Below are 134,455 nucleotides of genomic sequence, written 5' to 3' on the forward strand. Positions count from 1 at the left end.
ATGCAGGAAGCTCTGGCTCAGTCCCTACATCACACAGACAGCATCTCAAAAAATGACAAAAAAATGACCAGGGGAGAGCTGGGCATGGAGGCGCTGGCCGGTATTCTCAGCTGCCGGGAAACTGAAGAGAGACGGTTTCCATCTGAGGCCAGCTTGGGCAACTGTCCTGGTTTGCTCGCAGTTACTGGGATGAAGACCATGGTGAAAAGCAACCTGGGGGGCTTACACGTCCCGATTATAGTCCCTGATTGAAGCCCTGGCTCAACTAAAAAGGGCTGAAGCTGGAACTTGGTAGTGAAGAGTTTACCTGGCATGTATGAACCAAAGCCATGTTTTTAACAAAAATAAACCAGGAAATCATGTGTGGCTCCCCCGGTGTGGCATGAGGGAGGTCACTGAAGACACTCTTTCAGGGCTGGATCAGCGCTCAGAGGTGTTAGCTCAGGTTTCCATAACAACAGACCTCAGACTAAGCAGATGGTGCAACATGAATTTATTCTCTCACAGTTCTGGGGCTGGAAGTACAAGGCCAGCATGCCGTGCGGCCAGCCTCTGCTGAGGGCAATCCTCTGGCTTCAGAGGTTGACTCCCACTCTGTCCTCACACAGCTTCTCGACTGGTCTCTTTTCTTATGGCACCAGTTCAGTGGCTCGGGGTCCACCCTAATGATCTCATTTACCCTTCGTTACTCCTTCGAGGCCCATCTCCAAATTCAGCCTCATGGAGAGCCCAGAACTTTCGTGTAAGCGTTTTCAGTGAAGAGGACTCAGCCCATAGCAACAGGGTGTTTGGGGAGAGAGATAGCAATACCAACACTTGTATTTACAAGATACAAAGCTCTGAGGAGAAAGGAACCGCCAGGCATGCTGGGGAAGAGGAGGACACCACCTAACCCCTCTCCGGGAGGCTGAGGTGCGAGATGGAAGCACAATACATTTGGTAGGGGCTCAAGGAACCACATGTGAGAACACAGATGTGTGGGCTAAGTCTACACCTACAGAAGCACTAAGAAGCTTCCAGATCCTCCATCAGTGGCCAATATGCTTACATGGGATATGAAGAAAACACGACCCCTGGGAGCCATGTTGCCACGTGCTAAGGGTCAGAAGTGGCATTTTTAGGAAGTCACACATAGACTCCCGAATGCTCGAACCAAGGGAGTTCCAGGCTTGAGGAATGATGGTAGGAATCAAATACCAGCTGTTCTAGAAAATGTACCCCGTCCTCCAAAACTGCACTCGCAAGTCAAATGCCAACGGCGATGGGAGAAGCAGCCACATGGGTGCCAGGCATCCAGCCCCCTTCTCTCAAATGCATTCAGGGGCAAGGGCTATGTCAGTGCCAACTTAAGAGCCTGCTATTCGCCTGCCACCTGGGAAAGCCCTGTGGATTTCCAGGGAGGACATAAACGGAGTTTCTTTGGTCTCAGAGGGAACAAAGTGAGTTCAGGGTTAGTAAGTCAGCCAAGAGCTGAAAACACAAGGACCAAATGCAGTTCATCAAACGGTTATTGCTTTGCTCCTCACGGTTATTGGCTAGTTTGCCCTAGAAAGAGCAAAAGCCAAGGTCTGAAAAAGCTACCCAGAACTCTCCAAGTGTCTTTAGTTTAGGGCACGCCAGGGAGCGCTGAGAACGAATAGGGATGATCAAGGGTCAGAGGAGCCCTACAAAGGCTGAACTTCACCTTGTCAGCTCACGACCTTCTTGGGTTAAATCGATCCACACTAATCTAACTGCCTGTGGTGAGCGAAAGTGAACATTCTCTAGATGCTAGAGTCTGGAGCAGTGTTTCTCAAACAGTGGGTCACAACCGCTTTGGAGGTCGAATGGTCCTTTTACAAGGGTCATATAAGATATTCTGCATATCAGATATTTACATGATGGTTCATAACAGTAGCAAAATCACAGTTGTGAAGTAGCAACAAGATAATTTTTACAGTCAGGGTTACACCACAGCGTGAAGAACTGTATTAAATTAGGGTTGCAGCTTTAGAAAGGTTGAGAACCACTGATCTAGAGGTAGGTGACGTCATTCAGAGATACAAAAAATATGACCTCAATTTTGATGCCCGACATTTATCAAAGTTAGCAGACATTAGCAGGAGAGACAGCTAAGCAATAAAGGGTAAAGGTAAGGGCTGCTCCTATAGAGCTCATTTCAGCTATCAAGCAGCCCTCTAGAGCTCTGGTTCCAAGGGATCCTGCGCCCTCTTCTGGCCTCTGTGTGGCCTCTGTGGGCACTGCATACACATGGTGCATAGATTAAACACGCAGGCAAAACACATAAAGAAACTAAATCGGGTCTTTTTCATTGTCAGATATACTGAACATGACACCAAAGGAAATAGGCCACAATACTGTTTTGGAAACAAATGTCCAACAACAACAAAAGAACTGATAAATAAGACATAGGGTTGTTAAGAGCAACCAGGGACAGCTGTTGGGGAACAGCGTGAAGAGACACAGTAAACAAAACTAGTACAGAGAGTGCATGCAGTGGAGTCCATTACCAGGAAATTCCAACAGACAAAACCAATCTGCAGGGATAGGGATTTTAGGAACTGATTATCTTTCAAAGAGATGTCAAACACAGAAGACATGGGGAAGACTTTGGAGTTGTGGGAACTGAAAACATTTCGAGCTGGGTGAACTTCTCAGGGATAGAAAGGTGTGCACAGAGCACCTCATCAGGTTAAAAAAAAAAAAAAACACCGAGGACCTACCTACACATTTTGCTATATGCAAGTTATACTTCATCGCAAAATAAAGACCTTATTCAAAATCAATGAATAGAAACCCAGGGCCTGACTTCCCAGGCAGATTGGACACAGCTGAAAGGACAGAGTACCTGGAGAAAAGTCTGGAGAAAAATTCCACAGAGAGAGAAAAATGCAGTACTGGGGAGATGGCCCGATGAATAAAGCGTTTGTTGCACAGTTGTGAAGACCTAAAGTCCCAGAACCCATGCAAGGCTAAGTGTGACGATAAGGGTCCTCGACTCCAGTGACTGTGATGAGACAGGCAGCAGAGACAGAATTCCCTAGAGCTCAGAGGCCAGCTAGCCAGGCGGATGCAGTAGCACGAAAACAAAGAGACCTTGTCTCAAACAAAGTGAGGGGTGACAGACAAGATTGTCGTCTGACATGTCTTCACACGTGTGCCATGACACACACATGAACAGAGAGAGAGAGAGAGAGAGAGAGAGAGAGAGAGAGAGAGAGAGAAGGAGAAGGAAGAGGAGGAAGAAGAGGAGGAGGAGGAGGAGGAGGAGGAGGAGGAGGAGGAGGAGGAGGAAAGAAGCAATCAAGGAGCAAAGAAGGACTGGGGAGATGTCCTAGTGGATACAGTGAAGACCTGGCATTTGAATTCCCAACACTAAGGCATGGCAGTCTCAGTCTGTAATCTGTTGAAAGACAGGACAGCCGGTTGTGGTGGCGCACGCCGGTAGAATTTGCTGAAGGAGGCAGAGGCAGGAGGATCATGAGTTCGAGGCCAGCCTGGGCTACACATTTTTAGGGGCTGGAGAGATGGCTCCGCGGTTAAGAGCATTGCCTGCTCTTCCAAAGGTCCTGAGTTCAATTCCCAGCAACCACATGGTGGCTCACAACCATCTGTAATGAGGTCTGGTGCCCTCTTCTGGCCTTCAGGCATACATGCTGAAAGAATATTGTATACATAATAAATAAATAAATATTTTTTAAAAAAAAAAAAAGACAGGACAGTAGGATCCCAGGGGCTCACTATCCAGGCAGTATGGCCAACGAGCGAGTTCCAGGGTTAATGAGAGACTGTCTCAAAATCAAGTTTGGAGAGCAATGGAAGAAGACATAGCCCTGACCTCTGGCCTCCTGCGTACTTACAAACTACATACTTGGGCCTCCGTCCACAAAGACAGGCGGTGGCAGGTGCACATGGGGACTCCGCCTTGTGGTGTGCCCACGTGATGGGAGAGGCAAGGCGATTGGAGGTCTCTAGGGCACTAACCCCATTCAAGAGGTTCCACCTCATGACCTCATCACCTGATGGAAGGGCCACCTTCTGGTACCACCCCTTTGGTGAACATGTTTTCTACATGAATTTGGGGGTGACACAAATATAATGCAACAGGGAATAATGGGCTAAATTTGGGGATGGCAAAACATTCAGGCTATAGCAAGGAAATGCAGTTTTGCTTAACTAGACTTTTTTTTTTAGCATTTTATGGAGTATGAGGCTGTAGTATGAACTAAAAATGGATGAAAAGTGGGGCCAGACCCCACTTCTGAGTGCCAAATGTTATATCCTATTTTCTCCTATGTGCCTCACCATGCCTCAAATTCAACATCTCTACAGTCGGACTACCTAGCATCTCCAGCTTAGAGAACAAAATGCCCTTTCCAGCAGCACGAACCAAAAATCTAGGCCACACCCTAACGCCCTCCTCTTCCTCGCTATCATTATCTGAACCTCCAAGGTCAGAACACCTCCCTTCTGTTTGACCCAGGCCTATGTCTACCCCCTCCACCACCCACCACTAGCAGCATAGTACACATGACTAGGACCAACAGGACCCCAGCAATAACCAAACTGCTGGCTGCGCCCAGGCACCAAGGCTACTCCTGCAGTTGGCAGCTCTTTCCACAGTGCAAACCCCACTGTGACTACTGTGCCAATCCCTGTCAAACCATCATGTGGATTCTCCAGGCTCACAAAGCACTGACCTTACTAAGGATGCCTGTGGCCTTTCCTGCTGGCCACTGTGACCTCTGTTGTTCCTCTGCCTCTGGCACACTCATCATCTTTGCCCCTCAAAGTGCCAGTGCATGTTCCTATAGATCTCTCCATCTCTGCCCCTTCCTCAATACCTATTCCTAGATGTCAAACATCAGTCAAGTGCAGCTTCCCATCGAAGCCCTCTAACTAGCCTGGAGGGATGGTCCACTCGCCAGGAGTCTTTGTTCAGGAACCCTGTTAAACCTCAAGAGAGCAGTAGCCGGTTCCCAGCAAGGACCCAGAAGTGCATGCAGGCTCAAAAAAAAAAAAAAAAAAAAAAACCCTGGTGAGGGAGCAAATGAACTCCTTTCTCCTTTGAGACAGGCTTGAGCAACAGGGCATTCTTAGTTCCCCCCTACAAACCCAGAGAAACGAAGGAAAATAGTGAAACAGTCACAAAGGCCAGGGCAGGCGCCTCTCCCTGTGAAAGAATTGGAGGCTCTGTTTGTAACTGATTAATGAGGCAAAAATAAGCCACTGGGAATGCACACATCACCTTGAGAATTGTGCCACAAAGAAAGGAGAAGTAAAGTGCTGGGCAGCACAGGCATGTGTGCTCTCCGACCCCTACACAGCCACTCCCCGCCTGTTCGGTAGCGAACACGTTCCCTAAGTACTTCCCAAGGAAACAGCCCGAGCGGTCTTTCCCACAGATTTGAAAATTCCTTATAATAAAAATGTCAAGGGTGAAATAAGACAATGCATTTTCCCAGCCCTCCATCAGGCCAAATTACATATAAGAGCCAACATCTGAACAATAAAACCGGAATGAGGCTCACCTTTAACTTGTTGGAACCCTGGTTGAGGTCGGGATTAAATCGCTCAGAGGTTGAAGTGAAGGTTTTCATTTCCCAAGGCTTTTTCAGACACGAGGCACAAATCTCCTTGGCCCCTTCCCAGCCTCCTCCCTGCCTCCTTCCAGCCTGCCCTGCTTGGACCCCGTAGCCTGCAGCTTGACCCTACAGACCCTGGAGAGACACTGATGGCTTAACTCGGGACAACCAGATTCAAATTCCCCGCTATAACCTAATCAGAGTGAATCCAATTTCCCTATTGCCGTGTCTTCCCTACTGATTTTCCCCATCACAGACAGGAATGAAATGGCAAAGCAGCACGGATTCACCCTGCAGAGATACCAGCTCATCTCCTTGGTCTGCAAAGGAAGGAAAGAGCATCCAGAGCAGAGACCTAGCCAGTCTCACACTTAAAGCCTTCTCTGCCTGGCAGGTTCTCTGTCCACAGTAAGCCTCGCCTTGTATAGAACAATGAGGCCAGCCCCTTCAACACCAGGCGCTGCAGGACTTCAGCAGTGCAGCCAGGCCCACACCTCTCCTCTTCCTGGCCCGTCTGGCTCTGCAGATAACTGCTCTGGCTTTCGTCCCGTGCTCTATGGACATTGACAGGCAAAGCTTGAAATCCATGGATCACTGAGTTTCACTGACAGAGCAGCACTGGGAACAAGACAAACTAGTTCTAGCAACCCCATAGCCAAGGTGATGTCAGAGAAGACCATGCAGTCATGAGCCATTCTTCTCTATCGGACAGAGAGGCCCAGGCTGTCAACTCCCTTCTCAAGTAATGAGACATCAGAGGAAGCCTGATGAACCAGAGCAAGACCAGGGTACCCAAATGTAGCTGAGACGCACTCATCACACCAAGAAACAGAAGCATCCTGGCTTGAGTCAGAAGAGGGTCAATGAACACGGATGTAGGAAGTCGCTGGTGAGGATTCTAGGGAAGCCATCATCAAAACGCTCAACAAGGCCCTAGAAACAGGCTGGAAACCTATGAAATAGAAAATTGTCTCAGCGAAGAGGTGGAATCTAAGAAAAGGAGAAGAAATGGAAACGTGGCAACTGGAAAAACACAGTACCAAACCAAAGTGGAAAACTCGCTGGGTGGGCTCCAGGAACAGATAGCAGAGGAAAGAACATGGATAGGGAGGAGAGAACACACACATCCCACTGCGAGCAACAAGGAAAGCGAGTGGCTGGGAAACACAGAGCTCAGAGGCCTACGAGATCATAGCCAGGAAAGCCACACTCCAGTTCATCTGCTTCGTTCATTCAGTTCTGGGAGAGACGAGAGTGAGCAAGAGATTGAAAAATCACGGCAAAGAAAGAAGCAGCTGAAATTTCCCAAGACAGACCAGGAAAGGGGGTTGGGTGGGAACACAAGAGGCTGTCCTGGTTTCATTCACGTTGCATAATTAAAACAAACAAAAAAAAAAAAAACCTGCCCCTGACCAAAAGCCAACAGGGGGAAAGCCATTACATGGCTGACAATTCCAGGTCACTGTCTATTGTTGAAGAAGTGAAGTTCCAGCCACGCAAGCATGCAGAACTGAGGTCAGGTCCCAAGCACCCACTAACAGTGAGATGCTGTGACAATAAGCCCTGTAACCCTAGCACTGCGGCGATGGACACAGGATTGCTGAAGTTCATTGGGCAGAACTGATAAACTTCAAGTTCAGTAGAGACCGTCTCAGAAAATTACAGGTAGAAGAGTTGGAGAGATGGCTCCGAAGTTAAGAGCACTGGCTGCTCCTCCAAGGACCTGGGTTCAATTCCCCGCACCCACATGGTCTCAGGGGATCCTCCACTCTCGCCTAGCCTCCTCAGACACCAGACATGCGTGTGGTACACAGACATACATGCAGACGCCCATATGCATAGAGTCGATAAATAACTCAAAAAATTAAAGGCCAAGAGAGGAATATATTCAATGTTGACCTCTGTCTTCCACATACATGTGCACACACATGCACATATGACACCAACAAATACATTCAAAACACACACTTTTTTTAAAAAGGTTACTAGATTATTTTTTAATAATGAAATTATTTTATGAATATATAGTTTTTGTTTTGCTTCACTTTCTATTTTTTTATTTTTTAATTTATTTATTTATTAAAGATTTCTGTCTCTTCCCCGCCACCGCCTCCCATTTCCCTCCCCCTCCCCCAAATAACTCCCCCTCCCTCATCAGCCCGAAGAGCAATCAGGGTTCCCTGCAATGTGGGAAGTCCAAGGACCACCCACCTCCATCCAGGTCGAGTAAGGTGAGCATCCAAACTGCCTAGGCTCCCACAAAGCCAGTATGTGCAGTAGGATCAGAAACCTATTGCCATTGTTCTTGAGTTCTCAGTAGTCCTCAATGTCCTCTATGTTCAGCGAGTCCGGTTTTATTCTAGGCTTTTTCAGATCCAGGTCAGCTGGCCTTGGTGAGTTCCCGATAGAACATCCCCATTGTCTCAGTGTGTGGGTGCACCCCTTACGGTCCTGAGTTCCTTGCTCATACTCTCTCTCCTTCTGCTCACTGATTTCAGTCCGGTGCTCCAATGTGGGTCTCTGTCTCTGTCTCCTTTCATCGCCTGATGAAGGTTAATATTCAGGAGGATGCCTATATGTTTTTCTTTGGGTTCTCCTTATTTAGCTTCTCTAGGATCACTAATTATAGGCTCAATGTCCTTTGTTTATGGCTAGAAACCAAATATGAGTGAGTACATCCCATGTTCCTCTTTTTGAGGCTGGCTTACCTCACTCAGGATAGTGTTTTCTATTTCCATCCATTTGCATGCAAAATTCAAGAAGTCCTTGTTTTTTACTGCTGAGTAGTTCTCCAATATGTATATATTCCATACTTTCTTCATCCATTCTTCCATTGAAGGACATCTAGGTTGTTTCCAGGTTCTGGCTATTACAACCAATGCTGCTATGAACATAGTTGAGCATATACTTTTATTGTATGATAGGGCCTCGCTTGGGTATATTCCCAAGAGTGGTATTGCTGGGTCCGGGGGTAGGTTGATCCCGAATTTTCTGAGAAACTGCCACACTGCTTTCCAAAGTGGTTGCACAAGTTTGCAATCCCATCAGCAATGGATGAGTGTACCCCTTTCTCCACAACCTCTCCAGCAAAGGCTATCATTGGTGTTTCTGATTTTAGCCATTCTGACAGGTGTAAGATGGTATCTTAAAGTTGTCTTGATTTGCATTTCCCTGATCGCTAAGGAAGTTGAGCATGACCTTAAGTGTCTTTTGGCCATTTGAACTTCTTCTGTTGAAAATTCTCTGTTCAGCTCAGTGCCCCATTTTATAATTGGGTTGATCAGCATTTTACGGTCTAGTTTCTTGAGTTCTTTATATATTTTAGAGATCAGACCTTTGTCAGTTGCGGGGTTGGTGAAGATCTTCTCCCAGTCAGTGGGTTGCCTTTTTGTCTTAGTGACAGTGTCCTTTGCTTTACAGAAGCTTCTCAGTCTCAGGAGGTCCCATTTATTCAATGAGGCCCTTAATGTCTGTGCTGCTGGGGTTATATGTAGGAAGTAGTCTCCTGTGCCCATGTGTTGTAGAGTACTTCCCACTTTCTCTTCTATCAGGTTCAGTGTGTTCAGACTGATATTGAGGTCTTCAATCCATTTGGACTTGAGTTTTGTGCATGGTGATAGAGATGGGTCTATTTTCATTCTTCTACAGATTGACATCCAGTTATGCCAGCACAATTTGTTGAAGATGCTCTCTTTTTTCCATTGTATACTTTTAGCTCCTTTATCGAAAATCAGGTGTTCATAGGTTTGTGGGTTAAAGTCCGGGTCTTCTATTAGATTCCATTGGTCGACTTCTCTGTTTTTATGCCAATACCAAGCTGTTTTCAATACTGTAGCTCTGTAGTAGAGTTTGAAGTCAGGGATGGTAATGCCTCCAGACGATCCTTTATTGTATAAGATTGTTTTGGCTATCCTGGGTTTTTTGTTTTTTCATATAAAATTATCTTCTTTTTTAAGGAGAGAAACAAGCAAAGGGGAAATCAAGACATTCCCATGATAGGGCATTTTGGAGTGACAGGAAGAAAAATGCCAAAAGACTAGAAATACCAGTCAGTGAGGGCTGGAGAGTTGGCTCAACAGTTAGCAGCACTTACAACTCTTGCAGAAGATTCAGGTTAGGTTCCCAGCACCCACACACAGTGGCTTTACAACTACTTGTGACTCTAATTTCAGGGGATCCAATGCCGCCTTCTGAGCCCCATGGACTCCTGCACACGCATGGTACGCATAAAATAATTTTTTAAAAAGTCAGTCAATACAATCACGCAGGCTTTAGGGAAATCTTTTGCTAAATGTTCGTGTTTTTCACACTTGGAAAGCATCTCAAGGTTCCCGTTGGCAGATAGCGAGCAGCTGGGAAATTGCTGAGTTGTCTTAGGTTGTTTGAAGCTAATTTGGAAGAGGTTCATTCAGTCTCACCAAGAAAAACATCTTCACCTGATCACTCTGCTTTTCAAAATATTTCCCATCCTTATTTATAAGTTAGATTTCCCACAGAGAGCATCATATACTCATAAAAGTTTGAATTCCAATCGCACGCTTATGCCAGATGGAGCTGCCAGATTTAGCCAATAAAAAATCTAAGAGGCTCGATTAGTCCATTTAAATGTTGCATAGAGCACAGTAATATTAAAAAACCAGTCACTGCTTGATACTCACTGAGTGAGCATCCTGTGTACGGAGTGTACATAGGCTGACAGCCCTGTGGGATGCAAGTCTCTCAGTCTGTGACACAGGGATTCCTTCTGGTCAAAGGAAACAACTGAGAACCCCACCCCTCCAGGAACCCACCAAGGGGCCCCGCATCCCAAGTCAGCAGTCCTGGCAATGGCAAGTACAATCATCCTCAGAAGTGGTCCATTGCCATGGTGCAGCGTAGACTGTAGGATGGGTCTGAGTTTCACAGGATGGAGCCTAAGACCCCGTGGGATGCTCTAAGGGGTGATTAGGGCTTGAGGGCTCCATCCTTGTAAGTGGGATTGGGAGAACTAGCCTGGGTCTGTTGCCCTTCTGTCTCTTCTATCATATGGAGACACAGAACTCAAAACACCATCACAGAAGCAGAGACCTGGCCCTCCACAGACGCACAACTGCTGGCGCCTTGATCTTGGATTTCTCTGCCTCTCCAACCCTGGGAAATATACTCCATTGATTTGTTATACTAACGGGGACAACAAAGACACTTGCATGAAGATTCTCAGGGGCTTTTTCAAAGTTTTAATTCATACATGGGTAACACAAATCTGGTCCTTCTGGTCTCTGAGAGGAAACAAAAGGTTTAAGTGTCAGGCAGAGACCAACTAGGTGCCTGTACAAGTGACCCTGGGACATCTCTGCAACCAGGACACTGATCCATGCATGTCCACATGACACGACCCATCCCAGGCCCTCGAGGTAGGTGAGTGGCCAATCTACATTCCAGCCGAATAACAAGCACTCTCGGTGGGACTTGGTCAGGAGCATGGGCCTTGCAGAGAGCTGGAGAGCAGCTGCCACCAACGTGCAGAAGGGGCATAGACAAGGGAGTAGCCCCAAGAAAATATGGCTGGGGGAGAGGATGGCAAGCAGCCAGGGACGCACTTGCCAGGACAGGGTGAGATGTGTTCCCAAGTGACAGCAGCAGTGGATGAGAAGGGGGAGCAAGCTGGACTGGGCAGGACTCAACCCAAAAAGCTTCTTAATGCAAACACAGCTTCTTCTCACACACCTGGAATTCCCATTGCATTTCACAAGCCCTGCAATTCGAGCTCTTGGGTAGAGCGAGACTTCTCCCAGCTGGCCCCAGGGTCCCCTGAACTGAGCTCAGAGTCCACGGCTCACCACAGCTTGGCTGAGGACCATGGTCACTCCTTCCAAAACAGCATCAACAGCCCACTTGGGATTTCAAAAGCATAAATGCAGATTTTCCATGAGTCCCTTATCAGGCTGCTGGGTGTGAAGCCAGACCTCAGATCCAGGAGCTGAGAGAGAAGGACTCACCTCAGGGAGCCTCCGTGGCCCAGGATAGGACAACAGCACCCCATGGTCTTGGCAGATGGTCCTCTAGAAATAGGTTCAACCTACAAAATGAATTCACTCTTGTCAAAGCATATCCTTCACTCATTCACTCATTCATTCATCCATCCAGCATCTATAAAGCACCTACAGGATGCTGGCTCTGTAAGGGTAGGTAAGGTAAACAGGAAGAAAATGGGTTGCTCCTTCCCTGACTACAGCCACAGGCTTCTATGGGGAACACCAGCTGATAGGCTAATGTAGCCTAAAAAGTCCCAAAGAATAGCTTCCTCTTCTGCCCAAGGGCATTGCTGAGTCCAGGGACCAGAGGATGGGGCCTAGTGTGGAAACTGTCTGGGCATATCCAACACCATCATGGTGTGAGTGTGACCACAGCCAGCGGCACCTCTGCCCTACCCTGAGCATCCACGTCCTCAGTGAAGATGAAAAACAAGCTGAATTCCACGGGCCACTCAAGGACAAAAAAACAAAAAACCCTCAAACCAGGGCCTGTCATTGTCTCCACCACTACTACCACCACCATTGTGCCATCCCAATGCTTAATCTAAAGGGAAGGCAGTCTTCTACCTTCTGCCTCTGTGCAGCTTGTGCCTGCAGGTTGGGCTATGAAGAGCCAGACGGCAGAACAGAGACAAGCAGGAGAATGAGGGAGATCTTTATTCTAAAAGCAGAGAAACAGGGCTCTGGATCCCTTATCCAAAGTGCTTGGAGCCAGAAATACCGCAGACTGGATTTTTTTTTTTCCTGTTTTGGAAATATTTACATAGATATAACAAGAAGGTATCTTGGAAATAGGGTCCAAGTCTAAATGTGAAATTCATTTATGCCCCATAAACCCCTTATATATGTACATAATCTAAAGGTAATTTTAGGCAATATTTTTAAGAACTCAATGCAAAAAGCAAAGAAACAGGCTTTTAGGACATGGAAATTTTGAATTTGCAGCATTGTGTTAATGCAAAAGAAAAGTTGCTGATGTGGGAGCATTTGGATGTTGGATTTTCGCATCAGGAATGCCCCGTTTGTAGCTCCATCGGAGAGTGAAGAGAAGCTACTGGCCTGACATAAGAACATGGAGATCAGGTGACCCTTGCCAGCAGCCTGGAAATCGGAGAGCAAACCACAAGCCTGTGGGGGAACTGGAGGTTTCTACAGCTGGTGCTCAGGGGGTCACATGTGTACCTTGGCTTTCTGTGGGAAATCAAGAGTCGAATCTGGGGCAGTTAAGTCATTGAGACCTTCATTCTGTCAGGCCTGGACCTCCACCAATCTCGCAAGGAAGCATAGAGCACTTCCAAGTCACTGTGACATCTCCCCTGGTCTTGTCACAGTCCTACATGACAGAGCCACACAGGACAGACGAGTCACCAACAGACATCCAGCGCCCCCGTCGGCATGCTGTCCTTTGTCAGGGAGAGGTGAACAGTGAATGGCACATCCGCCTGTCACTGGTGTTCAGAGAAGCCTCCGTCAACACAGGCCTCCTGGACACTTGAATCATAGGCCACACAGTCCACTAAACAGTGGACCCTTCCCAACACACCACAAAGAGCATTTGGCCATCCACATTCATGGGTGCTCCATCCACAGATTCAATCAACCACGGATCAAAAATACTCAGGAAATAAAACTTCCTCGGTGCTGAACAGGAAAGGAACCTTTTTCTTGTCGTTTCTCCCTAAACAATAAAGTATAACAACCATTGGGCCATTTGTGTTATATTAGGTGTTTAGGTATTACAACTAATCTGTAGGTGATTTAAGGGATTATGGAGGCATGCATGCAAGTTACATGCAGTTATTATCACCTTCTCATCTAGGCATGATGGTGCATACCCATGATCCCAGCATGCAAGGATTTTGAGGTCAATCTGGTCTTCCCATCTTTTCCAGCCCAGCCACAGTTATATGGAGAGACCTTGTCTTTAAAGTTAAAAAATAAATAAATAAATACAATTACCCCTTTTATATTAAGGCTTTAACACCATAGATATTTGGTTTCCTAGTTTGGGGGTCCTGGACCCAATCCCCCATAGATCCAGAAGGATAGCCATACATCACCCTGAAGGTCTAGTTTGTAGATGCAGAGACAAGTTCAGGTGTCCCATTGCTCTTCCAAGGGCCCACACTGGTGTTTGAAACCCTAGTCTCAAAGCCTAGCTTGAAAGCCCTGGCTCAGCATCAACCTCAGATAACCATGTTGTCTCTGTTAGGGTTTCTACTGCTGTGAAGAGACACCACGACCATGGCAACTCTTATAAAGGAAAACATTCAAGTGAGAGGGTAGCTTACAGTTTCAGAGGCTCAGTACATTATCATCACGATGGAGAGCATGGCAGTGTGCAGGCAGACATGATGCTAGCTTCGTCTTGATCAGAAGGCAAGAGGAAGTGGACTGTGACAAAAGAGACCTCAAAACCCCCACAGTGACACACGTCCCTCAACAAGGCCACACCCCCCAAAAGTGCCACTCCCTATGAGTTTGTGGGAGCCAATTACATTCAAACTCCCACATATGTGTATGGACAGAGGCGAAGGCAGGCAGAAACCGCTCACCTCCTTCCCATGCACGTATGTTCCTCTCCTTCTCCCTCCATTTCTACAGGGCCTTCCAATATAGCCCAGGCTAGTCTGACAATATGTGCTCCACAAGTGTTAAGGCTACTGGCATGAGATACCACATCTGATCCCACCCAGTTTTCTTAACCACTCCCTGCTTCAGATGGGCACTTTTGCACTCTACGTTGCAGGGGAAAAAAACACCCACCTCCCTGAAGATCTGAAGCTGTGTCTCAAAGTCAGGCAAGGGAGTGGTCAAGTCAGAACTGAAGGGGTCGGGTCTCAGAGCCAAAAGCAAGCCGAGACAATCTCAGCAGTGCTAGATGGAAAGGGTGCTGTGAAGCAAAGACACACTCCCACCCCAGGCCTCACGAGCATGGGCTTCCGTGCCCGCTGCAGACTGGCTTCTCAGGGGAACGGACCTGGAGATGGCTTCTGGAGGCAAGGGCATCTTTTGAGTCTGTGGGAGAGGACAGGACACGGGAGCACGTAAAGCAAGAAACGGACCTCCGTGCAGGCTGGTCCGTGGGAAACACAAATGCTGGTTCCACAGTTGGAAGTATGGGTACGGTTTGTGTAACCGGCCAAGACGAGATCCCTGGTTGTCCAGGAAAACTGCAACCTGGGGCTTTCATCTCCAACTCCACCATCCCATGGCATGTTCGTCGTCTCTAACTGAAAGCAGGAAGAGACAGAAAACGTGGCCATAGCTTGGCCCAGGGTTCCTAGGGACATGTGATCAGAGCCACAGCTCGGAGAGTGTGCCATGAAGGAAGAACAACCTTTCTTGGTGGAGAGCCACCTGGCGCCATGTATGCCCACTATGGTCCCAATATATTGTGTTCAACATGCTGCTAACCCCTTTGCTATGTTTTCCTTGGGATTTTGCATCTGTGCTTATCGGTGAGATGGGCAATATGAGTTTTGGGGGACTTTATTTTGTTTGGGGTGGGTTTTTGCTTGTTTGTTTGTTTTTCTTTTATTTATTTATTTATTAAAGATTTCTGCCTCCTCCCCACCACCGCCTCCCATTTCCCTCCCCCTCCCCCAAATAACTCTCCCTCCCTCATCAGCCCGAAGAGCAGTCAGGGTTCCCTGCCCTGTGGGGAGTCCAAGGACCTCCCACCTCCTTCCAGGTCTAGTAAGGTGAGCATCCAAACAGCCTAGGCTCCCACAAAGCCAGTACGTGTAGTAGGATCAAAACCCAGTGCCATTGTTCTTGACTTCTCAGCAGTCCTCATTATCCGCTATGTTCAGCGAGTCCGGTTTTATCCCGTGCTTTTCCAGACCCAGTCCAGCTGGCCTTGGTGAGTTCCCCATACGAGACAGGGTTTCTCTATGAAATAGTCTTGGCTGTCCTGGAACTCACGCTATAGACCACACTGGCCTTGAACACACACAGCTCCGCCTACCTCTGTCTCCTGAGTGCTGGGATTAACGGTGTGAGCCACCACTGCTCAGCGTTTCCTACCTTCTTTAAACATCGAGGATGCACTCACTTAACATGAGTTTTCTGGCACTAGTTGCCAGAAAGCACACGTGTCTGCTTTAACTCCCCCTTGTGTTCTCGGGCTTCCTCCCTTTCCTGCTGCCTGAAGGCTAGGCTCTGTCCGCCAGCAGAGGTCGCCAGAGTAACACTGGAGGAGGAAGTACCAGCCTTTCCTGGCTCTGAATTCTTCAGTCCATCCCAGTGGCCATGGTTACAAGTGCCATAACCCAGTGCATTTAGAGTCAACTCAGCCAGCTTCCCCATAGGGGACTCAAAGACACCCAGAGCATACTGAAGACACCCCCAGCCCTCAAACCACTCCATAAAGGGTTTTTTTTAGCTGCTAGCTCCTGAATCCAGCTGTGCCGGCAGGCTTCTCGAGTTTGACAGTACCATCCTTCCTCACAGGCCCCCACAAGGCATGCTGGGGGGAGGGCTCTGTCCCTTATGACAGCTCGGTTCCTTGCTTGCTCATTTTTTGCCTCATAAATACAGAGCCTCTCCTGCTCTGATAATCCAGGAAAATGTCTCTGGTAGCTGTTGAACTAAAACTACACATGACCTCTCCATGAAGGTGCCCACTGGCGCCTTAGGAAGGGCTTCGTCCCCAGACAGCTCACCCACTTCCTTGGGTGCTCTTTTCAAGGGTATTCCACAGAAAGTTAGATTCTCTCAAACCTTCCTTGCTCACACTAGTGCAATTATGGTCACCTGGAATTGGTACGAGAGGTGACGTGGAGATGGGTTCCCAAGGACGGGCTTTGGAACTGATCTGTGGTCGTACTTGTGGGCTTATGCAGGGCTCAGCTTACAGCCGATGAAAAATAAGATACCTGTGCTCAGAACTGCCTGCGATTACTAGCACCAGAGCAAGCTGTCGCCTTGGAGGACTGGGACAAGTCAACTGAAGCAAGGGCCTTAGGAGCCCCAGTAGCTGCTAGACCAGTCATGTCCCAATGGTAATGACCTCAGGGGCTACAGTGTGGGACTGGATCCTCTGAGGGCACTAGGAGCTGGCAGAGAGGAAAAAATAGGTTTGGAAGCCAGCACAGAATGGTGAGGCAGGGAGAACAAAAGAGCTCTAGCAGTGGTTCTGAAGGAGCCCCCTGCCACCTCACCCTTAAACTTACATGCAGGCGGCTGGTCTTTCTGAGATTCGGAAAAGATATAATTGCTTTGGCTGTGAACAGTGCTGAGCTTACAGCTTTATCAATTCTCTTAGCAGAGTGAGGACATTGGCAGGGAAAGAACAGAACCACAGGATCTTTACTGGGCCCAGGTGAAACTTGGAATCTGAAATCCCATCATTTTGAGTTTGACTTCTAGTGCCAGCAAAGATGTACTTCCTTTAACTGGAAATCTAATCTCACTGGGAGTAGGGGCTTTAAAAGGATTGCTCATTCTCCATATTTATAAAACTCATGTTGCCATCAGGCCTACTGCTAGGGCCATATGTAGATGTGTCCATTGTGGCTGGGCTTCCTATGAAGTTTCTGCCTTGTGTCCAGTTGTGATATAACGTGGAGGTCTCCACTTACTGTGAGGTTTCTCTGATAAGTAATGGTGGCTACACTTATCTGTGGGTGTAAGATTTAGAATTTAGTAAGGATTTATGCCAGTCTAGCAAAGTGATGGATGCATATTCTTTTAGCAAGTGCCAGGCATGGTGGCATCCACATGTCTGTAGTCCCAGCTTTTGGGATATTAGAAGCAGGAGGATCAGGAGTTCAGGGTCATCATCAGCTACACAATGAGTCAGAGAACAGCCTGGGTTACATGAACCTTTTGGGGGGGGTGTGGAATTTGAGCTCCCAACGTCCAGTTGATGAGTGGGAGGAGTGAGAATATGAGCAAAGAAGTCAAGATCATGATGGGGACACCCACTGAAACAGTTTACCTGAGCTAATGGGAGCTCACCAACTCCAGTTGGACAGGGAAGGAACCAGCATAGGACCAAAATAGACCCTCTGAATGTGGGTGACAGTTGTATGCTGGGGCAGACTGTGGGGCCACTGGCAGTGGCACCAGGATTTATCCCTACTGCTTTTACTGGCTTTTTGGAACCCATTCTCTTTGGATGGATACCTTGCTCAGCCTAGATAAAGTAGGGAGGACCTTGAACCTTCCTCAAAGCAGTGTGCCTTACCTTCTCTGAGGAGTGGATGGAGGGTGGGGAGTGGGGAAGGTGAAGGGAATGGGAGGAGGGGAGGAAGAAATAGGATTGGTATATAAAATGAAAAAAAAAGTTTTTTTTTTAAAAAATAAAATTTTAAAACTTGTTTTGGTTGTTTTTTGTTTTGTTTTGTTTTGTTTTTCAAGACAGAGTTTCTCTGTGTAGTCCTGGCTGCCCTGGAACTTGTTCCAGGCTGGCCTCAAACTCAAGAGATCTACCTGCCTCTGCCTCCTGAGTGCTGGGACTATAGGTGTGCACTCCCACCACCCAGCTTAATTTATTGTATATATGTCTGTGTATCACGAACATGCCTGGTACCCACAAAAGTCAGAAAAGGTCATCAGATCCCTTGGGACTGGAGTTAGATGACTACCAGATGCTATATGGAGACTAGGAACTGAACCTGGGGTCCTCTGCAAGAGCAGCCAGGACTTTTTAACTACTGAGCGAACTCTCCAGCCCATACATGAGACTCCCTTGAAAAATGTTTCACAGTGTATCTTCTTGCCTACTATCTGGGATTACCCTCACATGCACACCTTTTTTTCTTCAGGGGCAGTAATTCTGAACTCTGTTATGTCTGGGGTATGTCTAGTCAATTTCTGCTCTGTTACTGTCCCCTTCTACCCTCTCTATGTCCTCTTCGCTATTTCCTGCCTAATTTTCAGCCTTTCTCCTTTTGGGTGACTACTTGCCCCTCTCTGTGTCGGTAGGGACTGTCTAGCTTCCATGCACACACTGTCACACACTGTCCTCGACCTTCCATCCATCCATCCTGGCATGGCTAGACTTGCCGCCACTGTTCTTACTATTATCCTCTCATCAGGCACACCCACACACTAATCCCAGCTATCATGTGATGGTTTTTATTGTGTTAACTTTTTCTTGCTCAACTAGTTTTCATTGTTCTGATACTGATCAGTAATTGTGGTGTTTGGTGTCCAATGCTGAAGACTAAGCAAACATCCCATATGCCTGGAGCTTTACCTTTTCATTATGGAGCCTCAATTTCCTCTGTAAACTTTCTTCCTTTTTGGCTTACTCCTTCATTTTGAAGTATATCCTCGAGTAATTTCCTAAACTTTAAGAGTTCATAAGTCTTTCAGAGTGACTTTTAATTGATTTGGAAATAATTTCCCTTCAGAAATTTGAAGCAGAAGTCCCAATGTCTCTCATTTCTATAGTGCCATCGGGGTGCTGGAGAGATGGCTCAGCAGCAGCTGAGAACACTAGCTGCTCTTCCAGGGGACCTAGGTTCAATTCCCAGCACTGACATGGCAGCTCACAGCTTTCTGTGGTCCCAGTTTCAGGGGAACTGACACTTTCACAGACATACATAAATGCAGGCAAAACATGAATGCACAGGAAATTTAAAAAAAAAAAAAAGTCAAGTGAAGTGCCGTGAGCACTTATAGCCACTGTTTACTGGCTCCAGCAGTTTCCCGGTCTGAAATCACAGTGCTCTTCCTGACATTAGCACAAGCTTTCCCTGGGGATCAGGAAGGGGAGTCCTCTGAACAGCATGTTTGGTCATTTCTTTCTTTTTTTTAATATTTATTATGTATATAATAGAATATTGTATATTATTCTATCTGTGTGTATGCCTTCAGGCCAGAAGAGGGTGACAGATCTCATTACAGCTGGTTGTGAGCCACCATGTGGTTGCTGGGAATTGAACTCAGGACCTTTGGAAGAGCAGGCAATGCTCTTAACCGCTGAGCCATCTCCTCAGCCCTCCATGTTTGGTCATTTCTGTGGCCACATACCACACGGCTATCTGCATGTCTTTCCTTTGTGGCTGAGATGAGTTTTCAGAGAAGCTGCTGCAATTTCTGCCTGAAGAGCATTGTGGAGCAGAAAGTCTTGTAGACTGAAGGTTCAATGTTGTCTCCCATAGGGCTGAAGGGGTTCAACCGCTTAGTGTGTGGTAGGCAGGAGCTACTTGCTTCTTAGAAAGCTGGTGGCCAGTTTTCCTGTTTCACCCTTTTCCTCAAATACGTGGGAGGCACCAGATGTCAGTTCCAGACCTCCAGGAGCTCAGACTCTCTATGTTCCCTTGTTTCTCTTGCAGTATTTTCTCAGGTTGTTCTGAATTATCATTCATCCACTCTCTTGAAAGGCTCCATCATGTCAAGGGGATTAGGAAGAAGTAATGGCAAACAGTCACACCGAATCATACAAGAGACTGACTTATGCAGCTCTCACTGGAGTGAACCAAAGGTCCAAACTCCAACCTAAACAGTACCATTATGAGGCAGGCACAGTGGTGCACACCTGTGATTCCACCAGGAGATCAGGAGACCAAGGTAATCCTTGGCTACACAAGACCCTGTCTCATAGAAGAGTTCCACATGGAAGATGAAGATGGAGGGACGATGCATCCATCAGTCCATGGGCAGGCAGCCTCTGCCACACAAACGGTTGAAGGATGGCGGAGAGAGACTGGGGACACCTTCCTTCCTTTCAGTATTACAACAGGTGTTAAGGAATGGAGACAACCTCTGAAAGGGAAGACACAGAGGGCACTAGGCAGCCACACACTCAGAATGAAGAAATACTTTATTCAGTTCATTCCCTCCAGCTTATCCAAAGTTGCCACATCGCTACCTTCAAATGACAAAGCAAATCACAAATAACATGGGACAGAAAACGGCAATGTCCACCTCCTCCCCACAGCACAGAATCACTGGCTAGAAAGCTGTAGACGCAACTCTCTTCAATCCAGGAACTCGAGCCACTAGGCGAAACGGGCTGTTAGGTAGTTAAATTGTGAGCAACACTATGGGTTCCACCCTGCAGCCCCAGAATCCTCAACAGCTGTAAACTCCCGCAGTAAAGCCTTCTCTCCAGTCATAGGGAACTCTGCAGGAGCCAGTCCGTTCTACTTTCTCTGTGCACACAGTTGCACAGGGGGCTGATAAAATGGCTCAGAGGATAAAGGCACTTTCCACCATACAGCTATCTGAGTCAATCCCTGGAACCCAAATGGTAGAAGGAGAGAACCAACTCCCTTAAGCTGTCCTTCGATCTCCATATCCACACCATAGCTTACATGGGAATGCATGTAAACACAAACATACACATCACGCACAATGGATGGATGGATGAATGTAAATAAAAGACTGCACATGAAGGAAGCTTCTACCCAGTAAGATACAGGCCACAAAATTAAGGCATTTTGGAGGGAAATCAGAGGGCAAAAAGCATTTATTATAACAATATATCAAAAATGTCATTGTACTTTTGAAAGCTCTTAACTAGGCACAAGGGCAAAAACAATCTGTCCTGACCACTGCAAACAAGCACACGCTCATCCCCAAACAGCAAAGAGGGGGTTGAAGTGAGCATGTCTCCAGCACAAGCACACAGACCCCAACACCAACAGAAGCAGTGGGAGCTGTGCAGACACTACAGGAAAAGCAGGGCCGGTTAGCTGTCAGGAGCAGTCACACTGCGTGTGCAAGAAAGCCATGTTCAGAAACGCCAATCTCCAGTCAGATTTACAAAACAAGAGGCTGAACACACAGTTCAGTGGTAGAGTGCTTCCTCATATGCACAGGATCGCGGTTCAATACCCAGGACTGGCTGAAATGATCTCCGTGTCCAACACATGTTGAGGCTCGAGAAGGTCCCCCTATATCCTTCTCACTTCACCATCTTTTGTCAGGCTAGAGTGTAGAGCAAATACTCCACAAATCACTGTTCACTTCAAGACCTGAATGTCCCCATCTGTGGGGCTTTCTTGGAATGACCACAAATCCCTAACAGTAAAGCACATGGACCTACTACTTACTGCATGCCAAGGAGTATGGGAAGGAGAGGGGAGCATAAGGACAAGGAAGGAGCTCCCAAAAGAGACAGCTTCCAGAAATCGCTCTGTGCTGATGGAAGCCATTAGACCCCTGCAGGGCAGTGCCTAGTGGGCAGACAGTAAGGAGACAAAAGGACCTGCGGGTGCCATCACAGCACCCTAGGTGCCACTGGTTCCCAAGGCCTGAGTGGGGGACAAACAATCCTCCCTGTGGGTGGCCTCATAAATTTGGGGTGGTAGAGGTCCATCAAAAGCATGTCTAGACTTCTTAGGCCATGTGCAGTGACCCTAGAGAATACTCTCGGACCCCAGGTGTGGGGAAGCTGCAAAGCCTTTCACCACCATGCAGGCTATTAAAAATCCAAAATGTCTCATTAGTTTGTAACATCCACTATAACCGGACTGGTGCCAGGATATCAGCAACACGTAAACTTGAAAAAAAAAAAAATCTGTGAACTGCAACCAAGAGTGTTTTAAATGCAAAGACATAGACCGCACCATCACTTTCAAGCCAACATTCTAGTATCTGCCAGGAAGGACATGATGGCCGAATAAGACAAGCCAGTCAGCTGAGGAAATTGGATTTCCTCTAGCATTACACGCTGCCCTTCTCCTTCCCACTGCACAGCTCTCTGCAGATGCGTACTGTGGGCTGCAATGATCCCACTGTGCCACCAGAGCACAAGGTCAGTACTACAGCGCCGGCTCTCAGCATTGCTACCACCATTAAGTGCACTTCCATTAAGACCACGGGACAGAGACCACTCCCAGAGGGCCTGCCTGTGTCAGCTCTCACAGGACATCACTGGAGTCCACTGAAAGGCACAGCACAAAGGTCCTCCTGCCTGCAGTGGAGCCTCCACAGCTCCAGGAATTGGCTGAAACAGGTCAGGGCATGCTTATCTCTGCTCAGGCCCATATACGGTACTTTCCTTTTCAGAAAATTTTTATCTTAAAAAAAAAAATCATACGTGCTGGAGAGATGGCTCAGAGGTTAAGAGCACTGACTGCTCTTCCCGAGGTCCTGAATTCAATTCCCAGAAACCACATGGTGGCTCACAGCCATCTATAATGAGATCTGGTGCTCTCTTCTGGCATATAAACATACATGGAAGGAGTGTTGTATACATAATAAATAAAAAAATCTTTAAAAAAAAAATCATACGTGAAGCCAGGCAGTGGTGGCACATGCCTTTAATCCCAGCACTTAGGAGGCAGAGGCAGGTGGATCTCAGTGAGTTTGGGGCCAGCCTGATCTACAGAGCGAGTTCTAGGACAGCCAAGACTGTTTCACAGAGAAACCCTGTCTCAAAACAAACAAACAACAACAACAAAATTTTTAAATCATGCACGAAAGAATAGAGGGAAAACTTTCAAACTGATGGTCCTTAAGCCTGATAACAGAAATGGCCAACATTTAAAAATTGCTAATTACCTACTTAAAAAGTATTTTTGCCTAAATTTACCTAATGTCAAAACAAAACAATCAGGGAAGAAGAATATAAATAAATAAATAAATAAATAAATAAACAAACAAATAAGTGTGTGAATAAATAAAAAAGCAAATAAATAAAGTGATAAACATCGCGAGTACAATAGCTACAAAATGTATGACATTGGTAGGTTTCTGAAAATACGTCTAAAAGCACACACAAAGATAAATTCTGAGGCATTAGCACTGGCTAAACTCCAGCCTGCCTGGCCAAGACTCAAGGCACAAACCTCTGTTTAAATCAAGTGGCTGCCCCAGGAATAGCAACAATCACACAGATCCCCCTTGGATAAGCAGGGACAGCTTCAGGCCCCTTTCCTCTGGGCCACTGAGCTCCTCTGCTAGGGCCAGCTCAGTCAGAAGGCAGTAGTGTCATCAGGCCTACCACATTTCCACACTAAGAAGACACCCAGAGCTCTCAGAAATCTGTCGAGTAAACAGCAGTCCTCACCAAGGCCACATCAGCTCCCCATGGTACCTCTCATGATCCTGGGGTGCTCACAATAGTGTTGCTCTTTCCTACCTGTACCTCCTCCTTGAGAGCAACAAAATGCAGTACTTTCATAGAGCTACTAAAACAAGGAGGTGTGTCCTCAGTCAGCACCAATGCTGTTTCGCATTCAGGTTTGCCAGCTCCAAGTTTTAAACAAGCAGCAGAACCTCACAGTGCTGAGATTCTGAAAATAATAAGCACAGGGGATGCTACTCATGTGGCCTGGGCCCCCTACAGAACAGCTGGGGGAGGTTGGGGAGGAACAGGCTCTGGCCCAGCTCATTCCCTCCCCAGACACAGTACTCACTGGCCAGGGCTGGGGCAAGGCCCACTAGAACTCCATGTAGTGCATTTTGGCCAGCTTGGTGTTGCTGCATAGGGCCATTCTGAGACACTGGGGTGAGGTTTGGAACTCCATCCACAGATGGTCACTAAACCACATGATGGTTCAACAGTAAAGTATCATTACAAGTTAGTTTTCTTTCATGGTCAAAATTTTAACAGATCTAACATCTGCTTGCCCCTAAACATTCTCAAGTCTACAATCACCACAGATGCACACAATAGTCCCAAGAGGTTTCAAAATGACAAAATGCAATTTCACCAAACAGGAGCAACCCGAGGATGCTCAAGGCTATGCGTAGTTCCTGATCCAACTGCCCATGACCCTCACACCTGCACTGAGTCATCTCTCTCACCAACAACCCTGGGCAGGACGGGGAAAGATCTCTAGGACTGCCCACAAAGGCACTGAACCAGAAAGAGGGAGACACAGCCTCTGGTGGGCACCAAGCAGCAGGAACTGCTTAGCCTGGAACCACCCAGGTAGCCCATACAGTCCCCATTTTCTGTACGGGAGGATCTGTACAGAGCACCCCAGTGTCATCTTATCCTGTAAGAAGTGGCAGTGAGTGCTATTGGGATGGTCCCTGGTCTGAATGTGGGCAGTCACTTCCTGGCTAGTTCTAGGTGGGCCTCCTAAAGGTAATCATTGTCTGAAGATCCCCAGGGTGAGACGTCTGTCAGAAAACCTTTGCCAGGACAGGTGCTGCACTGTGGACACTGTGCTGGGACCTCCATGCACTGAGATAGCAGGCAGTGTATGCAGCCAAGAAACCATCTTGGAATGAAGACACTTCCAAGAGAGAATGCTGCAGCAGTAAGAAGGGACACGCACCTAACAGCACATACAGACAAACCCAGGCAGGAAAACAGACTGTGTGTCTGTTTCCTACATGTTTTCTTATCAAAACTCTCTTCGTGTTTGGATATTAAGCCTTAAAAGAATAATTAATTGCAAAGCAAGAACATAAAAACCTTTGGAAGATACACGCTTTCCCCACTAGGGCTACCACGAGGCTTGCAGGTTCAACCCATACTGCACACATTTCACAACCCATTTCATTAATATATAACAGTAAAAATCCAGAACAGATATTGAAGAAGAACAAAATTAAGTTTGTATGCCCCTCCTCTCAGTTGACAGTGACTCAAGGAGTGTTTGATGGCCCAAGCACCTGAGACAGAATCACAATTCAAGAGAACATGGCTGTTTCTTCTTCACTGACAGTCAGGGAACAAGTTGGCAGCGCAGGACATGTTTCACAGGATATAAGAGTCAACTTTCACTGCAGATGATTGGCTTCCTCACTGCAGTCAACGCTGCATCTGAACTCTACTCATAAAGCAGAAATTTCTTTATAGGGTCTGGCAGTGGCAGCGAGGGAACCAGATGCAGTCGGTATTTGCCAAGAGCTCTTCTCACAGCAACACGGCACAAACTCAGCAAGGTCCTGGGAATACCTGGAAAGTGTGAAGGGAAAAGGTTTATTCCATCCTGGTTCTAAATGGCCAAAGCTGACTATGGTGGGCACAACTGCACTAACATAGCATTCCTAATCTCAGAGCCAAGGAGGCCCCGGAGGCAAGGAAGGCCTTGCTATCTTCTTCCATCTAACCAGGCATGAGTGCATTTGATGGCCCCACCTCCTGTAATCCTCAGTGCCCTAAAAAAGGCTGTCCACGGGAGACCCCAAAGATGAGAGCAAAAGACCCACACTCTTGCTCTGTCCCAGCAGGGGTAAGGAGGCCTGGGGACATCAAGTTTGTAGTACTTGAATTCAGAGATTAGGCTGGCAGTCCTGCCCCAAATCAAAAAGATACAGCCAAGGCACTACTTCAGGAAGAAAAGGCGACAAGAAAAACATTGTGAATGCAAGCACCTTCATTCTTTCAGCCTGTTTCCCACCTGGCCATCAGCCAGCAACTTGGAGCTAAACAAAATGTTTCCATGAACTGGCTTGGATATAGACAACAGAAATACACTGGTATTAATGTTCTTTGGGAAATAAGAGACAACAGGAGCCTATTATTTGTGTTTTAATAAATAAAGCTTGTCTGAAGATCAGAGGGCAAAGCAGCCACACTAGTCAGCCATACAGGCCAGGCAGTGGTAGCGCACACCTTCAATCCCAGCAGCCACACTAGTTAGCCATAGAGGCCAGGCAGTGGTGGTGCACGCCTTTAATCCCAGCACGAGAGAGGATTATAAAACAGGGGGAGACAGGTTTTAGACTCAGTCTTCAGACTGAGGATTCATGTAGACAGGATCTCTCCTGTTTCAGTCTGAGGTAGAGATAAGAGCCAGTGGCTGGCTGCTTTGCTTTTCTGATCTTCAGCTTGAACCCCAATATCTGGGTTTTTATTATTCTTCCTACAAGAGACCGAATATAAGATTATCAATTCTGATATCCTCTGACGGGATGGCTGGAGTGAGGGAGAGAGGGCACCAGGCAAAAATTAAGATAGACACACAGGACAATTTCTGAATTCCAGAGAGCACTGACAGCAAACCCAAGCACAGGTAAATTTCAAACTCTCTTGCCACTCACTTATTAATTCCTTGGCAAACTTCTACACAAACTCCAGATCTTATTTTAACAAAAACTGGATTATCACAGAACTCAATCTAAGGCTGTTTGAAGGGAACTAAAAAAAAAAAAAGAACTCTAAAAAATGAGCTTATAACTGTTCAATAAATACATGTGAAGTCAGATATAAAAAGGGCTGAGAAAGCAAAGATGAATAATAAAACAAATGACCCATGAATGAGAACACCATGATGGGTCAACAGGATGGCTCAGTAGGAACGCCACTGCCACACTTAATTACCTGAGTTCAACCCATAAGACTCCTGTAAGCTTCCCTCTGACCTCTACACGCATACTATGGCATGTGCATGATTCCCTCGCACATACATAAATAAATATACTAAAAATATTTTTAAAGAAAATGACATGATGAAACCCCTCACTTGGTACAATGATCTAAGAGACAAATTAAGAAAAAAAACAAACTAAGAAAAAAAGAAGTAAAAAAGAAAAAATGTGAAAAAGAAACCATTAGCTAAGAATGAGGTCAAAAAGCAGAGCAAAACGGTAGAGAACATAATTCTAAGAACGTTGAAAGCATACATCTACTTTTATAGATTTCTGGCACCAGCTTTAGGTGTTTGGGAATGGCAAAATAACCATCTGGAGCTGGTGAGAGTTCAGTCGGTAAAGAGCTTGCCCTGAAAGAACAGGGACTCACCTCTCAGAGAAACCGAGTAGTATACATTCTGTCATCCCAACACTGGGCAGCGAGGGACGCAGATCCCTGCAGTTCTGCTAGCCTGAGAGAAATACCCAAGGCTGTCCTCTAGCCTACATTCTGTCCTCTCTCTCTCTCTCTGAACGGCCACTCTGGAGAACTACTGGTCCTAACCGAAGGCTTTATTTAATTAAGTGCTTTAACTGGAATTTCTTGGGGGGGGGGGAGTTGCTATTTTGTAATTAAGATTTATTTATTTTCATGTGTATGGGTGTTTTGCATGCATGTATGTCTGGGCACCATATTCATGAAGTGCCTGCAAAAGCCAGAGGAGAGTCTCCTAGAACTAGAGTTATAGACAGCTGTAAGCATCTGGGAATCAGGATTCCTCTGAAAGAGAAATCAGTGCTCTGGTTCAGTCAACTCCAGATCACAAGACAGTACTGAGCTCAGGCTACTTACTTCTGGCCTCTTTAAAGACCTGCAAGGCCTCAGGGTCCATCTTCCTTCTGCCTGTTGCCTCTGGGCCCAGTGATTCCCACTTCACCAGGTTCAGGTTGGCTCCAAAGTCTACCAGCAGGCTCACAAAGGCAGCCTCACAACCATGGCGCAGGACAGCATCCATAACACACCCAGGGGAGCCCCTGTAGAATTTCTGTGTGTTGACAGGACCATTGCAATTGAAGTCAGGATTTGCCCCAGCCTTCAGAAGGAGCCTGAAACACTGAAGGTTATGGTAGGCAGCACTGATGTACAGAGGACAGACCACCAAGGAGGTAAGCCGCCTTGTGAAAAGGGTCTGGGTGTCAGGAGTCAGGTGAGGGTTGACATCAACATCCGCCCCATACCTACAGAAAGAGAGAAATAAGTTATAAGTCAAACTCACACCACAGAGCCTGTCTAGCACTCTGAAGAAGGCATCTGACAGGAAGCCTCTGGAGACTCCACAGGTCATACACAGTCTACCTGCAGGAACCATATCCAAAGACTCAACTAACCACTGTTGAGAAATATTTAGGGGAAAACTCAGCCAATAAGGAACATGTGCAGTCACTTTCCTGTCCTTACTGTCTAGACAATAGATTACAACAGTACAGCACCTGTAGTAGTGTTGTATTTTAAGTTGTCTATGTGCCAAGACTACATGCAGAAACTCTACTGTTGTATCAAGGGATGACTTCCAGCAAGAGAAAGCAACAAATGAAAACATGGAATCCATTCATGCACATTCCAAAGGGAAGTATTTCAGATTTTGCAAAATAAAATAATTCAAGACTATACAATTTCAGAGGTAAAAGAAAAAAAAAACTTTCAAATTCATTATAAAACTAATACAATAACCCAACTCAATTTTAAAATCTACAATAAGCAAAAAATTATAATAACAAAGAAAATCCAAATACATATTTAGAAAGCAGTGTACCAAAAACTCATGGGATTACCCTAAAAATTAAAAATTAACTCTAATATTAGAAATTCCATTAACAGAATATATTGTATTAATGGATCTCAAGGAAAAATACTGATTAACACTAATAATGCAAGAAGGCAAAAGCCAAGAGTTATACATGTTTTAAAATATCCTATGAAACAGAAAGTGATAGCCGTTTCCTTAAAGTGATAAAATACATTTTCTGAAGCCAGAAATCATCATCTTATTTCACAGGAAGTACCAGAGTACCCCTTGCTACAGGGAAGCACAGCACAGACCCTCCACATGGTGGCCTCTGTGACGCCGATGCTGAAAGCATGAGGAGTGTAACTGGCAAAGGCGATCAGATAAACAAGGCTGGAAAGGAAGAAATGAACCATTCTCTATGCTCAGAGGAAAGGATTACAAAATCTAAAAAGGTGTACAAGAAATGAATAAACAACAAGCAATAAGATAATTCACTAACATAACAGACTAAAATGACAGCCTTCATATATACATATATATATATATACATATATATATACACACAAACAAAAGCCCAGCTTAAAGATTAAGTAGAAAAGCAGTAGCCATTATGACAACAAAATAATTTTTAAATGATCTATATAAACATAAACATAATAAATCAGAGTTATAAGAACAGACCTAAGAAATAGACATATCAAACACTAGAAGAGGCTCAGAATCTCACAAATTTTCCTGAAGTTGATTTTATGAATCAAATTAACTACTGAACTACTGAAGCTAATTACAAATAAATAGTACCCCTGGAACTAATACACTGGTTCTAAAGCTCACTGGAAGATGAAACAAGATCAAAAGCAGGGCTGGAGAGATGGCTCAGAGGTTAAGAGCACTGCCTGCTCTTCCAAAGGTCCTGAGTTCAATTCCCAGGAACCATATGGTGGCTCACAACCATCTGTAATGAGGTCTGGTGCCCTCTTCTGGCCTGCAGGCATACACACAGAATAATGTATACATAATAAATAAATAAATAAATTTAAAAAAAAAGATCAAAAGCAAAGCAACCATGCAGAAGAGATAGCGCCACCATAAGAAGGGCTTAGTATAAAGATCTATAAAACTATAACACAAGCATGTGGATGAGCCAGAAGACCCATGTAAACTCATACAACATCTTACAACAGACCCAACTGCAAGCATAAATTAAGTATATACAGTAAATAACTATCTTAAGAGGGAAGAGTAGTTTTGAACTTTTTAAAAATGTTTTTAATGATTTATTTTTATTTTATGTACATTACTGTTTTGCCTACATGTTTATGTTAGACCCCCTGGAACTGGAGCTACAGACAGTTGTGAGCTTTCATTTGAGTGCAGTGAAATGAACCCAGGTCCTCTGGAAGTGCTCATAATCACTGAACCATCTCTCCAGCCCTTGGTGTGGGAGAATTGTCTGTATTCTGCCAATCATGTTTTAAATAAACATTGATTGGCCAGGCAGGACGTATAGGCGGGTCAACCAGACAGGAAGTAGAGGCAGGGCAATGAGAACAAGAGAATTCTAGGAAGGAGGAAGCCCATTCCTCCTAGTCCTGCCCAGACCACTGAAGAAGCAGGATGTGACCTGCCCTTATGAAAAAGGTACCAAGCCATGTGGCTAACATAGATAAGAATAATGGGTTAACATAAGTTATAAGAGGTAGTACAAAGCCTGAGCTAATGGGCCAATCAGTATATTACTTATGGAGACCTCTGTGTGATTTTCTTTGGGACCTTGCCGGCTGTGGGAACTGGGCAGGACAGAAACCCCAACAAGCAGGCCCACATGTCACAAGCCCTGGTCTTAAACTTTTTGATACTTTTTTCCCAGGACAATTGGAAATCCATATGGGAAAAGAGAGAGTTACATCCATTAATCACAGTGCACACCAAGATAAATTCCAAACAGACCAGAATTTACAAATAAAGGGGGCTGGAGAGACGGCTCAGTGGTTAAGAATACTGACTGTTCTTCCAGAGGACCTGAGTTCAATTCCCAGCAACCACATGGTGGCTCACAACCATTTGTAATGAGATCAAGTGCCCTCTTCTGGCCTGCAGGCATACATGGAGGCAGAATGTTGTATACATAATAAATAAATAAAATCTTAAAAGAAATTTATTTTAAAAAAAGAATTTACAAATAAACTATAAAACCATATAGAAACTGGAAAGATTATTTAGGTCAAACTTACCACCTGGGGCTGGTGAAATGGCTCAGTGGGTAAAGAACCTTGTCAGGACTGATGGCCTGAGTTCAACCCCTGGTACCAAGACACTGGACAGAGAGAACCAACTTCTGTGAGTTGTCCTCTGACCACCACACCCATGCATGCCCCATGCCATGGAAGTGCACATACGCATACATACACACACACACAAGATAAACAAAATTTTGTTAGACTGAAAAGTACCCTAAGGTTCTACTTTGTGTCTGTAGGGTGGGGAAGTCCAGTGTTTACTGACTGTGCTTTAATAGAAACAGAACTATCACTCTTTGGAACAATCCCTGAGGAGACACATTTGGTACTTCTATCAAAATTACACACACACTTACCCTTGAACCCATCCGCCACACTTCTTGGGACTTGTTCCCAAGACACATTTGCAAAACTAAGATGATGTGTGCACAATGCAATTCATTAGAGCACTAATGAACTGTTCCTAACAGCTGAGCCAGGAAACTACCAACAGGGACTGGCTGGTTTATCCCTCAGAAGCAGAACAGGGAAGCTATGAAGGGAAGGAGGAATGTTGCTCGATACAGCTCTGGAATGTCTTCCAGAGCACATGGATGTGTGAGAAAGGTGAGATAAGAAAAGTGTGCAGTTTATACTGATCTTACAGGTTTTCATGTGCAAATATAGAATACTCAGCCACACACATACATTTACTCATTTGTAAAAGTGAAGGACAAATCATAGACCTTTGTAAATGTTTACCTAGAGGGAAAGGAGAGATCAGGACAATGAGACAAGGTTAGAAGTTAGACCTTTTCCAATATCCCTTGTTGTGTAGATTACAGTTGGAACCATGCAAACACTTTACATGGTGAAGCAACCACTAAAATGTGAGAACAAAAAGGAACCAACAAACCCAAGTACATCCATAACTGGTCAACCACATTATGCTCCCCAATATGATGAGTCTTCTTTCAGACAGTCTAGACTGGATTAGTGGAGATAATCCCAGCATCAGATTCAACTGCAAGGACCTGAGGACCTACACAGGAAGCATAGCTTCCCAGCAGGGTAGCATCATGCAGCCCTGCCCAGAAGGTAGGTGCACAGCAATAAGTAAGCGATTTCCTAGAGCTGATGTTATGAAGATCTCTCACTAGGTATAGGTGCTGAAGGACCCACAGATAGTCTTTTTTGCCTGCCCTTGGCATGCTCCATAAACCCCCAAATATACAGCATTTAGAGTTGCCTGAGGGCAAGTGCAAACTACCTATCTCTTTTACACTAACCAGGGGTCAGCCAGCTGCAACAGGGAGGGTAGCCTGGCTCAGGGGGCAGAGTCCTAACAAGGCAAGCAAGGTACCTGCTAAGGACAGGGGCTTGGCATAAGGCAGTGGAGCCCAAATGGGACAAGAAGAAGTGAGGGGAGGCAGGAAGAGATGCAGATTAAGTACAGACAGCGTATGATGGGAACAGGAAGTAATATGGACACACACCCTCAGCTCCAGGTAAGGAACAGCAATGCTTCCAGAGTAGAACACACTCCTAAAAGTACTTCATTTCAGGTCTTGGTTTCTTTTTTGAGACAGAAAAAAGAAACACACAGTTTGTTGTACAAACTGGTGGCAATCTTTCAAATAACTATATAACAGACCTCTGCTTCTCTGCCCAGCTTAGATCTTTGTTTCTGCACAGATTCTTCACTGAAAGTAGACTGGACTCTGTAGGACTTACTCCAGGACTGACTCAGGAAAGTCTACAATGAGCTTAGACTATCCTGTTATGTGAGAAAGTAAGGATGTGTTCACCAAGCAGTAGGGACATGTCAAAAGCACACAAAGCTGGCCTAAGCCACTAGTAACATTAATGTGATCATCAAAGTAACAATGATGTATTGTAACTCCACTGGACAAGAAACCATAAGTCTACACTAAATGAAACGCACGGCATATATATATATATATATATATATATATATATATATATATATATAACTAGTATTTTGTTGGGAGTCATTTTGCAACCATATTGCAAAATGACTCCCAACAAAATACTAGTTACAAAGGGAAGAGCAGCTTTACAATGAAAAACCTGGCAGACACCACTATCATCTAAGAATCAAAATGAAAGGCAGGAGAAACAGGATCAATGACAGCAGGACTTACTTCTGCAAGATTCCTGCCCAATAGGATCCTCTACAGTGGCAAACCAGTCACCTATCTGTCACCTCAGTCACCTGTCTACTTAAGCCCTCTCTGGCGTGTCTCACAAACTGTGTCATCACCTGAGTATTTCACTTGGAACAGGAAATGACAATACACAGGGACTCAACTTGTGGGGACTGATACTCGGGGTCCAGGAAAGATGGGATAATACCATTTTCCCTGCCTGGATGACAGACAGCCAACAGTCTCAGCCAGCAGTCCTGCTTCACAATCTCTCTTTACCACTTCAGGTGACTAAAGGAACTGGAATCAAAAGTGCTTCTTTGGGGCAGCCCAGGCCTGGGGACACACAAGGCAAATATTCTTTATTGACTCCTTTACAAATAAAGCCTTACTTGTGCTCTGAGACTCTCTAGGAGTGAGAGGAGAATACAAGCAGAAAACTGTTCACTCACGTCACTTTTCAACTAGCAAAAGGAAATCTATGTCTCATACAGTTCTTCCTTCCTTATTAGGGGCATGTCTTCCAGATTGTTTATAATCTTTGGGTGACAACCAAGAAAGAGAACTACAGGCCTATATCACTCATGAACGCAAAAATTCTCAATAAAATACTGGCAAACCGAATCCAAGAACACATTAGAGAAAAATTATCCATTATGATCAAGTAGGCTTCATCCCAGAGATGCAGGGCTGGTTCAACATACTCAAATCTATCAATGTAATCCACCATATAAATAAACTGAAAGAAAAAAACCATATGATCATTTCATTAGATGCTGAAAAAGCATTCGACAAAATTCAACACCCCTTTATGATAAAGGTCTTGGAGAGATTAGGGATACAAGGGTAATATCTAAATATAATAAAAGCTATCTACAGCAAGCCGACAGCTAACATTAAATTAAATGGAGAAAAACTCAAAGCCATCCCACTAAAATCAGGAACACGAAAAGGCTGTCCACTCTCTCCATACCTCTTCAATATAGTGCTTGAAGTTCTAACAATAGCAATAAGACAACATAAGGGGATTAAGGGGATTCATATTGGAAAGGAAGAAGAAAAGCTTTCGTTATTTGCAGATGATATGATAGTATACATAAGGGACCCCAAAAACTCTACCAAAGAACTCTTACAGCTGAAAAACACCTTTAGTAATGTGGCAGGATACAAGATCAACTCCAAAAAATCAGTTGCCTTCCTATATACTAAGGATAAGGAAGCAGAGAGGGAAATCAGAGAAGCATCACCTTTCACGATAGCCACAAATAGCATAAAATATCTTGGGGTAACTCTGACCAAGGAAGTGAAAGATCTATTTGACAAGAACTTTAAGTCTTTGCAGAAAGAAATTGAAGAGGACACCAGAAAATGGAAGGATCTCCCTTGCTCTTGGATTGGGAGGATCAACATAGTAAAAATGGCAATTCTACCAAAAGCAATCTATAGATTCAATGCAATCCCCATCAAAATCCCATCAAAATTCTTCACAGACCTGGAGAAGACAATAATCAACTTTAAATGGAAAAAACCTAGGATAGCCAAAACAATCTTATACAACAAAGGATCATCTGGAGGCATTACCATCCCTGACTTCAAACTCTACTACAGAGCTACAGTATTGAAAACAGCTTGGTATTGGCATAAAAACAGAGAAATCGACCAATGGAATCGAATAGAAGACCCGGACTTTAACCCACAAACCTATGAACACCTGATTTTCGATAAAGGAGCTAAAAGTATGCAATGGAAAAAAGAGAGCATCTTCAACAAATTGTGCTGGCATAACTAGATGTCAACCTGTAGAAGAATGAAAATAAATCCATATCTATCACCATGCACAAAACTCAAGTCCAAATGGATTGAAGACCTCAATATCAGTCTGAACACACTGAACCTGATAGAAGAGAAAGTGGGAAGTACTCTACAATACATGGGCACAGGAGACCACTTCCTACGTATAACCCCAGCAGCACAGACATTAAGGGCCTCATTGAATAAATGGGACCTCCTGAGACTGAGAAGCTTCTGTAAAGCAAAGGACACTGTCACTAAGAGAAAAAGGCAACCCACTGACTGGGAGAAGATCTTCACCAACCCCGCAACTGACAAAGGTCTGATCTCCAAAATATATAAAGAACTCAAGAAACTAGACTGTAAAATGCTGATCAACCCAATTATAAAATGGGGCACTGAGCTGAACAGAGAATTCTCGACAGAAGAAGTTCAAATGGCCAAAAGAAACTTAAGGTCATGCTCAACTTCCTTAGCAATCAGGGAAATGCAAATCAAGACAACTTTAAGATACCATCTTACACCTGTCAGAATGGCTAAACTCAGAAACACCAATGATAGCCTTTGCTGGAGAGGTTGTGGAGGAAGGGGTACACTCATCCATTGCTGGTGGGATTGCAAACTTGTGCAACCACTTTGGAAAGCAGTGTGGCGGTTTCTCAGGAATTCGGGATCAACCTACCCCCGGACCCAGCAATACCACTCTTGGGAATATACCCAAGAGAGGCCCTATCATACAACAAAAGTATATGCTCAACTATGTTCATAGCAGCATTGGTTGTAATAGCCAGAACCTGGAAACAACCTAGATGCTCTTCAATGGAAGAATGGATGAAGAAAGTATGGAATATATACATATTAGAGTACTACTCAGCAGTAAAAAACAAGGACTTCTTGAATTTTGCATGCAAATGGATGGAAATAGAAAACACTGTCCTGAGTGAGGTAAGCCAGACCCAAAAAGAGGAACATGGGATGTACTCACTCATATTTGGTTTCTAGCCATAAATAAAGGACAATGAGCCTATAATTTGTGATCCTAGAGAAGCTAAATAAGAAGGTGAACCCAAAGAAAAACATATAGTCATCCTCCTGGATATTAACCTTCATCAGGAGATGAAAGGAGACAGAGTCAGAGACCCACATTGTAGCACCGGACTGAAATCCCAAGGTCCAAATTAGGAGCAGAAGGAGAAAGAGCACAAGCAAGGAACTCAGGACCACGAGGGGTGCACCCACACACTGAGACAATGGGGATGTTCTATCGGGAACTCACCAAAGCCAGCTGGCCTGGATGTGAAAAAGCATAGGATAAAACCAGACTCGCTGAACATAGAGGACATTGAGGACTACTGAGAACTCAAGAACAATGGCACTGGGTTTTGATCCTACTGCACATACTGGCTTTGTGGGAGCCTAGGCAGTTTGGATGCTCACCTAACTAGACCTGGAAGGACGTGGGTGGTCCTTGGACTTCCCACAGGGCAGGGAACCCTGATTGCTCTTCGGGCTGATGAGGGAGGGGAACTTGATTGGGGGAGGGGGAGGGAAATGGGAGGCGGTGGTGGGGAGGAAGCAGAAATCTTTAATAAATTAATTAATTAATTAAAAAACAATCTTGGGTGACAGTGTAACAATCTGGTACCTATTGAGCAATAGGAAAGACAGTTTTTGAAACTCATAAAAATATACTGAATAGGATCCAGTTCATTTTAATCCTAAATATTTTCTAAATTTCTCTATTGCTTTTATTATCTCTACACACCCAAAACAGCTGAACAAGTCAATATAACCTTGAACACACAGAAACATCATTTCTTACCTTCTATCCTAAAATATCAGCAATGTAGAGCAAGGGAATTTACCAACAAAAAAAGGAAGTACCTTACAGAGAGCCAGAAAATGGCAATAATGAAAGATGAAAGGCATGCCTACAGGAAAAGTGATACAGACAGGCCGGGAAGTTTGGGTTTTATTTTGATGATATTACCCATTTAGTAACTTACCAGTACCATTTCCATTTTTGTCTTTGTTATTTTTGGCTGTTTGTTTGCTTGCTTGCTTGCTTGCTTGCCTGCTTGCTTGTTTTTAGACAAGGTCTCATCATGTACCCGACTGGCCTAGAACTTGCTATGTAGACCAGGCTGGCCTCAAACTCATAGAGCTCTACCTGCCTCTACCTCCCCAGTGCTGATATTAAAAGTGTTCATCACTACACCCAGCAAGCTTCCATTTTCTAAAAGTCAATCATCATAAAGTTTAGAATATAGGGAAATTTTAAATAAAATAATACGTTAATATGCTTGCTTGCCAGAGTAGTGCCCTGTGCTCCACAGAGGAAACAGGATATATCATCTGAAATGTCCACAGGGATTTCTGAACTAAAATGGAATTTCATTAACTGATCCTACTCAAAAACATTTCCAGTGTGCAAAGGATCTTCCTGCCAAGCCTGATGATTTGAGTTCCATCCCTGGAACCCATATAGTGGAAAGAGAAAACCAGCTCCCACAAGTTATCCCCTGACCTCCACAGGCATACTATGGAATGTGCATGAACATGCGTATGTACACACACAAACACACAAATATAAAAAATTCAAAAATATAGCCAGGCAGTGGTGGTGCACACCTTTAATCCAGAGGCAGGCAGATCTTTGTGAGTTTGAGGCCAGTCTGGTCTACAGAGTGAGTTCCAGGACAGCCAAGGCTGTTATCAAGAGAAATCCTGTCTCAAAAAGCAAAAAACAAAACAAAAAAATTAAAAAAACATTTCCACATTAATGCCTTAAATTCTCTAAGATGCAAAAGCATGAATTCAAGGTAGTTTATATAGCCATGCTAGAAATGACTAGATGAGTTTCTTTGAAGCCCAAACTTTATCACCCTCTAATTTAAAACTTCCTCGATCATTTATCTTTAATCTGTAGCTGATTAGTATATAACCCTTTTGGAAAAATATACTTCCAGAACCTAGTTGAGAAACCACTGCTGGCACTCTTCTACAAGGGAACTTTTATCTGCTTCTTTTCTTTTTTTTGGGGGCGGGGGGGAGACTGTATTTATTTATATAAGTTTTATATTTGATGCTAAAGGCTCTTAAACTAAATCTTCAATACAAATTTTAAGACTTAAATTAACAGTGATAAATTGTAAAATCCTAATCATAGAAAAGCTTCCAACTCATTTTTTTTTAAATCAATCTTATTTTACATACCAATCCCAGTTCCCTCTCCCTCCCATCCTTCAACTCCCCTACCTTCTCCCCATCCCACCCCCCATCCACTCCTCAGAGAGGGTGAGACCTCCCATGGACAGTCAACAAAGTCTGTCACCTGTCAGATCACCAGACGCAGGACCAAGGCCCTCCCCCTGTATCTAGGCTGAGCAAGGTATCCCTCCATAGGGAATGGGCTCCAAAGAGCCAGTTTATGCATTAGGGATAAATCCCGTTCTATTGTTAGTGGCCCCATAAACTGCCCAAGCCACACAACTGTCACTCACATTCAGAGGCCCTAGTTTGTCTTATGCTGGTTTCCCACCTGTCAGTCTGGAGTCAGTGAACTCACACTTGCTTGGGTCAGCTGCTTCTGTGGGTTTCCCCATCACAGTCTTAGTCCCTTTGTTCATAATATCACTCCTCCCTGTTTATGACTGGATTCCAGGTGTTTGGCCCAGTGCTTAGCTGTGGATCTCTGCATCTGCTCCCCTCAGTTACTGGATGAAGGTTCTATGATAACAACTACCCTCTCACTAAGAGCAAACTAGCTACCTAAGCTACACTAGCCCACCCTAGAACTAGCTGGCCTCCACATTAAGGGATGAATAAGACATCTAGGGTGGAAAGATGCTACTCAAAGTATAAAAGGGGAGAACAAAAGCTCGTTCAAACAAAAGGAAATGTAATATCAATATAATTAAATCACAACACTCAGCTCAAAATCTAATTGAAATGCAGAGGCAACTGACAAAAGTCACAACAGTAATTACAGACTTACACATTTCTCTAAATTTTGGCTGCTTTGATGGCAAAGAAAAAAATGGGGATCCTGAAGAATAGAACTTAGGTTAACACACCATGCAAGCATTCATAACAATGTGTGTGAGGGGCATCAATAATGAAAAACTTCACTGTTATTACAGAATCCTCTTCCAAAACTCTAAGAACAAAGAAGAAATCAACCTCAACTATAGCTATTTAAAAAATTGAGCTTTGGAGGCTGGAGAGATGTCTCACCAGTTAAGCATTTGCTGCACTTGCAGAGGACCAGAGTTCAGTTCCCAGCACCCACATCATATGGCCCACAAATACCTGTAACAACTCCAGGGGATCTGATACCCCCTTCTGGTACCCACACATGGTACACACACACGAAATTTTTTTTAATATTTCAAGAATAAGGATGCTAATGTATAAACTGGCTTTGTGGGGGCCCATTCTCTACAAGAGATACCTTGCTAGCCTAGGCACTGGGGGTGGGGCACAACTTGGCCCTGTCTCAACAAAGTGATGGAATAGACTTAGTTGACTTCCCAGGGAGGCCTTACCCTTCTCTGAGGAGCAGATGGGGAGTAGGGTGGGGGGAAGATGGGGGGAGCGGGAGGAGAAGAGGGAGGGAGACTTGGGACTGGCATGTAAAATTAAAGAAAGAAAGAAAGAAAGAAAGAAAGAAAGAAAGAAAGAAAAGGGACTTTAGAGGATATGGCCAAAGCTATAAATGAAGGTAAATTTCATTGAAAGTTTACATTGTTGGGCTGGAGAGATGGCTCAGTGGTTAAGAGCTTTGCCTGCTCTTCCAAAGGTCCTGAGTTCAATTCCCAGCAGCCATATCTGCTCACAACCATCTGTAATGAGATTTGATGCCCTCTTCTGGCCTGCAGGGATACATGCAGGCAGAACACTGAATAAAGAAATAAAGAAATAAAAGAAAGTTTACATTGTTAAAAATAAATAAGCACACAACTCAAAAAGTTAAGAAAAATAACAGTAAGCATAAGGTATCAGTGGGTGAGAAAGCAAAGAAGGGCACTAATGAAGCAGTCCTTCCAAGTCCTCTAACAAGCACACTCTTAAAGTAGAAAAAAACCAAGTAGAGAAACAGGCAGTACTGACCTGATAAGAGCCTTCAGGATGTCATCCCTACCCACGCGAGAGGCATGGTAGACAGGAGTGCTGCGGTGGTGCCGGCTGCCATTGGGGTCAGCACCAGCTTCTAAAAGGATCTCAGTGCTCTCCAGGTGCCCATTCACTACAGCCACATACAGGGCAGTCTGCCCCTTGACATCCACTAGGTCCACCTCGGCTCCTTTGCGTATGAGGAAGTCCACACAGTTCCCATGGCCTGCAGTGGCTGCGATTCTCAGTGGTGTACAGGGGAGCCAGCCACAGCACCAGACAGACTTTTCATTGATGCGGCTATATGGGGAACACAGGGAGCTTATGAGAGTCACCCCAGGCAAATGAGCGGTTCTCCCTCTTCTCACATTGGCAAAGGCTCCCAAGAAAGACAGCTATTTAGGTAGCCAATGCCAACCCCCCAGTTTTGGAATACCTTCACCTGTGTTCTGTTTTCTGTCTCATGGTGCTAAGCATCAAACCCAGGATCTTGTACACATTATGCAAACACTCTACCCCTGAGCTACATTTCCAGCCCTTTGTGTTCTATGTCCTGAAATGCTTCCACAATTGCCCTGCTGAACTTAAGCAGAGAAAATAGGCATTTGGGGTCCAGTGACAAGGAAACTAGGGGCTTCAGCAAAATAATCAGCACTAAAACTGAGATTTCTAGTTCTTAGATACCTAACCTACATTTCAACGCCTATTCCTCTACAATACTTATATAGATCCATCAGGAACACAGGGCAGGACAGGAAGGGCCACGCACGCCCTCTTACTAGTGACCACCTATAAAGGTCCAATGCTGGAATCCTCTCCAGATAAAGACAATCAATAGTAGTAATCTATCTCCTCCTACCCTGACCCAGAATAACTGAGAGTCTAGGAGATCATTAAGATTATGGGGGCAGCATTCTTGGCCAGCAGTGGCAGCCAACTGTCCAGACACAGCTCTCAGACAGTATGACCACCAGAAAAGTATTTATGCTGTCCACTGACCCTCCAGGTCAGAAACCAAGGTGTGTTTAACCTCAGCTTCCACACTGAAGCAGAAACTAAGGACCATCCCATAGGCAGTGTCTCTCTAAACCAGTCCTGGTGTTCCACCTCCAGTCATATATAGGCTGATACGGGCCAATAAAGTCCAGGAACCCTCCAGAACTCACCACCAGAGACATGGACAGCAAAAGAAAATGTTAAAGAAAAAGGACATTCATGAACCCTGAGTTTAAGAAAGGAGCCAGTGTGGTGGCATGGGCCAATAATCTAGAACTCAGGAGGGGGAGGCAGAGGTAGAAGGGTCTGGAGTTCAAAGCCAGCCTAGGCTATTAAACTACATAAGGGCCAAATGTGAAGGAAGAAATAGGGGAAAGGGGAGAAAAAGGGAAGAGAGAGAAGAGGACAAGGAGAGGAGAGGGGACAGGGAGAGGGAAGGGGAGCACAATAGGAACTTCACTGAACTCTTTCATTCTACTGCTCTGTCTGTATGCTTAAGTCTTTCAGGGGCTTGAGCCACATTAAATAAATTTAAATTTTGTGCTTGGTTTTATTAGGTTTATTCATTTTATTTCACATATGGATGTTTTGCCTGTACATATTTTTTTGTGCCATATGCATGCTTGGTGCCTGCAGAAGTCAGAAGAGGATGTCTCATGTGAGTGCTGAGAATTGAAACTGGGTCCTCTGTGAGAGCAACAAGTGCTCTAACTGCTAAGTCATCTCTCCAGCCTGTGCTCTATGAAATAATGCTAAGACATCAGAAGGATAAGAAAGGAGCACATTGGGCTGGAGAGATGGCTCAGCCGTTAAAGGCTAGGCTCACAACCAAAAATATAAGAAAGGAGCACACTCCTGGCTGGTTAGGAATCCTTTACTTGGGAATTGTCTACACAAAGGCAGTAGTGTAGGTCTCCCACAGAGACTTCCATCAATCCACTGCGTCCACTCCTCCAGGCAAAGTAAAAACACAGAAGTATGAAGTCCAGTTTCATTTGTATTCAATATCATTCAGACAAAGTACTCAAGGAGCCCCCAGAGAAAATGATGGGTGCTCTCCTAGCATCCTGCACAGGGAGACAGGGCAAGACTCTCAGCTTTAAAAGAAGATCCAGGACTCAGTAACTGGAAGGATTTTGTAATCAGGAGGCCAGGAAAAGAAAACAAAGGAGATGGCACCACCACATCCCTACAGTGGGAAGTCAGCTGGCCTATGGCTGATCACTACAGACCTGAGAAGTGAAAATGAGAACATCAAAGGAATGGCAATAAAGTAGTTGTAGAAAAAGGACTACTCTGGCTAAAGAGCCATTGGAGAAAGGATGAAGAGATGGCTCAATGGTTAAGGGCATGTGACACTCTCAAAGGACCTGAGTTCAATTCCCAGCACCCACATCAGGTGGCTCACAATCACCTAATTTCAAGGGATGACCTCCCTCTTCAGGACCCTGTGGCCACCTGTATTTACATGCACATACCCACCCGTCCCCCATACACACATAATTTAAATGAATAAAATAGTCAGGCATAGTGGTTGGTGCACACCTTTCTTTAATCTTAGCACTTAGAGCACAGAGACAGGCTGATCTCTGTGAATTTGAGGCCATCCTCGTATACATAATAAATTCTGATCCAGCCAAGGCTACATAGTGAGACCCCGTTTTAAATAAAACATCTTTTTTTTTTATTTTAAAGAGCCATAGGGGACTTTGAGGGGCAAGGCCACTACTGACATCTCTAACATTGCCTTCAAGAAAAACACTGAGGAAACTAATGCCTAGATAGAACAAATTACCAGAAAACACAAAGGTCAATCACAAAGCCAGACTTGAACCCAGGGACACCTGCCCACAGTACCCGGCCACCAGTAATTCTTCTTTTTGTCCCTCCAATAAAATCAAAAGGCATTCCTGCAGCATCAGTCTTAATCGGCAATCCAAACCACAAATTTCAGTCTCCTGAAGACCCACAGGCTAATACCTGCTACCAGCCCCAGCAGGGACACTCACCTCCGGTAGCTCTCCTCTTGCAGTAGATTCCTGAGGGTCTGGAGGTCCCCTACATAGGCTGCATCATGGAGCCTTGTATCTTCACAGTGCTCTAGTGGATGGTCACAGAACTGTTCCCTCAGCCACTCCTTCAGATTAGGACCTGCATGAAGAGAGGGGCTCCTATCAGTGTGGGAAACCATTAGCAAGGCCAACCAAATAGGACGCCTTCTGCAGAGGCTCCTTCCTGCCCAGCCACACAGGAACTTTCAAATTCCCAGAAAACCTGTAGGGTTTCCCTTATCAAACTAGCCATCCCTGACACCAAGCCTGATAAAATTCTTTTTCTAAAAAGAAAAAAAAATGTCCTAGTCCATGTGATCGACTGGGGAGCAATGGAACAATGAGCCAACAGGAACTTTATAGCATAGAAGATTCTACATAAAGTACTGCCAAATTAAAATCGAAAATATTACGCCAAAAATTCTAGCATGTAATTACTCTAATTTATCCCAAGTATCTAACTAAGACCATCTTTAAAATGGGGCATCTGAAAGGAGAATGGCAGCCATCTCCTTTACTACAAAGACAGCTGGTTACTAAAAACCAAGGGCCAAACAAGAGTTGCTATACAGAAGGTAGGTGAGTTTCCCACCCTGCTGCTCTGAGAAACAACAACAAAGGTGTCTAGAGAAGAAAAACCTCAGCAGAATACTACTGCATCTACAGAGGTCCGTGTGTTAGAGGCCTGCCCAGTATGGTAGTGCTGAGAGACAACACAGCTCTTTAACCAGTGTGGCATCACATGGGCCACAGGGTCAGTGGGAAAGTGTCTTCCTGCAGGTCTGCAGAATTTCTCCTGGGATCCTGGAGAGGTCTTATCAGAGGGTAATTATAAGAACATGAAACCTGCCCCACCTAGACTCTGGCTTCCTGGTTAGCCAGGAGATCACAGTTCCTCCACTGGTGTCTGCCTCGAGGTACCTACATCAGAACCTGCACCATGAAATTCAGCCTCTAAGACTGAACTAAATAAATCACTTTTCTTTATAGTTATCCTATCTCAGGTATTTTGTTGTAGCAATGAAAATAACAGGAAAAGTCTCAAATGTAACATTGTATAAAAATTACACTTCAAGATGTCTCAGTTAGTAGTACTTGCCATGCCAACACCAGCCCTTAAGCTCAGATCCCCAACACTCATATAAAAAGCCAAGACCAGTTGCACACGCCTGTAGTTCTACCAGGGGTAGAAACAGGAGGCTCCCTAGGGCTGTGGATCTCTGGGCTGGCTGGCAGCCAGTCTAGCTAAATCCAAATCTGCAAACTCCATATGCAGTGAGAAACCTTGTTTCAAAAATAAGGTGGATAACACTAAATGTTGACCTCTGACCTCCACATATACATGTGCACACACACGCACAAAAAGAAATAGAAAAATTATAACTAAGTAAAAAACTAAAAAGTAAATGCATAAATACAAGTACAGCCTATATAACAAAAAATAAAGAGGACTAAATAGAAAAACCATACGTATTATGTACTAGAATGAGAAGATTCAATATAAAAGAATTCCCAAGGTTACCCATAAATAAAATGTAGCCAGTCTCTTCAGAAATTTAATACGGGATATGCCAAAAATATTCCAAAATTTATTTGTAGATATACATAAGGGAGAATTGTTTTTTGTTTTAGTAAGAATAATGGGCGTGGTGGCACACTCCTTTTAATCCTAGCATTTGGGAGGCAGAGCAGGTGGATCTCTGTGAGTTCAAGGCCAGCCTGATCTACAGAGTGAGTTGGAGGACAGCCAAAGAAACCCTATCTTAAAAAACAAAAAACAAACAAACAAACAAAATAATGGGGTGGAAAAAAACTCTATCATACTAGATAACAAAACTCTCACCAAACTGAACAAAAACAAAACAAAACAATAGCAACACAAAACCAGGCATCAAAAGCAGAGAGAGAAATGTAGTCAATGGAGAACATTTGTACAATTAATCACCTGCTTGGAAACATCTGCATCGCTGCTCACATCAAAGTCCAAACTTAACTCCAGGAGACTGATGTTTTATAAAAACTTGCATCAAAAGGTGTTATAAAAACAGCACAAATTCTAACTGCTGCGATACAAGTTTCCCACCCTGTGATGATGTCCTAGCATGTGACCAGGCATCATTCTAAAGCATACCCTTCACAAACAGGCTTTTTCTAGATGTTGTTTTCATATTCAAACAGAATGTCCTTTGAGTCCCTACCGAATACAAGACTCTCCTAAAGGGACAGTGTGCTGATGAGTAGGTGGGCATCCTTACCCTCCAGGATCTGAAAGTCCACTGAACGGGGAAGACAAAAAGGCTAATGGCAGCACAAGGTTCACAAACACCTACGTGGCTCCTTCGGATCCCACAACCTGATGTGCTGCTGCACATCAACAGGTGGGCATCAAGCCCAGAAACTGCTCTTTAAGGCTCCATCCAGGTCCTCCTCCAATCATTGCCCTCCACAAGTACAATGCAGTTACCGATGGATATACAAGTCCAAAGCCAAAGTTGGGGAAGAAACAGATGTGTCAAGAAAGTGGGCACCAGAGGACTTGATCAGCTCTTTGGACCTCTCTTTGCTCATCTCTCTTCAAGGCTACCAGCCCGGGAGCAGGGCACCCTCAGAAATTCCCCCAATTCTAGAGTCAAAGGCCACTTCATGTTTGTGTTTTTCGGATTTTCCATTCCAGTGACAACACAACTACCCCCGATAGCACTCAAGACCAGTCTCTCCACCCCGAGCTGGACACACTAACAAAACGGGTACTGAAAGGCCAAAACCAGATTCTTTTACAGGACCCTTCTCCACACTAAGGAATAGCTGTCTTTTACCCACCCCATGAGTGTCTCCCATGACACTCCTGCATGACAGAGCAGTCCACTCGGAGATCTTGTCTGTCCCTGAGATCAAAGTCAAAGCCAACCAAAGTTTTGAGTGGCAAAGGCTTTGTCTAGCCTTTTCAGGTCACCCTGATAACCTCGTGAGCCAAGCCAACAGTAAATAAATAAATTAAATAAATAAATAAAGCCTGTTGACTTGATGGAGGGAGGGAGGACAAGACTGTCATTTGTGCGGCCTTCTGAGATTTTGATACCTAAAAGAGTTCCCTGAACAAAACAAGCGCCTCTCCAAGACCAGAGATGGGCACAGCAAGGTCCCTACCACACGCATGGCAGTCTCAGAAAGACCCCATGTGGGACTTCGCACCAGGAAGTTCCTCTCCTGGGAATTCTCGGTTTCACAGTGGCAGTACGGCAAAGTGGAGATGCTGGGGCAGATGACGAATGTCAGTCTTTCTCTGCAGGTAGGTGGGTCAAGCGCCGCTGTAAGCGCTGTGTCACTGGCAGGCTCTCTGGGGACAGCATGGTCGTCAAGGGGGGTAGGGGGTGTCCAGTGGCTACGAGGCGCTGACTGGCAGGACGGGATGAGGAAAAGGAGCCTGCCCTACAGCGGGCCGACCTCTGAGGACCTTTCCTGACCAGTGTGCTCAGACCTGGAAGAGGATCCGTGCTCCGTGTCACGGCTGTGGTCACTGACTAGGATCGGCTAACAGGGTGGCAGTTACAAGACCAACTTTGGAAAGAAAAAAATCCCGCGAGAGGGTTGACCACGGGAGGCCGAGAGCGGGGGTAGCGCCCTGGGCCCCACGATGCCTGACGTCCACTAACTGACCCCGGGTGCGGCTCCGCAGACCTGGCCGGCGGGGACGTAGGACACGGGCGCTGGACGCCAGAGCGTCATTCTGACTGATCCAGAGACGCAGCCCCCGTTCCCCACCACCCCAAGCCGCTCACGTTACCTGCGGCCCTCGGGCCGGCCCGCCCTTCGGGGCTCCCGCCCTCCGCCATGCCGACTCGGCCCTCGGCCTCCGCCTGGACCCCACGGTGGTCCAGCCGCCTCCTCGGCGACGCCGTCAAAGTGTCTGAGGTACACCTGCGACGCCAACGGCAGGTGGGCGTGTCCGGGGCTCGGCTTCCGGCCAGTAAGCGCCTCGCTAGCGCACTTCCGGCTCCGCCAGCGGGGCGCTCGGGTCTCCACTTCCGGCCTAGCTAACGGACTTGAGCGCCGTGCTGGATGGAAGACAAAACTGCGAGGCGGCGTCTGCGAAGGAAGCTGCAAGTCTAGGGAAACGCCTTTCCCCTGGGGGCGGAGGCTTATTTGCATGCTTCAGGAACTTCTGATTGGCAGGTTCTGTCCCCACCACGGGGAAAAGGCGGGACGTGGGCGTGGCCGCTGCGGCCGAGTAGAACGTTCTCGGCCCCGCGCGGCGGCTGAAGGTCGTGTTGACTCGAGGCAGCGCCTGGCACCGGTCTTTACCGTGCGGCTCCCGACGGTGCCTTCCGAGTCGGTGACTTGTAAAGTGGTGTAAGTCGAGTGCAGCCCAGAATATCTCCATGGAGCCAGCAGTGCTTGTAGCCTGGCGAGGCGTGTTGACCGAGTGACTTTCCCCAAGCACTCTCGATTTTACCCCGGTCGCACCGTGGGCGTCGCTTTCTGAACAGCTCTTAAGCTTGGACGCCGTCGGGTCCTTCCGATCTCTCCCTCGCGACTTAGGGAAAAGTCTCTTGCAGGGGAAGGACTCCAGGGAGCCGGGAAGGCAGCGCCTTAAGGAGACAGAAGCGCCCCGCCGTGCGTTGAGGTGGAGGAGAGTCACGGTGGTTGTGACTTATCTGCATCTTTGTGTGGTCATGGCACACCAGCTGAGAGCTAATAACCCATAAGTACCCCCACATATCCTCACGCCAGGCTGGCTCAGCTACCCAGGTCTGTAGAGCTGGGTGGGGCAGCCTGGAGCCATGGGCATCGAGGGTGTTGAAGGGAAAGAGAAGAGACTCCTGCGGTGGTGTTTGGGCTTGATAACAGCAGAGAGCGCCGCTGGCGTGAGATACCGGTGACACCAGTGATGCTGCAGGGAAGAGAGCCAGGTGGCCCAGCCTTACCGCTCTACTCCACAACTACAAATCCCTAGCTCGGATGTCTCGAGTGTAAAACCACCCAGATGTGCACGGACGGATAAATACACATCAAAATGTGGCCCTGTGGACTATCCACACAGCCTTAAAAAGTCTCGGTCCCGGGCTACAGTATGGACAACCCTGGAGGACACTGAGCCCAGTAAAATAAGCCACCTATAAAGAAGAAATCGTGCACTCGTAGGAGGTCACTAAAGGAATCAACTTGGTAGAAACAGAAACGGAATAGTGGATACCAGGTTGTGGCTAGAAGAGGGAGTTCCTGTGGTAAGGGAACAGATAAAACTCCTTGCTGTCACCCGAGCCAGAGAATGTCCCTTTTTTCTCATAGAGACTGCAACTCAGGCCAAACTGGATTCATGGCTTTGACTCAGACAAGAATTCTAGAACTAGTAAAAGCAAATCTGAGGTTTTATTAAAGATATTTTAACATAGATTTAACCACAAGACTTAGAAGAGAGTATTAAGACGTACCCAAGTGTAGCTCAAGGGAGTCCCAAACCTTAGCACTAGCTACATACACCATTTTGATGACTCTCAGTTTAGATCTCAAAAGGTTACTCCAAAACTATATGTGTATGTATATATGAGATTATAGGGTGGCTTCAGATGTGCCTTGGATGGAATTATAATCTGAAAAGGTAAAACCAGGAGCCACTGGTTGTGTCCGGAGTTTTGTACATGTCCTTTCCCGTAAATCAAGTTTCTGGTGAGAGTCCTAGAAACTGCAGATTTATTGGAGGAGGGAAGGCCTTGAGCCATTACTTGTGCCGAAATTCCTGCTTCTCTGTAGGCCAGAGGCTTCAACCAAATTCCTGAATGAGGGGGCTCCTCATCCTCCTCACGACCCCATAATTTCCCTCTCTATCCTACCTCAGAAGGAAGGGAAAGCAAAAACTTTTTTAAAATTTATTTAACTTTATTTAATGTGCATTCGTGTGAGGGTGTCAGGTCTTGTGAACTTCATTTTTAGACAATTGTGAACTGGGAATTGAACCCGGGTCCTCTGGAAGAGCAGTCAGTGCTGTTAACGGCTGAGCCATCTGTCCAGCCCCAAGCAAAAACTTCTTAAAGACTGGGGGCAGTGCATGGAGAGAGGGTCTTACTCTGTAGCCCTTGACTGGCCTGGAGCTGACTATGTAGACCTGTCTGACCTTGAACTCATAGAGATCAACCTGCCTCTGCTTCCCTGGTGCTGGGAAAGTACACCACCATACCTAGCAGATTGGTTTTTCTCTTTATTCAGTGTGTGTGTGTGTGTGTGTGTGTGTGTGTGTGTGTGTGTACATGTGCATGTGTACTGTGAGGGGCCAGAAGAGGGGGTTAGGCAACCTGGAGCTGGAGTTACAGGCAGTTGTGAGCCAGTGCCAGAAACTATACTCTGCTCCATCCCACTGAAGTTAGTATTTTAATGGGAACAATATCAGTTTGGAAAGATTAAAAAGGCCTGGGGTTGATTATATTGTATTTGCTTATGACTTTAAAAAGGTTAAAATGGCTAATTTCTTCAGTAGACCAGGCTGGCTTTGAAATCACAGAGATCAGCCTGCTTCAGCCTCCCAAGTTCTGGGATTCAGTGACCCAGCACAATTATTTTTTAAAGAGATTCTGGGACTATATGTTTTTGTGTCCTTTTTTGTTGTTGTTTTGGCTAAAGGTGTGTGTGTGTGTGTGTGTGTGTGTGTGTGAGAGAGAGAGAGAGAGAGAGAGAGAGAGAGAGAGGGGTGAGAATATGAAGTTGGGTCAGTGGGAGAATCTGGGAAGTTGGGGAGGGGAAAGAATATGACCAAAATACATTGTATAAAAAATTATTAAATAAAATAAGGTTTTGATTAGGTAGATCTTGCCTGGATCGGGTTGTCAAAGTTTCTGGCATGCAGTCAATTTCAACTGTGCCACCTTCCCTGGTCCCATGGGCTGCCCTCTTTTTTCACAGCCTTTGCATGGAGGTGATGCGACTTGAGCAGAGCCTTCCTCTCACACCACCATGCCCCTCACCTGCCTCTACTGCTCTCCTGGGGAGGTCAGCTGCTCTGGTAAAGAGATTAACAGCCCTTGCTCCCTGAAGGTAAGGTGGTCTCTCACACCCAACACATGGCAGCACTCTTCGTGCCTGGGGTAAGGCAAATGAAAGGACCCACACTTTACCATCACCCCCAAAGTCAGAACCCCAAGGTCAGGAGCCTGATTAGTGCTGTAGCTGTACCCAAGACCTCAGAGTCTACAGCTAACTGGGTTAAGCTTTTTCTCAAAGAACACCCAACCCCACATATCTCTCCCTTACAAAATCCCAGTTCTCCCAGGTTTTCTGAGCTCAGAAAACCTAACCAGAAAGGAATCCAGCAAGCAGCCCCTCATCCCATCTCAGCCCTTTCCCACTGCAGGCAGGTAGAGGGCTTTCCCAAAACACAGCAGGGACACCAGCCTGAGGCCCCAGTTGCATATAGGGAAGGATGCTGCCCACCCCCCAATCAGGTATGCTGACCCTCCACGGCTCCTGCCCTGTAGCATGAGAACTATGCAATAGATTGAATCAACGGCGGCCTGAATGGACATTTCTCCTGGTCCTGACCCCTGGGCAGTGTTGGGCACATCTACTATTCTCTTATGAAGCAGCATGTTTGGAACTCCATCCTTGGTGGAGATGGGAAGATTCTTCAGGTTTCACCACTGAGTCCAGAATTTCTTTTCCTGTCCCTGCTTGCTCTACAGACATTGCTACCCAAGCCCCAGAGCCAACTTGTGAAGTGCCGGGAGGCAGAGTCCACATCCTGCTGGTGGACCCCAAATGGGGCACTTCCTCCACAGATCAGTTCTATCCCTGTCACTGTAGCTGGTGGGAAGTGCCACTTCACTGGATGATAACCCAAATTTGGGAAGTGACCCCAAATTCCACGGGTGACATGTACCAGATATAGAAAATCTCAGAACTTTATGGACAGCCCTTATGTATATTCCTGTCATAACACTTGGCTGAAGGTCATTTTACTCCATTCGAATAAAAATCACAGAGGTAGCTCCCTCGGTGCTGACAGCCCTGCATACCCGAAATTCACATGCCAGACTTCCAAACCTCAGAGCTTACAGTTTAAGCCCCAGTAACTAGAGCCTTATGGTCCCAGCCTTTCAAAGCTAGGTCCTCAAATCACAGCAATTCTGTGCCTTCAAAGGTGGGGGCCCTGTAGCCGATGTCACAGTTCCAAAGCTGAGTGACCAGGTCCTCTGTTACCTGAACCAGAGGCTCATTGCTCACTGAAGAGCCAGGAACCGGCAAAATGTGGAAAGAGAAAAATTCTCAGCTCCTCTCTGCCCTTGCCTGTAGCACTGTTCCAGATGTTAGGAAAGATGAACAAAGCCAGGGAATGTGCAAGCGTACATACAGCAGCCAATGGGAGACATCCACAGCTGTCCCCCTGCCACCAGGGTTTCAGGCCCCAGCATAGAAGGCTGTGAAATCAGTCAGTCAATTCAAAACCTCTCCCTCTTTCCCTCCTCTCCCCTCCCTTCTTTCTGATGGTCTCCAGCTCATGGCAAATCTCCTGCCTCAGTCTCTCAAGTGCTGAGATTATAGGTATGAGTCACCACACCCAGCTAAAACATGTTTACTTCATATTTAAACCTTTTGAACAATTTAATTTCAAAAACCAAAATCTGTCCACAGTTGGGCCCTGGAATGTGACACTCTTTTGAGAAACCTGTGCCCACTCCAGAGTGTGACCACTGTCCTTACTTTTCTTTTGAAAAAAAATAATGTTCTTTGTATAAACTGTATACATGCAGTGCCCAAGGAAGCCAGAAGAGGTTCCGTCTGGTACTGCTTTTCCTGGAGCTGGAGTTACAGGTCCCCTGAAAAGGTGGCAAGCACTCCTCTCCATCCTAACTGTTGTCTCTCTTAACTCCCATGCTTCAGTATTTGTGAACACTTTTTCTAAGTAAACACGATACTGGCTTTGTCCTGACCTACACTGCAATTCTTTTCCTGCAGTGAAGAATCCTGGCTTCACCTGAGCAGAGTCTGAAAGTGCTCCACTGATGGAGGAAGGTCATTGGTTAATTAAATGAAGAAACTGCTTGCCCTGATAGGTTAGAACATAGGTGGGTGGAGTAAACAGAACAGAATCCTGGGAGGAAGAGGAAGTGAGCTGAGAGATGCCATGCTCCCCTCTCCCGGGCAGACGCAATAGCTCTGCTCTCTGAGGCAGACGCACGCGATGAAGCAAGCCACCAGGTCAGACATGCTGAATCTTTCCCGGTAAGACCGGTGCTACACAGTTTATTAGAGATGGGTTGATCGGGATATCAGAATTAGCCAGTAAGGGCTAGAGCTAATGGGCCAAGCAGTGTTTAAAAGAATACAGTGTCCATGTAATTATTTCGGGGCATAAGCTAGCAGGCGGCCAGGGTGCTGGGGGCGCAGCCCCGCTGCTCCTATTACTACACTCCATGAGCTGCTGGAGGCAGGGGTGGCAAAGACAGCAATTGCCTGTGTATGATGCCTCCTGGGTCCTGGCTCGTGGGAGATTTAGAGCTAAAGAAACCTCAGCCTGAAGTGGGAGAGGACCAGAGGAACAGTAACTCAGACACAAAGCATCTGAGAGTTCCTCCCAGCCCAGATCAGGAAGTGAATCCAGGACAGGAGGGCTCCAGAACACAGGACTAGTTTCACAGCAGGGTAGGCTGGGGCTGCAGCCCCTCCACATCCTGGACTCTGCCCTTCGCTATGTGGTCCTCACTGCCAGGTAACATTTTCCTCCCATAAAGCATAGCTTCTGTCAGCTGGACTCATAAATCTGCTAATGACCCTTGAAGGCCAGCTTTGTGCCCCTTAGGCAAACATCTGGGGCCCTTTGTTAGACAAGTCCAGCTACCCACCCCACCCCCTACCTCCTATTGTACACACACGGACGTGGCTTCTTTGCCTCCTCACACCATCCCAAGAGCTCTTGGTGTCCCATCTGTCCATCAGGGCCCTGGGCTCCAGGCCTGCTCTACCTGTGTGACCCCTAGCATTTACCTCACCTCACCTCACCTCACAGCTTCCCGAGAAGCTAACTCCTACATTCATTTCTCCCTCTACTGGAATGAGTGTGTGTTTCTCTCATGGGAACTTGCCTGGGTTTATGAGGACAAGTGGATCAACGTCCCTCAACAGCCAGAGCCAACAAGATCCAGGAATGCGGGGACAATGGACCAGAGTAGAGCATTGAATAGTGACCTCCAAGAGAACTGGCCCCTGTGAATGCAAATCAGCTACACAAAGGTCATTGCAAACGTCAGTGAAGAACCTCAGCACCAAGCCACTTGGAGTAGCATAGACTCCTAGGACAGTTTATTCCCAAAAGACACAGATATTACAGGCCTGGTCCCCAGTCCATGGTATTAGAAGTTGTGGAAGCCTTAGGAGGAGCCAAATGTCAGAAACTGGGGTGACTGGGAATGTACCATCAGACTGTGGGACCCAGACCTTCCTCATTCTCTTTTACTTCCCTGCCCATGCAGTGAGTGGTTTTGTTCTGTCACGTGCTCCCATAAAGTACCATCTTGCCACCAACTCAAAAACTGTGAGAGACTGCTCTGTGGCCTCACCAGCGGGCCACCAGGCTCCTCACTCAGAAACTAAAGGAGCGCTTCTCACCACACGCCCACACTGTCTCTGGTTTCCCTTGTGGACCAGGAGCAAGTCCAGCTGGATCCCCAGCCAGGACTTGTGGTGTATGAAAGGCTCCCCTAAAGGACTCGGAAAACAGAAGACAAAGAAGTCACAGCGTGTAACTGCTCTTAGCTGTGCTACCCTACCCACAAGCTCCATTTAGGGGACTTTTTCTTTCAGAAGTTAATTATTCTCATGCTTAGAATTTATTTCCACCTGGGCCCCAAACCAAAGGCCACAGCACAAAGCGGGGCTGTTGTGGAAGCTGAGGCTCCTGCAGAGGCCACACCGGGGTCAGAATCAACGGCACTACCTTGGGCAGGGAACCAGCAGAAGGCTATTTCTGAAGCCATAAAGGCTCTAAACGCCCTGCACTGCAATTAATAAATATCATTGTTGATAGACAGAAACAAAACCCGCCTTCACGTCTTGATTTGGTGGCCCGTTTGGTGAAGCACTTACGAACAGGCTCGGCCAACATACACACATAATGGCTTTAATTACATCCTGTGAATTTATTTTTCCAGAGAGAAATATTTCTGAGGGGAAATGTCCATAAAAGCAGCTTTAGCAGAGTGTGGTTGTGTGTGCATTTCCTATAGGAAATCTGTTTAGTTTAAATCCCAGCCTAAGGGCAAAAGACAGGGGACCCAGAACAGCCTGCTGACAGCCCAGAGGGGTGGTGTCTGGGGCCACTGTGCCCTTTGCTCTTTGCCCCTGAGATGACTCTCTCAGTTCTGCACTCAGTAATTCAGACCTATTCTTAGGAGAACGAAGGGGGCTATGCTTTCACGGCTGCATGCTGGGCACTGTTGTCCTCCCATGTGAGAACCCTCCCGGTTAGTAGGACAAGGACAACAAAGACAGGTTTGAGATGGAATTCTATTTTCTTAGTAATACGTGGAGTCACAACGTCAACTCTTTTCCAGGGACCCATTCTCACTGAGATCCCTGAGAGCTGGCCACCTCCCCAACTGTTGTTGTAAAGTAACTTTTTTTTTTTTTTTTTTTTGGTTTTTCGAGACAGGGTTTCTCTGTGGTTTTGGAGCCTGTCCTGGAACTAGCTCTTGTAGACCAGGCTGGTCTCGAACTCACAGAGATCCGCCTGCCTCTGCCTCCCGAGTGCTGGGATTAAAGGCATGCGCCACCACCGCCCGGCTAACTTTTGAATTCTAGCACACACACACACACATCAATGTTATATTAACATGTCTCCATATGCCACTTCTCTTTTTTTTTTACATCACCAATACGAACCATACTTTGTAACTTCCTGAATCTTTGGCTCTCCGGCTTCCATGACAGGCCTAACATCCAAGCACCTGATCTGCACTGATAGATGCTGAACCCTGTAGTAGGAGCTGCGGGGCTGCATTCCGCCACCCAGCTCCCGCCACCAGCTACCTTTACCCGAAATAACAACACACAAACTGTATTCTTTTAAACACTGCTTGGCCCATTAACTCTAGCCCTTACAGGCTAATTCTCACATCCCGATCAACCCATCTCTAATAATCTGAGTAGCATCAGTCTTACCGGGAAAGATTCAGCATGTCTGACTGGCAGCTTGCTTCATGGCGTCTGCCCGGGAGAGGGGAGCATGGCCTCTGTCTGAGGCGTCTTACCTCACTTCCTCCCAGCATTCTGTTCTGTTTACTCCTCCCACCTATGTTTTAACCTATGAGGGGCACGCAGTTTCTTTATTATAATTAACCAATGACCTTCCTCCATCAGAACCCAAGCGCATGAGGGAATTTTTAAACACAATGAAGTTGCCTCCGGTTACTTCAGTCCTATCCAGGCCCACTTTCAGGCGCTGAAGAGACAGCTCAGAGGGCAGAGTGCCTGTAGTACAAGCACGAAGGGTTGAGTCTGTATCCCAGCACCCACATACGAAGTGGCACAGGCACAGCCACACAGGAGTACAGCCCCAGTGCTGGGGGAGGAAAGGGACAAGACCGGAGGATCATGATCTTGCTGGCCAACCAGCCTAGCTGGCAAAAAAAAAAAAAAAAAAAAAAAAAAAAAAAAAAAAGAGTTCCAAGTTCAGTGAGACTCTTATTAAAGGGTAAGAAAGGGTATGGAACATTCAACATCCTTCTCTGGCGTCTGCATACAGGCATGAACACATGCACACACATGCATATACCACACACACATGCATGAGCACACCACACCACACATACGTAAATAATCCACGTTGCCCATGTCCTTACTCACAAACATATAAAATTGTAACCTTGGTATATACGTATACTCCTTGCTTTCGTTTTTATCATAAGTTTAAATTTTTTTAGATTTTTTGTTTATGGATGTTTGCCTGTATATGTGTGTGCCAAGGGAGTTCAAAAGACAATGGAGCCCCTGGAGCAGGAGTTACTGATGGTTCTAAGTCACCATGGACCTGCACCCAGGTCCTCTGTAAGAGTAGCAGATGCTCTTAACCCCTGAGCCATCTCTCCAGCCCTTGTCATGAGCTTAATGCTTCATTTATCTGGACAAAATTTTCTCTCTGTTACACAAAATGTTTCTGATGTCACAGTGTGTGTATGTGGGGGTGGGGGAGGATCAAGATATAGTTAGAAAAGAGATGTCCAGAAGTCAGAGTTTACATAGTTTCATGGATTAGATACCTGACTCATCCTCGGAATGGAAACTGCTAGAATACCATATACAATGTAATAAGTACCTTCTTCAACTCTGCAGTAATACCTTTTCTCAATAAATGCCAAGCAAGGCCCTTGGTAGGGAGAGGCATAACACATCAGAAAGACAGATCACAAACAACAGACAGAAGGAAGGAAAATTCAAATTTTGGTTCATACTTGGTCAAGAAAGTAACAAGCAAGCAGGGTCTGGAGGTGACTGGAGCCCCGCTCACTCTCTCCAGAGGCCTCTTTGCTCTGTAGATATTGTGACCTTCTACGACTTAGGAGTCCAAGTATTTTAACAGCAAGATGGATGTCTTGACAGGTTTAAAAATAAAGGAATGAAGAGGTCTTGAGTTTTAGAGGCAACAGGAGAGCTCTCTTGGAGGAGCAGCCTGCTGCGCCTGGCCCCTCTGAGGCTCTGAGAGGGTTGGGGAGCAGCGGCTGTGAGGATCCCAGAAGAAATGCGTCTGTACACGGTATTGCAGGCCGCAGGGCTTACGTGGAGCACTTCCAGGATGTTTTCAAACTACTTCAACCAACTTAATGCTTAAAACCCGCAGCTAAAGAGATTTTCTGTTTGCTTATTTGTGCCCATCAAAAATAGAGGGTGAACTTGGCTAGTTCAGGCAGCTTGGAAAAGCAAGGGAAGATCACCAAATCCTTTGTCAACACTAACTGGACGCCTGCCCACCCCAAATTCTCACTGGCACTCCAGGCACAGCAGGGAGGGTAACTCTGTCTTCACATATTTACTCACTATTAGTTTTTGTAAAGTTGACCACTGAGAGGAAAACAAGTCCGAAGGTTAGCCCTGAGCTGCTGCTTCAACTGTGTGTCTGGGTCTGTGTATGAGTGCATGTGCAGAAGGGAACTTAGGCCTCACCTTCCTCCTCATCTGAGGCAGGGGCTTGTTTGCTGCTGCAGAGACCAGGCTGGTCCAACCCCTGGGGATTACCTATCTCTGTCTCTCATCCTGCTGGAGGATGCCCTGGGACTGCAGATGTGAGTTACCACATCTGGCTGTTTTACGTGGGTGCTGGGGTCCCGACTCAGGTCCTCACACTTGCATAGTGAACGCTTTACCCACTGCATCCGGGCTATTTCCACACACTTCCTCTAAGCCCAGATTAGCATCGGCTGAGTCTGTAACTTCAAGTCCACACTTCTAGAAAACTTACGAACCACAGGACGGAAACAACTAGGGATACCACTTCTGTACTCTCTCAAAATAATTTGTACATCTCAAGACAGACAGTCACACACAAAGGCCTTCAGAAATGTCACAAGTGATCTTTAACCTTCAGCAGAGGATGAGCAGGCTCATAAAGTGTCAGTCACTACAGGAAAAGCAGTGTGTCCCAGTATGGATGAGAAGTTATTTCCCCTGAACACACCCGAATATTAAAAATCCAAAAGCTTACAACCTTTTTTGCATCAACTTGACAATCTGTACACTTATAGGAAAAATAGGTGATTATTTTAATGATTTATGTATAAAAGAAAAATAAAACTTTATGATACAATCTGATAGACTACAGAATATAAAATTTACTCACATACAGTGTATATAATTTTGCAACATAAAAATTCTATTCATATATACAAATTCAAAAAGTTTTTATATATATCTTAACTTGGGCTGCATAGGGTTCACTTAGGGTTATGGCTAAGTCATTCAATTTATTAGAAAAGAGATTATGAACATACAAAAGACTATTGACAAACAATCCTTCCCTCCCCCTCAAACTATTCAGAAGCATCTGGTTGGCAGAGTAGTGTGCTGTGCTTCAGCAAGGAGAACTCCTACCAGCTGAAGGGAGTCTACATACTGTCCCTATAGCCCCCAGTTGAGAACTCGGCTGCTGCCTTCCACTGACTGAGAAACACTAGCTGTGCCGTGTGTAAGTCTTTAGGAAACAAAATGTGCTCAGGCAGTCTTCACACTTACCAGGGCTCGCCTTGGTGAACATAATAAATACTCAGAAACATGAGGGTCATCTCAGACCTTAAGCCGGTAAGAACCTCCAAAGACAGTGAGACCCTTTATACAATAATTCAAGACCTTAGGAAGTATTTACAGTACTTTATGTAGGCGAAAAACTGAATATAAACCATAAAAAAATAATTTATGCACCTTTAAAAAAGGAAAACAAACACAAACTCTAAGTTGGTGTACTCTCTTCCTTAGTCTCTCGGCACTCCCAGCTCTTGGTGCATGCACCTACATGAAGGAAAAGAACTGTGCTGCCCTTCACGCTACAAGGTCTGGGGGCCTGGGGGACTGCTTATCCATGGGGAGTACCCTAGAGGCTGAAGAAAGCCAAGGAGGCGGCCCGGTACAGTTTCCCATCAGACAACGTCCATAAAGGCCAGACTGAATTCTCTTTCGGCATCTGAACTTCAAGGGTCAAGAAAAGCAGACAGCAGGGCCATGAGGGGACTGCCCCGAAGCACGGGCAATAGTAAGAGGGCAGCATTCCCACACAGGTGACAGGCACCTTACAAGGACACAGGCTGAAATGACCCCTTTCAGGTAGAAATCAAAATGTAACTTAATCATTTCAAGCCTCGTTCTATTTTTAAGTACCCACCAAAAAGTACACAATCACTCTTTGCTTGGTGCTGGTAGGAAGTCCTCCTGGGAGACTCAAAAGCCGAAATAAAGACCTGCCGTTTCCCCAGTGGGGTGACACAACTTACCTGCTAGAAAATTCGGGGGCAGGATTAAACAGGCTTCAGCAGAAAACATATTTGCCAAAGAACAAAGAAACAAGCCCTCCCACAAAGGCGAGCTGAAGACTAAAGTAGCGAGCACTGCAGCTGGAAGGAGGTAAAACAACACGGCCTTTTAATAAGTTTAGCGCCTAAACCCAAAGTTCTGTAGCTAGCTGGGTCCGGGCATCTGCAGTCCATTTTCTCAACAGACTGGGACTCAGAGTGACAGTTTCCTGCCTTTTCTCCCATCATGAGGATGGGGGCTCCATCTCTGCAGGACTGGCCGTTCACCTTCGGGACGTCAGGTTGATACTATGCACCATTTTCTGGATCTTCTCCTCGTTCTTTAGGATGTTGGCCTTTATGGCACAGATCTTGTCCTGCTGGTCTTTGATCTGCTGCTCCAGCTCAGACAGCTCGGCCTTCAGGGGTTCCACTGCACTGTCTGTGATGCTGGGGGGTGGGGGGAGACAACGAGCGGCTCATTAGTGTCCTGAGAGTTCCGTCTGTGACACTTCCTCCAACCCAAAAGCCAAGAGTTAAGTGTCAGACCCCTAAGATGGTGCCAAGCACCACTCACAACCGGCAGGCCTACAGTGCAAGCAAACCTGAGAATGCCAAGCTTGTTAACTTCCCACAAAACCAGGAGAGCCCAGGGCTTTATGCTGGCATAACAGAGAGCTGCTTCCCCAGCCCATGTAAGATTCCCTTTAAAAGTAAGATGAGAAAAAAACTAATATTTCCTCAGTGACAGGTTTGAAGTCCTCAAAGTATACACACAAAAAGAAGCAAGGGGCAACAGGAAAGTGGGCTACCGAGTCCCCACAGACAGTGGGACCCAGCCTGGACCAGCCAGGAGACACCTCTCCTCTGGATAAGGCTCACAGGACTTAGAGGGGCTCCCTCTGCCCATGCCCTATTTGTTCAGCAGGGACAGGTGACCTCTTCACTCTTGGGCAGAGCACTGGAACAAGCACAGACTATGCCTCAGAATGCTGGAGTCAAACGTAACCTTTCCCTGCAGGCTGCTAAAGCCTATAACAGCCCTTTGCTGCAGTAGAGCAGGGTCAGGTTTTATAAGCAAGGCTCTCAGGGCTGACACTTGAATCAGCACTAGTGGTCTCGGTGATTTTTTAGATTTCATCATGTTGCATACTTAAAAATTCATAGGACTAAACATAATAGTAAGAAAGAACCCCACATTTGTTGTCTAATACAAATACAAAGCGGTCAGTCCTGAAACCATATGCACACAATAAAAGCAGACTTAGCAGGAGTGTTTACGTATTTGTGTACACACAGATATACATATACAATCAAAAAGAAAAGGCTATCCATTTGAGAGTGGGGGCATCAGAGGCGCTGGAGGGATACTTAGGATGGGCTGGAGGAAAGAAAATAGGAAAAGTGATAAAAGTGATGTGTAATTCTACTATGAAATTAATTTCTTTCTTTTTTTTTTTTTTTGGTTTTTCGAGACAGAGTTTCACTGTAGTTTTAGAGCCTGTCCTGGAACTAGCTCTTGTAGACCAGGCTGGCCTCGAACTCACAGAGATCCGCCTGCCTCTGCCTCCCTAGTGCTGGGATTAAAGGCGTGTGCCACCACCGCCCGGCTGTTGAAATTAATTTCTCAGAAAATTAATTAATTTTCTCAGAAAATTCGGGATCAACCTACCCCCGGACCCAGCAATACCACTCTTGGGAATATACCCAAGCGAGGCCCTATCATACAATAAAAGTATATGCTCAACTATGTTCATAGCAGCATTGGTTGTAATAGCCAGAACCTGGAAACAACCTAGATGTCCTTCAATGGAAGAATGGATGAAGAAAGTATGGAATATATACATATTGGAGAACTACTCAGCAGTAAAAAACAAGGACTTCTTGAATTTTGCATGCAAATGGATGGAAATAGAAAACACTATCCTGAGTGAGGTAAGCCAGACACAAAAAGAGGAACATGGGATGTACTCACTCATATTTGGTTTCTAGCCATAAACCAAGGACATTGAGCCTATAATTAGTGATCCTAGAGAAGCTAAATAAGGAGAACCCAAAGAAAAACATATAGGCATCCTCCTGAATATTAACCTTCAGCAAGCGATGAAAGGAGACAGAGACAGAGACCCACATTGGAGCACAGGACTGAATTCTCAAGGTCCAAATCAGGAGCAGAAGGAGAGAGAGCACGAGCAAGGAACTCAGGACCATGAGGGGTGCACCCACACATTGAGACAATGGGGATGTTCTACTGGGAACTCACCAAGACCAGCTGGCCTGGGTCTGGAAAAGCCTGGGATAAAACTGGACTCTCTGAACATAACGGACAATGAGGACTACTGAGAACTCAAGAACAATGGCAATGGGTTTCTGATCCTACTGCACGTACTGGCTTTGTGGGAGCCTAGGCAGTTTGGATGCTCAACTTACTAGACCTGGATGGAGGTGGGGGGTTCCCTGGACTTCCCACAGGACAGGGAACCCTGATTGCTTTTCGGGCTGAGGGGGGGGGAGACTTAATTAGGGGAGAGGGAGGGAAATGGGAGGCAGTGGCTGGGAAGAGACAGAAATCTTTAATAAATAAATAAATTTAAAATAAAAAAAATGAAAAAAGAAAAGACAGTACAGTTTCATTTTGGCATGGCAGTACACATATTCAATCACAATGCTCAGAGGCGGGTGATCTCTGTGAGTTCAAGGCCAGCCTGGTCTACATAGTGAAGTCTAGGCCATCCATGCTACACTGTGAGACCCTGTCTAAAAAAACAAACAAAAAAAAAAAAAAAGGAGGGAGGGGAACCAATTCTAACTCAGCTTTTTCGTAACATGAATTTACAAATTTATCATTCAGTCATATCATATGTTCTGGGAAAAAAAGGGTCACACATTAAACCACATGCTTCTAGATTACTGACTACAAACACAGGACACCTTTCTAAAGAAATCTGCTCTAAATAAAACAACTCTCTAAATAAATCTCACTTCTCAGTGGCTAGTCTATTTCTTTAGTAACAATTCTGAACGAGCTCATCAGTATCTCACTCATAGCCCTTACCTCCCTCTCCCCTCCTGCAGCCCCCAGCTCTCCCTCCCCTCCTGCAGCCCCCACCTTTCCCCTCCTGCAGCCCTCACCCCCTCCCCTCCTCCTGCAGCCCCTACCTCTGCTCCTTGCTCAGGGCCTCGGCATGCTGCCTGTTCTCGCTGTGCCACAGCTGCAGCTCGTTCTGCATGGCATCGACGTCCTCCTGGATGTAGTCCATGATCTTCCCCAGGGGCAGTGCGCTCTTACACAGGGTCTGGATGGACACGCGGAGCTTCTCTATCTCCTTCGACACAATGTCCTTCTCCTTCTTCCAGGCTGACTCAAAGATCAGTGAGCGCTCCTTCAGTTAGGGGAAGCAGGAAGATAAAGTCTTTAGGAGTGAGCTAGGCAAGTTAGAGGCAGCAGAAGGAAAACCTGAGGACCAGAACTTATCAGAAACTAAAGTGTGTACTCTGCAGATTCCTCGAGAAGCTGGAAAGACAAGTGGAGGACGCATGCACAAATCACCCTGTACAGAGAAGACACGGACAGTCAGCGAGCACAGAGAGCTCACAAAATTCAGTGGCAGCGAGTAGATAAACCAACATGAAGAGGGACAAGAGACAGAGGGTTCATTGGAGGTGGCACGTGGCCAGCAGTAAGCCATGAAAATGTGTCTAAGAACACCAGCGGCTCGAAGTGCAATGCCAGGTGCAGGAAGAAGAAGCTGGGTCTCTAGTGATTGCTGGTGAGGCAGTCTGGGGTGTCTTTAAAGGCTATCCCAGGCTACAGCTTGAATAACAAAGGGGCCTTTGAAAGGTGACTGGGTAACAGAGGGTCTCTCTTCACCCTTGAGAACTTCACAGTTAGGAGGTGGGGCCTGGCAGGAGGAAGCCGGCATGGGGAGCTGCCTTTGAGAGTGCAGCTTGCTCCTGCCATCTCCGCTCCCTCTGCTCCTCAGCTGCAGGGGTGAGCAGCTGTGCTCTGCTGCCAGCACACCCTCTCCACCATGATGCTCAGCCTCGCCGTGCCCCCAACCCGCCCTGTCCCCCCCTCCCAGCAATGGAGCTGACTCAGCACAGGTGGAAGCCCCAGAAGCTGCAAACCAAAGCACAACTCTCTCCCCTGAAGATGTTTTCCTCAGGTATTCTGTCACAGTGACAGAGAGGCGATTAATGCACAGACAGTCTAGCAAAGGAACAGTCAAACATTTACTCAGAAAAAAATTAAACTTACATTCACAATAAAATCTATACATAGCAGGGCAGAGGTGGCACACACCTTTAATCTCAGCTTTCGGGAGGCAGAGGCAGGCGAATCTCTGAGAGCTCAAGGCCAGCCTGGTCTACAGAGTGAGCTCCAGAACAGCCAGGGCTACACAGAGAAACTGTCTCGGAAAAAAAAAAAACTATGTATAAACATTGACATTTTATTCAAGCTAGTTACAAGCTGGACACAGTGGCATATGCTTGTAATTCCAGAACTTGGAAGGTAGAACCAGGAGGATCAGAAGGTCAAAGTTATCCTCAGGTACAAAGCCAGTTTGAGGTCAGCTTGAGATCTGTCACAATAAAGATAAAAATAAAGGAAAACAAACAAACAAACAAAAAGTAGTCACAAGCTAGAAATAGCCCACATATGTTAAATAAACTATGGTATATCAATACCATGGAAGATATACAGCAACAAACACACATACATGATCACCTGGACAACTCTTGGAGAACTATGCCAAAGGAAAAACCCTGCTAAGCTATAAACTGAGTCCTCTCATATATACAAGCTTGAAACGCAGAACAGAAGCGGGGGCACGCACACTACTGACGGCCTGGAACAAAAGGTGGGAGAGAACAGGTTAAGTTATAAAAGGGCACTGAGAATGATCGTGTGACAGGAACGTTCTGGAGCTTGACTATGCTAGTGTCGGTAACCGGGGTGTGGGGGAAACCCCAATGGCGAGGTGGGGGGCTTCAGAGCACATTTCCAGTGCTTTCCACAGCTCAGAGAGATCCAAGGGTACCTCAAATTAAAATGCTTTTGTTAAGAGAGATGGGAAAGCCAGGCATGGTGGTACATGCTTGTAATCCTAGAGTCAGAAGTGGAGACAGGCAGGTGGGCTTGCTGGCCAACCAGCCTGCCTACTAGGTGAGTGAGACACCTTGTCCAGTAAGAAAAGGCAAACAAGCTAGACAGACAGCTCCGTGCTTAGAAGGACTGGCTCTCTTTCAGGAATCCAGGTGCAATTTCCAGCACCCACATGGCAGCTAACAACATCTGTAACTCCAGTTACAGGGGGTCAAACCCTTCTGGCTTCTATGGGCACTAGACATACACACATAGTACACAGACATATATGAAAGCAAAACACCCATATACATAAAAAAACAACTTTTTTTTTTTTTGGTTTTTCGAGACAGGGTTTCTCTGTAGCTTTGGAGCCTGTCCTGGAACTAGCTCTGTAGACCAGGCTGGTCTCGAACTCAGAGATCCGCCTGCCTCTGCCTCCCGAGTGCTGGGATTAAAGGCGTGCGCCACCACCGCCCGGCTTAAAAAAACAACTTTTTTTAAGGTGGACAGTGCCTGAAGAACTTGATACCCGAGGTTGTCCTCTAACCTCTACTTGCACAGACAGGGCACATATTCATGTATACGCATACACATCTGCGTGCGCACACACACACACGGGAGTGATTCTATAAAACCTTTTAAACTAAAACACTAATGACTAAAAGGAGAATAACTACTTCTAAGGGGAAAATGAAGTATATTATATGCAAATCAGTAGGCCTCTCTACATCTGCTGCTGCAGAAGCTGAGCAAATGCAGAACAGCCATACGCTTACAGAACCATTTCTCTCTAACAGGAGCAGAGTCGAGCACGGCACAAGCTACCATGATGCTGAGTGACAGAAAGCAAACTGGGTCCTGTACAGTGGGCAGGGGCAGATCTCCTGCAAGGCGGGATCCAGATGTGAAGGAGAATTGGAGCAGTCTCTGGGAAGGAACACGCAGGGGAGGCTGGGGGCTGGGGAACAGGGAGTGTCACAGGTGGGAGACAATTGACTAGTGATGCACTGGGAAGGTAGGGACCGGGGGAAGCATATCTGTCTTTGGTTAGTTGTTTCATGTTTTGTTTTGTTTTAAGATGGGGTCTCAACTGGCCTCAAACTTGCTATGTAGCCAAGGACAACCTTGAACTTCTGATCCTTTTCTCCACCTCCTGAGTGCCAGGATAACAGGACTGTGCCACCAAGCGTAGCTTAGGAGAGTATTTCAGTCATGATTTTTTAAGTAGAAGTCTTTCATTGCATTGTTGAAACCCCACAGATCAGTCTCACACTCCGGGATCCTGTTTCAGCAACCCGATCTTACCAGCCAGCCTCTGCACTGGTCCTTTACAGAGACACAGGTAACATCCACTCCACACCCCTGCCCACTGCGGCCTCGTTTCTAACTGCTGTGACTTGTGATTTGAAACAATGTCAGTATCATTCTGAATCAGAACCAACTCAGCTTCAAGGCCGCAGACACTCAACAGGCATCTGAGCTCACCTGGACCCTGCACACATATTCTTGAGGCTCATTCTCCTGAATGACAAGACTGATGAGGTGAGAATGCACAGGCCATGTGACACTGTGATCATGTTCTGTGCACAGTCACAGACTCAAGGACCTCTCTATTAAAAAACAAACCCAAATTCCCCCAAACTAACAGACCTCTTCTTAAGTTTTCTGAAGGAAACCAATCCTAGAAATAATAATAGTTAATATTGTTATTGTATTAATAGTAGTTATTATACAATAAAGCTGCTGTTATTATACTATATATAAAAATAATTATTATTATAATTATTATATAATATATTATAATTATTATTATTGCTATTAAGGTCATTGAGGAAACAGCACTGAGTATGTCCCCTCTGCCCCTCTCACAGAATGTCAATGGAAACAATGTCCCTAAGAAATCAACTCAAGCAATACAAGAATCACAGGTAAACGAAGCCAAAATAAAAACACTTGTGTCTGGAACTGAGCTTCAGAAAAGGGCATTCTCTAGAACCGCTCACTGGGAGTTGACATGCGGCTGATGATACCACGCCACCTGGCGGCCAAGTAAGAATCTGAGGGGCAGCCCAGATGACCAAACAAGGAACCAAAATCCCTCACAGGAGACTCAGTTAAACAGACTGAACAAGGCTATTTACCTAAATTAAAATATAACACGGGAGGGTTATTTTGTTCATTAAGAGGCATCTGAAGATACAACATGTTTTTACATTTCCCCGGTTTTTTTCTACCGTGTCTCATGCAGCCCGGCTGGCCTCCAGCTCCTAGGATTACAGGAATATGCCACCATGCCCTGTTTTAAATGCTCCTCTGTGATATCACCCATAATTTCCTGACAGTTGTTATCTTTTTCTTTTAATAAATATAAGCAGGTCACAGGTGACAAACAACCAGATCCCACCGGACACCAACAGGACCTGATTCACAGGAGCAGGAGGCAAAAAAGCAAAATCACAGGGACTTTAAACCAACCGGGTGAGAACAAAACCCATGGGAAGAATGTTTCAGTAGCTACCTCTGAACAAGAGCATTTACATCTGATCAGAGCAAACCGAAATAAAGAGGAGCCAAGAGGCTGCAAGATTTAAAAAAAAAAAAAAAACCTGAAGACCTCGAGAGAGAAGCAGTCAAATGTGTTAGACGCGAACTCTGTTTGTGACTACTCACACAGTGCACAGCGCCTTCGCCTACCAACTTCAGGAAGCAACAACTGTTAGAGGGGAAAGGACACTATGAAAACTGAATTTTGAGTTGCTTTTCAAAAAGTTTTCATGAATTTTAACTAAGGAAAAAGTGCCAGTGGAAGCTAGTAATCCTAGTGTATAACCTCTTGAGAAGCAAGCATATAACTGGGAAAATGCATAAAGCATTTAATACAATAAACATACAATTATAAAATCAATAATACAGTAAATATGATCCATGTATTTATTCTATCACATGTAGTTCAAGTCCATTAGCACAGCAAGAAATCTCTTTCCTTCCAATGAACTTCAAAGCCAGGCTGGAGGAATACCCAGATTAGAAATATTAGAAATAATAGAAATAGAAGTGACAGGACAAAAGGTACGCCTGATTCATGAGTCTGGTCCAGAAGCACTTAGCTAAGCACTTAGATGGAGGGGAGGGAGGAGGGATGAACACAGTCTGCTGGCAACAGGCAGCTGCTGTGCTCGAGCTGAGTGGGATGTACATTTAGGTGAAAGTGTCGGCATGGAGCTGGGAAGAGGATTTACTCAGACGGTAAAGCGCTCACTGCTGAACATGAGGTCCTGAGTTCAGTCCCTAGCACCCACGGCAGCAGTGCAGCCTTTGCTACCAATGTTGGGGAGGTGGAGACAGGAGGGTTCCTGGGGCTTGCTGACAATCCAGTGCAGCAGAGCAGTAAGTTCTGGGTTCAGTGAGAGACCTTGCCTCAAAAAATAAGGTGAAGAGCAACTGAGGACACCCTTGTTGACCTTTGGCCTCCACACTCCTCACCTACCAAATACACACAAGCACGCAGGCACGCACGCACTCACAATGACCCAGAATAAAGTATGCGAAAATGTACAGTCTCTTACCTGTTTACCTTTTAAAGTGTACTGATTTGATTTTGTGTTTATGTAATGAATATGCATGTATGTGTCCAGATGCACACGCCTATGCTCACTTGAAGCCATAGGAAGGTGTCAGGTGTATTCCATCACTTTCCACCTTATTTCTTTTGAGATACGGTCTCTTCCTGAACCTGGGCTCATGGTTTGTTTGGTTTTTTTGTTTTGTTTTATTTTGTTTTGTTTTTGGCTAAGCTGACAGCCAGCAAGACCCAGTGATCCTCCTGTCTCCACCTCCCATAGTGCTAGGGCTACAAGTTTGTGTGGGATTCATACTCCAGTCCTCATGTTTGCACAACAAGGTCTTTTACCAAGCCACCTTCTAGCCCCTGGTTTACTTAATAAACAAAACAAACAAACAAACAACAGGATGCTAGATAAGCACTAGAAAACTAAATATTCAAGGGAATCCAAAAGAAAAAAAGGAAGGTGGTAATGGCGTGACAATAGAGGCATTTGTCAAACTGAAGCTGGTCAGCTCCAGGGTCCAGGCTGGTGCCAGAGGGGGATGAAGACAGCCCGGCAAGCAGAGGAGGCCTGGAAGTGCAGGCCAATCCCTGAAGTCGAAGTCGCGTACTTCAGAACAGCCTGGCAAACACAGATGGGGTAAACAGCTCCCCAGGAAATGTCACGGAAGAGACAGCTGGAGGACCCCATTTCTCATCTCCCTTTGTGCCAAGCTTCCTGACATAAATGCCCACAAGGGAGACCACCTCAGCCCACCTAAGCGGCTCTCTCCCCTGACCCTGTACCTGTCAAGGCTTGGGCCTAAAAACCGGCCCCAAGCTTCACGAAGGGTAATGGAATCTGACTGTAGTTAACAAACCAACAGAGGCCAAAATACTCTCTAGTGTTCTCTGTGACAGTTATGAACCAACTGCCAGCAAGCATGCTAAAGTGCAGGGCATGCCTTCACCTTCATCTTTTCTTGCAGGCTGGAACGCAGTTCTGAGGAATTGAGTTGGGGCAGCCATATTATCCCACGCCTAACTTCGGTTAGGCATGTAGAAGGATGACTAGGCCATTGCCAGCTGGATTTCAGCCTCCAGACATTGACATATCAAACAAAATTCTCCTGACCTCACTGAACTTACGATTACTTCAAAATTAAGAAGAACTATAAAAATGTATGCAACTATTAAAGAAATTGACTCAGTAAATCAAAAAGCTTTGAGAGAATAAAAGATGAAAAGATTGAGATTTCAATGCTCAGAAAACAGCAAGGAAAGAGACTAGCAAGGGACACAGTGGTGGCCAGGACAGAGCAGGAGCAAACAGTGGGCAGAACAGCAATGGGAGGGCAGGGGCCTAGAGAAGGACAAGCAGGGAAAGGGGAGCGAGCAGAGGCCTGCAATGGAATCACTTCAGCCTGAAGAAGACAGGCAGCAAGGAGACAGTGGAGTTCTCCCAGGGGCTTTGTTGAGAGAGCCGGTGATGTCATCTGGCAGATTCACCCTCAGGAACAGGCAGAGACACACAAGTACACAGAGATGCTAACAGCAAAGAGAAAAGAGCAGAGCCGGGCCCAGTAGTACAAGTTTGAAGCTAGCCTGGTCTACACAGCAAGTTCTAGCCAGCTATTGTCACACAGCAAGACATCAAACAGACAACCAAGCAGTAATATAAAAACACAAGAACGAAATAAAGGACTGCAGAGTATGGTTTGCATTTGGAATGCTGTAAAGCAGTAAAAAGTAAATGAACCAGAATATATAAACACAGACAAACCGCTTTTTCTTTTCTTTTCTTTGCTGACATGCTAAGGATTGGGTCCAGACCCACCAACATGGTAAGTAAGTGCTTTGCCACGGTGTTGAGACTAGAAAGCAAGTGGCGGAGAGGCACCGACTATGGGACCACTTATGTGCCATTCTTCAATGGAGAGTTATTACACATTGTGTAGAATGCACATCTAAAGCCTGTTCCAGCACACAGGAGGATGAGAAGCAGCAAACTCAGGCAGGGAGATCCTGCAGGACCGAGTGTGGGCTGTGGGCAGCTGGCAGGCACCGAGGTGCTCCCACTGCATTTGCAGTGCTCTATCTCTTAAGTTGGGTACAGGGACAGACATAACAATACACAAATACCAGTATCAACATAAGGAACGAGTACATGAAAACCGAACAAGTAAACAGAAGCAGGCAAGAGCTGATGGAGGAAGGTCATTGGTTAATTAAAGAAAGAAACTGCTTGCCCTCATAGGTTAGAACATAGGTGGGTGGAGTAAACAGAACAGAATGCTGGGAGGAAGAGGAAGTAAGCTCAGAGACGCCATGCTCCCCTCTCCTGGGCAGAGGCGATAGCTCTGCTCTCTGAAGCAGACGCAATGGAGCAAGCCGCCAGGTCAGACATGCTGAATCTTTCCCGGTAAGCGCACCTAGTGGTGCTATGCAGATTATTAGAAATGGGTTAGGCAAAATATGAGAATTAGCCCATAAGAGGCTAGAGTTAGTGGGCCAAGCAGTGTTTAAAAGAATACAGTTTCCGTGTAATTATTTCGAGGCATAAGCTAGCAGGCGGCCAGGGTGCTGGGGACGCAGCCCCACTGCTCATATTACTACAGAATGGTGCCCAGATGTGTGGACAACTGAATCCACTGAAAGCCTGAGAAAGCCTGGGAAAGAATAAAGCATGTTTTCTTGGTAGCAACAATTTCTCCGGTCTACTCTGCTTGCTAGAGGCAAGCAAGCTCTCTCATCTAAGAGAGGCTTCCTGACTCAGCTTTAGCTGCAAAACCCTGCAGCTCATTAAGAGGTCCTGCCATGAAACACTTAAACGGTGTTGACGAAAAGCTGAACACATGCTTTTCAGTTTTCAGCCATAGCAGGAAAAAAGCTGCGCCGTTTAAAAATGCCGGCTTTCTGGGCTGTCCTGCCAGGGCAAACTCTGACTCTTTTACGCAGGCCATTCGTGCTGTATGCAAGCACAGGCTGCTGAAGCTTGCTTGCTGGCAAGGACCTTGAAATGCCATAGAGTTGTGGCAGTAAACATGGCTACAGCCAGTACCTCAGCCATGAGGCTGGAAAGCTAAGGAATGGGCTGGATCCAGCCGTCAAAGCCACAGCTTTAGTCCTACTGATATTGCTTGGTAAATTAAAGACTCATGTGGTGAGAAAAAGAGAGATATACAGTAAAGAGAGATTCAAAGAAAAAGAAAATTTCTAAATGGTTTACAGTGTGTTAAAAATATATGCAAGCTAAAAGTTAAAAGTTCTTAAAAGTAAAAAAAAAAGGAAGAAAGAGGGTAGTTGGGTGTGGTAATACACACCTTTAATCTCAACACTTTGGAGGCAGAGGGAGATTGACCTCTGTGACTTCAAGGTGTGGTAGCACACGCCTTTAATCTCAGTGCCTAGAAGGCGGAGGCAAACAGATCTCTGTGAGTTCAAGGTGTAGTAGAGTACACCTTTAATCCCAATGCCTGTGAGGCAGAGACAGGTGGATCTCTGAGAGTTCAAGGCCAGCCTGGTCTACAGAGTTATTCCAGGTCAAAGTTACAGAGAACCTGTCTCAAAAAGCAAAAAATAAAAGTAAAAATAAACAAAATAGAGGTTAAAATAAAGCGCACAAAGATGGAAAATACAAAGAGAATTTTGATACTGTATGCTATTATGCTCTCTTTGAATTATTTGAATGCTGAGGAAAGAGCAACAGCTGCTAAAAGATATTTGTTTATAAATGCTGCTGAACTAATCCAACATAGATATTTTGAAAATGCCTTGACTTTGAAATTTGGATCTAAGGACACGATGCTTTGGAAAGGAGTTTTTTATTTTGTTTTCACAGAGGGTGAGAGTCTGTGGATTGCTTCTATTCCAATATGGTATGATGGACCACGCCCTCCTGAAGGGTTGCTGTGAACACCTTCAAAAAATTACTTCACTCAACTGCCAACTGAGAAGACCCTGGCACACAGGTTATACCATGAAAGACCCAATTAACGACGCCCCCATTCAGCAGGAAGCAGTTTGGGGAGAAAAAACTGCGCCCATGTTCCCAAATATGGTTTATAAATGTTCTTTTACATTTAAAGGGGGATATGATATAGGTATGAATAATTTGCATTGATATGGATTTTGCTTTAGTGATATAAATTTAAGGTCAATTTTATTATATGTATATGTATTTCTGCTCTTGATTAAGGTATTGTGATTATGTAGTTTATGTAAAAATGTAATGTATATAGGTTGTTAATAGATAATCAGAATAGTCAAGTTTGTAGTTATGTTAGTTAAGATTTTCTAGATGTACATAGATATATTTTAGATAGGCATTCTTTATATCTTTCAAAGATTATAGAATATGGCATTTTAAATGTTTTAATAACTTAGGGCTTTTCATGACAATGAGACACAACTGCTCCTGGCAGCACCAATCTACTTAAAGAGGAAGATGGGCATCGAAGAGGATCCTTATGGAGTTTGATAGCCATTTGGGCAAGAAACTGCTCTTGCTTGAACTATTACATAAACTGGACACAGAGAACCCTCAGAGAGAGGACTGCTGAACTTGCCTAAAGGTGAGATGGTCTTTCGGGGTTCCTGATTCACGAAAGAGTCTGCGAGACATTTTGCAGGACACAACAGATAGTGACTGAACTGCCTTTGAAATTTCCTGCTTCATGGAAATGTCTTCTGGAAACTATGGGCCTGTAGGCCGAAGATGGATGCCCCAACGGTACAGAGAAACTTTGGGTGACTGTCCAAGCAGCGAGATGTCTCTGTCATTTCTAGAGTTTTGGATTTCTTGTTTGCTTAGGTAATATTATATCCTTCTGTAGTCTTTGATGGAGTTAAAGAATATATAGATAGTTATAGTTTTCCTTAGTTATGAAAAAAGATAAAATAGATGTAAATATTGTAACTTTTACTTGATAACTGTTTTGTTATATGTAATTTTGCTATGTTAAAGTTAAAGCCTTTCCTTTTTTGTTTAAACAGAAAAAGGGGAAATGATGGAGGAAGGTCATTGGTTAATTAAAGAAAGAAACTGCTTGCCATGATAGGTTAGAACATAGGTGAGTGGAGTAAACAGAACAGAATGCTGGGAGGAAGAGGAAGTAAGCTCAGAGACGCCATGCTCCCCTCTCCTGGGCAGACGTGATAGCTCTGCTTTCTGAAGCAGACGCAATGGAGCAAGCCGCCAGGTCAGACATGCTGAATCTTTCCCGGTAAGCGCACCTAGTGGTGCTATGCAGATTATTAGAAATGGGTTAGGCAAAATATGAGAATTAGCCCATAAGAGGCTAGAGTTAGTGGGCCAAGCAGTGTTTAAAAGAATACAGTTTCCGTGTAATTATTTCGGGGCATAAACTAGCAGGCGGCCGGGGTGCTGGGGACGCAGCCCCACCGCTCATATTACTACGAAGAGCAGTGATTCCAGCAGAGGCTGAGGCGAGAGAATCATGGGTTTAAGGCCAGTCTGAGTTACACAGCAATACCCTGTCTAAATGAACAAACAGAAGAATGAGACTAACACAACTGAATCTAAGTTACCAGACTTTTGCTGGATTTTGTTGTTGTTGTTTGTTTGTTTGTTTAAGACAAGGTCTCACTGTGTAGACCTGGCTGGCCTGGAACCTAGCCTGTAGACCAATCTGACCTTAAACTCAGAGATCTACCTGCTTCTGCCTCCTGAGTGCTGAGGCTAAAGGTATGTGACCCACACCTGGCTAAATGACCAGACTTTCCACGGAACCAATGAAGTCAGACTCACTACAAGGGCCACATGAACCAGCCCAAGACTCAGTAAGGACAGAGACAACACAGAAAACAGGGGAGAGGAAAGGAGAACAGCTGGAATGACCTTGCCAGACAGAAAGCACAATGCTTAAAGCAAGGAGAAACACGATGGTGTCAGATGCACACCCGAGTGTGAAGGATGGTTATCACTATCACTAGCTGGCTCTGCACAAGGCAGGGAACTAGATCACCACACGCATACTGAGTCCGGACTGAACAGACATTTGAGGGGGAAGCAGATGCTTCAGGTACAAGAAAGAGTAACATGACTGACTACTTTACAGCAGACAGAACTGATATAAGAAAGAAGACCATGAAGATCTGGCAGCAGGTAGGACTGATATAAAATACAGCATGCTGGGTGCAGAGAAGAGCTCAAGCCTGTATCACAACAGAGAACTTTTAAAACAATTTAAACAATGAAAAATAGGACTTCTTTAGCACGAAGTTAGGTAAGTAACAGACTGGAAAGATTATATATAGGGAGACTCAAAGCTTGATCCCAAGCAAGCAACCACAATATAGACAGGCATTACATATAATATATACATCATATCCAGGAAAGCACAACAATAACAAGAAGACATCAAAGGGCAAGGGTGATGATGGGAGGCAGCCACAGCAGCAAGTTCAAATCCCCAAAGCTCCGGAGAGGGAAAGGCTTCCATACTTCACTAGTTCCTTCTCCACTGCTGTGACAAAATGCCATGGCCAGCGCAGCTTATCAAAGGAAGGACAATTTATTTGGGCCCAAAGGTCCAGAGTCCATGATGGCGCTGTGAACACATGGCAGCAGGAGGAGGAAGCTGAGCGCTTACATCTTGAACCACCAAGCAGGAAGCAGAAAGAGCAAATGAGCGATGGGGCAAGTCTTTAAACCACCCAAGCCTGCCTCCCAGTGACACACTTCCTCCAGCAAGGCCGCACCTCCTAAACCTCCTGAAACAGTGCCATCGCCTGAGCATCAAGTATCCATGTGTCAGAGACAACAGGGGACATTCGCATTCAAACCACCGCAGGCACCAAAACTCAGTCAAGGTATTTTAGTGTTCTATCCTCTTACTAATGGGACTTAGCCCTTCTTTTGTGGGAGCTTTCACGTGTTCACCTCTGACCTTGCTGGAGGTTGATGACAGACAGGACTGTATCATAAACAGTTTAAAACACACACACACCAGTAAGAAAGATCCTAGGAGTCACACAAACATAGAACTCAACTCACAGTAAGAACCAGGCCTGGAAACCCCCAGCTCTTAATTTGCAATGACCAGGGTCAGTGGTCAGCCTGTCCACTCCTCACAAGTGCCAGAGAGAATGAGCAGGCCAGGCCAGAAGGGAAGCTGTGGAGTGGAAGCAGAACAGCCTACCCATGCAGCTGCTGCCTCACACCACAGGCAGGACAGTCCACAGCAGCACCCACAGACAGACGCTCTCTAGATGTCAGCTGTTGGGGCGGGGGAGGGCATTTAAGCACATGAACAAGATCACTGATTTCACATCTGTTCACCACCGTGATAGCTAAAGGAGTTTTCAAATGTCCAGGTCAGCCCTGCTCCTTACCTTCTCGCCAGGCTTGGACGGCTGCAGTTTCTCATAATCCTTCTTCGTCTCCAAGATCTTTTTCACAAGCCCACCTGTTAAAAATCAGAAGTTTTCAATCTAAGCTTATTCCCCCAAGAAGCGACTTATTATTCTTAGACCTCACTGGAAAGACGGACAAAGGGCTGAATTCTCATCCTTTCTCTTTCCATATCAAAATGCCTTCCTATTGTGCGCTAAAAGAGAACACAGTGCCACCTGCTGCTGGCAGAGGCTAGTCACAAAGTGTCACAGAGGAGTTTTACAAATAAATAGATTTTTTTCTTCTTCCACAAGTTAAGAAGAAATGTGGATTTACACCCTAAATGTAACTAACCACTGCAAACAGAGCAGTTCTAATGGCTCCTCAGAGCTGCTGTTTCTTTTAGATTAGGCAAGAAGACTAAAGTCATTTTAGAATTCTCCATGGTGTAAATAGCTTAGGAAATACTGCTTTACTGTGCCATGTGGGCTGCAGGGGGCGGTGTCATCAGCGGTGTGACTGACTGCCCACCCTGTGAGCCACAAGGACCGGTGCGGCACGGGCCACCACAGGGCAAGCCTGGCACAAATGCTACGGAGGTGACAGCCACTTTCTGGTTGAATTGAAGACCTATTTCACAGAAGAAAACTGGCCAAGCCCTGATGGTTGGAAAGTTCATCAGTCCCAGGAGAGAATTCTTCCTCTTCTGCTAACTGGACAGAGCATCAAACTGCCCTCTAATTTGTATCTCCACCCACAATCAGCCCTCAGACTTCATAAGGGAAGCTTCTATCCACAATCAGCCCTCAGACCTCATCAAAGAAGTCTCTACCCACAGTCAGCCCTCAGACTTCATCAGGGAAGCTTCTTTGTGCAGTGGATGGTGGCTAACGCACAAACTCACAACTAATCAAAATACATTTCATGAAATTCTCAAACAATTAATAAAATATTATACTTAAAAGTGTTTGGGGGTGTTCTGTTGTTTTTTTGCTAGGCAGTGATAGTGCACACCTCTAATCCCAGCACTTGGGAGGCAGAGGCAAGTGGATCTCTGTAAATTCAAGGTCAGCCTGGTCTACAAAGTAAGTTCCTGGATACCCATGGCTGTTTCACAGAGAAATCCTGTCTCAAAAAAATACAAACAAAAAAGCTTTTTTTTTTTAACCTAAATATGTTTCAATGAGACTGAGCTGATGAAGTATGACTCACATGGTATATAACACACCACTATGAAGAGAGGCCAAAACTGGGCCTCTGTGCTGGAATGAAAGTCAGCAGACTATCAAGTTCATACACACACACACACACACACACACACACACGCACGCACGCTTTTTTAAAATGGAAATAATACTCATATTTTTACCTGCACCTAGGGGGAGTACAGGAAGAAAGAACAAGATCTAAGGTCTTACACCTCAGTGCTGGATGGGGCGGTGTACACTTATAATCTCAGTGATCATGAGGCAGAGGCAGAGGATGGTCAAAAGTGGTCCCCACGGTCAGTTCTAGGCCAGCCAGAGCCACACAATGGGCCCCTGCCTCAAACAACAACAGCGAAAAAAACAAACAACAAACTTCTACTTCTTAACGCATTTCGCTGTGTGCATTTAACCTTAAAGCTATGGGAATATTTTATATGAATAGAAAATGAAACTGAGTTAGGTATGGTAGCACATGCTTATAATTCCAGCACTTAGGAGCTGAGAAAGGAGGATGGAGAGTTCCAGGCAGCCTGGGCTACATAGCAAACTCAATTCTCAGGAAAATTTATGTGTGTTATGTGTGTATACAGGCATTAATTTCTTGGGCAGAAAAAACATGATTGCATTGTGACCAGAGCCCATACTACAGGTCCGCATGGTGGCAGCAACAATGCCCACCCTAGAACACAGCTAGGCACAGGATGGCCACTTGCATCTCTGTGAGAGCACTCACCGTGCTTCTCCTCATCCTCCAGGTCCCCTGCCTGCACCTGAGCAGAAAAGGAGAAAGATCAGGTGTGCTGAGTTTCAAAGTCATCAAACAAACAAACAATCAATCAAATGTAAACCAGAAAAAAAAACTAAAGAAATAAGACAGCTTACTAAAAAATTAGGGGAAAAAACTGTATCTACATAAACTGAAAGCTGAAGTCCTAATTTCTAACTATATTTACTGAAAACAGGACCCTCTGGTGAACTAACCATTTCAATTTCTGACATTTCTGCAAGCTGAGGGGCGGCCTCCACCACAAACTGCTCATCATCCTCGTTGTCAGAATTCTGTGAGTCGATGATCACATTGGAGACAGTCTTACCATTTCCTGACCTAAGCAGGACAAGAGTCACTGACATTAGAAGCGGCCCTTCAGCCACCAGCTGTCATCAGCCCCAGGCATCTGGAAACATTCAGGAAACAGTGGGGACAGGGAGAACGCCACCTTTCACCACCCAAAGCCTCCAGCTGCCACTCCAGCCCTCGGCCCCAGCCTTGCTGGTCCTTCCGCTCCACAAAGGCTCTTGGGACTCCTTGTTCCCTGACATTGGCTCTAAGATAGACACAGGATGGCACGTGTGACCCTTCAGGCCACACTGAGCCAGGACTTCTCTTCACAGGGCAGCTTCTCCAGGCCCAGCCACCATATCCATTACCCTTCTGGCATGTTCAGCTCTGGGAACCCCTTTTGTTTCTAACTTTGTGCAATTAAGCCTTCAACTCTTCTCTCTTTTTATGCTTTGAAAGTCTTCTATCTAGAGGTCAGACAAACACAACCCAGCAAGAGCCCGTGAACATACACACTTCTCTCTTTTGCTAGTCTGGAATGCATGCTGCTCTGTGGCTTAAGGCAATGACCTAACCCCACCTTTCTCTAAAGCTAGTTTTCCCAGCGCTGCCTCCTACAACCCCACCCAGTCTTTCAGCACAGGCCCAAGACCCCTGCATCCCAGGGCCCACACACTAGAGAACACGGGTCAAGTTCTCTAAAACCTCGCAGCCCGGCAGCCTCACCTGTCTCCTACCAAAGTCTCAGTGCTCTCTTGTCGTTTGACCCTGGGAGGTGCTGGTCGTGCACTCCCAGGCCGAGGTATTCTTCTAAGTATTGGAAGGAAAAAATAAGACATGAAACACACAATCATCTCACAGTGGACAAAATAAAAACTTAGGTTAACATTAGTACTCATTCCAATGCCACTGTTAGCATGACAGTCAGACACACTCTGCAGACGAGCTGCCATCCGTCAGAGCATCACAGACATTCGCCATTACTAGAGACTTCTCCAAACTGCTACAATGTTCCAAACATGGTCATGTAACCCAGGTACAAGAAAACTATACAAGTAGTTTTCGCTTACTGTGTACAGATAACTATGACATCACACAAGTGTCGGGTGCAGCAGAAGCTACGGTGCAGCACAGTGTTGCTGCAGCAGAAGCTACGGTGCAGCAGTGTTGCTGCAGCAGAAGCTACGGTGCAGCAGTGTTGGTGCAGCAGAAGCTACGGTGCAGCACAGTGTTGCTGCAGCAGAAGCTACGGTGCAGCACAGTGTTGCTGCAGCAGAAGCTACGGTGCAGCACAGTGTCGGGTGCAGCAGAAGCTACGGTGTAGCACAGTGTTAGTGCAGCAGAAGCTACGGTGTAGCACAGTGTCGGGTGCAGCAGAAGCTACGGTGCAGCACAGTGTCGGTGCAGCAGAAGCTACGGTGCAGCACAGTGTCGGGTGCAGCAGAAGCTACGGTGTAGCACAGTGTTGGTGCAGCAGAAGCTACGGTGTAGCACAGTGTTGATGCAGCAGAAGCTACGGTGTAGCAGTGTTGCTGCAGCAGAAGCTACGGTGTAGCACAGTGTTGGTGCAGCAGAAGCTACGGTGTAGCACAGTGTTGATGCAGCAGAAGCTACGGTGCAGCAGTGTTGCTGCAGCAGAAGCTACGGTGCAGCAGTGTTGGTGCAGCAGAAGCTACGGTGCAGCACAGTGTTGCTGCAGCAGAAGCTACGGTGCAGCACAGTGTTGCTGCAGCAGAAGCTACGGTGCAGCACAGTGTCGGGTGCAGCAGAAGCTACGGTGTAGCACAGTGCTGCATGCAGCAGAAGCTACGGTGTAGCACAGTGTCGGGTGCAGCAGAAGCTACGGTGCAGCACAGTGTCGGTGCAGCAGAAGCTACGGTGCAGCACAGTGTCGGGTGCAGCAGAAGCTACGGTGTAGCACAGTGTTGGTGCAGCAGAAGCTACGGTGTAGCACAGTGTTGATGCAGCAGAAGCTACGGTGTAGCAGTGTTGCTGCAGCAGAAGCTACGGTGTAGCACAGTGTTGGTGCAGCAGAAGCTACGGTGTAGCACAGTGTTGATGCAGCAGAAGCTACGGTGTAGCAGTGTTGCTGCAGCAGAAGCTACGGTGCAGCACAGTGTTGGTGTAGCAGAAGCTACGGTGTAGCACAGTGTTGGTGCAGCAGAAGCTACGGTGTAGCACAGTGTTGGTGTAGCAGAAGCTACGGTGCAGCACAGTGTTGGTGCAGCAGAAGCTACGGTGCAGCACAGTGCTGGATGCAGCAGAAGCTACGGTGTAGCAGTGTTGGAGCAGCAGAAGCTACGGTGCAGCACAGTGTTGATGCAGCAGAAGCTACGGTGTAGCAGTGTTGCTGCAGCAGAAGCTACGGTGCAGCACAGTGCTGGATGCAGCAGAAGCTACGGTGCAGCACAGTGTTGCTGCAGCAGAAGCTACGGTGCAGCACAGTGTTGGTGCAGCAGAAGCTACGGTGCAGCACAGTGTTGATGCAGCAGAAGCTACGGTGCAGCACAGTGTCGGGTGCAGCAGAGGCTACGGTGCAGCACAGTGTCGGTGCAGCAGAAGCTACGGTGCAGCACAGTGTCGGGTGCAGCAGAAGCTACGGTGCAGCAGTGTTGCTGCAGCAGAAGCTACGGTGCAGCACAGTGTTGATGCAGCAGAAGCTACGGTGCAGCACAGTGTTGGTGCAGCAGAAGCTACGGTGCAGCACAGTATCGGGTGCAGCAGAAGCTACGGTGCAGCACAGTGTTGATGCAGCAGAAGCTACGGTGCAGCACAGTGTTGATGCAGCAGAAGCTACGGTGCAGCACAGTGTTGGTGCAGCAGAAGCTACGGTGCAGCACAGTGTCGGGTGCAGCAGAAGCTACGGTGTAGCAGTGTCGGGTGCAGCAGAAGCTACGGTGCAGCACAGTGTTGATGCAGCAGAAGCTATGGCAGGAAGCACCACAGCTCATCCTAGGAGTGGTCACAATTCCAAGCACTGGGGAAGGACACACCTGAGATTGGAGGAAAGTTCACTGGGGACTTCGGCATTCTCTGACACCTCGGGCTTATCTTGGCCAGCAGGTCCAGCTTCTCCTTCTGAACAGGTGACAATCCAATCAGCAATTCAAAAAGAATTCAACAGTAACAAAAAAAATTACTCAAATATAAATACCAACTAATTCAAATATAAATATTTAAAAAGGCATCAATCAAATGACTGAAAATTTCAATGAACTCTTTATCCATCACTGGTGAAGACAAACAGAAGGGGTTTGACATCTAAATCAGACATCCGGGGCATGCGCATACGCAAGCTCTGTTAATGCAAACTGGCCAACTAATCAAAGAGTAAAACTCAAGGGCTGGATGGATCCCGGCAACAACTTAACACCAGGAATGAATCAGCACACCTAGACAGTCAATCGCTCAGCCAATCACAGTCCGCTCACAGGCTGGACTCATCCTAACATCTAATTAACCACAGAGTAGTGACAGACATCAAAGTCACACACATTGGGGGCCCTAGAAGCGTGTGAGGCTCAGTTGTAAAAGACGCAGTCACCAAGTGCCTTGCGTTTCATTGCCCTGATCTGCATTTCTAATTTATCTATAGTAGCTGCTATATTCTTTTCATAGTCAGTAAATAGTTTGTTTTGTTTACGAGACAAAGTCTCGCCATGTAACCACAAAGGGGCTAGTTCTCTCTATATAGACTAGGGTGGCCTTAAACTCATAGAGCTCTACCTGCCTCTGCATCATGAGTGTTCAGATTAAGAGCATGCAGGACCACTTAGCTAAAACACAGATTTTCCATTTTAATAAAAAGATTAAGCCCACAAGTTACAAGCCCAAACTACTAGGACAATGGAATTTATTCTAGTATTCAAAGTAAAAGAAATTTATACTTTAGAAAAAAGTAAATGTAAATTTGAATTTGAACATTAGAAATAAACTTTATACTCTGAAAAGAACCCTGAAATGTGGCCTTTTCAAGATTAAAATACATGAACATACAGAGGTAGGTGAATCTCTGTGAATTTGAGGCCAGCCTGGTCTTCAGAGCAAGTTCCAAGCCAGCCAAGGATACACAGAGAAACCTTGTCTCAAAAAACCAAACAAACAAAAAACAAACATGTATAATCCAATCTAAGACTGAAACTTAAAACACAGCCAATTAACATAAATTCAAATTCATATGGTATATTTCCTTAGTATTTCACTGGTATATTTTATAAGCACAGAAATAAGAGCTCATATTGACTCTGCACACACACATGACAATACCAAATACATCAGAACCGCTCTCACCTGCGTCACTGGGAGAGTCACCTAGAAGAGAAGAGCGTCAGAAAATTAGCCTTCGTGTACGGGAAGCACAGCACAGTGAATCACTGAGCAGTCAGAGACAATACACCTCCAATAACTGGGAACCTGCTAAGGACAGGGTCCTCTGGGCGCTTCTCTAGCATTTTTTCACCACCAGTCTGCTGTGGTCAGAAGAACCACAACACTGCACATTAAACAAGATTGTGGCTGGGCAGTGGTGGCGCACGCCTTTACTCCCACCACTCAGGAGGCAGAGGCAGGCGGATCTCTGAGTTCAATGCCAGCCTGGTCTACAGAATGAGTTCCAGGACAGCCAAGGCTACACAGAGAAACCCTGTCTTAAAAAACCAGATGGGAAAGAAGGAATGGGACTGTGAAGAAACTGTGCCACAGAACTAAGTGACACAAATCCTGAAGTCACAAAGCCATGAGAAACAAGCTGCTGTGACAGCTTGGGGCCAGCAGGACCAGCAGCCCAGCCCTCCCTAATGAACTAACTGGACCAGCTTCCTGCAGCCTAGACTGCACCTTCACCCAGGGTCCTTTCTCTTCAAGTGTTGCGCTCTGGGCACAAACACGGCCCATTAAGTCTAAGGTCCCCACAGGGTTAACTCAAACCCAAGCTGTGGGCTGGAGATGCAGAAGGTGGCAGAGCTTGCCAAACAACTATACATCCCTGGGTTCCAATCCCAGCACCACCAGACAAAAGAACTGAAGGCACATAATCCTTGGGTCACACCCAGGAACACCTTTACACAAGGTCCACACGGTGAGGGCTGGGGCACCTTGGCTGGGGAAAGCAATACACATTCACATGTGCCCTTCTCTACAAGAGCAGTCCTGTCCTCACAGGCACAAGGTGAGGACCCACGTGTGGGCATGGGGTGATGGCCCCTGGAATCTGACCTGAACATGAGCGCTACAGCAGAGTTCCTGGACAAAGTAATCTTAGGGAGACAAGAGGTCTTGGGGCCACAAAAAGGGGAGATGACCTAGGATCTTTTCTCTGTGGCCCCAGGAAACCCCAGTGTCACAGCACAGAGTGGGAAGTGGTCAGGATTAGACAGTAGGGACTCCAGACAGAAGGACAGTAAGAAACAGCAGTGGGGACCCAGAACAAGCGACAGGCATACGGGACTCCCAGAAGCAGGCACTTGGACCCTCAGGTCCTCAGATGCCCACAGACCCAGCGCCTCCTGCAGGCTGCGCTGTGCTCTGCTCACTTCTGCCCCTCTCTCCAAGCCTAAATCAACACAGGGCCTTTGAAATCACCAAAAATATCACTGTCTCCCACCGCTCCACACCAAAGCCTAACCTTTCTAACAAGGCCACCTGAAGTCGGGAAGAACCTGGCTGCACCCTCTCCTTCCTAGGCCTACATCTTGCTTTGCATACTTCTGCTACACCAGGCCAGCCAACTCAGCACTTCCTGTCAGGAAGGCTGGTAGGATCTCCTGTTTCCCAGGTCACCTCAGGCTCTCCCCTCCCTCTCCTTCCATCACTTCCTGTGCAGTTGTTTACCCCCATGTTCACAGCCTCACCTCAGTTCCTGTACCAATGCCAGGACAGGTGGCCCCTGTGGCCCTACTCTCTCTCCCATGCATTTCCTGCCTTGGTCCTGATATATATTTGCTCTCAGACAAATATTCTGCATTTAACCTAGCTGACAACCATTGTCCCCACCATGGCAGCCCCAGCACAAGCCCAGCCTGCTGGAGGCCCCCAGGCTTCAGGAACAAACCGAGGGCTATTCCCTTGCAGTCCCCCAAAGGTGCACCTGGAGACTGCAGGAACCACAGAAGAGGACCAGGCAGCAGCCACAGTTTTGGGTCTAAAGTCCTCTGAACAGGAGTGGCCTGCAGAGCTCTGACCAGTGGCCCTGGAACCTGTTTTAGAGATCATTCATGACACCGTCGGTGTCACAAATGCCACCACTCCACACTAGGCCCATGACAGTCCTGCTTGTGTTACCAAGCAATGACCTTGTTTTATGGGGAAGACAGGCGCGCCTCCCTTGCCACATGAGGGTATACTCAGCCCGGGCCGTCCCCTGAGAGGACACCAGCGCCTGGCAGCTGGCTTCCTCTATGCCACTTAGTTTCCTCCCACCAAGAGCTGTGAAGGGGTCGTTCTTACCTTTCTGCTTTACTGCTGGCTCTGGCTCAGCGCTCTCCCGCCATAGACTAGCTGAGTTATCATCTGAAATACTAGTTCAGTTAGTATTGGCTTCTGAGATCCTGACACAAAGAGTTCAAAGCTGGGCACGAGACTGCGCCCTGCAGGGCTAGAGACTAACGGCCTGCCCAGCACTTGCACGTCTGTGTTTTCACACCTGCCACATGCCAAGGACGACAGGGTGGCTTCTGAGAACATGCGGCTCTGGGATGTGAGCGTGGCCTGGACCTCAGGTCAGCTGGGATCAGGGAACGCCCCACTCAAGCAAACTGGCCCTACCTCCCCACCCTAGAACCACTTATACCGCCTCCCACCAGCCAGGCCTGAGAGACAAGCTTCGCACAGCCAGCACATCAAGAAAGAAAGAGCAAATGTGTCGTGGTACACATCCCTCAACACACTAAAGAGTCCCAGATACTGTCAGTTGATCACTAATGTTCAAGTCTTAAAAATGGGAAAAGGTCATAGTGTGAAGTAAATACTTCCCATATTAAAAACAAAAGGGTGAGAGAGGGGCTCAGAGAGCAGACTGTGCATGGCAGCGGGCGCAACTCTGAAACTGACCCATCAAGGGCCCCTGAAAACAGTCTGCTTCCTAAAACCCAACTGTGTAACTTCTTAAAACCATTCAATCTGGCCAGCCTGGTCTACGTGAGCTATAGGCTCCAAAGCTATAGAAAAACCCTGTCTTGAAAAACAAAAACAAAACAAACAAACAAACAAACAAAAATACTACCCTAATAGTCTGAATGAAGTGACCAAGAACTAACTACACACATTTCATAGAGCACAGCCAAAGAGTGAGCATGAAATTCTAAGACCTAAGAGCAAGCAAGCTCTGCGGCTACGGACTGCCAACTGCACCAGCCCCACTCAGGCCAAGCTGCCTCACTGCCCTGGTAAGTGCCAGCATTTCTGGTCTACCAAACCCAGCATCACAGTGAAAAGTGCAAATACACCGCTGTCTGTCTATGGGAAGCCCACTGTGCCGGGGCTCTGTTCTGTCCGTCTGCCTGCCTTTATTAGTTTATTGATTTTGGGGGTGGTGGTGGGATCCAGGCTTGGCCTCGCCTGGTATGTTCTAGGCCAGCATCCTACCTCTCAGCTCAGACACTTTAGAATCTTACCCTTCTCAAGCTCCACTGGTTTTGTTTGTTTGCTTTCACTGTTTTTGGAGTGAGGTTATTTTGCTTTGTTTTTAAGACACAAGTTTGCTTCCTATAGCCCACATTGCCCCTGAACTCAAGGTGCAGCCAAGGTCGCCTTGAACTCCAGATCCTCCTGCTTCCTCCACCAAGTGATGGGATTACAAGCAGTCACCATTATGCTCAGCTTCCACTGGCCCTCTTTAGATTTTTAAATTGTATTTATCATTTGGGTGAGAGATAGAGATGTAACCCACGGGTGTGGGCAAGCACGTGGCAGTCAGAGACCTTCTGGAGTCAGTTCTCTCCACTGGTCCTGCGGACTCAGCTCCAGTCAGGCTTACAGCCGCACTCTCCCGGTGTTCTTAACAGTCTTTACTACTCCAATGCTGTATTAGTGGTTCTGCACAGGTGTTAGCTAGCATGCTGGGCTGCTGTTAAATCTGATTACATAACCACATTTTCAAACAGTGGAAAATAATTTTTAAAATATTAGAACACAGCTTGGATTTTAAATGATAATCAGAAAATAAATCTGTCCAAAGTTGTTATGTCAGAGAATGTCTATTTTGTCGTGCTGGATTTGGGAGCTGCATCCTGAAGTGTTTACAGAAAATTATCACGATGTTTTTATTGTACATTGTAACCGTTCCTAAAAATCCACAGCTAAGGTAAAGCAAGCATAAAGGGTTTAAACTTCACTAGGCACTGGGTGAGCTGCACTGCTGTACTTTGCTGTATTTTTGATAATAGCAATGAAACAAAATGAGTGAGGTAAAGTGAGCAAAATAAACGATGGCTTAATGCGCCAGAAAAAAACAGGAAATGTGCAACTAGAGAGACCAGCACACATGGTGCAAGCTCGCACTACAGCAAGTACGCCGGAAGCAGGTACTCATGGGTAGACTCCTGGTGAGCTCAACACACCTGAAGAAGCGAAATGGGAACAAAACCCATCCACTCCCTTCTGGCATGCCACAGCAGAACTGTCATGTGCATGAACCGGCCAGCCAGCAGCTGGCAGCTTTCTTTGAAAACACAGGCAAGCATGTTGGCACACCTGCCATTCTAGCTCCTGCAGGCAGAAGCAGAAGGATCTTGAGTCCCCAGCCAGCCTGGACTAAGTTCCTCTCTGAAGAACTAGGAATAAAAGTCTGTCACAGGGAAAGGACAGCTGACATCGGGACATTGGATCTGGAAATCATATCCATGCAAGGCACTGAAGAATCCACAGCTGCTGGTAAATTCTCAATTCCAAAACAACTGTGCTGGAAGACAACGCTAGTGACCGTGATGGCAACCAGGCAGGTGGCACAGAGCTAGCTCCTGGCTTGTGTAGCAGACAGGTTGGGGAAGAGATGCCTGGGGCACCTCCACACCAGGGCTCTGCTGCTGACCACTGCTATCTAAATCCACAGTATCAACCCTACCACACACGGGCAGCATAGGAACCACACCCTGACCCCCCTTCTTAAGGACAGAACTTATGATTTCACACCTGTAGATAAAGATTCATAAACTGTTCAATATAAGCCTAAGAATGGCTTCTATTTATTTTAAATCAACAGTCCCGCTGAGCTGTCAGTCTTAAATAGATTACATCTCACTCTGAGAGCAGCTTTCTCCAGACCCAAAGCAATGAGGAACACCAAGGCTCAAGATCATGGCTCAGGGAACCACCTGACAGCTTGCTCCAAGCCAGGGGGGTAAGCAGAAGAAGTGGGGGTCATCCACTGGTCTTGGGTGAGGAGTCACAGCTCAACAGGCAAAGACGCCCTCCTGGCTCTCACATTCGCATCGACAGATGGGAAAAGCTCTTTACAAAATAAACATTATTACAAGATGGGGTTACAGTGCCAGTAAGAGCACTGACTGCCCCAGTTTAGAGTCTTGCATCTGACCAACCAAGACTGGCAGCCTGGGGAAGCCACAGATGACTTTCCCATTGCATCTTCTCACCAATAAGGGAACAGAATGGTCCAAACATCCCTCTTAACGATGTGAGTTCCAAGAGGTCCCCATGCACAGATAAGCCAGCCATCTATATTTTTAGAATTGTACTGTTTGCTGCACACTATGCAAGCCTGAGCCTGGATACCTACAACCTACATAAAAAGCCAGGGAAGGTGGCACATTCCCATAATCCCAGCACCAGGGATGTAGAGACAGGCCAATACCAGGAGCCTCCTGGCCAACCAGTCTGAAAGAAATGAAGACCCTGTTTCAAAAACAAGGAATAAAGAGGCTGGAGAGCTGGCTCAACAGTTAAGAGCACTGGCTGCTCTCCCAGAGGACCTGGGTTCAATTCCCAGCTCCCACATGGCAGCTCACAGCTGTCTGTGACTCCAGTTCCAAGGGATCCGACACCCTCACAGACATACGTGCAGGCAAAACACCAATACACACAAAAATAAAAATAAGTCAAAAAGAGGGAAAAGGCAGCAGGAGATACTCAAATGTGGACCTCTGCCCTCCACAAGCACACATGTGCACATATACAGACAATACACACAAAAGAAAAACAAACTGTACAAAATCTGGGAGGTATGAGGCAGGTTAAACCCAGAAAAATGTTATCTTCTCCTAAAATCAAAATTGGTGTTGAGTGCAATTCAAGGATTCTGTGTCTAAAGATTCTAGTTCTAAACAATGTGCTTTAGAGCTCAGGAAACTAGAGTGCCTGGCAGTGAGTGGGACCTTGCACACTCTGTCCCTCTCCAGCTTTAACTGTAATGACTGTCACAATGCCTGCAGACATGTTCTTTAAGGCCTCAAAAAATTTACACATTTAGAGTGTGGCGTGTGCATATGTGTACGTGTGGGGGCCACAGCACGCATGTGGAGGTCAAAGGATGACCTGTGGGGGCCAGTTCTCTCCTTCTACCATGTGGGTTTCAGGGACCAAACTCGGGTTGCCAGGAATGGCGGAAGGCATCTTTGCCTGCTGAGCCAGCTCACTGACCCACCTGTTAAAGCCTTAATGGTAGAGAATTGTGAATGAAACAAAGGAGAGCTGGTGGGATATAAACTGTAACTCTACGGAGCCATCACACTATCTCACTGAACTTCAGCACCAAGATGGGCAAGGGAAGGGTGGCGGTGGCACTCAGGAGGTAGAGGCAGGTGGATCTCTGAGTCTGAGGCCAGCCTGGTCTATAAGAGGGAATTCCAGGAAAACCAGGGTCTCTGTGAGTTCGAGACCAGCCTGGTCTACAGAGCTAGTTGCAGGACAGGCTCCAAAGCCACAGCGAAACCCTGTCTCGAAAAACCAAAAAAAAAAAAAAAACCCAAAACAAAACAAAAAGATGAGCAAAATGTCTTGACTTACACCTTACATGTTATGCACATACATCATGCCTGTCAAATATGTGTATTAGCATGTGTATGTAATATACAGAAAGGCATGTAGCTAAGTGTGACACACATCTGTAATCCCAGCATCTAAGATAGGAAAATCACTGAGTTTGAGACCATCCTGGGCTATAGAATGAGATGCTGTCTCAAAAGAACGGACATATTGGTGGGGGGGGGGGGGCCTTAAAGATTTACTTCATGCCTGCTTAAGAAAATTATCATGTAACTTAGCAAATTAAATCAAACTGGAAGGTAAGTCATATCTGACCCTCAGTACATAGGAGGAAACTATGGTGAGAATTAAAGTGCTTAGAATAAAAATAATCCATGGCTACACTGACACGTAAATATTTTGTACCAAAATCATAAAGAATTTAGACTGAAGTACGGTCTCTCTTAACAGTGCTACCGACGTGGAACTGTTTGTATCAAAACCAGAGGAGTCAAACTGAAGGGTGCATTTCTCTTACCTATTTCTGAAGCTGTCGCTTTCTGATCTGGTTCATCATTTAGTCCCGACACTATGGAGTCTAAAATCTTAGCTGAAATATTATCCTCTTTCCTTCCTGACATAAAACAGTTAACAGCAGATTAAAATGCTGAGAGGCGTTTGTATTTGGGCTGCTTTAGTTGGGGTTTACAGGGCCTACTACCAAGGTCACCAATAGACTGTCGTGTCCAGTGTTCAACTCTCAGCTGGACCTGGCACCCCTTAGGAGACTAAAGTCCCCTCCAATGTCCTTCCTTTGGCACTCAGGATACCCTCTCCACCTTTCCTCTGCTCCTCCATGCATCTGGGCTCAGGACTATCTAAAGCTGCACTGTGGCCAGCACTGCAGACTAAGAGCACTCATCTGTGGTCTCCACGCTCTAACTGACTCACAGTCTGTGCACGCACACATGCGCACCTCCGCTTGCTTCAGACATCGCAAACTTGATTGCTGCCATCTAACCCACCAACCAGCACCTGTGCCCCAAGTCTCCCAGGTGGGTCTTCCCTTTGGGTCCTTTCTTCTCTAACTAGTGATATCCAATCCATCATATGTACTGCCGAATCCCTGACTCCTACCTGCTCCCACCATGGCTCTGGGGCTGTGCCGCCATTATTTCATCACGCACCACCATCTCTCAACGCTACAAACTCTAATGTTTTCTGGCCTCCACTCCCACCCTCCAGAGCCAAATCTCATCCTTACCCTGTATAAAATCCACCCAGGCCTTTTGCACACACCTGCAGCCCATACAGTCAAGAGGACAGTTTCTCAGGGTCCTGCCAGCTGATGTGGGCCCTCTCTCCACCCTAGTCTACTGCTGGGCTTCTGCCACGTGGGCACGCCTGCAGCAGTTCAGTCTCTCCTGGGGCCTGCTACAAGGCCTATTTCTCCCCAGGCAGCTCTGAGCTGATGCCCTGGCTCCCTAAGGCTCTTCCTGCCTGAGTCCCTCATTCCTGCTTCTCTTGGGTTCCTCTTCCTTCCCTTACACAGGTTTGCATTCCAGCAGGCTCTTTATACTTTAGATTCTGCACAGGAGAGAAAGGAAGGTTCAGATGGGCAACTTTAGTCCAAGACTGACATAAAGCTGGATGTGGCAGCTCACTGTGGCAGCCTGGCAGAGCCCACAGTCCTTCCCCATCTACTGGAACCCAGGAAACACTCTGGAGATGAGGCCTGATATCATACAGGAGCAGGCACTGGGTGGCCACCCTCTGTGGTCAGAAATCACTCAGAACAAAGGACCAGACACTGACTATTCCGCACAGACACGCCCTCCCAGCTTCACTACTGCTCGAGTGATCTTACCAAGCTGCTTCATGCTATGGTCCTTCTTAGCTTTATGGAAGGAAGCATTATGTTCTTTTTCAGGGGAAAGGCTATGTTCACTGGCTCTAGAGGCCCTTCTTCCTGACATGAAATCGCACAATAGAAATAAGTGTTAAACTTACAAATGCTGCGGTTACCAAGCAAAGGAACTAAGATGAATTCAGTAAGTTCTGAATATACAGATATATGAATATATGCAGATATATGTATGTATATACACACACATATATATTTTGAACTGTTTCGGAATAAGTAAAAGTGTCATATTCTCATATGTTTCTTAAGTGCTACAGTGATTCCAGAAGAGCCTAAGAGTCTATTCATTCCTGAATCCTTTGTTCTTTGTAGTACATGCAAAGCTCACCCTGTGAACCAAACACCCAAGCCCTGTGTCCTAGGCACCTTTGAGTCAGGACATTTGCTCAAATGATGACCCACTCAAGAATGACAGAATGTCTGGTGTGGTGCCAACCTTGCTGAGGGAAGGGCCTCTGGTGAGTCAGTGCCTGGCCAGTGAGGCTGGGCAGCTAAAAAATCAACCAAGCTGCTGCCGGCTCAGTGAAGCTCACAGTCAGAATTCTTGCAAGTCCCTGATGGCAAATTTTCTTGAGGATCATAGAAGAGAGGAGACCCAGAGTAGGGTGAGGAAAAGGAAAAGAGAGACCGTGTCACTAAGCACTGACAAAGGAACAGGTATTGGAAAAGAGAGTGTGGAATGCACCCTGTATGCTCGCTCTCAGGAGGCTGAGGCAGCCTGCTGGGCTACGAAGTGTGTTTGAGGCTGGATACCTAGTAAGACCCTGTCTCAAACAAAACCACCAAGAAAAAGCAGGATGAGGAGGAAAACAGGGCTCCCAAAAATAAAATTAAAACAATACAAGGTTTCACCAATTGCCTCAAGTGAAAGACTCTCCAGCACACCACACACACAGCCAGGACTTCCCAAACTATGAAAACACAGCTAACACAAGTCATGATGAGTTAGTCTACCTACTTCCTGGCTGCGGGGTAAGCATAAGTGATAGAGTGATTTAAATTCATTTATCTGGAAGAAATTTAACTGAAGAAAAAAACAAAATAAAACACCCCAGGCATGGTGGTACACACCTTTAATCCCAGCAGTAAGGAGCCAAAGGTAGAGGAATCTCTGAGTTCAAGACCAGCCAGAGCTATATATACTGTGAGACTTCGTCTCAAAACAATTTTTTTTAATTTATAAAGATAAACAAATCAAAACAGTACAATTTAAATAAAACTTCTTTTAAAATAGCAACAGCAGAAGGCAGGTAGTAGACACGTGTCCCAGAGACCAGGGAAGGGCAGTTCATCAGGATGCCATCCTAACAACCCAGAGCGTCAGCCACACCGTCAGTTACAATGAGGAATTTACTTAAAAGACTAAATAGCAAAAATGTCTATAAAATCAATCTTCATGTCTCAAACCTCTAGACACATTCCAAGAACTTCAAGTAGCTAAAATATTAAGTGCTTAGAAAGTCAGAAACCAAACCAAGGGGAAAAGAACTAAGAAACCAGAAGAGAACATTTAAACACTACAGTCATCCTAACAAGGAGTGAGTGCCAACGACCACCAGCACTGCACTCCGGAGGAGTCAGGCCACTGATGGAGGTGTGCCAGAGCCACCAAAAAGTTACCACCATGGGAAAATGCAGTCTCACTAGGAATTACATCCCCACATTTACCTGGAACATCTGGAAAGCTCTGAAGCACTGGGAAGGGATGAAGGAAGTGTCTGTCCATGGAGCCCTGTGGCTAAGGCCTAACATCACCCTTGCCCTTTTACCATCAACTGTCCCTGTGGGCTTCTGCCACAGACGGCACACATAGGAAAAGGCTTTTAGCATAAAATGTCACCACAACATGACAACTAGGCGAGGCGTCACTGCTGAGTGAAAACCCCAACCACCATACTCCTGCTACTTATGACGTCACAGGCTAGAAAGAAGGTTAATTCTTACAAAACTACTATTGCTCAGCCAAAGCCACTTCGTACTTCAGTGAAGTTCGTAAGCCTCCAACACTAGCAGCTGTCCCAGGATCCCCAAGCTCTCCTGTCCTGTCTGCTAAGCAAATCCCAGTCCAGGCCTGTGAGGCCATTTCTCAACAAGAGTCCTTCTTTAAGTGCAACAGCATCTGCCTGGGGGCTCTCTGTGTCTGATCTGCAACAGGGTTAAACTCTTTCTACCAGAGCAGAAGAGCCAATGAGACCGAGATGGCTGACAAGTAATTCTGAAAGGAAGTTCAACGCACCCATCAGAGTTCAATAGGTTCTCCTGCCCTGGGCAGCACGAGCTTGCATGTATATATAAACACACACCCCTCTGTGGATATGTGCAGACGCCACAATCTCCAGTTTCAGCGTCTACACCCCCTTCCCGGGTGTGGCAGTGCTGCTCCCCAAGGCTCCCTTCTAATACCCCCTGGCCAAACACAAAGGCCGGCCTCCATCCCAGCTATGTGCACAGGCAACTTTGCAGTACCTTCCAGTGAATTCTTGGATCGCCGTTTTGATGCTTTTGATGGCAAGGACCTGGATGCTCCCGCAGAAACCTCAGCCTTAAAGGAGAGAAGGAAAGGAATTACTTGGCACATTGCACATCGATTCTATCAGAACTTACTTTTCACGCTCTGCTGGAAGAGTGTAACGGGACACATCTTTGGCCTGAGGGACCACACCAGCCCATGTGACTATAGCCTCGAACCTGAAGTGAGAAGTAGAGCTAAACCTCCTCGCCCTGCATGTAGATCCTTCTGCACCACTGACTGGGAAATACTGTGAGATGTGCCTATGGGGAGTCTACCTCTGCTGCTACACAGTCCCAGGCTGAAGGACAAGACACTTGTCCACTGTGCTGCGCAGCAGGTGATTTCCTCAGAGGCTCATCACCTCAGGGGGTAGCATCTGCACAGGCTAAGATGTCACAGGGTTAATCAGCAATATAGCTTTGCAGGGCCCCCTTCTTAGATGCAGCCCATTACTGGCCAAGATGTCACACACGGTACATGACCGCACTCAATTACGGTAATGGATTTGTACAGAACTCTGTAAGTAAAACTTTCTCGCATGGTTTAAAAACAAAAACAATAATCAGATTAAAAGGGGGGGGTGTCAGAGAGAACACAGTACAGCCCTCTCCCTCAGTTCCTCCCTCCCTCCTCCTCTCAAACCTTCACCCCTCCTCCTTCTTCATTCTCTCTACCTTCTCCTCCCCCAACCTCCCCACCCCCGCCTTGCCTAGCACAGTCTGCCACTCTCATCCCCAAATAGCCCCATGGCCTCCCCAGCCCTGCTATAGTTTCCTGCATCTCCTGGTTCTGAATACTTCAAGATGAATTATGGAAGTTGGTTTCAACTCTTCAATAGTTCCTCAACACCTATGATGAAGCTGGGTGGTGGTGGTGCACACCTTTAATCCTAGCACTCGGAAGGCAGAGGCAGGCGGATCTCTGTGAGTTTGAGGCCAGCCTGGTCTACAAGAGCTAGTTCTAGGGCAAGTACCAAAGCTACAGAGAAACCCTGTCTCAAAAAAAAAAAAAAAAAACCCTATGATGAATCCAGCCTCCCCAAGCAGACCAAGATGGCCTGCAAAGGGATGACACTGTGATTATGGATCAGCTACAGAAGAAACATTGTAGGGTCTGAAATTCACCAGGCAAAGCTTAGATGGATCCCTCTACCTGGCTGTCCCTAGAAGCCACCTCCACCATCTCCCCCAGATGAACTACACATACTAGCCTTTTCATGCAAAGATGTGCATAAACCTCGAAGGGCCCACAGAACGCCATTCCACCTGCCCAGCAGGTGATAAGCCAGGCACACCGCAGGTGGCACAACAGGTATTAAACACACCCTCTCCACCCAAGCCCAACAGACCAGAGAGGACAGAGCACTCCACAGCTTCGATGCAAGTCTAAACCGACATCTCTTAAAACTGTTCCTCGGGGGCTAGGAAGATGACTCAGTGGGTTAGAGTGCCGGCTGCCAATGACCCTTCAGCTCAGTTTGCCAACCTGATAGATCCGCAACCACCTGGGAATTGGGCTTCTGGGCGTGTCTGTGGGGTCACCTTGGGTAGATTAATGAGATGGAAAGACACCCCCACCTCACTGTTGGTGGGACCAGTCACTGGCTGGAAACTGATCAGATCCCTAAGCTCCTGTGGTTATGTCTTCCTTGCTATGACAGACTGTGAGTCAAATTAAACACTTTCTCCCTGAAGTTGCTTTTGTCAGGGGATTTTCATCGCAGCATCAGAAAAGTAACTAAAACATCACGCAAGCAGAAAGGCCTGAGTTTGGAACTTCAGAATCCACACAAAAGGTGGATGCATGGCACATGTGTCTATAATCCATTTGTTCTTACAGAGAGATGAAAGGTGAAGACAGGAGAACCCCAGGAAACATGGCCCAGTTAGCCTGGGGCATAAACCAGAAAAACAGCAAAGATCCTGTCTCAAAAGAGGTGGAAGAGAGGACTGACACCAAGAGTGTCCTCCAGTCTCCACACACACATCATGGCAGACAAATGGCTACACTCACACACACACACATGCACATGCATGCACACACATCATACACATTTTGCATACATGTATACATACACATGCATGCATGCATACATGCCTCACACACATACATGCATGCACACATACACATGCTTCACATACACACACACATGTGCACACACACACACATACATATTGGCTTTTATTGTCAACTTTCCACATACTAGAAAAACTAGAGAAAAGGAAGCCTCAGTTTAAGAATCGCTTCCATCTGAGTGAGGTAACCCAGTCACAGAAAGACAATTATCATATGTACTCACTCATAGGTGGTTTTTAAACATAAAGCAAAGAAAACCAGCCTACAAACCACAATCCCAGAGAACTTAGACAACAATGAGGACACTAAGAGAGACTTACATAGATCTAATCTACATGGGAAATAGAAAAATACAAGATCTCCTGAGTAAACTGGGAGCATGGGGACTTTGGGAGAGGGCTGGAGCGGGGAGGAAGAAGGGGAGAGGTACAGAGGGGAGCAGAGAAAAATGTAGAGCTCAATAAATAAATAAATAAAAATAATTGCTTCCATCAAGAGCCAGGTGTAACGGTGCAAATCTCTCCTCCCAGCACTCAGGAAGCAAAGACAGGCTGCTCTCTGAGTTTGAGGTCAGCTAAGTCTACAGAACGAGTTCCAGGACAGCCAGCACTACACAGAGAAACCCTGTCTCAAAAAAGCAAAGACAGAAAGAAGCACCATCAGGTCTGGGAGCGTGTCTGTGGGGTACCTTCTGGACTGCTGACATGCGCAGTACCATCCCCAGCAGGTGGGCCCAGACTATAGAGAAGCCGACCGAGTCTGGGAGCAAGGCAGTGTGCGGTGTTCCTTTGCTCTCTGCTGCAGGCCTGCCTCCAGGCTTCCTCTGATGATAGGCTGGGATGTGGAAGTATACACCTCCCCCGGGTAGGTTTGGCTCAGTGTTTTAGCGTGGCAACAGAAAAGCAAACATGAACAGACAGAAAGTCCGGTTTGTAAACGTTACCTCCATCTCTGCTTTGGCATCTTTGAAGGATCCATCCGACTTTTTAGGCATCTCCCCTGAGCTTGCTGACTATAAAAAGAAGAACTGTTAAAATCTGTAATATTAACAATGAAAAGCAAAGTGCCGAAATACAGCACATGGCACGGAGGAACACACAAGACATAGGAACACATTGCCGCTCCAGGTTTGAGAACCATGTTATTCTACCGAGAAGTTCCAGAGTCTTCCAAGAAAACTGCGGAGATCTAGAGACACCCTCGGGTAGGTAGGGCCTCTCAGGAAATCACACAGGACACCTGGGATCCAGCAGTGAGGGGTGACGTGACTGTAAACCCACTCCTGTCTTCTGGGTGTCTCCTGATAATGGAGTAGCTGCAGAATGGAAGGACTCCTCACAGCTACAGTGAAAATGCTGTCGGGAACCAATTGAGTACTGTAAATTCCATCTTACTCCTTAAACTAGCTCTCTGAGAACAGAATCATTAGTAATTGCTGAATTCAGTTCAGCCTCAACCTTCACAGCCATAGCTTCTAGCCTCAGAGAGGCAGAGATGGTGGCCAGGCCCCAGCAAAGACTGAGCCAGCAATTAGGCTCTACTGCCACCCTGGAGCCCTGCTGACTGCACACCTTTGCACCTTTCTTCACAGAAGTCCACCAGGCAGCCTGAGAACATCTCCTCCTTCTAGACAGTAATCTAAGAGCCTGGGAGAACACGCTGACACCCAGACAGGCAGTCCCAGGACACCGGCACAGCTGGTCCACTCCTCTCCCAGACAGTCACCTTGCTGCAGCACAGAGCAAGATGACAGCCACAGGTTGGTTTTGGGCCAGCCTACATCTTGGCTGCCCTCTGGTCAGCAGCTGCAAGCAGACAGACTCTCAGCCTCTCTAGGATGCTTCAAGCACACTGGGCTCTAGCCACCTGTGAGAGGGTTCTCTGGACATGCAATGAAGGATGACCTAGATTTAACTGAACTGGGAAGACCTGCAGACCATGGGCAGCATCACTCACGGGTTGGGGTCCCAAAATAATTATGAGAGAAGGCAAACTGCTCTGGGACTCCATTCTCCGGGGCCTGCTGTCGAGTCCTCTCTGTCGGGACGGACTACACCCTGGAGCCACAACAGGAAACCCAACCTTCTTAGACTGTTTCTTGTGAGCTATTTGTCACAGCGCAGAGAGAACTGACTAGGCACCTGCATTCACAAAGCCATGAGAAACAGGACAGTTTCCTGGCCAACCTCAATTTTACCTGAAAATGTCATTAAAGAGGAAGTACAGGAAAATGGAGTCTTAAGACAATTATAATGTGTAAAGAAACTTTGAAATTAACTTGAATCCTTGATAAGCTCAGTCATGTCCACACTCCAGGGGAGACCACACCTGGATATGTGGCGAATGACACAATTTGCAAACAGCAGCAGACAAGGGACCTTGGGATCGTCTAGTGAGATAAAGCAAGGCCAACAGCACACCAGCTCACTGTCAGGCAGGGGCTTTCTCCATAGGCCCAGCAGGGAACTGTCAAATGCTATACTCTGAGGACAGGAGACATTTGGCAGCAGTGTTTCCTGGCTCCCTCTCTGAATTCCCAGACACTCCAAAAGCTGCTATGAACTCATCAGCACCATCCAAAGATTCAAGATCGGAAGAGCCTTCTATCCCCTGCCTGATGCCTGACTCCTTCCTTCACCTAAGGTCTACTATACACCTACTACGTGCCAGCACTCAACTAGACCAGGAATTCAATGGTGAGCAGAAGTACCGCCCAGAGTATGTGCTCAAGGGTACTTTCAATGTTTGAAAACTTCCTGAATAATGCTGAGTTAAATGGTTGAACTACTATTAATAAGTAACAAAAACATTTAAAGTTTTTTTTAAAAACTAGGCCAGTGAGACAGTTCAGTGTGTAAAAGCATTTTCCATGCAAACCCAGCACCTTAAGTTAGATCTCCAAAAGCCAGCATAAAGGTTAGGAGAACCAGCCGGGCGGTGGTGGCGCATGCCTTTAATCCCAGCACTCGGGAGGCAGAGGCAGGTGACTCTCTGAGAGTTCGAGGCCAGCCTGGTCTACAAGAGCTAGTTCCAGGACAGGCACCAAAGCTACAGAGAAACCCTGTCTCGAAAAAAAAAAAAGGTTAGGAGAACCAACTCCATAAAGTTGTCCCCTGGCCTCTACACTGTGGCATGGACACACCCACCTTTACAACCACTTCATGCACCATACTAAGCAATTAATAAAGCATAAATAAATTTTTAAAAAAATTTAAGAAAGACACCTGACACAAAACTGGTATCTCTTTGAATTACTACAAGGAACCAAAGACAGCTACAACTCAGTGCCAAATTTCCTAGGATGACAGGTTCAGCAGCAGCAAGATGGCTCAGCAGTCCTTGCTAACGCTTGCAGAGACGCAGAGTTCGATTCTCAGCACCCACACATCAGGCGGCTCACAACCACCTGTGCCTCCAGCAAATGTTACGTGCATCCGCACAAATTTTTAAAATTAAATTTAAAAACGAAGTCTTTAAAAAAGCAAAAGGAGGGGCTGGAGAGATGGCTCAGCAGTTAAGAACATTGCCTGCTCTTGCAAAGGTCCTGAGTTCAATTCCCAGCAACCACATGGTGGCTCACAACCATCTGTAATGAGATCTGGTGCCCTCTTCTGGCCTGCAGATATACAGACAGAATACTGTATACATAATAAATAAATATATATATATTAAAAAAAAAAGCAAAAGGAGGGCAGATGCTGTGTTAGGGAGCACGCCACTCTCTCCCTGAGTGGGCCTCGGGGCTTGGATTACGAGAGCTGACTCCTCCTGCAGAGAACTTGGGTTCATTTCCCAGCATCCACAAGCAGCTCAGAACCTCCAGTAACTCCGGCACCAGGGGATGTAATGCCCCCTTCAGGCCCCAGGGCTCCTACATATACATGGTGCCCATGCACTCATTCAAGCACATACATAATCATAAAAATAATAACACATCAAAAAGGAAGTCGCAATCATGGCCATGCCTTTCTCTCTGGCTTGTCTGGATCTCTGCTTTTCTCCCTGTCATGGTCCCGGGAATGCTCCCCGTTCTTCGTTTTCCGCCGTTCCCGGTCTTTCCCCTTGTCGCGGTCTCGGTCCTTCAGCCTCTCTTTTTCTTTCCCGCCCTCACTCCTCCTGTCTCTCTCCTTGTCCCTTTCGGCTTCTCTGTCCCGGTCTTTGTTGCTTCTGTCCCTGTCCTGCTTGGCCCGTGTTCTGGCTTTCTCCCGTTCTCCTTCTCTGTTTCTGTCCTTGTCAGAGTCTCTGTGTCGGTCTCTGTCAGGCTCCTTGGCCTTCTCCTTGTCCCTCTCCTTCTCCCGTGGTTTGTTTTCGTCCTTCAGTTCCTCCTTCTGCTTGTGCTCTGCGCTTGTGCTTCTCTCCTTCACCTCAGAGTTCCTTTTGTCCTGAAGAAAAGCGTATGGACACATACGTCATTTTCACATTTTACTTAAACTATGAAGACCTGCTGTTTCGAAGATGCGCCGCCTACCACTCACCTCTTTATGAGTTCTGGACTCTTCTTCCTTCACGCCCTTGTTGTCAGACTCGGGTGCTTTGGAGGTCCGTACGGCCCGTCCTCTCGAGTCTCCCTTCTCCCCAGCTAAGACTCTCTTCACTGCCTCATCACTGGAGAGCTTGTTGGCCATGCCAGGGAAGGGGAAAATGATGTCAGCACGGACAACCAATGAAAATGGAGCACTCAAGGACAGCTCATCAGACAGATTTTCTTCCCGCTACCGCCATAAAGGACATTTGGAGGATAAAACATAAAACGGTAGTGACAAAGCCCCCCATTTGACAGCCACTACTAAGGACACCCAAGCTAATAATTCTGCCGCCCCTCGACCCGGACTGTGAGTGTGAACTATGTGTGGCTGCAGTAACCCACACAGCACTACAAATGTCTTCAAACAGAATCCCAGGATCTAATCCCCACACATCTATTAGTACAGTTATTACAAAACAAAAGATGTAAATTCTAAGAACAACGAGGGAAAAGTAGAGCCTGTGAGTCACTGGAGATGCAGAGAGTGCCATCCTCCAGAAGACAATGAGGGGCTCCTCACAGTCAGACACAGAATAATCAGCATGACCTGGCCACCACCCTCCCGGTTTACAGAAAAAAAAAAAAAAAAAAAAAAAGTTGGTCTAAAGAGACAGCTCCAATCTGTGCCCAGGGAGACACTGTTTGTGACAGGCAGAAAGTGGGAGCGACAAAGATGTCCCTTGACAGACGAGTGGACAAACAATGTAGTCTATCCACAGAGCAGAGTATTGCTAACTAAGTGGGAAGAAAACTGACCCCGATATACAGTGGGTAAACTCTGAGGACGCCATGCTACTGAAAGGACAAATACTACCACATCCATGAGGGACATGGACAGTCACACTTGTGGTGACACAGGGGACAACTGAGGTAGGAGGAACAGGAGAGTACATTCTTACCTGATGGGCATAGAATGTTAGTTTCGCAAACGAAGCTTAGTGACAGTGACACCACACATCACTAATGTATTCAAACTAGAGCACTAATGCATTCACACACTCAAATGCATGACGACCAGGACGGTTGCCACTTGGATTTGACACAACAGAAAGCTACCTCAAGTGTCATCAAACACAGATTCTGGCTTCTGCAGCACTCCCAGTCATCCAGGGTACTGGAGAGCTCTCTGTAGGCGGACTTTTCTGTCCCGCCAACCAATTCCCAAATAACCAGAGAGAGCAGCACAGGACCTGCTCACTCACACAGCTGCTCTACCTGCTCTACAAGCATGGACGAGGAAAGCTTTCCCACCAGCTCGACCAGTCTAGGACACGCTGCCTACCAGGAAGGCTCCCAGAGGCAGGCTTCCACCTACCTTGTTGAGGCAGCACTTGCCAATCAACTGAAGCAACTCATTGGTTCTCTCAGGTTCATGCCCAGCCACGATTCGAGCTGGTTTTGCTGCCAAGGGTTCTCCTGAGACCATCATGACCACATCTATGGCCTTCTGTAGGAAGCTAATTTTTGCATCTTTATCCTGAAATATTTCCATGTAAGAGACAAATATTAAAATAAATACTTTAGGGCTAGAGAAATGACTCAGTAATTGAAAGAGTATAGAGTTGTTACAGAGGACCCAAGTTTCAGTTCCCAGCACCCACATCAGGTGGCTCATAACCACCTGTAACTCTGGCTCCAAATGATCTCACATCCTATTCTGGACTCCACAGGCATTGCGCTCACACATTAACCACATGCACACACACACACACACACGTGCACATACACACACGCACACACACGCACGCACACATGTGCACACACACACACACACAGAAGTTTTTGGGTTTTTTTTTCCCTTAAAAAGGAAGCCATGAACTTGGGAGGGAAGGAATGTAGGGAACACCAGGGGAGCAGGAGGGAGGCAGCGGTAAACAGATATGAACAAAATACTCTGTAAAAATATATGAAATTTTCAGCCGGGCGGTGGTGGTGCACGCCTGTAATCCCAGCACTTGGGAGGCAGAGGCAGGCAGATCTCTGTGAGTTCGAGGCCAGCCTGGTCTACAAAGGGAGTTCCAGGACAGGCTCCAAAGCTACAGAGAAACCCTGTCTTGAAAAACCAAAAAAAAAATATATGAAATTTTCAAAAGATATTTTAAAGTAAAACTTCGATTTTGAAATAAATACTTTGAGGCATCTGTACTACCCTCGGTATATTCAATAGGCACAGAATGCCTCCTCTTTACATGAAAAACTATTTTTAGATGGATGACAAATTCAGGATTTCTGATTTTTTTATAATCTTTTATGAACTTTCATTGTTTACAACAAAATCTACTCATTCAAGCTTTCGGTGCCATTAATGGGCTAGCATTAACCTAGAAAACACTCCATCTGTTTTGGGTCTTTTGTTTGTTTTAGAGATATGGCCTGTGTGGCCCAGGCTAGCTTCGAACTCATGTTTCATCTCAGCCACCCAAATGCTAGGAAAGCAGATGTACCCCACCATGTCTGGCGACTGAGTCTGCTTTGCTTTACTTCTATGTTTTGGAATAGGGTCTTGCTGTAGCCTTGCCTTGTGTGTACTCACTATGTAGTCATGCTGGCCTTGAACTTGCAGCGGTCCTCCTGACTCAGTACCTGAGTGCTGGGATTATAGCTATGCATCAGCAAAGCTGGCTGTAATTGTTTTCTTCCTGTGCGTGCATAGATGTGTATGTGCACAGACATGAGGGTATAAATGTTGGGGCTGTTGTACAAGCGCAAGTGTGTGCGTGCATACGGAGGCCAGAGATCAACCTCGGATGTCATTTATTCTTCAGGATATATCTATTTGGTGTGTTGAGATCCTAAAGCTCACTTATTTTCCTAGGCTACTTGGTCACCAAGCACCTCTCCAGCTCTGGGATTCCAATATACATACCCAGCTTTTCACACGGGTTCTGGGGGATATAACTGCAGTCTGCATGCTTGCATGGCCAGCCCTTAACCAACTGAGTTCTCTCTTCAGCCCCAAATTCTGCTTTTCAGAAGATCAATTTAGCATAGCATACTGTTATCACGAATGAGAAAATGAAACAAGAGAAGTATACATAACTCAAAATCAGCCTTGTGTTCTACCCATCAAACTGTATAGTGGTGTGCAGCTTGGAAAACATGCTCTACTCCTGAAGGCAAGGGTGTGGAGAAAAGGAACTCACAGTAGAACCTACCTTGACGTTGTCTGACTTCATCTCAGCATCTGTATAGAGGCCCTTCATGAAGCCAGTTATCCTGATCACCTGCAGAAGGCAGAAGGAACCATCATATGCATCTCACTGGACAGCCCCTGCACTGACTCACCCACTGAATCCTACTCCCAGGAGAGGTAAGAACCCAGTCACACCTACAGCTCTAACTGCCTCATCCCCTTCCTCAACAAAGGTTTGACACCTACTAAATTCGGGGCCCAGGCTTCAGAGAACAGTCAGTTAAAGAGACAGCAAAGACTATTAACGCTGAGCTGGTACTGGGAAGGGAGACCAAGAGGTACCAGGGATCATCCCACTGGGGCCAGAGACTGACAAGGAAGAGCTTGAATGTACACACTAAACAAAAGAAAACAACCACCAAGTCCAGGCTGACAGGTTCTATCAGAGGGACCAAAGTTAAGAGGGATGGCAGGAGCCTGAGGCCACGGTCACAGCAGGCCTGACTCCAGTCTCTTTGCAGCAACTTGAGACCACAAACCAAAGCACTCAAGGAGACACAAAGAGCTTTTATATAGTAGAGGACCTGACCACACAAACCTTCGCCAGGGCACTTAGAACACACTGGTGGAATGAACTCCAGAAAGCAGCTACTTAGCCTGGGTATCTAAAACCAGTTCCAGACAGTCTGTCATTTCTTAACACCATGGAGCGTTCCTCCATCCAATCACATGTGTTCTCTCCCTATCGTGCCCCTCCCAACAAGTAACCTATAACCTAGTTACCTCTAGCAAAGCACTATGATTTTCTGTTCCTCTGTGCCCCTACATCTGGCTAGAGTCCTGGGTTCTCGGAGGGGTAAGTTACTAGACAGTCAGTAAGACAGGCAGCAACAGCATTTAAAACAAAAGTAAAAAAATAAAAAGCCATCAGGAATGTGAATGTGGTGATCAGTAAGGACTCGTATGACCAGGCAAATGGTACACAGTAACCACGTTACCAGGAGGCAGGCTTAAAAACATCGGCAGCAAGACAGCCCCATGTGAATGCCACCTCCTCCTCTGGGATGGGGCTACAGCTACTTTGGCTGCATCGTACTAGTTATTAATTAATCTGGAAGAGTCCATCTCAGAACAAACTACAGGAGAGTCACTACTCTGCTGGGCTGGGCTTGTGCCAGGTCATTTTGAGAAGATAGCAGGCACATGGACCACCAGAGCATCCTGCTCTAAGGTTTAGAGATAACAGCTGGCATGGGGACCACCAGGGTATCCTAATCTAAGGTTTAGAGACAATAGCTGGCATGAAGGCCACCAGGGTATCCTAATCTAAGGTTTAGAGACAATAGCTGGCATGAAGACCACCAGGGCATCCTGCTCTAAGGTTTAGAGACAATAGCTGGCATGGGGACCATCACGGCATCCTAATCTAAGGTTTAGCGAAGGTAGCTGGCATGGGGACCACCAGGGCATCCTGATCTAAGGTTTAGCAAAGGTAGCTGGCATGGGGACCACCCTCAGGACAATGGCAGTTTAAACTGTGAGCAGTAACTGTGACAAGAGACATCCATTAAGAGGCTTACTTAATGAAGAAACAGCCAGCTAGCCGCAGCTAACCCATGAAGGTGACTTGAATGTGATATTCAGGGAGAGAAAAGAACCTACCAGGAGCCGGGCGGTGGTGGCGCACGCCTTTAATCCCAGCACTCGGGAGGCAGAGGCAGGCGGATCTCTGTGAGTTCGAGGCCAGTCTGGTCTACAAGAGCTAGTTCCAGGACAGGAACCAAAAGCTACGGAGAAACCCTGTCTCGAAAAATCAAAAAAAAAAAAAAAAAAAAAAAAAAAAAGAACCTACCAGGAGGCTTTCTACCTGGGATCTGAAAATATTTCCAAGTAGGGCAACTCTGACAAGGAGGCAACAGCTAGTATACTTATCTTTATACCAGAACATACTGGCTTCACTACTGGATCCAGAAAAGTCTAGAAGAAAAGCACCTCACACCTTATCTGTCTTCCTGCACATCTCTTCTGCTTCTCCCTCCCTCTCTCCCACCAGCCCCACTCCATTCCTGAGTGACTTCAGGATGAGGTGCACTCAGAAAGTCATGGGCTGACAGTGCAGAAAAAAAGCACAGGTTTGGCAGTCTCTCCACTGTGATGGGCCGGTGCCAGACTGCCTCCTTCGTGTTGGAGGGCAGCAACTGCCTGCTTCCCAGGGCTCCCACAGCCAGTCCCTTTGACCAGCCAACGGGGTTCCTCAGGATGTGAGTAGATTCTAGAGTATTCCTGGGCACACCTAAGACTGCTAACAGACAGGGCCCTGTTCCTCCACAGCACCCATTACAAGCTATGGTAGGAGGGCCAAAATGAGTCAAGCAAAGGGTGGACAAAGATGCTCAACCAGCTGAGAGGAGGAGGGACAACACCAGGGGAGACCTTGAGCTCTGGAGACTGACTAGTAAGTCCCAACAACACCCCAAGTTCCAGAGTACCCTGTGGACCATGCCAATTGTGCTCAACCCCTGCAGCGATGCTCTGGAGCTACCAGGAGCCCTGACAGACTCCACACAATTGTCTGTTGTACAATGCTAGGTACCTCATCCAGGGTAGCTCCCAGGAGATTCGCTAACAAATGGGAGACATGCTCTAAAGAGACACAATGGTAAGTGGGAAGAAAAAATCTGAGTGTTTTTGGGGGATCCCAGAAGCCTCCTTGTAAGAGGTGGCAAAGTAAGGCAGGTCCCAAGACCTTGTAGGCCTGAGTCTCCAAAATGGAAGGCACCACGGCCCTAGTCAAGCTCTCACTTGGGCCCCAGACAAGGACCTCCACCCTACCTTATACTCAACTATAAGCAGAACCCAATTCCAGGCCTCCAGCATACACTCCAGCTCCTAACAGCACCCTGACCCTGAGCCCCAGACCTGTTCCAGGGCTCAGCCCCACATACTGATGTATGTATGTATGTATGTATGTATGTATGTTCCTGGCCTCCACCCCCAATCCCAGTCTCAGCTTCTGGCCCCAGCAACCCGTAACTTACAGCTTGACTCTGAACTCCAGACCCTAACCCTGACCCTTAGATCTCCACACAGACCACTTGATCCAGCCTCTAGCCTGGACCCTCACCTTGGTCCGGGCCCACAACCTGGCCTGTAACCAGCCAAGCCTGGCCCTCCAAACCTACAACCAACCCTAGACCCTGGATTCAGCACCCTCCCCATCAGCCTGGCCCCAGACCCAGGCCTCAGACCCGCGCCTGGCATTGACCCTCCAACCCAACCCGAACCTGCAACCAGTCCTGACCCTCACACTGACGAGCATCCTCTATGCTACCCTGACTCCAACTGAAGCCCAACCCTGACCCTCACCTGGACCTGCATCTCCACCCTCACCCCACTCTCATTCCACCAGCACCTGGGGCCTCCCCTCACTCACCTCAGTCTAGATCTGCACCCCGAGACTGATCTTCACTTCCACCTGAGCCCTGATTGTCACCCTACCCCGACCCTCACTCTACCTGAACTCGACCCTTATTCTGACCCTCACCTCAACCCGCATCCTATTCAGACCCGCATCCCACCCCGACTCTCACCCCACCCGGACACTCACTTCGTCCCGCACCCAACTCTAACCTTCACCCCGACCCTCACCCAGTCCCACACCCTACCCCAAAGCCTCAACCCGTCCCACACTTACCCTGACCCTTAACCGGTCCGGCACCCTACCCCCGCCCTCGTCCAGTCCCGCGCTCTATCCCTTCCCTCACCCCACCTCGACCTGAGCCTGACTTGACCCGCACCCAAGCCCGCGCCCACCTCAGTGATAATGTCGTGCAGGTAGCGGAACGGCGGCTTGTTCAGCAGCTTCTCGGTGAGCGGCGGCCTCCGGATCACCTTGCCCAGAGCCTCCTGCGTCCGCCGCACCACTGCCGCGTTCATGGCGCTGGCGCCCGCGACCACCCGCACCCCTCCTCGCGCGCCGCGCCTCCGCCCGGTGCCCCGAGATGCCCGCCGTCCCGGCGCGCCGGTCTCCCATCCCACAGTGCACCGCAGCTCGCCACCGCGCTTGCGCGCGCCACTCACGCCCGGTCTCTAGGGCCGCGCGGCCTTGGCAACGGACGCGCGCCGGCCCGGCCCAACCCCTCCGGCCTCTCTAGCTAAACAGGAGGACAAGCGCTCGGCCTCGGTGGAGGCTTGAACCAGAGCTGCCCCGCCCGCCCCACGCACCCCAGGGAGCTGCACATCGCTGCCCAGAGACCCGGCTATTCTGTGTGAAAAAGGAGCGAACGTTTCTAAAGAAAGCGTAGGAAGAGACATGTTTAAAGTAACACCCACCAGGAAAATAACACTTCACATTAACCTGGAGAACGGATTTGGCTCCCTTCATCCCTTCATTCCGGTTCCCTACCCAGCACCCTCTGCCTTGGGTAATCTTGAAAATGCTGCCAAAGGAAGGCATGTGGGGAAACTGTGTCCTTCCACATTTTCTGTGCACTTAGTTCGCCAGAGCTGGCCCAAAGCTGTGAAGTGGCTAGGTCCTTAAAGGAGGACGCTGCAGCCTTCCGCCCCTGCCCCTGCCCCCGCCCCCGCCCCCGGCCCCAGGCGATGTAGGAGAGAAGCCTGTGGTTCTCACGGGTGGTGATCCTCCCAGATGCCTCATGAGAATCAGATGCCGCTGTGTCTGAGATCTGGAGTTCCTCCTCCTCCCAGATTGAAGGAACCCCAGCTAGGACGTTGTCCCTAATCTGCCTACCATGGCCACATCAGGGCGGCTAGAAACTCTTTAAGAGAACTCTCAATCCTGAACCCCAGATCGAGTTGGTCTCCAGGTGGGCAGAATTCAGAAAGCAGAGGTCCTCTCTCTAAACACTGTCCCTGAGAACAGACCCACATACACAAAGGGGTAAATTAAAGATACCGCCGACCTTTGGAGTTTACTGAGGACCTGGGTCCTAGGCCATACAAAGGGAAGGTGATGTCTGATCCTCTCTCAGCCTGTAGAGTGCAGGAGAGTAAATGGAGCCAAGAGGCCCTGTGGAGGTCCAGAGTTCAGGGTTTCTTTGGAAGCGCTAGCCACCAAGGAGCCTCCAACCCACTTAAGTTCAAAGTCTCTGAGAGGATCCAGGACAGGGAAGTATTGTCAACCAACCCCTCTGAGAACTGACCTAGGGGAGGCAACCATGTGGTAGCCTTTGAAGAGTATAGTTCCATCTTCCAGAGCTGCTAGTCCATCCCACCCCTCTGTACTGGTGAGAGCTTGGACAACATTCGGGTCACAGAGAAAGCAGGCCCAAGAAGATGTAACCACCTATTCCCAACTTCAAGAAAGATCTCTAGATCCAGAGCCTCCCCAGGGAAAGAACGCAGAGGCCAACCTGGAGCCTTGAGTAGGGCCACTAGCCTAAATCCCCCCATCCCCAAGATATGCCAGAGAACAGTGAAGAGTCATTCATGAAAAAGGTAACTACTTAGGGAAAAAGAACAGCAAAGAAAAGGTTTCTAACACAAAAGACTGGCAGGGGAGGCTTTCAAAGTGAGCAGTTTCTGAGGCAATGAATGAGATAACCATGGCTGTGAGTCACCCCAGGAAAGAGAAGCCACAAAAGCAAAGTGGCTACCTCCCCCAGCTGGGAGGCAAACATTCCCTGAGACAAAGACCTGAGGATGCCAAGAACCCAGGATGTGGGTCAGGTTTGTGGAAGTGCCTAGATTTGGGTACCAGGGTAAAGAGCAGGAATCATGCTGAGGGCAGACAAGCCTTGCCGATAGATACAAGACAAGATGTTGACTCCATCTAAATCACAGATAAAACAGTCTTTACCATAAAGTTATGGCAGATGGTCTTTCCATTCTTTTACTTGCAATTCAAAACTGAATAGCCTGCAGTTTGTTCTCTAAGCCTGCAAGCCCTGGTTGTGGCACCCAAAGCATGTTCATGGAGCAGAGCACATGGCAGCAGCAGGCACCTCCCCACAGGAGGTAAGCCTCTCCTGTCATTGCTCTCTCCACTCCTTCGGTCAGGAGTACAAAGCAAGGAACCCACTACTAACATCCAGCCCCAGATGCTGGCACCTCCATTGCTGAGCCTCCTGTCAGTCTGGTGGAAGCTGGACAGAGGCACAGTGAGGGAGGGAACCAGGGAGAGGCATTGTCTGGAGGTTTTCAGGACTTTGACAGGGTTGGGGTCTGGGTCCCATCACCCCCAAAGGCCTCTGAACTAATAATCATCCCAGTTTCCCGACACCTTTAAGCTCTGCTGACCACAGCTTCTCTTCAGGGAGCGGGAAAGCTCTCCTTTGTGGGCACACAGAGTTAGGGTCAAAAGCCCCACTAGGAAAGCGAATCTGGGGGTATCACAAGCCCTGCCCACTTCTGAAGAGGAGGAGCCAGGTAGGAGCAAGCTCCCAGCCTTCCTAGGGAAACTGATGTGTAGGAATGGAGGCAGCTCAGCGGTAAATCCTAGCGTGTGTGAGGCTCCAGGTTCCATGGCCAGCACCGCAGAACAAGAGGACTAGGAAGGCTTTGCAGGTGACTCAGGAAGCCCCTACTTACGCTCCTGCCATCCACCTCCCTCTCAAAGCAAGGTATAGTTTGTATATTTGCTTTAGTCTTTACTATGTCATTTATGCGTTTATATTTCTTTCCTTTACTAGGGTATAATTCACAAATATAAGTCATATAACTTTGTTGCATACAATATGACATTTTGATATTTGTATATATGGTAAAATGTTTAAATTTAGGTTATTATTGTGTCATTGCCTCCAATGTGTTTCATTTTATAATGAGACTATTTAAGATCTAGTCTCTCAGCAGGAATTGGGTAAGCAATGTGTTGTTATGATCCATAGCCACTATACTGTAAACATGAAGTGTCTTTTCACCCTGTGCAGCTGAAAGTCAGCCAACTCATACAGCCCCTACCAGTACCCTTCACTCTCTCTCATTCTCTGAGTTCAACTTTAAATTCTACATGTGAGTGAGAGCATGTGGCATTTGTCCTCTGTGCCTGGCTATTTTACTTAACATAATGCCCTCTAGGCTTATACTCATTGTTGGTTTCCTTGTTTTATGGCAGAATATTCCTCTGTGTATATTATATCTGGCTTATCCATTCATCTATCAATAGCTACTTAGGTTGATTAATATCCTAGTTAGCTTTAATTGTAAAGTTGATACAACCTACAATAATTACAAAGGGAACCTCAATTGAGGAACTCCCTAGATCAGATTGGCCTGTGGGTCTATGTGGAATTCTCTTGATGATTGATTGATGCAGTATAGACCAACCCAGTGTAGGCAAAACTGTCCTAGGCTGTATAAGAAAGCTAGCTGAGCCAGATGTGGTTGCTCACACCTTTGATCCCAGTACTTGGGAGGGAGGCAGAAGCAGGAGGATTCCTGTGAGTTCAAGGCTCCCTGGTTATATGGCGAGCTCCAGGACATCCAGGACTACATAGAGAGACATACATATATATAAAACCGGGGAAAGAAAGAAAAGGTTGATCATGGCCTGCCTGCCAGCAATATCTTTTGTAATTCCTGCCACATTTCCTTGGCTCTGACTTCCCTGATTAGAGGAAATACTTTACTGGATAGCAGCCAGGCCTGCCTTCAGGCTCCTGCCTCAACTTCCCTTGATGTTGGACTGTGATCCAGAATCGTGAGCCAAGTAAAACCTTCCTATCCCAAAGCTGCACTGGATTTGTGTATTTGTCACAGCAACAGAAGCGAACCTCGGATGGTTATACGTTGTTTTCACTTATTATTGATTTATGCTTCTGTGTGTGTTTGGGACTTGTGTATACAGGAGCCTACAGAGGCTAGGAGAGGCCATCAGTCTCCCTGAAGCTGGAATCCAGGTGATTGTGGGCCACTTGATATGGGTCCTGGGAACCAAACATGGGTTCTCTAAAGTGCAGTAAGTACTCTTAATCCCTGAGCCATCTCTGAAGCCCATGGATTTTCCAGTTTAGTTTAGTTTAGTTTTTGTTTTTGTTAGACAGGCTCTCATGTTCCTCCGGCTGTCCTCAAAATCACTATGGAGCTGAGAATGACCTGGAACTCCTGATCTTCTGCCCCCACCTCCCAAGTACTAGATTACCAGAGTATGCCTCCACTCCTGGTGTTTATGTGTACCGGGGATCTGGATTTGTGCATACGAAGTCAGCAATCAAGCTGAATACCCAGCCCTGATTCCATATCTTGAACAATGCTGCAATATACTTGGGGATGCAGGTAGTTCTATAAGACACGGATTTCCCTTGCTTTAGATATACACCCAAAATGGGACAGCTAGGTCAGATGGGGTAGTTCTCTTTCAGATTTTCAAGGGCACACTGCTTTCTACAATGGCCTTACCACTTTACATTCCCACCAACAGCATCTTCTTTGCTCCAGTCCTCCTCACCAGCACTCCCTAGGGGTGTCTGGCTCTATAGAAGAGTTTGTTCGCCATCCCCCTTTTCAAAAGATTTATTTATTTTTACTTTGTGTATTTGAATGTTTGCCTGCATGTATGTCTGTGCACCATGTGTGTGCAGTGCCCACGGAGGTCAGAGAGAGCTTGGGGTCCCCTGGAATTGAAGTTACAGACAGTTGTGATCCACCATGTGGAGGCCAGGAATTAAAACTGGGTCCTCTGGAAGAGTAACCAGTGCTGTTTAACCTCTGACCCCTCTTTCCAGCCTCTCATCGTTCCTTTTTAATGACATAATCCCCAGTTGCTTTCTGTCACAACCAAACTTGTCTTATGGGCTGAATTGCATCCTTCTAAATCCCATGCTCAAGTCCCCAGCACCTTGGAAGATGACTCAGTTTGGAAACAGGAACTTTAACGAGTTGATTTATAACTAAATGGTCACTAGTGTGAACCTGAATTCAAATCCAATCTGACTGGTGTGCTCTTAAGAAGAGGTTAAGACACAGACAGACAGACAGACAGACACACTCACTCACAGAGTGATGATCACGTAAGGTCACAAGAATAATGCAAACATATACAAACCAAGGAGAAACTCCTTGGAACAAAACCAACCCCATCAACATTTTAACTTTAGATGTCTAGCTTACAAAACTGAGCCCCCAAACACATGGTGCAGGCTGTCCCAACCTCTTTAGGCTAGCGCGCCCCAATAAGTTCTGTGTGGCCCATGGTCTTTGGTCTACAGCTAGCCCGTGGGGCTCACTGGCTATTGACAATGGAAGAGCAGCAAGTTCCGCGAAGCCAAACCTACCTGCCCCAGGACACAGAGTGAGACTTTGCCAGGAACCTGGCCCAGCCCTTAAGGAGCTCAGAGCTTAGGACAGGACACACTGTCCATGCATTTGGGAACTCAGATATTGTGCCATGCATCCCACATGAATGAATACGGTATAATAAATGCTCGCTGTTTATTTGGCCCTTGCTGTGTGTCCGGGCCCATGCATACTTGGCCTCTGAGACCTGCCCAAACCTGCCAGTGGAGGGATCACTCTTTCCATTTTCCGGATCATGTTCCGAGGCCACAATGGCTGTCTCTGTTCACATGTTCATTGTGGAAGTCAGAGGAGGAGATGGATGGCAAACAAACAGCTCATGGGCTGATCAGCAGAAGTTTATGTGCAGCCTAGGAGACATAGGTCTGTTGGCATAGCAACCCAGGCTGTGATCCTACCTCCACTGGACTCTTGGGTCATGAGTCAGCCTTGGCCAGCAAGAGCCCAGACTTTCTGTATTCCTTATCTTCATATGGATACATCCTTGCCCATCTTTTGAGCATCAAAAGTAGATCATGTTTGAACTGGAGAGATGGCTCGGGGTTAAGATCATTAGTTGTATTTCCAGAGGACCTCAGTTTAGTTCCCAGCACCTATGTTAGGTAGCTCATAATAGTCTGTAATTCCAAGTCTGGGGGATTAAACACCTCTGGCCTCCACAAGTACCTGAACTCATGTGTACACACCCACCTGAAGACACACACATCCACTATAATTAAAAATAATAAAAATAGGGGCTGGAGAGATGGCTTAGAGGTTAAGACCACTGGTTGCTCTTCCAGAGGTCCTGAGTTTAATTGCCAGAAACCACATGGTGGCTCACAGCCATCTATAATGAGATCTGGTGCCCTCTTCTAGCGTGCAGGCATGCATGGAGGCAGAATGTTGTATAAATAATAAATAAATAACTTTAAAAAATAATAGGCCAGTCGGTAGTGGTGCACACCTTTAATCCCAGCTCTCAAGAGGTAGAGACTGAAAGACCCTCAGAGAGGACCTTTTCCTCCAATGAAGTCCCCAGAACCAGGACACTCTGAGTCCAGACCACAGGATGCAATTAGCAAGAGGTTTATTGAGTAAACACAGGTACCTGCAGGCAGCAAAGTCTTTCGGAGGACTTGCGCACCTGCCAACTGGAGAGCGGGCTTTTTATAGGGAAGAGCAAAAAGCAAGTTTACAAAAGCAAAAGCGTGGTTATCGGAATGAGGCGGGGGGGGGGGGGGAGGGTGGGCATGACTGTTCCTATCTCATAGATATCCTGTTTTGCAGTCAACCTGCTTTGTTGATGTCTTATCTTATTGACATCCTGCCCTGCAGTCTTCCTATCTCATAGACATCCTGCTCTCTCAAGCACATGGGATGTTCTTACAAGAGCAGGCTGGCTGCTGATCCAGAGAATTTTTTTTTTAAAGCAAAGAGGACGTTCCCCCGGGAGCATGCTAGCTGCGGGTTTTGAGGAGGGGGTCTGTAGGGTCTTTCAGAGACAGGTGGATTTCTGTGAATTCAAGGTCAGCCTGGTCTACAGAGTAAGTTCCAGGAAAGTCTCCAAAGCTATAGAGAAGCCTTGTCTCATAAAACCAAATAATAATAATAATAATAACAAATATTGTTTAAAAGTAGACCATACTTGAACTCTCCAGCCTGTTATCTTATATCATTTTCATCAAAGTATTTGTTTTATTGAAATAATGCAAGACAATACTCATGACCCTTGCTTTTTGCCTTCCCCAGTGGCCCCTAAAAAGTAAATTGCATAGATGCAGAGGCCCAATTGCTTTGTTTGATCCTCAGTCCCTTCTACCTTCAACACTTCAGACACACAAGCACTTTGGCTTCCTTCATTGCTGCCATAAAACATCTGTCAAAAGCAACATAAGAGTTTATACTGGCTCACTTTTGCAGGGTCCAGTCCCTCGTGGCAAGGATGGCATGGAGCCAGAAGCAACTGGTCGCACTGTATCCACAGTCAGGATGCGGGGAGAAATGCATGCTGCACCTTCGCTGCCATCTTCCTTTCTGTTCAGCCCAGGACCTTAGGCCGTGGGAGGATGCTGCCCACATTTGGGACACCTAATCTAGAAACTTCCCGATGGACGTGCTCACAATTTTGTCTCTTAGGTAGATTTAGAGCTTGTCCTACCTAGCTTTCTACTGCTGTGATAAAGGCCATGGCCAAAAGCAACTTGGGGAGGAAGTCCATCATTGAAGAAAGTCATGGCAGGAGCCCAAGGTGAGAACCTGAGGAAGGACCTGAAGCAAAGCCATGGAGGAGTACTGTTTACCACTTGCTCCCTGTGGCTGGCTCAGTTACCTTTCTTTCTTCTGTATACTACCTGCCCAGGGGTGGCACTTTCATATCAATGGTTAAGCAAGATCTTGCCCCCCACAGACTTGCTTACAGGCCAGCCTGATGGAGATGTTTTCTCAGCTAAGATTTCCTCTTCCTAGATGACGCTAGCTTGTGTCAAGTTGACAATAACAAACAATACAACCCCACAGAGCTAACCAAGGCAGTGATAGCATTAACCCTCACAGGCTCCTTGTTGAATAGTGACTAGATTATGATTAGAGATGTTCTTCCAAAGGGTTCTTAATAATCTGACTATAATTTAAAAGTCTACTATGGTTTTAATAAAAAGGGAGTGTTAACAATGGTCCTTATATAATGTGGCAGTAATGATGTGTATGCATGCATGCATGCGTGCATGTGTGTATGTGTGTGGGTGCATGCGTGTGTGCATGTGTGTATGTGGGTGACTATGAAAAACTCCAGTAGTTCTGGTTTCTCGGAGATTATTTCCAGATGTTGTGATTTATAGGATAGTTGTTTTAATTTTTTATACTTCATTATTATCTACATCTATTCCTCAATAAATAGTAACTATCAATTTTTTAAAGTTTGAAACTGTTAGCATTGGGAAAAAATTGGGACGCCTTTGTGGGAAACACATCTATACACCCTGATTTCTCATTTTTGGTTGACTTTCTTCTCTATCGATCACATCTGGAACTGAAGTTTACCCCGAACTGGAGAGAGAGCCTGGAATTAGGGAGACAGCTGTGCAGTGACAGACAAATCTAGTCTTCCAAGTCCCTAGTCGTCTTAGCAGCTCATGAAGGATTTGTACTTAAGAAGCTCGGGAGAACCCTGCAATCTCACCCTGTGTGGAAACCTGAAAGAACCCCTCCCTGAGGCAGGATCAGGTCCCAGCAGCTCGACCTGAGTCTTTCCTGTGAGAAGCCCTGGGCTGGGCGGTGATGGCACATGACTAATTGCAGCACTCAGGAGGCAGAGGCAGGTGGATGGGTCTCTGTGAGTTCGAGGCCAGCCTGGTGTACAGAGTGAGTTCCGGGACAGCCAGGATTGTTTCACAGGGAAACTCTGTCTCAAGAGGAGAGAGACAGAGAAAGACAGAGAGAGACAGAAAGAGACAGAGAGAGAGAGAGGCCCTGGGCCTGGGAATCTGAAGGAGTAGCTTAGACACATGCAGAGCACGTGCCTTGGTTTCTTTCCCATTGCTGTGATAAACTACATTGACGGAAGCAACACAAGGGAGAAAGGGTTTATTTGGCTCCCGGTTCCAGGTTCCAGTCTCCCATGGCAGGGCTGTCGCAGGGACAGGAGCATGAGAGAACTGGTTACAACTCATCACAATCAAGTGCAAAGAGAAGGATTAGTAGACACAGGCGCCTGCACAACTCATGCAACTCATTTCTCCACCCTCATTCACTCAGCGCCCCCCCCCCTTGTGCCCCCACACACAGTGGGCTGGGTCTTCCTATGTCAATTAACAGAATCAAGATAATTCCCCCACAGACAGGCCCAAGGACTATCTAATTTAGACAATCCCAAACTGACACTCTCTTCCCGGGTAATTCTAGATCATGTTAGCACTTTGCTGGAGGGAGGAACAAAGGCATGTATCCTATTTCTCAAATAATGGATAAAAGGAAAAAATCTCCTTGTGCTTAAGTCCTAAACAAACACCATAAAAGTCTAGCTGACTGGTCTCCAAAGTCAAGCACTATTTGCCCTTTCAGAAAAGAAAAGTGTGGACAGGGCCCACAGGTCAGGCATGGCACAGACGCTTGGAGATGTCTGCCGGAGAGAGAAGCCTTGGCAGGCAAGAATCAGAAGACGCACCTCAGGCTAATGCCAAGACTTGGGGAGCCTCTGACACAATGGGGAGCCTTTGGCCTTCCTATCTTCCCATGTCCTCCACAGACTCATCTGAACCTCGGCTACCAGGCCCACAGGGAGTTCTCTTGCCTGGATATCCCTACCTGCCATTCCCACATGCCTGTGATTCGGCCCTGCTGACCTCATGGCCCCACATAGACAGCCTTGAGCAGACACTTCCGTTGCTGTGTTGGCTCTCTCAGGGTCTATACTGCCTCTTCTGGCCAGAATGCAGCTCCCAGGAGGCAACTGAGACCCTGGATGTCTACTCAGGACACCCTAGACATAATCAGCTGGCTGGATGGAGGGAATGAGGGAGGAAGTCCTGAACAGAGGCCTGGCAGATCCTATGGCATGTTACCAGATACCCCCTCAGATCACAGCCCTTGCTTCCACGGCTGTCAGGAGTGTTGGCCTCTGTAGTCTCCTCTCTGGGGAGCCCTGACCAAAGCTGTTTTTCTCAGTCCCACAGCCCCAGGGAGCCTATATTTAAAAAAAAAAATTGGTGAAATGAAACCTTAGTTTCCAGAAGTTTCTCCCAAAAGTTGTCTCAGGAAGCAGACTCTAAAATGAGGCTTGAGAGCTAAATCACCACCAAGGGTTCAGAAAGGGACAACTGACTGTTAAGACTTAAGGCCCGCTCGAGCGCGGAGTGGCGAGCGCGGCACAGCCATGGGGAGTGGGATGAGCCAGATCCTGCCTGGCCTGTTCATTGGCAACTTCAAAGATGCAAGAGATGCAGACCAATTGAGCAGGAACAAGGTGACGCACATTCTTTCTGTGCACGACAGTGCCAGGCCCATGATGGAGGGAGTTAAATACCTGTGCATACCAGCAGCAGACTCACCATCTCAAAACCTGACAAGACATTTTAAAGAAAGTATCAAGTTCATTCACGAGTGCTGACTCCAGGGTGAGGGCTGTCTTGTGCACTGCCTGGCTGGAGTCTCCAGGAGTGTGGACACTGGTGATCGCGTACATCATGACAGTCACTCACTGACTTTGGTTGGGAAGATGCCTTGCACACCGTTCGAGCTGGGAGGTCCTGTGCCAATCCTAACCTGGGCTTCCAAAGGCAGCTGCAGGAGTTTGAGAAATATGAAGTGAACCAGTATCGCCAGTGGCTGAAAGAAGAATATGAAGAGAACCCTTTGCGAGATGCGGAAGAAGCCAAAAGTATTCTGGCCGCCCCGGGAATTCTGAAGTACTGGGCCTTTCTCAGAAGACTGTAATGTACCTGAAGTTTCTGAAATATTGCAAAGTTCAGGCTGGTGCTGCCAAAAAGAAAAGTGACATAGAGTTTATTTTTAAGTGTCCAGTAGTAATTTGTAAACTTGTTTGTATTTTCATTTTAAATTGAAAGCATGTATAATCATGTTGGAACACATTAAGAACTATGGAGACTCTGTAGCAAGAGAAAATATTTGCCTTAACTCCACTACTGTGGTTGTTCCTTTGGCCGACGGATGCTCGCCCAACAGCCTCAAGAGCTCTATCACACTGCTTCCTTCTGTTTCATGAAGTAACTGCTTCTCATGAACGCTGCCCAGGGAGGAAAGCTGGCACCTGGGAAGTGTAGTGCAAACTCTGCCCTCCTGTTAAGTTCTCCAGCTCAAGACATGTCCCAGTGTGTTATGTCATCCATGGCTGTTGTCTCCGTGGTAGAATTAATTACCAAAAGCTGCTCACGTTCATCGATAAAGGGCACGGCAACCAGAAAAAAAAAAAAAAAAAAAAAAAGACTTAAGGCCCAAGAAGGGTAGCCTTCCTTGCAGCGAGGTTCGGCGGCTTGCCAGCAGGGGGCACCATCTCCACTATTTGAAAGGACTTTGCTCTCCCATGCTCTGTTGAGCTGACCAACAGAGGCTGAAGACCTTCAGGACAGCACAGAGACTTGCTGCTGCAAAACAGAACTGGCAAAGAATCAAATCCAAAATTAATTCCTAGGTAGTGGATTTCCACACATTCTCAACTGAGAAGCCATGGGGCCCTTTGACTGGGTAGAGAAAGAATATCTAGGCAAATGTCCCTGATTCTTCCAAAGAGCCAGGCCTTTTCAGGTGGCCCACTCTTAGGCAAGACCGGAAATCTTCCTTTTCCTCAAAGACAGCAAGGTGATTGTGACTATTCCAGAGCCCAGCCCCTTCTCCTACTCCAGCAGAAGATTAGAGTCAAGTCACAGCAGAATCTCTTCGTGACCTTCCGGGTCCACCCAGAGAATAGATATGGTATGTCAGGGGTTGCTGGTACTCTGGGACCAGGCAAACAACACACAGGACTGCATCTAGGACCCAGGGATCTGGAGCGGAATGGATCACACAGCTGCATATGAAAGTGGACCAAAGCAGAAAGGAGCCTTCCCATTTGGATTCCAGACCTGAAAAGAGGGATAACTCTTGACTGTGGAGACTGAGCATTCTCAAATGGCCACCAGTCATGAAAAAGATGGAACTCCGGTTTCCTTCCTAGATAGAGCTCCCTGTTTACATCAATGCTGGATACTGTGGGGAGCGTTTCCTGAATCTTCGCCAGTGTTGTTTCCAATCTGCAATGATACTGATTTGATTTCAAGAATCAAGTTTTAGAGAAAGGGAATGTTGAGTGTGTTTCCAGGGTGATAAGCAGGCTTGTTGGGGAGTCTCCCAGCCTAGACCATAGGCAAAAGGAAAGGAAGATGAGTCGGGTAGGTGGGCCAGAGCAGTAAGGCCGGGGATGCTTGGGCAGCCTCAGGGAGCAGGAAGTGAGGATGATGACACAGCCCCCATCTAAAAGGAGCCATTAAAATCCTTCCTGGGCAAGCAGTCTCCCAGGGCCAGATAATGTGGGAGTCACCATGAGCCTCCCAGGATAAGCAACTCGAGAGTCCTTTAGTTTACTCTCGTTTTTTTTTTTTTTTTCTTATTCAAACAAAATCAAGTGTATTGTATATACTGTGCTGGGCAGAGGAGCAGGCTGAAGCATTTTCAGACTATTTACAAAGTTTAACCATGTTTCAAAAGTTCCTATCTGTTCCGACTCTGGCAAATCAGACCCTAAGCTGACACGCCATGCTTCCCTGTATTGCCCAGCAGAGGCCAAGCTAGGTAGTGCTAGCCAGAACCTTGAGAAGCAGGAAATGTCAAGTGAGTGGTGTGTGGTCCCTATGACGTGAGCAGGAGCAGGAGCCTGCTGGAAAGTTCTGCCTTCTGTTTTCTGTCAAGTGGTGTTTTTTTTCCCATCAAGGCAGTTTTAGAGCTGACTGCCGGCTAGCAGTAGCCACCGTGCTCCGGACGCCACGCTATGAACATTTAAGGAACTGCCTCGTTTAATCATCAGAACAATCCCAGGACAAGACAAGACAAGACCCCAGTTGACAACAGGCAAAGGATAAGAACAAGCCTTTCTCCAAAGAAGATCTACAAGTGACCAAGTCGTTTAAAGACAGATGGTCAGTGCTGGTAACTGGAGAAATAAATGCAAGTCCAGAGGCTGAGAGAGGACTTAGTGGGTAAACCATACAATCAGTCGGTGAAGCCTGACAATGTTTTCTTCAATTACAAATTATATATATGCGTGCTCTATTTGCATGAACAACTTTATGCCAGAAGAAGGCATCAGACAGAAAAGGGCAACAGATCCCACTGTAGGTGGTCAAGAGCCACCATGTGGTTGCTGAGAATTGAACCTGGGCCCTCTGGAGGAGCAGTCAGCACTCTTAACCGCTGAGTCATCTCTCCAGCCCAAGCCTGACATTCTGAGTTTGGTTCACAGAGACCTACATAAAAAGCTAGAGGTGGCCAGGCGATGGTGGCGCACGCCTTTAATCCCAGCACTCGGGAGGCAGAGGCAGGCGGATCTCTGTGAGTTCGAGACCAGCCTGGTCTACAGAGTGAGTTCCAGGACAGGCTCCAAAGCCACAGAGAAACCCTGTCTCAAAAAAACCAAAAAAAAAAAAAAAAAAGCTAGAGGTGGTAGCATGCATCCCGACACTCCTAGGACTAGATGGGAAGTGGAGAAAGGAGAATCTCCCAGAGCCTCTTTGGCCAGCTAGTCTGGAGTATACAGCACAGCAGCAGAAAAACAGGAAAGACAGACCTTACCTCAACAGGGGCCAACAAAGGAAAAACTTGACTCTCAAAAGTTGACCTCTGGTTAAGAGCACTGACTGCTCTTCCATAGCTCCTGAGTTCAATTCCCAGCAACCACATGGTGGCTCACAGCCATCTATAATGAGATCTGGTGCCCTCTTCTGGCATGCAAGCAAACATGGAAGGAATGTTGTATACATAATAAATAAATAAATCTTTAAAAAAAAAAAGTTGACCTCTGCCCTCCACACATGTCATGGAGCAAATACTCACCCACACATACACAGAAACATAGGTATGTGAAAGAAATGCAAATCAAATCATAATGAGATTCCACTTCTTGTCTCTTGGGCTAAGGGTGTGGTTTGAATGTGGGCTGTCCCGACGGGCCAATGCTGTTAATGTTTGCTTCTGAGCTGGTGGCACTGAACCTCAGTTGTGTAAAACGCTGCGTGCCTAAAAGCAAAAATGCTTGGGGCTGGAGAGATGGCTCAGCAGTTAAGAGCACTGGCTGCTCTTCCAGAGGACATGCGTTCAAATCCCAGCACCCACATGTGAGTTCACAGCTGTCTGTAACTCAGTTCCAGGGGTCCTGACACAGGCATAGTTGCAAGCGAAACACCAATGCACATAAAATAAGAATAAATAAGTAATTTTTAAAAAATTGTTTTAACTAGAAAAGCTGTTCAATTCCATACTATGTGCTTTACCATGGCGGCTTTTTATGTATTTATCAGGGCTGGAAAGATGACTCAGTGGATGAAGCTCTTGCTGCACAGGGGTGAAGGCCAGACTTTGCATCCTAAGCACCCACATAAACGCCAGGCAAGGGTGGTGGCCCTCCTGTAGGGGGTCCTCTGTGCCAACCAGCCAGCTCCACTAGCTGAGCTGGTGAACTCCAGGGTCAGCAAGAGACCCTGCTTAGACAAAATGGAGAGTGATTGAGGAAGACACTTGGTGTCAACTTCTGGTCTCTATATGCACACACACACATGTACATGCACACCTGCATTCATGCAGACACACAAACACACGTGCAAACACACACCCTTTAAAGGAGCTGCCAGTATGAATTCCGTTTTGTGGAGGAGAACACCGAGCCTCAAGGCTTTTATCAGTATCTTGTGAGTAGCTGATGGCAGATCTAGTCTGGGGCTGGATAGTAATGGCCACAAAACCTAGGCTCTCCTGAAGTTATTGACCCTTGGCCATTTGGAAAATTATTCCTGAGATGACCCCATGATGGGGAGGACATGACCATTTCTGGTCTTTCCTGAGACAGAGATCCAGGCAAGTTTTCTCAACGTTTGTTTAGCAATATAGGCCATTCTCTTTGTTCAGTCTAAACGGACATATTTTATATGAGCTTTGCAATTGTTATAAATTTAGGACAGATAATACTGGGCATAATGCTGGGATTGAAGGGGGGAAAAACCAGGTCTGCACCACTGCAAGAAGCTGCTGAATGAGGCCAGGTTCATTCTGGGGAGTCTCGGGGGTCCGCATACAGGAGGAGCATGGAGTGGCTGTTTTTGTTGAGTGTAATGAAATGTTACAAACAAACAAAGCATTCAACTTGCTGAGACTTAGAAGGTTCTCCGCCAACAAATGCCCGGTCTACCCTGATTAGTTCCTAGTAGTGAATGTGGGCTATGCTGGGCTTGAGTGTGAGCCTGCTGTTTGCCCGGTGATTGCGTCGGGGTAGGGCAGGGACAGGAGCTGGTTCCCAGCTGGCCAGAATGAACCCATTAACAGCTGGGGCCTATGCATTCAGAGAATTCCCATTGTTCGCTGTTGACTTTATGTCTGCAGAGAAGTTGAAACCTGAAAAAGGAAACCACAGTCTTCAAATTTTTCTAGAAAGAAAAAAGGGTGAGATGTCACTGGAGAGTCACACCAAAGCTTTGTTCCCACAGGCAAAGACTCCTCCAGGCAGCTAAAGCACGCCCAGGACAACTGGAGACCAGCCACAGGGCTCCTGGACAAAGCAAACAAAGGACAGGACTGCTACAGAAACATTGTTAGAGAAAATAGGTCAGTTTTTTAATGATAGTGGAGATGGAGGCCCCTGCTCGCTCTCTCTCTCTCTCTCTCTCTCTCTCTCTCTCTCTCTCACACACACACACACACACACACACACACACACACACATTGGGCAATACATCTGACGGGCTTGGGTATCTAGGATAAACAGACATGGCTCTCAAAGGTATCACTCAGGTGACTTTGGCTAGAGAAACCCCAGCCAGAGGGTGAGAGTTGCCAGCAAGAGAAGCCAGACTTTGAGGCCCACAGTGAGCACCAACGGATGCTAAACTGCATCCTCGCCAGCACAGAAAGTTTTAAATGGGAGTTCACCTCTAAGTGTATGCAAATATGACCTGGCGTTTGACCTTAGCACTGACTGAGGAGCAGAAGAAAACATAGGGGGAAAAAAAAGAGTAGAGGAAGAAAGGAGATAAGAAACTTTGGATAGAATGGATCTGTGGTTTGACCACGATTTGAGCATGTGCCCCAATGACTCGTGTGTCAGAAGCTTGGTTGTCTGTGAGGTGGCACTGAGAGGGGTCGGATGCTTAAGTGGTGGGGTCTACTGGGTGGAGAGATGACTTAATGATTAAGAGCACTTGGTGCTCTTGTAGAGGACCCAGATTCAATTCCAGGCACCCACATGGCAGCCGACAACCATCTGTAACTCCAATCCCAGTGGAACCCAAGTCTCCAAGGGCACTGCATGCCCATAGTGCACAGATACACATAACAGGCACAAACACACACGCACAACCTAAAAAAATTAAATCAAATCTGGGGCCTAGTGGTACTCATTGGAGGCTCCATCCTTAAAGGAATTAAGGTTATTATCAAGGAACCCCAGGTTAGTCTCTAGAGAAAGTTATTTTAAATGGCCGGCCCTCCACCTCCTCTAGCTTCCTGTCTCATCATGTGACCTTTCCCTCTTGGATTCCTGCTGCAGCACCATCCACCATGACACAGCATGGTCAGGGAGACCTTTCCAGAACTGGCAGAACATTTACACACCAAAGCTGGTGCTGTGAGGTGAAACAAAGCTTACCTCTGAGGGGGAAATCATTTTTAATTTAAGTAAGCTCCAATTTGAGGAGGAAACCTACAGGTGACCTAAGGTTGAGGCAGGAAAGTGTAGGGGAAAACAGCAACCCAGGGATCCACTTGACTTGAACTATACCTGCACCCCCTTTTAAAACAGTGCACTGCGAGCAAGGAACTCAGGACCGCGAGGGGTGCACCCACACACTGAGACAATGGGGATGTTCTACTGGGAACTCACCAAGACCAGCTGGCCTGGGTCTGGAAAAGCCTGGGATAAAACCGGACTCTCTGAACATAGCGGACAATGAGGACTACTGAGAACTCAAGAACAATGGCAATGTGTTTCTGATCCTACTGCACGCACTGGCTTTGTGGGAGCCTAGGCAGTTTGGATGCTCAACTTACTAGACCTGGATGGAGGTGGGAGTTCCTTGGACTTCCCACAGGACAGGGAACCCTGATTGCTTTTCGGGCTGAGGTGGGGGGGACTCAATTGGGGGAGGGGGAGGGAAATGGGAGGCGGTGGCGGTGAAGAGACAGAAATCTTTAATAAATAAATAAATTTAAAAAAAAAGAAAAAAAAAACAGTGCACTGCCCAGCCTGGGACCTCACCCCAGCATCAAACTGCGTGCACATTACTCCATACAACACAAGACATCTCCCCTCCCTTAGTAACTAAACTCTTGGTGATTCTCCCTTCATAGTTACTTTCATTTCACACGTGACCCAGGACACAAATGGGAACTAGAGACTGGGGATGATCTAGCATGAACCAGTTTGGATGTATGTACAGTAGAGCAAACTGTATCTTCTGAATAAACCTTGGGGGGGGGATCCTGTTTATTGTTTTCTTCCTCTGTATAATTGGGTGTGCATATGATTAAAACTAAATGCACTGTAGGAAAGGATATGTATAATAATGACCTACAGAAGCTAAACCTGTCAATCAAAACAGAGATCCACCCACACACTACAACCTTTAGAAACCAACTTCTCCTTGTCTTCATCTTTCTCCTCTTAAATTGGCCTCCTCTTCCTCTTAGATCCATAAAAGAAGTCAGGGACAATAACCCCTGCTCCTGGACACACTAGTTTCCTTGTAGTATACTTTGCACTGTCTCTTTAAATAAAACCTCTTGCTATTTTACTCTGTGTGTGCTTTTATTAATTATCTGAATAAGACACTAAGAGCCTAGAAACACCTAGCTCAGTCTAAAGAAAGCCATTGACAGCAAGGTTATGATACAACTTAACTCCTAGGGTGAGACGCCATCAAAAAAAAATGCCTCTAAAAAGTGTTGCGTAATAGTAATAAAAACTGCACAGTATTGGCATAAAAACAGACAGGCTGATCAATGGAATCAAACTAAAGACCTAGAAGTAAATCCACACACCTATGGACTCTTGGTTTTTGACAAAGAAGTCAAAATTATATGGAAAAAAATAAAGCATCTTCAACAAATGTTACTGGTCTAACTGAATATCAGCATGCAGAAGAATGCCAATAGATCCATATCTATCACCCTGCACAAAACTCAAGTCCAAATGGATCAAAGACCTCATTATAAAACCAGATACACTGCACCTGACGTAAGAAAAAAAAATGAGAAATCACTTTGAACACATTAGCACAGGGGACACGTTCCTGAACAGAACACCAATGGAGCTGGCACTAAGAAACTAAACTCATGAAACTGAAAGTCTTCTGTAGGACAAAAGGACAAAACAGCAGCCCACAGACTGGAAAAAGATCTTCACCAACCCCACATCTGACAGAGGGCTGACTTCCAAAATATATCAAGAACTCAAGGGACTAGACATCAAAAAACCAAATAATCCATTTTAAAAATGGGGTACAGATCTAAACAGAGAATTCTCAATGGAGAAATTTCAAATGGCTGAGTCACTTAAAGAAATGTTCAGTATCTTTAGCCATCATGGAAATGCAAATCAAAATAACGTTGAGATTCTATCTCACACCTGTTAAATTCAAAACCACAAGTGACAGCTCATGCTGGAGAGAATGTGGAGCAAGGGGAACATTCCTGCATTGCTGGTGGGAGTGCACACTCATACAGCCACTTTGGAAATTAATGCTTCTCAGAAAACTAGGAATCCATCTACCTCAAGATCCAGCTATATGACCCCTGGACATACACCCAAAGGACATCCCACCACACCTCAAGGACATTTGTCTAACTATGTCCATAGCAGTTTTATTCATAATAACCAGAAACCGGAAACAACTTAGACGTCCTTCAACTGAAGAATGGATTTTCAAAGTGTGGTACACTTACACAATGCAGTATTACTCAGCTATCAGAAACAAGGACAACATGAAATTTGGGGCAAATGGGTGGAACTAGAAAAGATCGCCTGAGTGAGGCAACCCAGACCCAGAAAGACAAACATGGTATGTTCTCACTCATAAGTGGATGTTAGCTATAAAGGACAACCATGCTACAATCCACAGACCCAGAGAACCTAAGTAACAAGGAGGAATCAAGGAGGGAATGCATGAATCTCACTGTGAATAAGAAATAGAATAGACATAACCAGTGGATGCATGTGGGGCGGTGGGAATAGGAAGGACCAGGTTGGGCAGGATGGAGGGAGAGAGTACTGGGAGAGACGACTGGAATCTGGGGGCATCTCTGGGATGTGCTAGAAACCTATGCAATGGAAACTCTCTGGAATCTATGAGGGTGACCCTAGCTAAGACTCCTAGCAATGCTGGATACAGAGCCTGAACTGACCATCTCCTGTAGCCTGGAAAGACTTGCAGGGGAAGGACTGGTACACCAACCCAGCCACAAATCCTCTGACCTACAATTTGCCCTGCCTACAAGATCTGCTGGGGTAAAGATGGTGCAGAAATTGTGGGAGTGACCAACCAATGAGTGGCCTCGCTTGAGACCCACACCATGAGAGGGAGCTCACCCCTGAGGGCTAGAACTCAGAGGAGGGATACCGCAGAGACCTAGGAGAGAACCAATTACAACTGACAACAACACGGAGTCAATCAACATGATTCCTAACGATAATCTGCTATACTCATAGATTGGTGCCTAGCCCAACTGTTGTCAGAGAGGCTTCACCTAGCAACGGATGGAAACATACGCAGAAACCCACAGCCAAACATTAGGTGCAGCTTAGGCGATACTGCAGAAGAGGGAGAGAAAGGATTGTAGGAGCCAGAGGGTCAAGGACACCACAAGAAAATCCACAAAATCAACTAACCTGGGCTTATCGGGGATCACAGAGATTGAACCTACAGTCAGGGAGCCTGCATGTGACTAACCTAGGTCCTCTGCATATATGTTACAGTTGTGTAGCTTGGAACACCTAACAGTGGGAGCAGGGGCTGACTCTGTTGCCTACTTTTGGCACCCAACCCTCCCATGGGATTGCCTCGTCCAACCTTAATAGAAGAGGAGGCGCCTATTGTCACTACCACTTGATGCACTATGCTGGCTGATATCTATAGGAGGCCTGCCTTTTTCTGAAGAGAAACAGAGGAGGAGGAGTGGATGGAGTTGGGGCTGGGAGGAGAGAAGGGAGGGGAAACTTTGGTTGGGATGCAAAAACAAACAAATAAATAGAGTTGAAATGATGAATTTTGAGTTTAGAAGAATTTTGGCATTTGAAATGGGTAGCTAGGGAGGAGGAAGAATGGGAAGGGGTGGGTTGAGGCCTTGTGTGACTCAAAGTGAGGTCTTGGGCATTAGCAGAAAGTGAAAGTTGGGGAGAAATGAAGACTTCTCTTATTCTATGACAGCTGGCCTCTAAGCAGCCGTCCCAGCATCGAGGTCAGTTGGAATATAAGCATTCAGTTCTATGATTCCGTGGGAGGTCACGGCCCCATGCTTAAGGACCTGTGCTTTGCACAAGCCCTGCACTACTGAAACAGTAGCACAATGACCGAGATGGCCAAGTGACCATCAGGAGGGTTGTGCACGCAGTGTGGACACGCGGGTCATTGAGATGATTCAGGTCCTGGGATGGTCAGAATGTGGCAGGTTAGTGAAAGCGACACCATTTCAAACTGAAAATGTGCTTATTTCTAGATCCCATTGAATGTTTTTAGATCAAGTTGAAATCCAGCAGTTAAAAGTGTGGAAAGCAAAATCTCAGATAAGAGAGACAATGCTATAACAAAACCAGGAAAATGACATGGAGTTCCTGGAAAATAAGTAAGGTAGACATTGTTGTTCCACTGCCTCTATAGAAATGCACACATTCTATAAATGGTTTGAGTCTTACAAAGAGAAGTTCCATGGATGAGGGATGAGGACAACAATGGGTAAAAGAATAAATATTTAGGAGGCATGAGAGATGGCTCAGAGGTTAAGAGCACTGGCTGCCCTTCTGAGGTCCTGAGTTCAATTCCCAACAACCACATGGTGGCTCACAGCCATCTGTAATGAGATCTGGTGCCCTCTTCTGGTCTGCAGGCATACGTGGAGGCAGAATAGTGTATACATAATAAATAAATCTTTTAAAAAAAGAATAAATATTTAGAACATAGGTAGGGATTATACTGGCTTAGTAAAGTGGTGGTTGTATGTTCTCTACCAAGATCCCTAAACATCACTAGCCCTGGGTAGCTGACTAGGTTTCCAGGGCCAGGCCTGATTTCCCTCTTCTTGAGTGGGTCTCAAGTTCAACTAGAGAGCTGGTGGTTACCGCCAAGGTATGTGTGCCCCTACTGCACCATTAGGGCTATTCTGTCATGCTCATTATTGCTGTGGGTCACTGCTGGTGGCTTCCTTCCTTTGGATGTTTTCATGGAGCTTTCTGGTACCATGATGGCCAGTTGTCAGGGAGGAGGCTTTCAGGCCAGTGCCAGCTCAGGGGCCCCTGGGCCCTGTGTCTGAAGTGCACACTCTCTTCAACAATAAGGACTCAACCTTCCACCTCTAAGGAGCAATCAAGGGCAATAGCAATAGCTTGTAATGTTTGGAAGTCTCTCGGACAACCCTGGCCAACAACTTAAAAGAGGGCTTCTCAAGCCTAGTGTTGGTGCTTTTGTTAAATGGTCTGTGGCTCCTGGGGGAGCATCGAGAGCCTAGGAAATTTCCATTTAAACTTTATGTATGTGTGTGTATATAGATAGATAGATAGATAGATAGATAGATAGATAGATAGATAGACATTGAATTAGTTATATCAGAGGAATTTTTAGGGAGATAGTTAATAATATAAATCCTTTTAACTTTTCAGACATCCTTCTGCTCTTTTACCCTCCTTCATCTTCTGTCTTATCTCCCTCCCCCTCCCTAATCAGAGTTACCCATTTCCCCCATTTCCTTTCGAACCATAATCAATCAAAATGCAGAGTGGTGGAGAATGATTCCAACTGATAACACCTGTAACACAGCTCCTGCACCGAAGGTTCGGGATCACTGTGGAAGTGGGGAGGAAATTTGTAAGAGACAGAGGAGCATGGAGTTTGTCAGATGGTGTCTGCTAGACATGTCAGGAGCTACACCCATCGAGTCTTACCAACACAGCTGCCTAGTCATGCTAGCACGGATGGAGGAAAGTTCAGGAGGCTTCAAGCCTACACAAAGAATACACACAGAATACTGAGAGCCGGAGAAACAGTCTTCCCCAGTTAGTCATCCAATACCAGATGGTGAGCCCTGAAAGCATCCATACAAGTAACATACAGACTAAATGGGATATATATATATATATATATATATATATATATATTGAGGAACACACACACCAACAATGAAATAAAAGGATATGAATTTCAAAGAGAGCCATGGAGGTTACAGGGAGGAAAGAGAAGGGGAATGTGCAATTATATTATAATCTCAAATATTATTATTATTACTGCTATTATTATTATGTTTTTCAAGACAGGGTTTCTCTGTGTAACCCTGACTGTTCTGGAACTCTCTCTGTAGACCAGGCTGGCCTACAACTCAGATATCCACCTGCCTTAGCCTCCAGAGTAGTGGGATTAAAAGCACGCACCACACACCTTTATTGTCAGCACTCGGGAGGCAGAGGCAGGTGGATCTCCATGAGTTCAAAGCCAGCTGATCTACAAAGTGAGTTCCAGGACAATCAAGGTTCTAAAAACCAAAGAAAGAAAGAAAGAAAGAAGGAGGGAGGGAGGGAGGGAGGGAGAACTGTTAATCCCAGCATTCAGAAGGCAGAGACAGGCAGATCTATGTGAGTTCAAAGACAGCCAGTTCTCAGCCAGTCTTACATTGCAAGTTCTGAACCAGCCAGGTATACATGAGACCCTATCTCAAAACAAACAAAAAGAACTCTTTACACATCTCCTTGTGTTTGTTGATAGTGCACAAATTCTATGTATGTACATAGCTTGTGTACATAACGATATATCCCGAGAAAAGCACATTTTTTTTGTATTTAGCAATATTGCCACTTCTGCTTTCATTTGCCTCACAGACCGACCCATGCTTGTTATTCTTTTTTCACCACGCTAGAGGGTTTGCTTTTAACAGGACTGGCACAAAGCCTGAGTATTGAATGTCATGAGTCCCTCTAGGGACTAGCAATTGCTCTGATTTGAACTGTGTTGCATTGCTGACCTCCCAGTTCTATGTGTATGTGTGCCAAGGTGTGTGGTGTGTGTGTGTGTGTGTGTGTGTGTGTGTGTGTGTGTGTGGTTTATTTGTTTTGATCATCCACCATTTGCTCCGAGGCTGTTCTTTGTTTATAATGTCTGCAAAGGTTTGGACCAGAAACATAAACTTGGTAATCTCCTGCAACGAGTTGTTCAAGATAGCATGAAGTTCAGATTTACCGAAGTACTGAAGATAAAGTCTGGGACATGGATAAAAGTCAAATAAAAGCTGTGGCTTCACCACGTGAAGAATTCAGCTCCACTTCTAGTCACGTGACCAGAGGCACCAGGCAAGCCATTCTAAGCCTGCACTAAGCATCCTGTTTTAAGAAATGTTTTATTTTATATGTTAGAGCTGATAACTTTTAAAGTCCAACTTATTTTCCTAATTATAACCATACTTATTATAATATATAAACACATTATATATGTTACTTATATATTCAAAGTTATGTACCTTTTTTCTGGTTTTTTGAGACAGAGTTTCTCTATGACAGTCCTGGCTGTCCTGGAACTCACTTTGTAGATCAGGTTGGCCTCAAACTCATGGAGATCTGCTTGCCTCTGCCTCCCAAGTGCTGTGATTAAAGGCGTGTGCTACCACCGCCCAGCTTATGTACTTTTTTCTGCGATTATTGATTGGTGTGAGTGTGTGTGTATGTAGATAGCACATGCATTTACCCACCGAGCTACTTTACTGACCCTATGTAAAATAAATTATCGTGCGATATATATAAAGAATCCTAAATGTATAAAAAGAAAACTGATGTTTCCTCATATTTCAGAGAGGAAGGATGTAAAACCAGGTATATATTTCTGGTTTGCTTTTTTAAATATATATACTCACACAGAGACGGGTGGCAGACACACCTTGCCACAGGTAAATTCATTTTAGAAGAACAGCTTGCAAACCTGGGTTTCTCCACCTAATATTTGGCTTCAAGGTAAGTGTTTCAGGTGGAGCCATTTCACAGCAAACCTTGCTCCCTTGAACTCCCTAGATTCAGAAGAAGACATTCCAAGACTTCTGTGAGCTCCCCCTGACCTTTGACCTCAAGGACAACCATTCGAGGCCAGAATGGCCAGATTAAAGCAGGTTTGCGATTCTGAGTGATCAGTTAGCACATCAGAAGAGCAGGGACTGGATAAAGGAAGCACTGGCGACTTCCATCAAAACCTAAACACCTGGGGAGAACATCTTGTGTCCACCAAGAACAGGAGTGGTACCCAGTCCCTGCCACTGCAACGAACCCAATGCTATCATTTTGTTGTCGATGTGGCTGCCTTCTAGCAAAGTTCCCATCTAAGGAGCTTGAGGTCTCTGTGGCTTTGAGAGGTGGCTGGTGGGGAACAGTACCTGAAAGCACCTGGTGACAATGGTCCCACTTTCAATCTTCATAAGAGAGTTCGTGAATTCCAGAAAGGCGATTCCTCTTTGCGGCTGAGCAGAGACATCTCTTGTTTTCTAAGAATGTGCTCTAGTGGCCATGCTGATCTGAGCCAGGGCTGAGGACTGAGTGTCTCTCCATATGTGTGGCCTTGATTGGTTTGCCACTTTGCTAATGGGGTCATAGTGGCAGCTCAGAGTTGGTCACAGTGGAATTTCTTTCTTTTTTTTTTTTTAAACCATAGAAATGGGCACATGCTGTAAACTTTGGCTTCCTTTCCTCTACTGGTTTTTTTTTTTTTTTTTTTTTTTTTTTTTTTTTTTTTTGAGAGCCAGCTGTTAAAGATTTACTATCACTCTGTTGAAGTCATTGCCACAAGTGAGAACTAGTTCCTGGTGCCTCCGCCAGACACTGCAGACATAGCACTCCACATCACAGAGGACAGTCGAACGCCTGCTGAGCCCTGTCCTCCATCCGCTGAGGCTTAGTGAAGATCCACTATACTGTATGTGCCTGCAGAGCCTCCCGGCACAGGTCAGCCAGTTCTGCAGGTTGGTGGCTAGTGGTCAGGCTCCTGCCAGAGCAGAGCTCTGGACTGTGCCCCTGGCTGGAGGCCTGTAACCTGAGACCTGTGGGAAGGCTAGGGGCTTAAGCCAAATACCATCCTACAGGCACCTGCCCCACAGGAAGGATCTGGCCAGAGCAGAGTCCTCTGGGGAAGTAATTGCTCCTGCTCCATTGAAGTTTCTGGAGAATTGGGGGGAGGGGGGTGGTTCTTAGCCTATCTACCCAACGATCCACATCACAGGGTCAGGGCCATGCCCTCACTGGCTGATATGAACACTGGATGCCTGTCAGGGTCTCTGACCCTCGTCATCAGGTTCTAGGCCTGATTTTCAATAATCTAGCAAGTTCTACAGGAGCTAAAAATTTCAAAACCTACCTTAGAGGCCCCAAGGCTTTCAAAATCTCTCTTAAATGGAAACTGTCCTAAGCCCATCCCTTTCCTTTTTCCTGGTGTCCAGGTCCAGCATCACAAGTCATCTTTCTCCATTGTCATGGTCATTGTCACTGCCCACCAAGCACCGCGTCTCGCTGATGTCCACTGCCTCGTTCCCTCTTTGCCCCACTTCCATTACAGCTGTCTAGGCCAAGAGTCTAGTAATTGTAGTGCTGCCAACACTAGGTTATTTGCAGGGGTCAGCGAGCCTTCCCTGCAAAGAGCCAGATTGCAAACAGTTTCTGCTTTGAGCCTTCTTTGTAGGGTCACAGGGAAAGGGGAGGAGAAGAAAGCGCCAGGATACTATATATTCTTAGAAAACAAGGGCTGTCTCTGCTCAGCTGCAAGGAGGAATCGCCTTTCTGGAATTCACGAACTAGAGAGCAATCTTCCCAGGTTCTCTTAAGAAGATTGAAAGTAGGACCATTGTCACCAGGTGCTCTCAGTCACGTGTTCCCCACCAGCCACCTCTCAAAGCCACAGAGACCTCAAGCTCCTTAGATGGGAACTTTGCTGGAAGGCGGCCACATCGACAACAAAATGATAGCATTGGGTTCGTTGCAGTGGCAGGGACTGGATAGCACCCCTGTAGTAGTCTGGCGCTTTCTTCTTCTCCCCTTTCCCTTTAGCTCATAGGTTAATGCAAAGCTGGCCACGAGCCAAATTTGACTGGCAAGGCCTACTTTAATGATCCCTGGCCATTACAATCTCACTGGACACAGGGACAGGTGTGCTTTGCGTGTTACAATGTGATTTGTTCCTCGGAGTCCCATGTATAGGGAGCTTGGTCCTCAGAGCGGTGGCACTGGGAGGTGGTGTGACCTTTTAAGAGGGGGACAGCTGAGAGGTCCTTAGATCATCGAAGCTGCTGGGGATTGAGTGCATGGGACACATTGGTTTATTCTGAAGTTAGGGTGCTAAAAAGAGCGGCCACAGAAAAAGAACCTCCCTCCTCCTCGTCCTTACTTCTGGTGATACACTCTCCCTTTCTCTGATGCGCTTTGCCCTGATGCCGTCTAATATGGACTCTCACCAAAGACATAAGCCATGGGCCACCCGATCTTGGTCTCTTGGCCTCCAGGGCTGTGAGTTCAATAAGCTTCTTTTCTTTATAAAAGCGGCCTGCATCAGATATTACATCCCAGTGCTGAAAGGAGATCAGTCATGGTAAGCGGTTCAATTCCAGACTGCAATCTTGGTTATGGGCATATTTACAAAAGCTTTTCTAGTCTAGGATTCCAGTTGGGGTTCTTTTGAGGGTGGCTCAGTTAGTCCCATTTGTCATTTCTTGCAAATCTTGGTCTGGGAACAGTCAGGGATGTTTTTCCATGTCAGGCTTTAAGAATTCAGCAGGAGCACCCCAAACCCCCAAAACCACACAGTCCTCAGCAGGTTGGAACAGACTAAAGGGTAGGCTTTCAGGCAAAGAACAGACAGGGCTCACCGTGCCAGCTTGACATGGCTGGAGGGATGAATGGCAGGGGCAACCCATGAGGAGAACCCTCCTCACTCCGCTCTTCACCTTCCGGCTTCAGAAGGAAACCAGAAGAGTTCAGGGAACACTTTGCCAGCCACATCACAATGAAGCTTCCTGCTGGGGAGAATATTCCAGATGCAGAGAGACCGTTGGAGCTTGAACTTTGGTCCTTCATAACCTGTGCCCTTGGCTTTCCCAGGCTCTAGAGGGTGGAGCATTGAGGGTGGCCATGAGCTCATGCTGTAGACAAGGGTAATCAAAGGCGTGATTCCTATCACTCTGAGAGCTGGCGGTGTCTTGTGCAGAGGAGCCATGGGGACAGGCATCCACCTTGTACAGCTGTGGGGATTAAATAAGAGAAGGCATGCTAGTGGCAACTATGGCTCCTGTGCACACGGGCAGTCACAGCTTGTGAAGTCAAGGCAGGGCCCTAATGGCCACACCTACCGCCAGCCTCAGCCTCCAGCTTGTTTCTTTGTGGCATCCAGGATTAAGAACCCTGCTGGTGACTAGCTTTGCTTTCCTCAGGGCATGAAAGGCTTCAAATCCTGATGCTAATCCAGGAAGTCCATATTAGGGGGAGAGGAGGGGAGAGGAGAGGCTGTCTGTCACTCAGCGCCACTGACAATGTTGGAAGGAGACTAAGATGACTTTCTTGGGGACACAGGAGCAGAGGAAGATAGAGCAAGAGGGACTACTGCAGGGCTTGCTGGGAGAAACCTATAGCTCAGAAGAACAGAGAGCTCAGCCCTTGACCAATAAGAGAACCTTTCCCCCTGTGAAGGAGGAAGAGCCTCATGGATGGGGATCACATCAAATATAAGACTAGGATCAGACAATGAGATCACCTCAAACATGGAGGATTGCCTCAGATAAGGAGGATCACCTCAGATATGGTCACCTCAGACACGGAAAGATCACCATAGGCATAGAGAATCACCTCAGATATGGTCACTTCAGATATGATCACCCAGACATGGAAGGACCACCACAGATGGGGAGGATCACCTCAGATATGATCACCTCAGCTATACAGGATCACTTCAGACATGCAGGTCATCTCAGGTATGCTGTTCACCTTAAGTGTGTGGTGTCACTTTGGACACGGATACTAGCTTTGCCTTTATAACAAGTGCATGAGATA

At 46.6% G+C, this 134,455-nt stretch overlaps 2 protein-coding genes and 1 pseudogene across 3 annotated transcripts; 1 reads left to right on the forward strand and 2 right to left on the reverse strand.

The window, feature by feature from the left end:
• Positions 1–22,861: 22,861 nt before the first annotated feature.
• Positions 22,862–46,902, reverse strand: Asb1 (ankyrin repeat and SOCS box containing 1). Of its 2 annotated transcripts, XM_041649430.1 has the most exons (5): positions 46,730–46,902; positions 42,904–43,045; positions 39,896–40,198; positions 27,669–28,054; positions 22,862–25,418 (listed from the first exon to the last, which is right to left on the reverse strand). In XM_041649430.1, exons 1-5 carry the CDS (start codon positions 46,776–46,778, stop codon positions 25,291–25,293), a joined length of 1,008 nt encoding a protein of 335 aa, XP_041505364.1. In that variant the 5' UTR covers positions 46,779–46,902; the 3' UTR covers positions 22,862–25,290. The 2 variants fall into 2 exon arrangements, with proteins under 2 accessions (XP_041505364.1, XP_041505365.1); XM_041649431.1 differs by lacking the exon at positions 39,896–40,198.
• A 10,832-nt stretch (positions 46,903–57,734) lies between these two features.
• Traf3ip1 (TRAF3 interacting protein 1) lies at positions 57,735–106,289 on the reverse strand. Its single transcript, XM_041650079.1, has 15 exons — positions 106,078–106,289; positions 102,287–102,355; positions 100,447–100,608; positions 99,082–99,219; positions 98,572–98,988; positions 95,550–95,618; positions 92,485–92,560; positions 81,471–81,491; positions 80,174–80,258; positions 77,907–77,990; positions 77,102–77,225; positions 76,854–76,890; positions 74,912–74,985; positions 62,082–62,305; positions 57,735–59,372 (listed from the first exon to the last, which is right to left on the reverse strand). Exons 1-15 carry the CDS (start codon positions 106,198–106,200, stop codon positions 59,207–59,209), a joined length of 1,869 nt encoding a protein of 622 aa, XP_041506013.1. The 5' UTR covers positions 106,201–106,289; the 3' UTR covers positions 57,735–59,206.
• Positions 106,290–116,369: 10,080 nt separating this feature from the next.
• LOC121447601 lies at positions 116,370–117,024 on the forward strand (annotated as a pseudogene).
• Positions 117,025–134,455: the final 17,431 nt, after the last annotated feature.

This window comes from Microtus oregoni, unplaced genomic scaffold, assembly GCF_018167655.1.
Source record: "Microtus oregoni isolate MIOR12 unplaced genomic scaffold, Mior012 000004F_ref0000308, whole genome shotgun sequence".
In the NCBI taxonomy this organism is placed as follows: domain Eukaryota; kingdom Metazoa; phylum Chordata; class Mammalia; order Rodentia; family Cricetidae; genus Microtus; species Microtus oregoni.

Bases quoted from the DNA above. Each gene is read 5' to 3' on its own strand.
- Asb1 (XM_041649430.1), bottom strand. From the start codon at position 46,778: ATGGCGGAGGGCGGGAGCCCCGAAGGGCGGGCCGGCCCGAGGGCCGCA. The intron at 43,046-46,729 runs GTAACGTGAGCG...CTCTTCATGCAG, and splicing joins GGCCGGCCCGAGGGCCGCAG to GTCCTAATCTGAAGGAGTGG. The intron at 25,419-27,668 runs GTAAGTAGCCTG...CACACTTTCCAG, and splicing joins GGTCTTTAAAGAGGCCAGAA to GTATTCCCAGGACCTTGCTG.
- Traf3ip1 (XM_041650079.1), bottom strand. From the start codon at position 106,200: ATGAACGCGGCAGTGGTGCGGCGGACGCAGGAGGCTCTGGGCAAGGTG. The intron at 98,989-99,081 runs GTGAGTGGTAGG...GCTTTTCTTCAG, and splicing joins AGTCCAGAACTCATAAAGAG to GACAAAAGGAACTCTGAGGT. The intron at 95,619-98,571 runs GCATGGCCATGA...TTCTTTTTATAG, and splicing joins CAGACAAGCCAGAGAGAAAG to TCAGCAAGCTCAGGGGAGAT.